Source organism: Cnephaeus nilssonii (genome assembly GCF_951640355.1).
Source record: "Cnephaeus nilssonii genome assembly, chromosome: 1".
NCBI lineage: Eukaryota > Metazoa > Chordata > Mammalia > Chiroptera > Vespertilionidae > Cnephaeus > Cnephaeus nilssonii.
Window position 1 is genome coordinate 78,774,041 of NC_137072.1, and position 144,179 is coordinate 78,918,219.

General features: G+C 36.0%; 1 protein-coding gene across 1 annotated transcript; it reads left to right on the plus strand.

The window, feature by feature from the left end:
* Window positions 1-22,008: 22,008 nt before the first annotated feature.
* On the plus strand, window positions 22,009-98,721 carry TECRL (trans-2,3-enoyl-CoA reductase like; the record flags this gene model as incomplete). Its single annotated transcript, XM_079779382.1, has 12 exons — window positions 22,009-22,242; window positions 46,408-46,459; window positions 64,933-64,977; window positions 71,364-71,467; window positions 79,132-79,247; window positions 82,354-82,459; window positions 83,619-83,691; window positions 84,050-84,093; window positions 93,438-93,495; window positions 96,655-96,740; window positions 97,630-97,675; window positions 98,594-98,721. 12 exons carry the CDS (start codon window positions 22,009-22,011, stop codon window positions 98,719-98,721), a joined length of 1,092 nt encoding a protein of 363 aa, XP_079635508.1.
* Between the last annotated feature and the right edge of the window lie 45,458 nt (window positions 98,722-144,179).

Consider the following 144,179-nt stretch of genomic DNA (forward strand, 5'->3'; position numbering starts at 1 on the left):
GTAACTAGTAGACATGAAAGTCAGATCAGAAGGAGAGAAATTGAAAGAGAGAGAAAGAAAGCCACCAGCAGGAGCTACAGATTTGTATCTGGTTTAGAAATGCCCAGATGAGGCCCAGCTGTGAAGCAAAGCAGGCTGGTACTGGTGCTGGCCTTGGGCCTTTTATTGATAGCTTTGGGGTTCCCTGACCCAGCTGCAGCTTGTTTGACAGGTTTTAGGCTGAGAAAGGACAGGCCATTCATGTGCAAAAGCCACTGTGCACAGCTTTAGTGGGGTTGTAAATTGGGTGGGGTGGGGTCTCAGGGAATCTCCAGGGTAGAACAAACATAAATGGCTGCCAGTCAGCCCTGCACTAGGGAGGTCCCAGCACAGGTACAAGCTGCGAGCACCACCATCTGGAAGAAAGCCACGCCCCCGTGTTCCTGCCCTGATGCCAGACAGCCCAGTTTCTCCCCGTATGTGTCTGGGTCCCCCAGAGCCTCGCCCAGCACTAGAGCTCAGAGGAAGTAGAAGCTTGTAAATTCAATTTGCAGTGCTAGCTTTTTAAGAGGAGCAGCTGGGTCTCCAGTAACCTCTGTGTCACTGACCCCCCAATCCGCACTGGTTTTTACAGTCCGTAGTTCTTATTGCCCATAGAGACTTCTTTCCCCAGCTCTGGAAGCCTGGGCTTGGGGTCTGGTGTGGGGCTGGGACTCCAGAGAAGTGATCTCCCTCCTGATTAAAAAAGAGGCACACTCAGATGCCGGACCAGCCCGTTCTATGCCTCTGTAACTCCTACCAGTCTCAGTGTGCTTTCTTCTTTACTTCTCTAATTGTAGTACTTCCATTCAACCAGCTTTCCCATGGTTCTGGATGATAGTTGTTCTGTATTTTAGTTGTAATTTTGATGTGGTTGTGGGAGGCAGCAAGTACAGGCGTTTACCTATGCCGCCATCTTGGTTTCTCCTCTGTTACCATTCTTAATGTAGTGCTATTTTAAGGCTTGGCTGAAGCAATACCATTTTTCCCCTGACTGATTTTACATATATGTAATTTTCATAATTTAATTGATAGAATTTGAGATCAATCCCAAGACTTTTCTTTCTGGCTTTATACAATAAAATTCTCAAGCACTTCACTTTTAGTTCAAAATAAATTCATTTTAGTGATTAAAACAGTTATCCATGTGTAATAATTAATTATATGGGTTAACTTTGGTAGGCCATGATACCCAGAAACTACCAATCTAGATATTTTTCTGTGAAGCTATTTTTAAGATACGATTAACATTTAAATCCATGGACTTTGAGTAAAGCAGACTACCTTTGATTATATGTGTGGGCATCACACCAATCAATTGAAATCTTTAACACAAAAATGATAGTTCTCTGGAGGAAGAGAAACTGCAACTCTTCCTGGGGTCTCCAGCCTACTGGCTTAGCCTTCAGATTTTGGATTTCTCAGCCCCATGATTTCGTGAGGTAATTCCTAAAAATCTCTCTCCCAATAGATAGATGATAGATAGATAGATAGATAGATAGATAGATAGATAGATAGATAGATAATAGGCATAAAGATATAGATATATACATGTACACATGTACGTACACACACATCCTATGCTCTGTTTCTCTAAAGAAACATGGCTACCACATAATGAGCAAACTCTGAATTCCATTTCAAGTGAAATTTGCATTCTCTTTCTTCCCTTGCCTGCTCCATTCTGGACACCTGAAATGGGTATAATTGGTTTTCTCTCTAATTTTCCCCACTCTTATGCTTCTTTTTCTCACAAGTTCTCCAGCTCAGTAAGCATGGCTAATGATACTTTCAGTGTTGGAGCAGTGGCCTGCCGGGTCCCTGATGATCTGTCACTGATGTTCCCTGGATTTAGTAAGTAATCCGACTCTATCTCTTGTGGGAAGCTTTGTGAACTTTCAGAAGCTGTCCTCCACTGGGGATCCCTCACCTGTATTTCACTTAAGGGAAGTTAATTTTTAACCTGATGGCCACTTAAAATTCTTCCCCTATCTCTTCTGATAGGCCTCCTCAAGGGGGCATTTAAAAATAGCTCCCTCAGCAAAATCCTCTTTTTTTTTAATTTTTTTTTTTACTCTTGAGATACAGCTTAAGCATTCTTTGTCCCAACACACTCTAGGAGCTGTCATCATGAATGTGCCTGCTATGGCACTCTCTTCAAGTCCTCATGACCCCTCCTGGTTCAGTAAGCAGACTGCAGCAGATGAATAGCAAGTTCTCTTTGGTCTTTTCCTAAAGCCCCTTTCACTAGACTTGATGTTAAATTAAAAATAATTCTGTCCCTTTTCCCAGTGTGAGAAAAGATAATATATCACAGAGATGTGACATTTACCAAAGAAATTCTAACATACAATTTACTAAGATTTTAATTTACATAATTTTATATCCACAATATGAATAAGCCACTGGTGTTACAAAATATAATTGTTAAATTGAAATGAAGCAACTTGTTTTCTTTTTATAATGTGTTTCTTCTGTGTACCTCAGAATTACAAATTCTAATTATAATGCTATAATATGTAATTTTAAATATAAATATTTATCTGATCCTTTGTATTCCAAATAAGAATACTGATTACAGAGTACTATTTGTTTTTTGGTGTGTATGTGTGTGTTTATTTCCACTTTTAAATTTGGTCATTTCTGGTATAACATTATTCCCTTTTATTTCTTTAGAGTTTAATTATGTAATTCGAATCATCAACCATTTTGAGCAAAAGTACATAAATACATAATGAGAATAAACTTACATAATTTAGCAATTGTGTAAGGATCCTGGCAGTTTATGCAGAGGACCTGAAATACCAGTATGAATGAACTATGATGAGTGACTTTATGGCCACTCAAACTTAGAGAATGAAAGAGCGACTTGGGCATGAGGAAGTTTACATAAAGAATGAATTTTTTGCCCTAGCCAGTTTGGCTCAGTGGATAGAATGTCGGCCTTCGCTGAAGGGTCCCTAGTTTGATTCCCATAAAGGGCAGATGCCTGGATTATGGACTCAGTAGGGGGCGTGCAAGAGACAGCCAATCAATGATTCTCTCTCATCATTAAAGTTTCTCTCTCTCTCTCCCTCTCCCTTCCTCTCTGAAATCAATAAAAATATATACTTTAAAAAAGAATGAATTTTTGAGACATTAATAAGAAATGCAAAATGAATTTCTGTTGAAAACTAAAATATGCATTTCTCTTTTTGAGTGCTAGAATAGATATTTCCTTTCTAAGAAGTTTTCATAAAACATTTTTGAAAGGACTTTGTAAAAGGGTATTGTTGGTACCTGCATTCACTTAATCATATTATCTTTATTTCTGTGCTAAGATTATGATGGAAAAAATTCTCAACTGGAAAAAATCACTAATATATGTATTATGAGCATGAGCAATTTTTTAAAAATATGCAATTAGTACTTCTCACAGCCTGTGTTTTCATGAGACTGTAGTCAGATGCTTTGTCCTCTAAATTTACCCAGAATATAACCTGTTTGTCAAGGAGTGGAAGGACAAGGAATCAATTTTTTTAGTAAAATTGTACAAACATAAAAAAAATTTATATATAAAATTTGTGTATTGATTTATTTGGCTTAACTTTAAAGCAAAATGTATTTTGTTGTTTATGCTACCATTGTTATTGTTAAGATATAAACTGACAGTCTATTTTATTTTTCTTCAAAGTAATCTATCCCTCCCCCATCTCTTTTTCTTTCAGGATGCTCTTATTTGGATCTGAAGTTTCACTAAGATATATCTGGCTGTAATTTTTTTTTTTTAATTTATCATTCTTGGGAATCTCTTGGTTAACAGACTGTGAGACTTGGTGTCATTCAGAACAGAAATAAATAAAATAGAAACTAGAAAGATAATAAAAAAGCTCAACAAAACTACAAATATTTTTCTTAAAAAGATAAACAAAAGTGGCAAATCTTTAGGTAGGCTAAGAAAAAAGAGAAGACTCAAAATAAAAATATAAAAGGAGACATTACAACTAATACAGAAATATAAAAGATCATAAGAGACTACTATGGGCAATTATACACCAACAAATTAGGTAACATTCCCCCCAAAACAAACAAACAAACAAACAAAAAAACAAACTCCTAGACACATACAACCTACTAAGACTGAATCACAAAGAAATAAAAAGTCCGAACAGACCAATAATGAGTAGAGAGACTGAAGCAGGACAAAGAAGTCTCCCCAAAACAAAAATTCAGGAATAGGTGGCTTCACTGGTGAATTCTACCAAACTTTTAGAAACTAATTAATGCCAATCCTTCACAAACTCTTCAAACAAGTTGAATAGGAAAAAAAAAAATAATTCCAAACTCATTTTACAAAGTCAGTTTTACCTTGATACCAAAACCATATAAGGAACTACAAGAAAAGCAAACTATTGGCCAATGTGCCTGATGAATATAAATGCAAAAATCTTCAGGCTGGCCCAAGATTCTGGTGCCTTGTGCTTTTCTAAATCCCTGCCTTTGTTCTTTGTGGGTCCTCACAAGATTAGGGTGTGCAGAGTCCAGTCAGTGCCCCAGAGGAGGGGAAATCCAATGTGCACACGCAGGCTCCCAGAGGACTAATCGCCTGCCCTGTCAGCTCCCAGACACAGGCTAATTGGAAGCCTGACTATAAGGCAGCAACTGTGAAAAGTCAGGACATCAGATATGCAGTCTAGCTTCTCTGAGGGAGGAGCAGGGAGCTGGGTGTTTTTGCCTACGAGCTCTGTGCTAAGCCTGGGGAATAGCCACTAGAAGTGCTTATGTGTCCATACAAAACCGCCTCTTTGTTCTCTGTGTCCTGGGGGACTCACAATTACACAGCTCTGTCAGCTCCCAGAGCTGCATGATTTGGTAGTCAGTCCCTTGGGTGGCAGCCTTATTAGTTGGGGATCTTTTCATGTGGACATGCTCCTACCAGGGAGAAGCTAAAGACTGTTTTATTGCTGGGGAGCGCTTAGAAGAGAAAGCAGGGGAAGTGTCCACAGCCCTTTCAGGCTCTCTAAGGATTTAAGTCAGCTCCCAGCTGAGGGCTGATTCGAACCTGGACACTGACAGCAGCTGGGAAAGTTTGCAGGCAAACCACACCCTGCTTGCTGTTTTTTTGCACTGGTGGTGGTGGTGGTGAAGAATTTTGTATAAAACTGCCTCTTTGTTTAATGTGGTCCCCGAGTGTTTTGCAAGTGCAGAACCTCATCAGGTTGCTATCATCATAACTAGGTAGTTAATGGTTAAATAGGAAGAAAGCAAAGAGGAAGCCAGACATTATAAGCATGGTCATCTGGGCAGCTTCACCAGGAAGCTGCAACTTCACACTCCCCAGGGAATCACAGGTGCAATCCCTGCCAACCACTGGGGTAAGGAATTGAAGTTGGGGTGACACAAGGAAGGTGCTTGCCTGTAAATCTAACCTGGGGAAAAGATAATTGCCTAGAGGGGTGGAGCCACTGCAAGCACATGAAATCCTGAAGGATTCATTGGTTAAACTCCTAGTGAAAATCCCCAGAAAAGAATCATCTCTCTCATGTTCCTCTTGCTTGCTTGCTCCTGCTTCCTTCCACTCCCTTGTTCTGTGAAAGGAGTGCATGGCCCATGGCTCAGGGCCCATGGCCATGAAGACCCCACACACTATGGACTACAGCTGGGAGCACAAGCTCAGCTAGCCAGAGGCTGGACTGACGTGGAGCTAAGACTCTGGGCAGTGGCTTTAATCCTAGCCCTGCTGAAGATAAGATGGGGCTTTTTCCATGGCGAGATGGAGGGAGATGGGACCTTGGAAGGGAACCCCTTTAATGTTACCTATCAAAAAAGCTTTCTGCAACACCTCATCCTCCCATGGGGGCCTCAGGAAATTCTGTTGGCACCCCAAGAAGCCCACTTCCATCAGTGACAGGTGGGGACACAGGGGCCACCCCATGATAACAAGGTGATTTGGGAGCCAGTTCCTTGAGTGTCAGTCATAAAAGTTGGGGTGCTAAATGTGCAGTCCAAACCATTTTCTCCTGAGGAAGAAGCTGGTGGTTGGGGCGAGGGGGTTCCCTCTGATTGTGAGGTTCTTCATGGGGGTGGGGGTTATATTACTAGCCTGTCTCAGCTTTTCCTACTTTTTTCAACGTGGGTATGTGGATGTTTATTTTCTGTGTCTATGAGAGAAAAGAAAGTCAGGAGTCTCCTATTCCACTTATTCCACTTTCTTGCTGGCATATCTCTTACCATTTCTTTTAAAAAATGAGTTATGTCCAGCCAAAACCGGTTTGGCTCAGTGGATAAAGCGTCGGCCTGCAGACTCAAGGGTCCCAGGTTCGATTCCGGTCAAGGGCATGTACCTTGGTTGCGGGCACATCCCCAGTAGGGGGTGTGCAAGAGGCAGCTGATTGATGTTTCTCTCTCATCGATGTTTCTAACTCTCTATCCCTCTCTCTTCCTCTCTGTAAAAAAAATCAATAAAATATATATTAAAAAAAATGAGTTATGTCCAACTCAGCAAATTAAGAAAAAAAAGAGCAATGTAAGAATTAAAAATATTATTTGAAGACAATTCAGAAAAAATATGAATTATAAGAAAATTATTAAAATAAATAAAATATTTTCTCCAAATTTTAATTACAACCCAAACCTACAGAATTTTTCAAAAATATGATAGCATTATTAAAAATTAATATAAGAAAAAGAAGCCAAACATATACAGGGTATACCTACAGGACAATCAAAGAGGAGGATTTTTCCTAGTTCATATTATGACTACGGTAATAAAAAATGTTATAATTGTGCAGGAATGCGTAATTATTTAGTTCATAGAATCAGATCATCATTTATTTATACAGAAAATTCATATATACAGAGCTGTTATTACAGTGGAATAGTGGAGTATTAAATGAATGGTGTTGGGTCCATTTGTTACCCATCTGGAAAAAAAATATGGATTTTTCATTATAACATAAAAATATCAATATCTAATGAATTATCCATAAAATTGGAAGGCCAATTTAAAAAATCTTAGAAGAAAAGCTTTATTAATTTAGCAAATGGAAAGATTTATTAAAGATTCCAATATAATTAGGCAAAGAAAAAAAGATTATTTTGAAATTAAAAATTTATGCCTAATAAACACACTATCAAGAGCAAGATGTGACAAGTCAAAAGACTAATGAAGATATTAACAATACACATAACCAATAAAGGATTTAAATACAGAAACTATAAAGAGTCACTACAAATTATTTGAAGGAGCATTCAAATCAACAGAAAATATTAATAAAATATTGAGCTTGCCCTAACCGGTTTGACTTAGTGCAGTGGTCGGCAAACTCATTAGTCAACAGATCCAAATATCAACAGTACAACAATTGAAATTTCTTTTGAGAGCCAAATTTTTTAAACTTAAACTTCTTCTAATGCCACTTCTTCAAAATAGATTCGCCCAGGCTGTGGTATTTTGTGGAAGAGCCACACTCAAGGGGCCAAAGAGCCTCATGTGGCTCACGAGCCACAGTTTGCTAACCACGGACTTAGTGGATAGTGTCGGCCTGCAGACTGAAAGGTCCCAGGTCCAATTCTGGTCAAGGGCATGTACCTTGGTTATGGGCACATCCCAAGTAGGAGGTGTGCAGGAGGCAACTAATCGATGTTTCTCTCTCATCGATGTTTCTAACTCTCTTTCCCTCTCCCTTCCTCTCTGTAAAAAAAAAATCAATAAAATATATTTAAAAAATATTGAGATTGTTTTAACAAAAAAGAAAAACACATAAAATTTTGTGAGACTATGCTTATCCTCATCAATTATCTCAGAAAATGAAAAATGTGTTGAAAAAAAAATAAAGTGTATGATAACATTTAGTGCAGAAAAGGCTATGCAACAAAGACAATTTTTGACACCCCTGCTGAATGTTTAAATTCATGCAACAACTTTGGAAAACAATTTTCACTTCACAGTACAATTGAACATGCCTGAATTTGTGACACAGCCATTGTATTTCTGGGTGTATAATGTAGGAAAATATTTCCTGTGCATACCAAGAGTCATGGACATGCATTTTTATTGCAGAGTTGTTTGCAAAAGTAAAGAATTCAAAACAAAAACCAAACCCTGACAAACATGTAATAAAAACAGTGTCACACTTAAGTAAATTTTATTACATACAAAAAATGAAATGATATGATCTGACAATGGCAAGGTCTAATAATCGGTGACCATTTTTTCTATTGGAGTCACTGCTGACAACCTGTGTGAATATATCTAACTCTCAAAAATGGAATGTTTGTGAGAGCAGTCAAATCACAAAAGAATAAGCACTGTTCATATAAATACCAAAAAGTGGCCCCCAAAACTCCACACAGTATGTTGTTTAGGGATAAATAATTAAAAATTAAGGAAAGATTAACTGAGGGAGAGAGCAAGATGCTTTTGTGGAATAGCACAAAGAGATTTTAAAATGTACAGGGTGGGATAAAAATAGGTTTATAGTTGTGAGTACATGAAACACCAAGTTTATTCTTGATTTATTATTATTTAATTATTGTATTATCCTATCTAATGAAGAGGGAATATGCAAATTGACCATCATGCCATAACAAGATGGCTGCGCCCACAGCAGAGGCCGAGTTCCCTAACAGCCTTAACGAGCAATCAGCAGGGACCTGAGGCTGCGTGGTGCTGGGCCTGGGCAGGGAACCTGAGGCTGCGCCCCCCACCTGGTAGGACTTAACAGGGGACCTCAGGCTGTGCCCCACACCCCCCACCCCAGTGCCAGGCCAGGGTACCTGAGGCCACGCCCCCTTCCATGTGAGGCTTGACGGGAGACCTCAAGACATGGCCCCCCCCTCCCTGGCCAGGCAAACTGAGGCCGTGCCCCCACCCGGCAGGGCTTGAAGGGGTTGGGGCCGGCCGGGTCTGGATCTATCTCAATGGGGATGGGGCCGGCCAGGTTTGGGTCTCGCATGATTTCGAGGTGCACGTGGGTGGGCAGGGACTTGACTCTAGTTCCCATGGCGTGCCCAGACTCTGACAGGAGGAAGAATTTCATATACATTTTACTAATTTTCTTCCATCTCTGACACTTCTATTATAGAGAAAGGGCAAATAGCAGTATTAAAATATTTCCTCTAATTAATTCCCTTTTAATGTGCACAAATTTCATGCACCGGGCCACTAGTTTTCTATATAAACAACTATAAACCTAATTCTCCCCAACCCTGCATTTTTAGAAATGTTGTGTCATATGCTATGAGATAATGCTTGCTTTTAATATAGAAATAAAGGAGTATAGCTATGTTCTTGCTTAATTATACTTGAGTTTTTTGTTTTATTAATACACTTTAAACTTTAAAGCAATGTTATACATAGTATTTTGTATTTATAATATACTAGAAGCCCGGTGCACGAAATTCGTGCACGGCGGGGGGTTGTCCCTCAGCCCAGCCTGTACCCTCTCCAATCTGGGACCCCTCAAGGGATGTCCGACTGCCCGTTTAGGCCCGATCCCACCAGGGGATCGGGCCTAAACGGGCAGTCGGACATCCCTCTCATAATCCAGGACTGCTGGCTCCCAACTGCTTGCCTGCCTGCCTTCCTGATTGCCCCTAACCGCTTCTGCCTGCCAGCCTGATCACCCCCTAACCACTCCGCTGCCAGCCTGGTTGATGCTTAACTGCTCCCCTGCCAGCCTGTTTGCCCCCAACTTCCCTCCTCTGCCAGCCTGGTCACTCCTAACTGCCCTCTCCTGCAGGGTGGATCACCTCCAACTGCCCTCCCTTGCAGGCCTGGTCCCTCACAACTGCCCTCCCTTGCAGGCCGGGTGCCTCCCAACTGCCCTCTCCTGCTGGCCATCTTGTGGCGGCCATCTTGTGTCCACATGGAGGCAGGATCTTTGACCACATGGGGGCAGCTATATTGTGTGTTGCAGTGATGATCAATCTGTATATTACTCTTTTATTAGATAGGATTTCAGAAATAATTGAAAGCCACATGTACAATCACATGTCTAAATATGTATATCTATCTACACTATACCTGTATAAACAGACACAAACACAAATCCTTAACATATATCTCCCATCACATAGGGAAATCTACATTTTTCTTATAACCATTTTTTCACTTCTTTGCTTATTTTCTACTGAACAAAGTTTGGAGTTGAAATACTTTTTACCAGGAAGTCATTAATTTTTCCCCAGAAAACTTGGGGTACAGCTTAGCTGTGCCCTCTATAGGTTTATCAACTTGCTTAACCATCCTGTTTGCAGTATCTAATTCTATTTAATGAAGATAAAACCAATTACACATGATTGCTTTGAGGGGCAATGAACATGATTGTTTGTTTGGGGTGTATATGAAATGGCATTACAAAAGTGTACAGATTCTATTTGCTATTTGTTTTCCCACATTGGGACACCTCAGCAATATGTATTTCTCAGCAAGCTGTATACTTTTCTGCAGTGCATTTTGAAATTGTATTAACATATTCTGAAGCAAGAACATAGCTATTCTCCTTTCTATATTAAAAACAAGCATTATCTCATAGCACATGACTTAGTCATTTGCTAAAGTAATGATGACACAATCAAAATATCTCAATGTGCTGGGAGCATTTCCACACAGTGAAATTTTCAAAGTGCAACATGAGCTGCCACAGACAGTTGAAGATTATGATTAATGATAGTGCCTGAGAACTTATTAAAAATGTTGGTTTATCTGTTTCATATTGGCAGTGGATCTTTAATAAAAATGTGTAGTTATAAAGTATAAAATCAGGAAAAGTATGTATCTCAGTTTTTCAAAAATACAATCAGTGAAATAGAATGTACATTCAAGTATGATGTTTAAACAATATATTTTTTTAATGAGCTTAGTGTTTTCTAATTAAATTTCAACCAGAAGAATAAGATCCTATTTTTTGATAGGTCTTTTCTGAAATCTCTTCAGACTTAGAATTTATGAAAAACAATATAAATTAATATCCATTGTTACAATAATCTAAAGAGTATATGTTAAAGATATTAGCCAGACTTGAAAAAGTCGACAAAAAGTACTGTAGAATGAAATGATGATTTAAACAGCATGCTTGTATAATGAATATGTTGTTTTACAGATGTAGAACGTTAACACTTTAAGATAATACCATTATATACCATAAAACCACTAGAGATGAACTCATAGGGGGAAGCAATTTCAAAGAGAAACCTCTGAATCTTCTGAAGAAGCCTTTACTACAGTTTGACTCTAAAAATACATGGTCACTCTGAAAAACCTAAACAATCATTTTTTAGTGCTGGGGGAATAGTTTCATGTCTCCATGTGTCCCTTATTGTGTCAGGTAGTATATTTATTTTTCTATATAGATTCTAAATTTTCATGTCAATATTTTATTCAATAAAATAACTAGATTGGTAGATCATTTAGTTTTGCCAATCCAATAAGCACCAATGTTGAAAATATAAAATACTGAAGAATGACTGAGGATGAGTTTTATGACAGCAAAATTAATGTTTAGAAATGTGGTGAAAGAACTGTTATATAATTATGATGTGGATTAGGGGAAAACGAGAGGCTGAGAGATGGAACATTAACTAGAATATGGATAATATAATTTTTAAAGCTATTTTGTAATTACTAAAACTTTTTTAATGAATTGTGACATATAAACTTTAAAAAAAATTAAACTGTTGCTTAATGCATTTGTGTTTGTTCTTAAAATGAGGAGGGCCTATATTCTTGTTTATCTCCCTTATTTTTTAGGGAAATTCAAGGTATCTGCTTAGATTGATAATCAATAAATATTGTTATTCTATATTGCTCTCTTGCAGAATATAATCTGCCTGAAAAATCAACGATATGAGAAAAATAATAGTTTCTGGTCTAACAGTTTTTCTTTTCTGTCCATTCTGATACCGGCAAAACAACTAATCTTAAGACTATTTTCAGTCATCATGATTTATAAATCATTTAAACATGTCTGCTTTGCTTCCTTTGTAATTCATTTATGTATTCAATAAATATTCCTCATATGGCTCTTATATCCCTGGCAATTATTCTTGGTGTTGAAGATGCAATTAAAAAAAATATACTAATACCCTGTGGAGCTTACATTTGAGTGGAGGTGGGAAGGAGATTTTAAAAATCCATGTTTAATGTTTCAAATGGTGATATGTGATCAGAAGAAATAAAGGAGGACAAGGACTCAGACTTGTGGACAATAGAGATGGACAGATTAGGAAATGCTTTCTCTGAAATAGTGATATTTAAACAGAATCCTAAAAAAAAAACAAAAAAAAAAACAGAAAATGTTTAAGTAGCCTTGTAATTATCTGAGAACTTTACTCCAAGAAGAGTGAAGACAATTATAAATCTGAGGGAAGACATTCTTGGTGTTTTCTCCAGACAGGTAGGCCAGGGTGATGGAGTAGAATGAGCAAAGGGAACAGTGGGGAAAGAGGTGATCAGGTCTCAGCAACACAGGACTCTGCAGGGGAGGGTGTCATTTTCATGTTTACTCTTTCGGGAGATGAGAAGAGCAATTGGTTTATACAGGGATTGGCTTTAGAGAAACAAGATTAGATGGGGGGATAGTGGTTTGGAGACTCATGTCACATTTAAAGTGAGAGATGATGACGTTTTCTGAGAAGGTTGTGAAAATGCTGAGTCTCTACATATCCAACAGCATTTTCATATAGACTAGCAGGTGGGAAAGGAATGAGATTAGGTTGATTTATAAATTTTGGCCAGAAAAAATGAGAATAATGACCATTTTATTAAATTTAAATAACTAAAAGGAGAATATTTATTGAAGAAAGTCAAATTTAAAAAAAACACACACAAGTTTTGTTTTTAGAATGTTGTATTTGACACGCCTCTTAGGTTAGCAATCCAAGCAAGGTCAGTGACAAAACAGAACCAGGGGAGATGGGATCCTAGAGAACAACTGATGAAGGTGCTTTGGGGGATGTGAGTTAACTTGGTTAAAGATGGCAGACTGGTTCAAAAACTGAAGACTGAGGTTTGAAGATTTGATTTGCAAAAAAGGACATCAATGATGATCTTGTTAAAAACAATTGGGTATCAGCAAGAGGCATGTTAAATGATGCCAAAAGGGAATAAGTGTAAAGGAAACGGGAAAAGGATCCCAGATAAAATTTTCAAGAGTTTCTATATAAAAAAGAGCATAAAACTTAGGAGTAGCTAGCTGAAAGAAGATATGGGGTAAAGAGATATTTTTAACATAAGTTGTATTATGACATATATATATATATATATATATATATATATATATATATATAAATGATTGAGTAAAAATTAAATTATAATACAGTAAAGAAGGGTTAATTGCTGAAGAATTGTTTTCCAGGCAAGAGGAAATGGAATTCAATGTACAACTTGGAGGTTTTGGCTTCAGGTGGAAGAATGGTTAGTCTTACAATGTGAGTACAAAGAATTAGGAATATAGAGGCACAAAGCTGGTTTATTGACAGGTATGGAGCTTCTCTTACCACTGGTCTATTTCTTATTGATATGTGGAGAGAGGAGTGGGGTTAAAGAGCTGGAAGAACAAGAAATGGGAACGCCTCAGACCAGGGGTCCTCAAACTTTTTAAACAGGGGGCCATGTCACTGTCCCTCAGACCGTTGGAGGGCCGGACTATAGTTAAAAAAAAAACTATGAACAAATTCCTATGCACACTGCACATATCTTATTTTGAAGTAAAAAAACAAAATGGCAAAAACACCCGCATGTGGCCCGCGGGCCGTAGTTTGAGGACGCCTGCCTCAGACACTCAGATGTGTTCTGCAAAATACTGAGGTGCAGGAAGTCAAGTGTGAAGTGTAAGGATTTACCTCCAAACAAACAAAATTTCTTCCTGTACATATTGGAGAGAATATAAATTATTTTATAATAGGTAAGAACTTTCTGTTAACTTTTTAATTAAGAAATAATTTTGTATCTATACTTTGATAAATGTGAATATTTTACATATGTATAAACACAAATATTTTTCTTTTTCATTAGCATTTATCCTTCAAAGTTTTAATTTATTTTTAGTGATTTCAGTTTAAATGCTTTTATTCCTTATTAGTTGGTATTCTAGTGTTAAAAATATTCTTCCTTATTTATGTGATTGCAAAGACCAATAAGATAGTACAAACAGAAAGTACTTGAATGATATGTCTTCCTGATATATGATTCTTAATTCATCTATTGTCAGTCCACTTTACCATGGGACAGGCATGACAGAGTTACTTTGACTATTCTTGACTGGGTATTTCTTTTCTAATATAATGAAAGGAATATTCTGATCCCACATACATTTTAGCCCAATATTGATATTCACTGTGCTTATTAACATAAAACTATATTTTATCAATTCTTTCTATACTCTCTGAAGCATAATTATTATATTCCCATTTATTCATTAAACTTAATTGAGTGCCTGACATATTACACACTAGGTATCATGCTGGATTCTTTCAAAAACAGATTAACTAAGATAAATCCTAAGATTTAAGGAAAATATAATTTCTTTATAAAAACTACATAATACGCCAACTAAATAAATAAAGTTAATATTCAGAACAGGGTAGCTGCTTACATAGAAAACATAATGACACTGTGGTGACCTACTTCAGACCTTAAGAGAATTGTGTAACTCTAGGTATCACTGTGACACAAGAAATCCCTGAATGCGTTGGATCCCCTATGAATAGCAGGAAAAGTGACTTATGGGGGGAAGTGATAGTGAATGATAGAGAAGCATGAACCTATGTATCAGTCAAGGGACACTGTGTTTGTATTTTATTAAAAGCAAGCTCTCCAAAAAGCAGCACACACACACACACACACACACACACACACACACACACACACACATTCGTACACAGAGACATATACATAGGTGTTGTGTGAAGCATCCCTAGGTTTTGAAATTGTGCCACTTAAAATGTGTTTGTGTTGTCTACCATTTTGCGGTCACCATTATATTTGGTAGTATATACATGAATCCTGTTGCATAATTTTAACTATGTAACGATGCATACTACACCCCTACATATTAGCTATGTATGTGTATGCCTGACCATAAAAGGTGATACTGGGAAGGGAGTAAGTTTGTGAGCAATTATGCAATTTTTTGACTATATCATTTTGGTCAAGTTTCTTAAACTCTCTGTGCCTGTTTCCACATCCATAGTATAAACACTCTTACATAGTTGCTATGCGTATAAGCACTGAGTCCAGTGACTGGAACATAATACACCTCAGGTGATCATTGGCTATTTTCTGTGAATATCAAGTACTTTAGTTTAAACATGACTTTGTTTTCTAAATAGATTAAATTATGCAAATTGTGGCATACATGTATAAAAATGAAAACAACATGACAATCCCAGAGAATTTTAAAACAAGATATTTCAAACACTGAAAGTCAATCTCTCTGCCTCCAGGTGAACATGTACCTCAAATATCTCAGTTCATATTACTTCTTTAAAATGTGCATTGAAAATCTGAATAAAAATAATGTTACTGAATTTTAAATTATGAGGCTGTACTGTTTTAGTCATACCTATTTGATGCATTTTAAGTTTTCTTGGAGACATATGAAACCAAAGAAATTAGCTGGCCTCAATCCCCAAGCCCCCCAACAAACAAACAAACAAAAATAAAACCCCAAACAAGTACATATAGTAAAAAGTAAACAATGTTGTTAATTAACAAATTGAACCTTAACTTTTCATTTGATTATGATTTTCCCACAACTTACCAAAATATGGAGAAAACTGTATAGAAAATGCTTAATTTTGTTTCTAAATAAATAGGTCCCGAATATTGGAATTTTTTTTTTCAAGTTCTTCTTTCAACCTTGGTAAAGGTGCTCAACAATCCACATTATTCAAGGTAAGAACTCCCTGAAAGGAGGAGAAATAGGCATGGTGTCAGCTCCCAAAATAAAGGGCAGTGTGTGCCAACATGGCATCAGAGAATGACTGTGATCACAAGACAGGCCTTGATGAGGGGCAGGCCTGAAGGACCTGGAAACTCTCCAGGATGATTTAGAGAGAGGGTAGAGCCAACTGCCTTAATGAAAGCATAGCATGCAATTAAGGAAAATGAAGCAGGTAGAGCTGAGTTAAAGATTGAGATTAAATGGTGTTTTTGTGAGTTATAATGATCATTTTTAAAAATTTCTTTAAATTTATTGGGGCGACATAGGTTAATAAAATTATATAGGTTCCAAGTACTCAATTTTATAACATACCATCTGTATATTGCATTGTGTGTTAACTACATAGTAAGTTTGTAATTTGTATACATGGTTCAAAGAAAACATTTTAGTAAATATTAAAAATAAAGAGACAAGATAAACACAACTACATGGTCTCTTGAAACTGAATATGAAGTAAATTCTGTCACTTTTTATTTTTTCTCTTCCATGGATATTTTAATTTTATAAGAAATTTGAACCTTATATACATACAAGTTGAGACTATGTTTTCCCCAATTTTCCTGAGAAAGATTAAATCTCAATCCAATCAATGTACCTTTTAGAAAACCCTTTAACTTCACCATAGTCTTGCTGAAGTATAGACTTTCACCTCAGTCTGATTTGCTAATCCTATGTAATAAAAGCCTAATAAGCTAAGTGTCCAGTCAAACAGTCAACCAGTCGGCCGTTCAACCAATCAAAGCGTAATATGCTAATGATATGCTAAGGCTGTTCAACCGCTAGCCATGACGTGCACTGACCACCAGGGGCAGATGCTCCAACTGGTAGGTTAGCTTGCTGCTGGGGTCCAGCTGATCAGGACTGAGTGAGAGGTGCTGGACACGCCCTGGAGCCCTCCCACAGTCTCTCCCTGGCTGGCCAACCTCTCGCATCTCTCCCTGGCCCCGATCATGCCTTGGTGGGGTCCCTCGGCCTGGCCTGCGCCCTCTAGGAACCTGGGACCCCTCGGGGGATGTTGGAGAAGCAGGCCAGGCCAAGAGACCCCACTGGTGCATGAATTTGTGCACCGGGCCTCTAGTTAATAATAATGTCATAGGATTTCACAATACATATGTACATATATTACTTTAACTGTACAATAACCCTGTGGGGAAGTATTATTGTACAGAAATGACAGGTTTCATTTCTACTTATTTTTTATTATGGTTGATTTTAAACAGGAAATAAACTTAAATATTACTTGGAAATCATAGATATAAGAGTCATTAGGTCATGTTTAGAATGTGCTCATTTCATGAATGATATAGCTGGTATTAAGAGAGGTTTCCTGGTTATGCAATATCACATAGCAAATTTTGGTAGAGCTAGAACAAGAACTTCTAACTATGTCTTTAATTTCAGAGCACTTTCCCCTACATTTTAACTGCAATGTCTTTTTTTTTTTTTAATATGTTTTTACTGATTTCAAAGAGAGAAAAGGAGAGGAAAAGAGAGGCAGAAACATCAATGATGAGAGAGAATCATCAATCGGCTGTCTCCTGCACATCTCCTACTAGAGATCAAGCCCACAATCCAGGCATGTGTCCTGACCAGGAATGGAACCAGGACCTCATGGTTCATGGGTCGATGCGCAACAACTGATCCAGACTGGCTGGGATGTACTGTCTTTTTAAATAGAGCAGCTATCATCTATAATAATAAAAGGGTAATATGCTAATTATATTGGACATCTTCTGGACGTCCTTCCTGATGAAGCCAGGGCTGGAGGGAAGCCAGTCTAGCCAGTCCAGGTCCTAGGTGCCTGCGGGCAGTTCAAGGGGAGCCAGCCCAGGTCCCCGGTGCCTGCTTGCAGCTGGAGGAGTGAAGCCCAGGTTCCAGGTGCCGGAGGGAATCCGGTGCTGGCAGCCGGGGGAAGGAAGGACTACTCTTGCATGAATTTTCATGCATCGGGCCTCTAGTTAATCTATAATTTGAGCTGATTTAGTCATCATTATTTCATATTTATGATTGTTTTAGATCAACTATCTTAATCTATTTCCCAAAAATGTAAAACTGAAACTCTGTTGTGGTAAGAATACCCAGTTTTTACTCTTATCCTTTTACAAGTGACTTATTTTATGTAACCAAAATAATTTTTCAATTATTATGTATAATTTTTCAATTATTATGTTTTAGTTGAAATGCTAAGATTAGTGGTTTTAAACACTTTGTAGTTTCAGGACTTTCAAAAGTTTGAGTAACAATTCAGGTTATAAAATATGCTTTGGGGAAAGCACATACACTCTGGAGACTCAGATAATAATTTATTTTGTATTTTAAGTCCTTTCTATTCATCTTAAGCCTGCTGTTTTATTTATTTATTTTTAAATAAATTTTATTGATTTTTTTACAGAGAGGAAGGGAGAGGGAGAGTTAGAAATATTGATGAGAGAGAAACATTGATCAGCTGCCTCTTGCACACCTCCTACTGGGGATGTGCCTGTAACCAAGGTACATGCCCTTGACCGGAATTGAACCCAGGACCCTTCAGTCTGCAGACCGACGCTCTATCCACTGAGCCAAACTGGTTAGGGCAAGCCTGCTATTTTAGAGCCCATTTCATAGTTCATTGGTATCACTAAAATTGGGAAAATTGAAGAAAAAATAAGACAATATAAATTTTATAGGGGAAGAGGATGTAATATACTTGCAAATATTTGGGGGAATCAATCGAACTAGGTTAGGACCATGTCTGCCCATTAATGTGGTTATTATGTAAATTTCACTTTCCTGTGAACCAATATAACCATTTGGATTGAGAAAGGTAGAAAACAGGTATAATCTGAATGCTTTATTAGGCTGATGGGGTGAAGAAAGGCTTAGATTTAATTTTGGGAGGCGTAAATTTGATTTTAGAGGCCAATGTTTAGGAAATACATTGCATATACATATTGAATAGCCTCTATTTTTGAGAAACTTATTAGCTTTGTATGTGTTCTATTAGATTTCATAAAAGTCTTGTGAAAGTCATAATGTGATCAAAATGACAGATAATGAAAAGCTGAAGATCACATATATGATTTAATAAAAAAAAACAAAACTTCTTGAAGTCATACTGTTCCCACTAAACAATGCTATTTCCTAGACAATATTATTGCTTATATATTTGCCTAGGTCCAAATATAGTGTATCTTCATAGATGTGTTGATATTCTGCTCACATTTGAACTTCCTGAACTCCTATTCTTTGTACCTAACATATAAGATTTTTTCATTAGCATTGAGAAAATAAGTACCTAGAACAATAGGTTTGTCTTTGGCTTCCTATTTTGTTTTCACTTTCACCCATCTATCCCCAAGTTTGTTGACCTCCAGGATTTACTGTGGTGACCTTTAACATAGATTAAAAGCATCATTTTTATTATGAGATCCTTCCTACTATCAAAGATGTTCTTAAACTCCAGTGGTCAACTTACTATGATATCATTGATTAACATTTAAGAAAATCCATTCATGTGATTAATAATTCAATAAACAATATTATGTACTTACTATATACCAGGAACTATACTATTCCTTGAAGGTAGAGGGATGGGCAAAATTAGATCCAGTCTCTGCCTCGTGAAACTTATGGTCTGGTGAGTGACAGAATCATTTGTTAAATGTCACAAACATGTATGGATAATTAGAATTCCCATTACTGACTAGAATGTTGATTAAAAATGTATTATAACCTGGCTGATGTGGCTCAGTTGGTTGAGCATTGGCTCATGCACCAAGAAGTCACCAGTTCTATTCCCAGTCAGGGCACATGCCTGGGTTTCCAGCTCAATCCCCAGGAGGGGACATTCAGGAGGCAGCCAGTTGATGTTTCTCACATCAATGTTTCTCTCTCTCTTCCCCCCCCTCTCCTTCCCTCCCTTCCTCCTTTCCTCTCTCTATGGTTAATAATATAAAAATTAAAAACTTAAGCTTAAAAAAATAAATTACAAAATGTATAAAAGTTATGAACACATACCTCACCAAAGAAGATATAGAGATAGCAAGTAAGCATAATAAAAGTTGCTAAAAAACAAAAACCAGATGCCTCCTAGCTGATTTTGCTCAGTGGATAGAGTGTTGGATTGCAGACTGGAAGGTCCTGGGTTCAATTCTGGTCAAGGGCACATGCTCAGATTGCAGGCTAGATCCCCAGTAGGGGGCATTCAGGAGGCAGCTGATCAATCATAGTCTCTCATCATTGATGTTTCTATCTCTCTTTCCCTCTCCCTTCCTCTCTGAAATAAATAAAAATATATTTAAAAAAGAAAAAAAACAGATGCCTCCCGTCATTTATTATTAGAGAATTGCATATTTTAAAAATTAAGATATCATGTCACACCTATCAGAATTGTGCAAATCTGGAATACCAACAGAGCTCTCTCATTCATTGCTTTTGGGACTGCCAAATGGTACAGCCATTTAGGAAGGCAGTCTGACAGTTTCTTGCAAAGCAAACATAGGTCTACCATTCAATACAACAATCACACTCCTGGTTATTTACTCAAATAAATTGAAATTTATATTCACACAAAAACCTGAACCTGAATGTTTATAGCAGCAACCAAAATGTCTGTCAATGGGTGAATGAATAAACTGTGAAATGGGTATTATTTAGCAATAAATGAAACAGCTTTTAAGTTATGACAAAGCATGGAGGAAACTTAAGTGTCACGGGCAGGCCTGCTCAACGCTAACGTGACGCTGCCTGAGTGCATCCCTTCCCAGTGCTGATGTGACGCTGCCTGCGTGCATCCCTGGCCTGGGATGTGACGCTACCTGCATGTGTCCCCGTCCAGTTTATTAATAAACTTATATATTATTTTCATATACATTTTACTAATTTCCTTTCATCTCTGACACTTCTATTATAGAGAAAGGGCAAATAGCAATACTAAAACATTTCCTCTAATTAATTCCCTTTTAATGTGCATGAATTTTGTGAACCAGGCCACTAGTTTTAATATAATGCAATAGTAGTTTACACAAGCCATACAATTAGCATCACATCTTTCTCCCTACACCCTTAATATATACTTATTAGTGATTGATTGATTTAGTACATGCTTATTGTGCACCTACTGTGTGCCAGACATGATTCTAAGCACTGTAGATAGCTTAGGGGATGAGATCAGAGATACAACAAGATGCTGATGAAACAGATCCTTGTGGACCTTTACAGAAAACTTTGGTTTTTTGTTACTTAAGATAGAGAGCCCCTGCAGGGTGTTGAGCATATCATTGCATCATCTGCTTTAATATAGACAGACGTTGATCACTGTAGTTGCTGTGTTAAAAAGGGACTACAGATGGGCCAATGCTGATGCAGGAAGACAAGTTTGGAAGAGCAATTATGATGCTATGCACTGATTTTGCATATAAATTCAATGATTTTCCAGTGTAGAAATGTTAAAGTCAGGCTTAATTCCTTTTCTTTAAGTTATAAAATTGCTCTGTGCATATTCTAATCTCATAGACAACTTACCACCTTTCTGATCCCTGTAGGGAGGGAATAATTTATTCATTTTCTGTCAGATAGATGTACATTAAAAAACGTGCCACAGAACTTTATCTTAGACAGCATCTATAAAAATTATTATATAATAATGTACTATGTGTTTCTAAATTTAACTATGAGATTGCACTAAGATAATTTCAAATACTTTTAAATATGAATATGTGCATAATAATATATGTGTTTGAAGATTAGTGCATCCAGAATTCAGAGATAATAAAAAAAAATTGTCTATCCCATTCTTGCTTTGGAATTTCAGATCCCATATTAAGAAGCAGAGAGAAAAGGAGAAAGCAAGGAACAACTTGAATGCTGGTAAAGTAAGCCTCTACATTGCAGCAGTTCACAACGGTGTGTTATATATAGAAAGAAGATCAGTCATTGGTTTTAATCCTGCTAAATAAAACTGAACTATTGGAATGGCATGCCACTTGACCTTTCGGGTTTCAGGAGCAGTATTTAACTGGTGTGAAGGAAAAACACTTGCAAAGTGTCTTCTTTGACATGACAGATTCTCCTGGAGGTTTACACAATGTTCAAAAGGCAGAAGTCCCTTGTTTCAGAAAGCAAGAGAGACCTTTCTTCCCCAGGAGCTACGCGATCCACAGCAAAGAATGACATGAGAAAATTTCACTCTTTTTCTCAACTTATACTTTCAGCGGGCCCTCTAAAGTCAGCTCCAGCAGTGAAACATTCAAAAGCAGCTCACTTTGAGATTGAAATACTTGATGCGCAAACAAGAAAGCAGATATGTATTGTGGATAAGGTGAGTTTATTTATGTAAATTTCTCTTCTCTGCTGCAATGATTATGAATCTCTAAAATGCTGACCAGACTGTAGTAAAACACATTCCTGGCTTTTTTTTTTTTTTTTAATGAGCAGGATAGATACTTTATACATTGTTTCAGTAGAAAAAGATTTACTGCATTTCGCATCATCAATTTAAATGGTAGCTAATAAATATTAGGTCCACTATTGTCGGGAGGCAAAATTTCCATTGTTTGCCTTCTCATTGTACATGAAAAAAATGCCTCTGCATTTTGCTCTTCATGCACTTGAATATTCATATTATCAGAGAGTTGTAGTAGTATTTGTAGAAAATAGCAAGCAAAAGTCACTGAAATTACTAAAAATTCTATTTAGTATATACAATGAAGTCTCTCCATTAAAAATTATTTAGGATTAATTTAATTATTTGTCTTGAAAAATGAACATCTCACTTTTTATAAAAAGTTTACTTATTTCAAAACCACAGTTTGTTGCTTTATGTTACCCACTTACAGTATATTCGGAGCACAGATGTTTTACTAATTTAAGATAAAAATATATACTGTCTAGCTTACATTATCTTGTGTACATTGTAGATAACATATGCATGTACAATATTTCAAACACTTTTAGTCTTTAAGAGTTTGAAAATACACTAATAGTTTAATTATTATGAGAAATATTGATATTTTAAATAAAATATTCATTTATTTTTCTTTATGACGTTTAGTTTTTGCTTTTGTTCTAAAAATAAAATTGAATCACTGATTCCATTTAGCTAATCTCTAGCCTTGTTTCTAGATAAGAAGGGAAGAGAAGTACTTGTTTACTGTTTTAATTGCCAAGAAAATGATATATACTTTCTTATTTAGTAATTGTAACTTATGATCGGTTTATTTTGAGGTAATATTAACTTTTATTTATTGATGGAAATGAAAAATAAAGCACTTTTAAAGTTCATACAGGACATAAGTACAACATAGAATTAAAACCATTTTTATGCAACTCTGAATCATATTCTTTTTATTTAGTATCATTGGGGCCATATATACATGATGAATATATATGTTATGTATAAATAATTATAACTTATTAATTTCATACACAGCATAAGCTATTCTGTCATCTCAGTAAAGATTTTATACAAAAATAAAACAAAAATAATATAATCTGGAAGTTGCAGACTCGTTTGAATGCTCATCATTCAAAAAGTTTTAAAATAATACATTTAAATTAAGGGAAATATGGCAATCAATGGGATGGATGTTAAATTGTTCAAGGATTTACAAAGATCAAGATCCTAAAATAAGACTGGTTATTGTGTGCTTTCTGATATGTATTTAAACCTTGACCAAAAATCCATATTAAAATATTGAAAAGCGGATGTGCTCCTAATTATTTTCCTCACATTTATATCTCATGATATTGTGATTTCATTTGAAGCTAAAACATGGCATTTTACATTCTAGCAATATTTAAATTGCAAAAAAATTTAAGCATCCAGAAATCCAGCATTTTTTTGGAGATATGTATTTGGCTCAGGAATATCATATTTGAAATGTAAGATTCCTGGTATTTGCATTTCCAATAGCAAACTTTTAGGGGAAACTCAGTAAGCTAGACAGGAGGTTAGTTTTGAATGCCTCACCAACCTTTTTTGGACAATCAGCACCATAAGATGTACAACTTATGACATGCAAATCTTTGCCTTGCCAGTAGAATTGGAATTTTATTTCATCTTATTTTAATTTTGTAATTTGGTAATTTATCTCATAATGATGGCATGACTTTTAAAAGAAAAAATCTTAATTAATTTACTTTTTTGCTGTTGTTTCATGATTCTTACTAATTCAAATTTGTAACCATGAGAAAGATTGATTGTGTTTGCTCTTCAAGATATTGTTTTTCTTAGACAAATTAATATCTGTATTAAAAGTAAGGTCATGTTAAGTGTCTTTCATTGCATTTAGCTCTATCCAGCATACAAAAGAAGTGTTGCTTATGACTTAGTCCTTATCTTTCAGTAAGTACTGTCTAATAAAGTTGTAAAAGTTATAGGTCATGTACTTTGGAAGTATGCATAGCTGCACCGAATCCCTGCCACATCAATCACATTTATCAAGGATCAGGAAAGTCACTGAGTTGCTGAACCCAGGACCATTATTTAGAATATAGGTTAATAAAAATCTATTTGTAAGTGTATAGTGAAGAGGAGGAAATTGTATTTAACAGGCTTAGCATAGTGCCTTGCACAGGATTGGGAAAATAATTTTTGTAAGTTTTAATAATAATTTAGAGAGATAAATTTAATGTATGTAAAAATCTAAGAAAAGAATAAGTGATGAACCTTGTGATACTGGCACAGAATTTCAATTTGACTCCTTAATAATTATCCATTAACATGATTTGTTAGATATAAATGTTTAGGTATCTTGAATAGGATGTATCTTAGTAATATATGCTGAGCTCTGTAGAAATTGTGTTTGTATATAAATATTATAACATCAACTTCAGAATGGACAAAGAATGTACCAAGGATATTCATGAGACCAAACTATTGAGAGAATTCCTGGGATTAAAGAAAATATATGGAATCATGTTCTGCGCACACACACACACCCCAAACAAAACACTTTCTATTGCCTTAAATATATTCTTCAGCTTGTGCCCCATTTCCCTCCCTATTTTCATTGTGTTCATTTCATCTGCTCATCATTTATCTTCTAATTTTATCCTAAACACACCCCATTCAGGTACCTTCTTCTATTACTTTCCATTATATGAACTTGCTGAGGTCACCAGAGGCAGTGGTAAATACCTTGCTAAATCCAAAGGTCAATTCTCATACTATCGTACTCAGTTTATGAGGAACATATGAGCATTTGCAACTGTTAAGTACAAGTACATCCTCTTTAAAACACTTTTGCTATGTGAGTTCCAGGATAATACTACACAGGTTTTTTAAAAACCAACATTATTGGCTCCTCCCTTTTCTCTTGCTTCTTCTTTATCTGACCTATTTATTAGGTGTGGACTGTCATCAAGTCAGTCATCAGAACTTCTCATATTAGGTAATTATCTATTATCTATCTATCTATCTATCTATCTATCATCTATCATCTATCTATTCTACCTATCTATCTCAATGTTTACTAGGCATCTCATATTTTGCATATCCAAAACTCAACATTTGATCATCTCAAAAAATTTTTCCACAAGATTTTTTAGGTCAATAAGTGGAATCACATTTTTCAAATAGCTCAAGGCAAACACTTAGAGGAAACAAAACTTATCTAATCTCACAACACACATACAGTCCATCTTCAGGGTGTGCCTTCACATATATCCAGACACTGAAACATTTTAACCACCTCTCCTGCTAGAACGCTAGAACTCCTGGTTTTTTTCTTCTGTGTCAGTCCTTAGTACCTTCAAATATATTCCCTACACTGCAACAGAACAAGCCTGTTAAATTGTGTCAGTGTGTCAGATAATATCATTCACTACTCAAAACGAGTCACTGTCCTCCTTTAGGTCTTGACTCAATTGTCACTTTTTTTCTTGTGGAGTTTCCTTACTACTTATTTAAAATTTCAAAATCTGGCAATATATTCCATTACCCTTCCTTACTCTATTTCTTTAATAGCACTTATTTCTTTTTTCATTTTGTTTATTGTTTTGCCTACATTTTTATGCCAGCTTCACAAAATCAGGGATTGGGTTTTTATCACTCCTGTATATCCAACATTTAGAACAGTGTTTGGCACAAAGAAAACATTTAACTAATATGTACTAACTAAAACAATTCCCCTTTAAAAGATATGTGGTTTTTATAATGCACTCTTGTTTAGCACTGATAGTGTTAAGGTAGAGATGTATAATATTTAAAAGTAGATTTTACTATTTTCTAAATCAAACTATCAATGGAATAAATGTAAATATATTAATAGAAAAAGTATTTAAATAATCCATTCTACTGAATGCCCAAATTCCTCTTGGTTTGCTACAAACAATGATGTATATAATTTAACTTTGAATTAGTGTATAACTTGCTAAACAGTTACATTATAATTACAAAATCTAACAAGATTTTCACAAAGGTGACAATACAGATAGGGATATTTAACTAATTTAGTTATTTCCCATGAATGATTAAAAAATATGACTAACCAAGGATAAGGTAGAGAATAGATTTAAAATATATCATTAAATATCATTCTTAAATATTTATTGGAACATCAAATATATATAGGAAATATTAATTTTAAAAATTTAACAATGAATTATTTCTAGTTGCTAATTATCCCTGTCTCACTTCTATTTTGTAAAATGTCAGACGCTTACCTTGTAATAAGTCAATAATTCAAGAGCATGGCTAGAACTCTAAGAGCTTGGGTTGATAAACGTTTCCAATATCATCCCATTCTTTTTTCTTTAATTTTTTTCCAAGGAACTTGACCACTAGAGCCCTCTTTCTCCTATTATTTACTTTGTTTTATGTCAAAACTCTCAATAGCTTTTCAAAGACTGTTACAAATAAAATAAAGCACTCAATAAATCTCCAATCCGTCTTACAGCAAAATACTAGTTCTTACCAGAAAACAGTAGAGAGAATTATAGTGCAGTAAGACTACATACAAATTGCACTTTTAATATTTAGTTAGAAATTTTGAGAATTCTTAACTTCTGACATTATTACTTTTAATATTTCATCTTGGACAAGCTACTTAGCACATTGATGCTTCCATTTGTTCATCTGTAAGTGAGAATGGCATCAGTTTTAATAAAAGGCTAATATGCAAATTGTTCCCTCGACCAGGAGTTTGACCAGCAGAGGCAGGCTGGCCAACCACCCATGTTCCCTCCCCCTGGCCAGGCTGGCCAGACCCCACCCATGCATGAATTCATGCACCGGGCTTCTAATATATCCTATCTAGTAAAAGATTAATATGCAAATTAACCATCACTCTGCTACACGCACAAGCCATGCCCACAAGCCAATCAGGAGCGAGTATGCAAATTAATCCAACCAAGAAGGCTATGGCCACAGAGAGAGCAGGAGGGAGGCTTGGGTTTCCCCGGCAATGGAGGAAGCCAAGCTTTCCCCACACCCTGGTGGACCCAGGCCTCCGCTTAAGGCTACAAAGTTTCAATTATAGAAGATAAATAAATCCCAACAGAAATGGTGGCAGCCACGGAGCTGGAGAGAGCAGGAGGGTAGGGTTGCACCTGGCGATGGAGGAAGCGAAGCTTCTGTAGCCCTGGCCTGCTTTGACCTCTGCATAAGGCTACAAAGTTTCAATTATAGAAGATAATAAATTCCAACAGAAATGGCTGCTGCCACGGAGTAAGCAGAAGGCTTGGCCCGCTCCAGGCTACAAAGTGTCAATTGTAAAAGATAAATAAATCACAGATACCTGGGTCGCTGGGGGGCATGGCTGGCCTGCAAACCACCATAGACCCCTCACCCAGGCTGCCCCATGCCCCAAGGGAACCCCCACCCTGATCTAAGATACCCTTTAGGGCAAACAAGCTGGCCCCCACCCATGCACCAGGCCTCTATCCTATCTAATAAAAGACTAATATGCAAATTGACCATCACTCCAAAACACAAGATGGCTCCCCCCATGTGGACACAAGATGGCCACCATAAGATGGCCAGCAGGGGAGGGCAGTTGGGAGGGACCAGGCCTGTAAGGGAAGGCAGTTAGGGGCGATCAAGCCTGCAGGGGAGGGCAGTTGGGGGGGACCAGGCCTACAGGGGAGGGCAGTTAGGGGTGACCAGGCCTGCAGGGGAGGGCAGTTAGGGGCAAACAGGCTGGCAGGGGAGTGGTTAGGGGGTTATCAGGCTGTCAGGCAGAAGCGGTTAGGGGCAATCAGGAAGGCAGGCAGGTGAGCAGTTGGGAGCCAGCAGTCATGGATTGTGAGAGGAATCCCAGATTGGAGAGGGTGCAGGCTGGGCTGCGGGACACCAGTGTGTGTGTGTATATATATATATATATATTATGTGTTTAGAGATCATAATAATCTGGCCACTCAGTGTATATAAATGACATTATTTTCTTTTTTTCCTGTTCTTCTCCTTCATCATCCTGCTCCTCTTTTTTTCTTCCACATGTCCTCCTCCACCCTTTCTTCCCATCCCCACCCCTCTTTCTCCCTCCTCCTCGGTGTCCTTTCTCCTACTTATTATTATGTAGCATGATATAGTTGAAAGCTTATAAACTTTGGATTGAGTCATAGCAGAATTTATGTCTGACTGCTTTATCTTTTTCCATGGACATGATCCAATATCTCTGCACCTTAATATTATTTCCTATAAAATGATTTAAGTATTATTATTATTGCCCTTTACAGGGGAGAAATTGTGGTGCAGATAATTGAAATGAAGAACGCACTGTGTGTCAGAACCAAGCTATGAACCTGGCCAGTGCATGTTCTGTGCCTTGTTCTCAAGTATTATACACCCACTTGATAGATAATGAGCTGTCATGAGTGAGTCCAAATTTCCATGCTCAGTTTGATTTCATGACGGAGCAGTCTGACTTCTGACACAGACATTGTGTTTCAGGATAAAGATGATGTTTTTAAGGGATAGCTACTTGCCCTTTTATTTGAGACAAAATAAAGTTCTTAAGCATTCTTTCTATGTAGACATAAAATAACATTAGTTAACATTCAAACCTAGAAATTAAAAATGTATTTAAAGTCCCTTTTAATAATAAGTTAAATACAAAATGTGTTATCAAGATTTATATCATTAAAAATTACAAAATTGATATCTTTTTACCAAAAGAGATGATAAACATAATTGTTTTCTATGAAACCAGAGGAGCTCCAACATCCACCCCTCGTTTTGGATGTACTTGGGAATTTCATAATATTGCAGGCAGTTCTAATTTTTAAAAAAATTAGTGCACTTAGATTTATCTCATAAATGGTAATTTTATTATATTAGCAGACATATGTCATGAGAGGAAATGTGGTACAGTGGTTTATGTTCTGAATACAGATATATTTGTGCCTTAATTAGACACAAATAATTTTTTCAAAGCATTATGTAAATTTGCAAGTTATTATTTTATTATCTTACATTACTGAACTACTCTGACTCTTGGTATTCCTTTATCAAAAGTAGGGCAAATATCTGTCTTCCAGGATTAAGTAAGGATTCTACATTTGTAACTAAAATGTAAAGCCATGTGTGCACATGGTTAGTTGTGCACAAATGAATGTAATATTTTAGATAGTGCCAACCTATTAGAAATATGATTATTCCACTGAAGTGAGGGAAATAATGGAATTAATGCATCTTTAATATGACTATAAGGTTTAAGCACTTTTAAAATGATAGTCATTATTAACATTTTTAAAAATGATTCAGAAACATTTTAGAATTGGAAAGCATAATCACAGAGGCTATCTTTGTAGTATCAATTTCTAGTTTTTTTTTTAAATTTCTTTATTGATTAAGGTGTTACATCAATTTCTAGCTTTTGATGTCCAACTCTCTTACCCCAGATAACATCAATCTGTTACTTATACCATGGTATATCATGAAAGATGCCAATGAAGATATAACCATTGCATACAATGTAACAGTTGGGAAAAATAAACTCTAGAAAACTATGCCATGCCAGCAGGGCCAGGTTCGGTGAGCCTGAGGGGGTGGTGAGGATTAAAGAAGACAGACAAGAGAATACAGCTGGGGCTAGGTCGGATCACTGTGCCTGGATGAGGAAACAGTGACCCAGCCTGCAAGCCAAATCTTTATTTTTTTAAAAATATATTTTTTATTTATTTCTTACAGAGAGGAAGGGAGAGAGATAGAGAGCTAGAAACATCGACCAGCTGCCTCTTGCACACCCCCCACTGGGGATGTGCCCGCAACCAAGGCACGTGCCCTTGACCGGAATCAAACCTGGGACCTTTCAGTCCGCAGGCTGATGCTCTATCCACTGAGCCAAACCGGTTTCGGCGCATAGCTTTGTTTTATAGTCAGAGCACACAAAGCAAAACAAGGAAGTGGTCAACATAGTTACAATGTTCTTGTGAGTTTCACCTTGTTTTGGCAGCACTTGCTGCATCTCCCACAGCCCATTAGCCACCTAGGAAGGAACTAGGGAGGACTATAAGGTTAAGCTTAATTATGCTAGGAGGGCTCTGCCCTCCAAGCTGGGACTTGTTTGTGGTCAGCCCTAGGCTTAACCCTGTAGCCACTCCCTACAGAAAACAATGCATGAATAACATTTACAAAATAAATCTTAAAAAGCTATTTTTATTTATGCTTAAACTATAAAGAAGATGTAATTTCTATCTACAAATACATGAGATACAATGATACTCCATTTAGAAAGTCTACACATATAAATAACTTTTAGAGGATGCATCTAGAAGAGTTGAACTTTACCAGATTCAGTGGTTCTCAAACTCTCTATTATGAGTCTTTAGAATATCACAATGAAGTATTTATTAATTCATTAGATATTTGTGGAGATATTTCTCTAGTGCTCTATTAGGTGTTTGAGATAATGCATTCACTCATACAAATGCAGTTCAGATCTTCATCGATTTTATTCTCTCCTGCGGAAGTCAAACAATGTAGATGTAATTTTAGGTGCAAAGGTATCTCTATAGTGAGAAAGAAAACAAGGCAATTTTGAGTGGTAAACAGAGACAACTTTTTGGTGAAAGGAATATAATATTGCATTATCATTTTATTTCAGTTAAATTAAGTTTAACTAGGACTTTGCTGTTTGGATATATAATATATTAATAACTTCTATGTGTAAAACTGTTATGAAATTGTCAAAGTAATAGTTGTTAAGTGGAGAACAGGTTGCCAGATGGTGAGCCACATAGATAACAAGAGAAACTGAAATAGACAAATTCTCACAGGTCCTGGAGGAAGTACACGCCCTACCCTGAGGGCCAAACAGGGAGGACCTGGCAGAGTGCAGACAGAGAGGAGGCAGGTTCTGGGGCACATGCCTGATTCAGGGTCCCTGGATGGAATGCTTTTGGATTCCTGCACTAATGCTGAATTGATCAATTCAAAGAGCAGGATTTTAGTAAACCCCAAAGGGGTCTTCTCTAAGGTGCACACGAGGACAATGGACTGGGAGGCAGGGGGGCTGTTGATTACAGTGCTGCTGGAAAATCATATCAGGAATGTTTATTTACTTGTGACTCTGAGGGCCACTATCTAGGGTGTGTGCTAGCCTGAGGGGCTGGTGTCAGTTTAAAGTCACTGTAGGCCCCTAATATCAAGGCAGCAATAGCAAGGAGTAGCTTAGCTAAACTCTTGATAAAACATGAAGATGTGAGTGCTGTACAATTATCAAAAAGTTGACGATGAAGGGATTCGTAGTTCTTTCGAGATCTAACAGCTCAAACAGAAAAGATAAAAATGGTACTTGCATAATACATTTCTGGGAAATAATTTTGTTTTGACCTTTTGTTTGATTTTTATTTAGAAATTAAAAGCAAATGATATATTAAGCATCTATCATGTTCAGATTGACATTTTACTGGTACTTTTTGGAAACCTAACAAATAACTACCAAAATAATTACTTAATTTGTTTCTGTGGCCTTAGTGAGTCCTTACACATTTTTATTGTTCCTCTCATGTACCTTATGCTCAAAGTTATTACTGACAAAGTTATTACTTCCCTGTAACTATTCCTCATAAAATTAGGAGTTAAAAAATGAGCATAACTTAAGGCAGCATGAAGAAACACAAATTCCAGCCCTAGCCGGTTTGGCTGAGTGGATAGAATGTCAGCCTGCTGACTGAAGGGTCCTGGGTTCAATTCCTGCCTGGCCTGGGCATGTGCAGGAGGCAATCAATCAATGTGTTCCTCTCACATTGATATTTCAATCTGTCTTTTCCTTCCTCTTCCACTCTCTCTAAAAATCAATGGGGAAAAATCCTCAGGTGAGGATTAAAAAAACAAAAACAAATTCCATTACTTTATATTTTAAACTAGAGGCCCGATGCATGAATTCGTGCACAGGTAGGGTCCAGCCAGCCCGCCTGATCTGGCCAGGGGGAGGAGCCACAAGAGGTGGGACAGCTGGCCCCACCCTCCCTCGATTGGGGTGGGGGGGCAATTGGGGGCTGAATCAGCTGGGGGAAGGGGCCTCGGGAGGTTGGCCAGCTGCACCGCCCCCATCGAACTGGTTAGCCGGCCCCAGTGTGCGTCATTGCGATCGGTTGTTCCTGTCGTTCCAGTCACTTGGCTTTTATATATATAGATTATTTAAAACTTCAGAGAGAGGTTTGAAGGGGCAATATTGCAGTAATTGGATACTAATATTTGTATCACATTAAGATTTTTAAAAATATATATTTTTATTGATTCAGAGAGGAAGGGAGAGGGAGAGAAAGATAAAAACATCAATGATGAGAGAGAATCATTGATTGGCCTCCTGCACACCCCATCCAGGGTCCGAGCCCACAACTAGGCATATGCCCTTGACCAGAATTGAACCCAGGACCCTTAGGTCCACAGGCCAACACTTTATCCACTAAGCCAAAGTAGCCAGGGCACATTAAGACTTTTAATGCCCTCACATCTCATGTTTCTGGACACAAATGTGTGCTCACTGAGGTCCTAAGTCTGCATTATCAAGAGTATAGGCATAATGAAATATATTTTTGCTAGAATTTGTATAATAACTGCATCTAAATTCAGCACAGCCTTAAATTATACATAAATATAAGTGATCTTTGATTCATGTATATTAACATTGCACCTTACTTTCTGCTGTGAAAATTATGCTATTTGCATGACTACATTTCAAGAGCTCAAAGGTTTAGAGGGCAATCATTGTTTGAAGTTGTTATCCCTAAAATGTTTCACAATTGATTACAATTAAGTACAAACTGCAAAAATAGCTTACAGGGACATCATCCTAGAACACTGTCAATCCTTCATGCCTCCTTTCCTCTCTCTTTTTCTTCTTTTCTGATTGTTTTTTTTCCTTCATGTCCATTGAAGAATACTAATTTCTCAGTTGTTAGGCACAGACACTGTGAGCACCAGGATGAAAAACAAATCAAACCAAACCAAATACAGGGTGGGGCAAAGTAGGTTTACAGTTGTGAGTACACAAAACACAGAGTTCATTTTTGTATTATTATTTACCAATTATTATACTATTTCCAGATGAACCAGTGTAAACCTCCTTTTGCCACATCCTGTATATTCCTTTCCCTTAGATGTTCACAGTATTGTGATCGGCAATGACGTGTAAATAGTCCCACACAAGATAGTATAACACAAACTAAAACAGGTATGAACAAAGTGGTGCTGAGCCCAGACAGACAATATTCTTTTCTAGTGAAGAAATTGAGGGTGGCTCTAGAAATCTCTTCCAGTTATAAATAGTCCCAGCACACTGAAGGACCATCGTGGGGATATTTCTAAGAGTAAAGGGTGATCTCCGAAAGTAAAAATGATCTCCTCTCAATGCCCAACATCCTTAGCCTCCCAGGCTTTGACGGAAGGCACATTGCTAGCGAGACCTCTCTGGAGAATTTAGGAAGGGATGTGAAGATGAGTTCCTTACCCACTTAAGTCTTTTAAAGGTGCAAACGTGTCGGCTCCATCCCATTAGTATATTATATTTTATTAGTGGATTTGTATACTGACAATCATCAAATAATTTTCAATCCCTGTTGATCTACTGGGATTCAGCTGAGTAATCTGAGCCCAGCAGTGTGTAGCCACAGAAAGCCTATGAAAGTCACACTCGTTTATTTCCCTATGAGAAGTTAATTCTCTTTGAGGCAGATTTATTTGGAACTGCCTGTTACATCTAGATAACAGATATTTTATTTGAGAATTGATCTTAGTCTTATATCAAAGAAGGCTATACCTCTGCCTTCTTATAAACTCATCATTCTAACATCATTTTGTGAAAAGAGCAAATCCATTATTACCTGTCCTTTTTTTTTTCTCTTATTGCAGTTTAAGTGTTCTCATTCCACACTTTTACTGCCTCCAAAATAAACATTTAATATTGCTTCATGTTTGGGTGTTTCTAACTTTGCCATTACTGGTTATTTGATTTTAAAAAAAAAAATCAAAGTGTAATATAATTTGTAATTTATTTTAGCAAAACATTTGATGAGTTACTGGCTGACTAATTGAGTCCTTTCATTGTCAACACTGGTCTCTCTGCCATTGAATATAGATTTATTACCTGCTTCTCATAAACTTCACTTAATAAGATTCTGTTATAATCCAAACTTAATTTAATCAGGAGTTTAACACAGAACCCTGAGGCCTTTATTTAGATGACATGCTCCTCATTTTTATAGATGGGCAATTTCAAAAAGATCTCACTCTAAAATTTTTGATAAATTACTTTTATCTTAAGAGATATTTTATGTAGAAAGAATTTTAACTCTTGACATGTTAGGAAAAACATAAACAACACAACAGCCACAACTGAGCTGTTGATTGCTGAAATAAAATCTGCTTCATTTTAAAATGGGAAGAAAACAATCAAATACTTTTTTATAATTAAAAAGTAGATTCATAAATTTAGTTATTTGCTTTTATTTTATTTTTAATTGATTTTTAGAGAGAGGAAGGGAAAGGAAGAAGGGAGAGACAGAAACATCAATGATGAGAGAGAATCTTTGATTGGCTGCCTTCTACACACACCCTACTGGGGATCAAGCCTGCAACTCCAGCTTGTGCCCTGACCAGGAATTAAACCAGCACTTCTTGGGGCTTGGGTTGGTGCTCAACCACTGAGCAACACCGGCAGGCTATTTGATTTTATTTTTCAATCAGCATTTCTGGCATTGTACAGATATAATGTCTTCTTAGGCCTTTGTTGGTCATAGAATCCGTATAATTTAATGCTCCATGTACATCATAGTTCACATATATAGGCACAATTTGGCTAAAGAACCTAATTTTCAAGCTAACTCTTCTTGGGGTTATACAGTGCTATCATTAAAAAAAAAAAAAAAAAAGGTACTCAAATTTTGCCTTTTCTGCACACAAAGACCCATTTCCCCTTTGCCTGATTATGTCTTTTCTAATTACTCACATATTTTGAATCAGTCCTAAAATGAGTAGACAATGTGTCCAGCTCTAAAATACATAATGTATATATATGTGATGGAATGAGCAATGTTTTAAGATATGTCCATGACTATTTATCTATGAGGTTGAAGAGGCCAAGACACAGAAAGTGATTGCAAGATCAAAGTCTCCCCTCCAATTGAGAATCACCTGTGGGACCAATTATTTAATGAGCTCTAGAAAGAGTCCAACCTTAGTTTATCAAGCTGCCAACTCTCTAAAATCTCTTCCTGCTTGTACCATATCCAATTAAGCAATAAGTCATTTAATTGTATACACAATGTATCTCCTCACTGAACTGTTACTATCCTAGTCACCATCACCTCTACAATGTGGACTGATCTAAATGAGTCTTCACTGAACACCCACAGTGTATGTAGGAGCACAAAGACATACACTGTAGTTTCTATTCGATGTAGTTACAGCCCATCAGGTTCCACAGTATCACCAGGTAAAATACCATTTGGAATTCATGAATGCAGATGAAATGGTTCTGTCATTGCATGATCATTTTGTCACCGAGAATCTGCTTAATTTACAGAAGCCAGATTAATTCTTTTAAAACCTAAGATATCATGGCACTCCTCTGAAGAAAATCCTCCAATAAGTACAGTTCACTCATATCTCATATTCTAAAAGGTTAGATCTTTGCACCCTCATCTCTCTGGTCATATCTTTAACTACTCTGTCCCTAAGTCACTCTACTGCAAACCCACTGGCCTGCTAGCCATTTCTCAGACACTCTTGGCATGGTGATCCCTTCGAGAAGTGGAGATGAGGAATACAACAAATATTTGCCAAAATAATTTATTTTGCTATAGAGCTTCAGTTTCCAAGAACCATTTCAATTATTCTTCTCTTGTTAGGACAAGAAATATATTTTAGGAAGAGGAGTGTTCAAATTAGGTGGATTAATAATATTTGATGTTTAAAGAGGTAGGTAAAAATCTTACTTTTGGAGAAAACTGGCTACCTATAGTAACTCACTTCCCAAAATATACTCTTTGTCTTAGAATGAGCATTTCCTTGAATCACCAGTGGAATAAACTACACATTTTAATATTTTTTTATGCATAATAAGTTTGTGTATGTTTGCTAAAATTCAGTTTAACTGTATCGTGAACTTTTTCAAAAGCAAATATAAAGTATCTTGAATACTTATGTAAATGTCAAATATTTGTGAGTCAGAAGTCGTTATTATAAAATGAAATGCATGGCATGTTTGTTTCACAGTGGTGCCGTTTTTGTACGTAAAATTTGAATTTTTAAGTGCATTTTTAAAAGTGAAATTTAATCAACATGACTCTTAAAATACCATCAGTAGAACAAAAAATAAACAAATTAATTAAACTGCAGAGTTAAACTTACAGTTGATTTACAAACCTGATGTAAATTTTTAAAAGGTGAAAGTCACCCTCCTGAATGTGTTTGCAGCTTTTACAATGAAATAACCGAGCTACAGTCATGAGCCACTTAAGTACAGGGATACCTTCTGAAAAATGCATCATTAGGTGATTTCATGCACTTACACAAACCTACATGGTATAGCCGAGTACACACCTAGGAACACAAAGACATACACTGTAGTTTCTATTCGATGTAGTTACAGCCCATCAGGTTCCACAGTATCACCAGGTAAAATACCATTTGGAATTCATGAATGCAGATGAATATGGTATAGCCTATTGCTTCTAAGCTTCCAGCCTGTTCAGCATATCACTGTGCATGGTAACATTGAAGCATATTAACCTCCATCTTGTATAAAAAAAAACTGCCGTTTGAAACTCTCTGCTATTGTTAGTCCCTAGTCTTGTAAACTCTGCCATTATAAACTCTGTCCCTTTAAGACAGTCTGTTATTCAATAAAATGACTTTGTTTTTAGTTCAAATAATAGAAAAAGATAAACTTAACTGCCTGACCTTGCAAGCTAGCCATCTAATGTAATAGACTAAAATAAACTAATACTGATAACAATTCCCATATTCTTATGCCAAGTACAAACTCATTATGTATTCAAGGTTACAACTGTCTGTAACAATAACTCACACAAAGCTCTTTGTACTTTCTGCAAACAAAGAGGCTCAAAAAGTATAAATATGGGAGACTTCCTGTATGTGATGCTCAGAGATTTGGGAAAGACACCTCCCTCTGGACCGCGCACAATAAACGACTCCTAATTAATTGGCTTATTAAGGTGTCCTGTATCTCATTTGCTGGTTTACGATACAACAACATGAGATTATATTAAGCAGAAGAGAAAATTATGCAATCTAGAGACTAGGTGGACACAAGATGTATGAGGCATACCATTTTATAGCAAACTTTTTAATATGTAGAAAAAATACACTCTAAAATAATGATAAGTATAGTAAATACATATACCAGTAACAAAGTCACTTATCATCAAGTATTATGTACTGGTACACAACTGTATGTGCTATACTTTCATTTGCCTAGCAGGTTTGTTTACAGCAGCATGATCACAAACACATGACTAATGTGTTGTGCTATGTCGTTAGGAAGGCTACAATGTCACTGGGCAATATGAATTTTTCAGTTCCATTATAATTTTGTGGAGATCATCATCCTATATGCAGATCAACTGAAATGTCTCTCTACAGCATTTTTACTTATGTTTTACTTTTACTTTTCTCCTCTAAATCATTGATTTTCAATCAGTGTGCCACAGCTGACTGGTGTACCACAAAAATTTTAAAAGCATGCAATACCAACTATTTAGTCTGGGGCACTGACCTTTTTCCCTTAGATTGTCAAGTCAAAGCATAACAACAGCCAACACAACAGTAGCCATCTGGTGTGAACAAATCAAAATTATAGCAATTGTTTTTATCAAATTGGCAAAAAATATATTTTTTGGTGTGCCACAGAATTGTAGTAATTAGTTTGTGTGCCAAGAGATGAAAAAGGTTGAAAATTGCTGTTCTAAATAATTAATTTTTTAATAGTTCTGTAGTTTTTGATAGCAAACTACTGAAAAACTTAGTAGCTTAAAACAAAGACCATTTACTTATATCATTATTCTCTCATTTTATGATTTAGTTCTCTGCTGGGCTCACTCAAGTATGTGCAGCCAGTAGCCAAGGAGCTAGGTCACCCTCATCAGGGTGTTAGCTGGGAAGCTAGCTCAGGCTTCTCCACATGGTGCTGATCAAAGGGTGATCAGGAAAAGTAGAAATATATGTATGGCCTCTTGTGTCTTAGATTTGCAACTTGGACAGCCTCCCTTCAATACATGTTTGTAATCAAAATACATCAGAAGTCAAGGTAAATTTAAGGTCTGAGAAAAAAATTGTACCTCTTGATGGGAGAATCTGCAAAATTCTGTGGCTATTTTTCCAATCACCACAAAAGTATACTATAGTATAGTATAGTATAGTATAGTATAGTATATAACATATACTTTAATTACTAATAAATAGTATATATACATATACACAAAACAGATTGATATATAATACTGTAACAATTATTTTACTCTTCCTCCCAAATCCTACTAACACTGAACCAATATTACTTATCACACTCATTATTTCCACTATATTTGTGCCTTTACTCAAAGTATAATTCATGGCAATACAATTGAAGGTATGTATAAATGCTATATTTTCCTTTTAAAACTGAAGAAAAAGTGACTTAGCAAATGTCCCTGTAATTTTTACTGCAAATCATCAAGTACAAACCAATTATGCTTTAATCCATAAGTTTACAACAGAATTACCATTTCTTATTCTAAAAAGACTTTTTATTCTGGTCATCATTAGGCAATTATATCAGTTAAAATATACCCTGAAATATTTTACTGATTATAAATAAGAAAAGTCAAACTAGATTTAAAATTTAACACATAAAGATTTTCTCCCTCAGTTTCATCTGCATTTACATTTTAATGAATGATATTAGATGTAGAATTTTTCTGGTTAAGAAATATCACTTTTTCAACAAAATAAATATAAATTAACTTGGAGTATGCACAGATACATTTTGTCCTTTTCTTATTATCATGATACTAAATAATTAATCCATGGGTAATAGACCCAGTCATTTGTTACTTTCTTCATACTACAGTTAACTTTCTTATAATAATACCTATGAGCATTTGGGGAAAAAAATGACTGGCATTTGATTACTAGTGTTTTTTTTAACATATTTTTTATGATTATTTCTTAGTTTCACAGAGGTAATACTGTTTTATTTGAGATAGTCCTTCAGGGTTTATACAGAAACAATTTCATTTAAATATGACTTGGGTTTACTTATTTATTTCAGTAATACCATGTTGCATGTAAACTTTTCTACAAGCAAGCACTATTTTCTTGGTTTCACAAATTGCAATAGAAAAGTATAATAAAAGTCACTTGAGAAGTAATTATAAATTTTAATTCCAGTAGGCTTTTATTTTATTCTTAAACATATGCTCTTAATTCTGTGGTCTTTGTAAACTCATCCAGACCTAAAGTATTCCAATCTAGGTTTCAAAACATATATTCTAAAAATATTCACAAAGAGAATTCACCATGAAAAATTTTGTTTTCTCAAAATCTGAATTAGTTTCTAATTTATAAAACATTTCTCATTTCTGTATTTTGTTAGGATCTCAAAATCTAATATCAATTAGATTTTTAAAAAAATATTTAAATATGTTATAATTTTATATATATATGTATATTTATTATAATATCAATAATGTCTGGCCTAATACCTAAATAAAATTTACACATCATTTATTGGAAATAAAAGTATTTATATAACTGAAATTTATTTAGATAAATATATTTTTAAATATATGGTGAATATTTTAAAGAAATTAATTTATATACTAATGATATTTTCTTTTTGAAATGAAAGGACAATAACCAAATGTGTTATCTAGAATAATAAAAGCATAATATGCAAATTGACCAAACAGCCAAACAGTGGAACATACATCCAGAGGACCACACTATGACACCCACTGGAGCCAGGCCAGCCAAGGCGGGTGTGATGCGATTGGTCAGGGGACCGGCCATTGCCCCATGATCACTCTGCAGAGGGAGGCCCAGGCCACCAGCTGGCGGGGCGATCAATCAATCAGGGGGCTCCACAATTGCCCCAAAGGGGGAGGTCTAGGCCACCAACCAGCAGGCTGCAGTGGGTGGATGGGGCCTCCCTCTGCGGAGAGCAATAGATCGTCCCAAAGAGGGAGGCCCAGGCTACCTAGTGGCGTCACGGCGGTGGGTAGGCAAGTCCTACCACTTTGGGGTGATCCATCACAGGGCTCCTGGACTGTGAGAGGGCACAGACTGGGCTGGAGGACTCCCTCTCGAGTGCACGAATTTTGTGCACTGGGCCTCTAGTCTATATATATAAGAGCCTAAGTGACCAGCCAACCAGCCAATTGTTCGACTGGCTGACCAGTAGCTATGACATGCACTGACCAGCAGGGAGCAGATGCTCAATGTAGGATCAGAAACCACAGGCATGGGAACATGGGACAGACTGATGAATCTCAGCAGGAAGGGGAGAAGGGGGAGGGTGGGAAGAGATTAACCAAAGATCTTATATGCATACTAGAGTCCTGGATTTGTGCATCAGTGGGGTCCCTCGGCATGGCCTGACCCTCTCGCAATCCAGGACCCCTTGGGGGATGTCAGAGAGCCGGTTTTGGCCTGATCTCCACAGGCCAGGCCAAGGGACCCCACCATTGTATGAGTCCGTGCACTAGGCCTCTAGTTGCTATATATAAATAAACATTTGCTATGATTAAAAAAATCTAAAATCTGTATTTGAGTGTGTGTTTATATGCATATATAATTTTAAATAAAAAAGAACTCATTTAAATAATCCATTGTGATATGTAAAGAAATATAATTTATATGACATAATTTTCCAATTTCTTAAATTATAAACAAAATCCAGTTTAAAACATTTAAAACTATTAATACTGATTTTTTTTTGCACATTCATACTGTGGTATCAATTTTATTCATATTAAAAATCCTTGGTATTCTATGAAATACTATACATATTCTGAGTTTATAAACAAATTTTATAGGTGGCTTGTTTATATTTTAGTTACAATCTGAGAATTACTATTAAAATAATATTTGCTTATTCAGAAAACTCCCTACCATTCTGAGTAAAACTTGGGTAGCTACATATCCTATTTACTAATGTAAAATATTCTAATGGAAATTCTCAGGAGTATTTTTCCACTTTCCTGAATTAATCAATCTTAAAATATGATTCTCTAGCCTAGTTTAGTTCTATTCCCTGTGTCCCCAAAATGAGAAAGCAAGAGCTCTTGCCAGGTAGAAGTGGTGCACTGGATATTACGTGTGTATGTGTGTGTGTATTTTCACGCCTCTGCAGCTAATTATTTCTATTCAATTTATCTTGTATTTTGTTTCTCTCTGTGTCTTCATTATTGAACACATTCCTTTTCTTCACAAAGTTTACTGACAATTTTTGTATTGCACTTTGCCATTTTTCTGTAGAGTGAATTTCATGTGGTGGTTGTTTATTTTTCCTTACCCATTAAATTTAATTTCTCTAAGTAGGGTAAATAGTATTCTGGAGACATCTGCTCATTTCAAGAAGTTCCTGAGAAAGTTTTAAAGGCAGCAATAGTACACAATTTTATTTTTTTATGTGTGAAATATTGCAGGACCTGTGTATGGGGGAAATTCAAGTAGAATCTAGTTTGTGAAAAATTTTGACTCTATCCATCAACTTAAATGTTGGATAAAGAAATGATGATGACCCAAACCTCAAATATGATCAGTTAAAATTTATAAGTACATTTTTGATTCAACTAAGAAGTATAATTTACTTGTCTACTTAACAGTGTAAGATGAATTTTTTTCTGACGAGAAAAATGTTAATGACAATTTCAGGATTTCAAATTTCTCCCATCTGCACAATTAATTGTGATTTGCAAAAATGATAGTTTGTCCTTTCTAAGTGGTTGTAAAACTGGCTAAAAAGTAAAAGTTATTATGAATAAGCTTCCCGATGAAGCTACTGAGACATGAATTAGTAATCATAAAGCTTTACATGCTCTATTAATTGGCATCGTGTCCTCTCTTTCTGCTCTAAATACAACTAAAGGCTTGAAAGAGTTGATCAAGCAGTCTTGTGGTTAATTAATTTGCACTCGGATGTCGAGTGTGACTCGACATGGTTAGCATAGGTAGTAGCTCGATGAAAAAAGCAAGCGAGTGCAAAGGGTTAAGCTTGGTTGTCTAAAGCATTTAGGGTTAATTATTTAATTATTACTTTTTTTTTCCTGCTGTATTTGACTAAAATTGCTCCAGAAAGGGCAGTTTTCAAAGGTTTATTCAAAATCAGCACTTTTCTAACATGTGGAAATCAAATGTAATTAAAAAGAAAGAAAGAAGATTTAAAACTTTGTTAAAAGCTTGCAATAACAGCCCTCTTTCACATGTAGGTTTCTTTCAGAAGCACATAATCTTAGTCTTGAAAGCTGGTAAATACAGAGGAAAATGCATATGTCAATTAGAAGGTTATAATTTAAATTATTCTAGTGTTAAGAAAAGCAAACAGCTTTCCCACAGAAATCTATTTTTGAAAGAAATTTCACGAGATTAAGGAATTTAGATTTCTTTTCATTTGAATTTGCAGTCTCGGTTTTACTTTTCACTTCAAAGTAAGTTACTTTAAAATTATTTTCTAACCTTATTGTTATTGTTTACATTAATGCAGATATCCTCATTCTTCCCCTCCCACCCTTTTCCCTCCTCCACTTAGCCCTCCAGTGTGCAAATACAAGATGTGTGCCTTCATAAAGTGACAGCTAACACATAGCAAACCCTAACTGAGGAGTTATTGATCATGAATATTATTTGTTTTTCCAAATTAGATGGTCCTTGAAATTAATAATATACAAATATCTGTGACACTAAGGAATTGCATATGGATTTTAGGCATCCCTGTGAGAGGGAGCAACGTATGTGTGCTTTGTGATTAAGAAACAGTGAGATTAAACAATAAACACTGTTAAAACTGCCAGGTTTTATAAATGTAATTGAATAATCAAATTTAAATATGACCACATCTATGGCTATATAAATATATAACCTTCTCTAAAAACTGTTTTTCAAATATGCCCTAGCATGTTCCAGAAATAGATTGATGCTATAAAATATTTGAAAATTTTATTCTCAGAGAATCCTTTAGGGTCCTTTTGTTATTTACAACATAACACAAATAAGAATTAATGTCATTCTTCAGGATTACATCTTCAAACTTTCTTATTTGGTAAAACATATACATAGAATAAATTAGAAAAAATAAATAGTATAGCACACTGTTAATGTATAGTTGTATTAAGCAGTGAGTGAAATATGGTAAAAATGTATTCATTGTTATGCTTTTAATATATAATAAAAATTAAATATAATATACTAATGTTAATAACACCTGTCTGGGTATTAATACTATTATCTCTTGTGCACTTTTTCCATTTCACACTCCAAAAATAACCTTGAGCAGATCTTAATGTAGCAAAAAATTAAAAATGTATACAACATGCTATGCATGCTTAGAAAAAGAGGAATATTTTTCTTGTATGATCATGAAAATGTTTTTTGATGCAGACTTTGAAGGACAGTTGGGTTTTTCATAAACCAATGAAAGGGATCAGAGGTGTAAAGGAATTTTAGCTTTCAAGTTTGATATGAACAAAGTCAGGAAATCAAAAAGTATTGGAATGGCTTTAAGTGATTTGATAGAACACTTATCCTCATGAATTTTTCAATATAGATGAAGAAACACTTTTTAATTTCTTTTATTTTAATATTAGAAAAGGTTAAGTTTAGCAAATTAAGACCAAATAATTGGTCAGACTCCTATGCACATAAAGAATCCAAATAATATATCTAGTATGGATTTTGTGAACCAATAGTAATTTTGGATGGGAATTTTAACAACACAACTAACTATGGGGCTTAGATAAGACTTTTTTTTCATGATATTCTCAAGTAAACATTTCTCTTTTTGTCCATGTACATTAATTTTAAATCCTCAGGCTTTTCTGTTATATACAGAATGGGGCAAAAGTAGGCTTACAGTTGTGAGTATGCAAAACAGTGTTTACTTTTGTATTATTTTTTATTAATTATTGTATTATTTTCCTTATGAACAACTGTAAACCTACTTTTGCCCCACCCTGTATACACTCTTTATCTTCTATTTGTCTTGTGCACTTACTCATCTTTTAATAGCTAATCTCACTTATTTGAAAACCAAAAATTGAATATTATGCACAGAGAAAATTCAAAAATTTATTTTAGAGATATAGATTAGGATGAACTTATATAATAATATCATTATTACTATAATTTAAATTAAAAAGTTGGAAATCTACACTAATAAAAGAGAAATATGCAAATTGACCATACCTCCACAACGACCACAAGCCAATCAGGAGTGAATATGCAAATTAACCCAACAAAGGTGGTGGGTTAATTTGCATATGCAGGCATGGAGCCGCAGGGCAGGACACCTGCTATGAGGGGGAGGGCGGGGGGCAGAGGAAGCTACAGGAGTGGAGCAGAGAATACTGAAGGCTCCAGCTGGAGCAAAGATGGAAAGCAGAGGCCAGAGCAAAGGCCTGGGTCCCGGGTGCCGGAGGATAACCGGTGCTGGCAGCCAGGGGAAGGAAGGCCTATTGCACAAATCTTCGTGCAATGGGCCTCTAGTATATATATAAAAGGCTAATATGCTGTGTCCCTCTAACTGTCTGACCAGTCACTATGATGCACACTAACCACCAGGTGGCAGACACCTAATGCAGGAGCTGCCATGATGCAAACTGGCCATTTACAAAGAAACAGCACCGCGGACCTGGCACCAACAAAGCAACACTTGGCTTCCCCCAAGTGGGACACAGGTCCCACCACCAACCCAGAGCCACACACCACAAATCACAGACAATGCTGCCAAGCCCCCATGGCACAAAATGTGGCTCAGCCCAGCCCAGAAATGGTGGCTGTGGGCACCGGGTAATGATGTCATGTAGCAATACCTGGCTTCCTCTCCCTAGTGACTAGCCTCCTTGGAGTTTCTTCAGCCCAGGAACACAACTTGCTTTATAGCCAGGTGCAAACATTTTACACTTTAACCAAATGTCTGTGAAGTGTTTTCCTGTGCCTCATCTCATTTGATCCTCACAGAAGTCCTGGAGTAGGCAGATAGGAGACTTGGTAGAATCCTATTTTCTTTTCATTAGCCAAAAAACGGAAATTTAGAAAGCTTAGAAACTTGACCCGACTGAAAAGAAGTAAAAAACGGTGGAACTTAAAAATGACTTCAGGTTTCCTCACTGCGCAGAATATAGTCAAACACTGCTGCAGTTAAATATTTTACCCTTTGTTCTCCCTGCATGATCTACAACAATAATCTGCTTCATGTTGATATTTACTGCTGTGTTGTTGACAATTACCTGAAAGAGAATTTGGGGTGCTTCACTGGGCTGGAAAAAGTTTAGCTAAATCAGAAAACAGGTCTCATTAAGCAAGTTTATTCTATATCTATAAAAGGCTAAGTTGACTGGCACATGCACGACACATATAAAACTTTTGTGGGCGCTAATTGCAAGCGTGTGTTTCAATCTGTCACTGTCGATCGTGAATTTGGTTGACACTTCTATTATAGAGAAAGGGTGAATAGGGATATTAAAATATTTCTTCTAACTAATTTCCTTTCAATGTGCAAGAATCCATGCACCAGACCAGTAATATATATATATATATATATATATATATATGTATATATGTATATATATATGTATATGTATATATGTATATATATATGTATATGTATATATATATATATATATATATATAGCAACATTTCAAGTTGTCAAAGCAACAATGACTAAAAGTTAAATTAAACAAAATAAACAGGCTATTTTGTAATAACTTTACACTTCAAACATATTAAAACATATTAAATTGTTTTCTTATTAAATGTACAGCAAACTGATAAACACCTTTTCCTTATACTAATTCTCTCTATTTTCTTGTCCTTTGCAGATGATGCAAACATCTACTATTCATGATGTTAAACAAAAGTTTCACAAAATATGTAAGTTTTATATATACATTAGAATTTATATTATAGTCTTATTTTTATCAAATTGGTTCAAAATTATCTGTATTAGTAAGAATAAGTTCAGCCCTAACTAGTTTGGCTCAGTGGATAGAGCACTGGCCTGTGGACTGAAGGGTCCCAGGTTCAATTCCAGTCAAGGGCATGTACCTTGGTTGCAGACGCATCCCCAGTGGGGGCTGTGCAGGAGGCAACTGATCCATGTTTCTAACTCTCTATCCATCTCCCTTCATCTCTTAAAAAAATCAATAAAATATATATTTTAAAAAAGAATAAATTCAATATTATGATGGAAAGAGTATATGGAAACCATATTTTAGCATGGAACTCAAAAATAATATTATGCTAAATTTCTCTTGACCATAAACATTCTTGCATCTTACTCTCTGATGCTTTAATCCTCATTATTCTTTTGTTTTTTCACAAAACTGTTTTCTAGTTAATATTTGAACAATTTTCATTCTAACATCATTAATAAATACAAAGCATAAAAAGTATTAATCAATACTATTTATTTATATTTAAGCAACATTTTAATAAAAGTTTTTACTCTATGTATTGTATTTATTATTGTCAAATTGCTTTCACATAAGAATTATTTATACATTTAAAATATATTATTTAATTTTATTAATAGCTAAACATTAAGAGAGCTCATTATTATTTATTTGAAAATATTTATATGAAGTTTGTATAAATTTGATTTTTATTTTTAAAACATTTTAACAAAGTTTACTCATACCTTAAACATACTGAAACTGTAATTGCTAGGAAGAATTTTTCAATAAGCATTTTTAGAGCAATTTGATATATTCATAGCCAAATTGACAGAAAATAGGATAGTTTCCATTTACCCCCTATCCTCATATACGCATAACCTTCCCCACTAGTAGCATTCCACATCAGAGTGGTACATTTTTTGCAACCTAGTAATCTACTTTGTCACATCATTATGATCCAAAGTCCATAGTTAACATATGAGTCCATCCTTGGTGCTCTACAATCTATGGGTTTTGCTAGGGAGAATTTTATTTTCTTTTTTCATGCATTTTTATCTTGATAAATAAAACCACATACCATTTTAAGTTTATGATTTAATAGTATTAACTATATTTACATTGTTATGAAATATGTTCAGACCTTTTTCATCTTGCAGATCTGAAACTCTGTAGCCATTGAACAATAACTCCCTATTTCTTACTCCCCAATCCCTGACAATCATCATTCTACTTTCTGTTTCTATAAATTTGATTACTTTAGATACCTCAAATAAATGAAATCAGACAGTATTTGTTTTAGTTTTTTTCTTTTTGACCGGCTTATTTCACTTAGTTTGATGTCCTCAAGGTTCATCCTTGCTGTAGCATGTGTCAGAATTCCCTTCCTTTTTAAGGCTGAATAATGTTCCATTAAAGGTATATACTGCATTTTCAATCCTTTGGATTTAGTTGAACAATGTTTCTTTTCTGAAAATATTCCTAAAGCTCACAAATTAGAACATTAAGTTGTTTAAGGTATTTAGGGTAAAATAGGTAGTTAGAGTAAAATAGAAATAATTGTTTTTTTTATTATTTTCATTATTTCTTTAGGAAAAAAATAAAATCTTTACTAAACACTTACTGCATATATGACATTACATTAGGTATAATGATTAAATGACAGTATAAGATATCCCTGTTAACCTTAAAAATATAGCCTCATGAGGAAGATAATTAAAATAGTTAATGTATCTAAAACTTATAAACATTGGGGAGAAAATGATTTAGAATTTTTAATAGGAATAGAAAGCATAAACAGGTTGGAACAGAATTACTTGAAATATGCTTAAATTCATACAGAAGTTGAGTCCTGATATTTTACCATAAGGACATATAAGACTTGAATATGCAGAAGAGAACTAGAATGGGATTATAATAAGAAAAAAGGACAAAAAAAGATAAGAGGTCAAAACAAAAGATCTGCCATGGATTAAATCTCTGTGTTTAGCAATCAAGTCATGTGTGCATTATGACAATATTTTATAAATTATTGAAATTTTTTTCAAACTCTAAATTTGTATCTAATCACATAATCCATGTGAACCAATGTAATTATGATTATTTCCAGTTTATTTACATCCTAAATGCATTTGATTTGAGTTATTATTTTCTTTGCATAAAATATAGTTCTCATTAAAGTAGTAATTGAATTGCCATCTTTGGAATGACTTAGATCTTTTTTTTTTTCTCCTAATAAAATAGTTTCAGAAAATTTAGGTTGTAATAATAAGTGAAAAGATATTTGAAAATTACATTTTACTATAAAGTAAAAGGTGCAAGAGAATGTTTGCATTTAAATTAATATGACAATATAAGAAATGCATTATTTCTATATTTTTCTGAAAATGATGAAATGAATCAGAGGCTAATATATGGATAGAAAGAATGAGCAGTCACTTTGAGGTGTGATTCTATGACTGGTCCGTGATAGTTCGTATCTACAGATAGACACATAAAAATTACATGGAATCTTAAAGTTGTAGAGTCAGAAGTTTTATATTTATGTGGTCGAGGGCCTATTTTTAGTAGTTAGACAAGTGAAGTTAGGTAGTTTATGTAAAATCTTAGAAGCGTCCAGTTTTAGATGTGGAAAATTGGATAATGACAATAATATGGTTAGTTTTAATAGCTAATTATATATATCAAAGCTTAGGGATTTCTTGACAACTATTGTTTTAGTTTTCGAAGCACAGTTTTAAACTTTAAACACTTTCTATAAATTATAACTTTATTCATTTTTCCAAAAGTACTTTTATCTTGAAAATATATCCATCACTTACAGAAAAGTTATATTCAGAAAATTTTGCATTTATACTATATTTTAAAAGTGTATTGATCTTCAGAGTATATAAAATTTAGACACAAAAACATTTTTTCCTTATATTATATTACAGGGAATGATCTCAAAGTTAATTAAATTGGATATTGTTATTGTGTTTAATATGTTTTCCAAATCAGAAAAGGACCCCTCCCAAAAAATGTTAATATTAACATGATGTGACTGTACATAGAGATTTTAAAAAGTTATGTACTGATTGCCTTCATATTTTATATGTTTAGCATATTTTAAGACCATGTGACATTGAATACTTTATTTAAATTTATAAAAATATTCAAAAAATAATCATATACTAGTATATTTTACATGTAGTTATATTTATCTAACTACAATTGTTAGGTTTTTATAGACTTCTTTACTTTCTGATGCCAAATGTTTTATATATATATATATATATTTACATTTCTGATGCTGTTTATTTCCAGACCCTGGAGTTATAATAAGAATTGTAACCTTGAAAGAAAAAAATAACTGATCAGAAGACTGGTTTTCTGAGGGAAGAATGCTCCTTACATGTCTTTTATCTCTGGCCTTTGTTCTTTTAGGTGTTCTCACTAACCTCAATTTCTTGTCTGCCTACTATTTCTCTGACTTCTGCCAGCTTTCCATTTTTAGTTTTATTTAGGAACTTTTTTACCTTGATTTTTCTTGTCTTATACAATGTCTATCTTAGGTTCTTCCAAGATTCATAATTTTTCAGTTCTGCTTTGTTAGGGGTCATTTTTTAGGTTACCCTGGTAACACCAGCAAAGAGATGGGTGAGGAAATAGAGGAGGAAAATGCAATTACAATGTTAGCTCTTAAGGGAAAACAGAATGAGCAATGGTTTTCATAAAGAAGAGACACCTATTAAACTATATATATATATATATATATATATATATATATATATATATATCAAGCACACACACACACACAAACATATTACTTTCACCTATTTCCTCTCATCCCATTTAACATTCCAAAAACTGTATACGTATACTAATTTAAATCTGTAATGATGTATTCTACCTTGTATATTTAATTGATCAAAAATCAAGATGTTTACCAAAATAGCAAATGAATTCTAGTGAAAAAAATTCTACCTGTATGTTAGAAGTTATTTCTCTATGCTTTATCATATACAAAATTATTTAAATTTTTATAATCTAAACCTCTAAAGAGAGGGATGAATGATGGGATAGTTTGCACTGATAAAATAGAAGCTATACTAATAAAAACAAAGAATTTTCAAGCCAAGTTGGAATGAATATACTCTTTAGGAACTGGGTCTTTACTCTTGTAATCTAAAGAATCTGAAATAGAAAATGCAAATTATTGCCATTACACAAAGTTGTATAAAGGTAGAATTTCATCCACATAGCTTTTTTAAATTAAAATTTTCTATTTTTTTAAAACTTCTATTGATTTTATTGTTATAGGTGATTTGCTATCATATCATGGTACCCTGAAATGTATTCCAATACCATGCATAATCTCAAAAAAGAAACTAGCTACCAACTATCTATTATGAATATGATTATTTGTTTAGTAGAGCTAAATACTGTAATTATATATAAAACCACACTTTTAGCCCTGAATTGTATGGCTCAGTTGGTTGGAGCTCCATCTCATACACCAAAAGCTCTAAGGTTTGATTCCCAGTGAAGGCAATTCTAGTACTCAGGTTACAAGTTCGATCTCTGGCTGGGGTATATATGTGAGGCAAGCAATCCATGTTTCTCTCACAGCAATGAACATGTTCTTGGGTGAGAATTTAAAAACAAATAATGCAAATATGACTAGAAAGTGCTAATGAAATTTCTCTTGTGAGACTAATCTAAGAATTAGCAGTATATGAACTTAAGTAAAAAACAGGATGACAGTCAGTTAAAGTGTAATTTGTGCATTAACTGTCATAAAAGTTTCTGAAAGAAAAGAAAAATAATTTTGCCTATGGCTTGTGTGTTACCTATTGGTTGACAACACCATAAAGCATTCCAATGTTTATAATCTATTGGAGTACTTGTCTCTGCAGTTCCCAGAAAAAGCCTTGGGAAGAAAGCAAGAGAAAGAACAATGAAATTAGCAGATTGAATATAGTTTTAGCCACATGAAGGTATATATAATTTATTGTGACAGTTGAAATGCATATAAATCTTGCCAAAAAGCCAGGGGAATATAAACAATGGTAAACTTTGAAAGGTTCCAGGAGAGTAACTCAAAACAAAGATAACAGACTAGTAGGATTTATCATATATAGTATAGAATAATGAGTATTCTGTAGGCAATTTAAAAGGAGCCTCCTGGACCAGGCTGCAGAATTTCCTAACCTCTCAACAAAAGAAGCTCGAAAAATGATAAATGCAACCACAGAAAGAAGTGGCAGAATGCTTTGCTTAGAAAAAGTCCTTTGTTGGTAACTCAGGAAGTAGCTAACATTCTATAATAGTTCATTTGGCAAAAGGAATTATGAACTTTGTCAATAATTTACAGAGAAATGTCATTATAATATAGTGTTCATAACATAGTTTCTTACTATAGCTTATTAATGTTTGCTATTTTGAAATTCAGCTAAAGATGTATAGAATAATATAATTTTGTTTTCTCCAAGTCTTCTTAACTGCCTTAATTATATCCCTTAAATTTCTTACTTAAGCCAGTGTTTTCTTTATGCCTTTAATCTAAATCACATTATAAACCACAAGCACATATTGGTATCCCAGTATTGAAAATGTACTTCCTTTCACTGTGACTACTATAGAATATTGGTTATATTTACATTGCTGTCTACGTAATGTCATTGGATACTCAGAGAAGTGTTGAGGATTCTATTTACTTATATGATATATGATATATGATTGTTTACAGAATCTTATGAGATCAAACTGTTAGGAAGGGTCAGCTGTTTTGGTAGTCAAGGTTCATGTAATAAAACTGTCATAACTAATAGCAATTCCTAAAATGCATGAGGTGTGATCCTGTCTGTAAATTGTTTTGTCCCTCATGGCACAGCATTTAAACCTGTGCATTGCTGTGCAATGTCAGGGTTATTTTGATCATCTTTTAAGACATTGTAATGTTACCCAAGCCTGATACTATAAAATATTTTGTTTAATAATTCTCAAGCATCAAAATCGTTGAGTTAGCAACATTTGAACTTGAACAAATATATACATTATACATGCTTCAAATATTAGAGCAGATAGTCTATCTATAGCAGATGATTGATTTCCAGTTTATATTTGAGTGTGTGACTGTGTGATGACATTTAAATTTCCAGTGGAGATAGATGACTGGAGAGTGAGAAGGACTGGCTATCATATTGTAAAAAGGAATCTATATATATAAAAGTCTAAGCAACCATTACAACTGAACAACATGAACAGACCAACTAGTCGACCAGTCGCTATGATGCACACTGAACACCAGGGAGCAGATGCTAAATGCAGGAGCTTCCCCCTGGTCTTCAGTGCACTCCCACAGCCAACGTCCCGTGGATGGCCAACCTCCCGAGGCCCCTGCCCCCAGCCAGCCAGCCCCCCATCAGCCCCAATCGGGGGGGGGGGGCAGCCAGCCAACCTCGCGCAGCCCCACCCCTGGCCAGCCGGCCCTCCCGACTGGCTGGCCAAACTTCTGCAGTCCCTGGCCAGCCCCCCAATAGGCCAGCCCCCCAATAGGCCTCAATTGGGGGGCTGGCAGGGCAACCTCCCAAGGTCCCTCCCCCTGGCCACCCAGCCCCCTATAGGCCTCGATCGCCGGCCAGGCTGAGGAACCCCATCTGTGCATGAATTTATGCACCAGGCCTCTAATAGTCTCAATAATATGATTCCAGGAAGCACACAAAGCACTAAAACCACTGGTACAAATATCATATCTCAAACTTTAATAAATGTTCGATTTTTTTCTGTTTTATTTTTATAAATTTTTATTTTGGCAGCTACTGTTTCTGATTGAACTTCATTAATTAACAGGATTATGGACATGATGTATGATGAGTAATATAAAAAGGCAAGGAAGCCTATTAAATAGAGCTTGAAGCAGCAATAGTCTTCTCTCTTCCCTGAGATTTTCTTCCTTAAGGAAATTTTCAGAAAGACACAAAATGCATCACAGTGCAATTCTAAGTAAACAATCTAAAAGCGAGCACATGAGCTTTAAAAATGCTTTAATGACTTCATTATTGTAAGAAGAGGTCATAAAGAAGGTTATCTATTTTCACATTTTCTCATATACCTAGTAAGTGAAAAATATCATTTTTATATTTTATAAAAGTTTATATTCAAATAGTTACTCATATCCTATTATAAATTTCTTGAAAATAATCTCATTGCTAAATTCAGATGTGCTTAATTATATAACACTATTTCTATAATTCCAAAAGATAGTTTGCCAATGCCTCATTTTCATGTATGATTTTTTGACTTGTATATAAATTGTTGGCACAGCATTAGATTAAATAAATTACATTCTTTTTGTAAGATAATAATAACTTCACTCTTTACTATAATAAAATACAAGATAAATTTCTATTTTAGTTTTTATTTATTGATTTTTAGAGATGGGGGAGAGAGAGAGAGAGAGAGAGAGAGAGAGAGAGAGAGAGAGAGAGAGAGAGGTATTTTTCCACTTATTTATGCATTCATTTGTTGCTTATTATATGTGCCCTGTCCAGGGAAGACTGAACCTGTAACCTCGGAATATTGGGACAACGCTCTAATAACTGAGCTACCTGGCCAGGGCTCAAGATAAATTTCTAAAATGTAAAAACTGATAAAGAATAAAACATTATCCACCAATTATTAACATTTTCACCAATGTGGAAATACCTCTGGAGATACCTCTGTGTTCATATATACACAATTTTATATATTTTAATCATATTCTCCAATAGATTTCCCTATAAACATATTTTCTTGATGTAATTTTATGTAAATATGTATTTATCTACATTATAAATATTAGTGGAGATATAGTATACTTTTGCTTGGATGTGTAATACACATTCTCTGGACACATTTTAATTGCTTCTATCATAAAGCAATATATGCTTATTTATTCAACAATATTTGGTGAATATTAAAAAAATACTTATGGAACATTTACTGTGTGCTATGCATGGTGGTATTCACCAGAATAATATATGTTTGTGAACTTATTTAATTGTACTTGTAAGAATATTTTTTTTAAAAAAAGGCTTTATTAAGAATAAGCCCATTTGAAATCCTAACATGTTTTGCTAAATTCCTTGCTAATTTACTTCAGGATGTCTTTTTATTCCCTTTCCTCAATAACACTCAATATCAACAACTTAATTTTTGATAATGATGAGTGGAAAAAAGATTTCATTTAGTATTAGATTCAATTTATTGCATCACTGGTGAATTACTTTTTTCATACTCTTAATTGTAATTTATAAGCATTTTTCTGGAAATTGCCTATTTATTGTCTTTACCAACATATTTGTTCATTTAGTTGTTTTCATTGTTACACATATAAAGTCTTTATAAATTAATGTACAGGTCACAGATACACTTTTTCAATTTGGCTGGAAAACTAAATTTTATAGATCTAAATTAATCAATTATTCATTTTATATTTTCTGTTTTGTGTGGCCTATATAAAAGTATTTTGATCCTCTAATCTTAAAAATGTTGATTTATGTTTTATTCTCACATATTTTTCTTTCTGTGTGCTCTCAACAATTCCCATGGTTTAGAAAATATCACTAATGAATGAAAAATCAAAACTGTCTCCTTCCCAGAACTTGTGACTGTATATTAAACAGCCAATGTGTCAGCTCAATATCTGACAGATCTCCCAGACACCTTTGTGGGATTCATTAGGATTTGACTCACAAAGCTGCAGTAATAGATTCATTGTGAAACCATTCCAGTTTCTTTTCCAAATTCTAAGCATTGGTGAAAACTGAAAGGAAGTAACTCTTGGGAAAATAAATAGGAAAATGTATTTCACAATGAATTATCTTGCCGTGTGCCGGTGCCATCAAAATGAGGGTTGCCCTAGCCAGCCTGTGCACATAATGGCAATACAGGCATTATGATCAACCCCTGGTTAGATTCAGGTCAATGGCAGTTACCTGGGTTGCAGGCTCCTCCCTGGCCCCAGACCCTGGTCAGTCCTCCTGCAGGAGGCAACCAATCCATGTGTTTCTCTCATGTGGATATTTCTCTCTGTCTTTCCCTCTCTCTTCCACTCTCTCTAAAAATCATTGGAAACATTTCCTTCAGTGAGGATTAAAAACACTATGCCGGAGGATTACACGTGGAAGATTTTCAACATCAGAACTGTTTATCTGCCTCCCCTGAAAACTGCTTTTGGATTTATCAGTAGTTAAAGTATTGTGATAATGAGAAACCATATTCACCCAGGCATTTTGTTTTGTATTTGAAGCTATTGGGTTTGGAAAATGGCAAACTAATATAAACTTGTCTAATCCCAGAACAAATGAAATATCTTATTTATAAGAACAAGTAATTGTGTATGTATATGGCTGTGTAGGTATGTGCATAAGTAGCCATATTATAAGTACTTTTATTAAAATTCTTAGTGTGTCACAATATTGTTATTTGAAAAGGGTCTCTGACTATTAACTAAATGACTACTATTAAAAATATTACCAATTCAATAACATTGGTAATCTGAAATCTCACAACCACACTTCAAATATTTGAAATTTTAAATACCTATAATAGTCTCCTGTTTGATACATTTTCTCATACATTGGCCTGCTCTGTATCCTGTCCCTATCTCCCTACTACCTCCAGTATCAAGTTCAAGTTCCTTATGGCATAAAAGGTCCTCATAATGTTCTCACACTATAGGTGTGTGTATGTGGGTATTTATCCTGGTGGGAACAAAAAAGAAACACACACAAAAAACCCCAAACTATTCAGTGATAATTGATATAGAAGTCCCTGCTATAAAGTCCATTCGGGAAGTCTTAGAAAGCATGGAGATTTGGACAGTTAAGTATACATAGTGTGCAAAGTAATATTGGGAGAAGCGTCATGTTGGATGATCTGGGAGACTTGGACAGTTAATGGCGTCCTATGTAAATGGCAATATAGGCATTATGATCAATCCCGGTAGTTCCCTGGGCAATTAGATGAACAACCTGATTATAGACTTAAGCCCGTGAAGATAAAGACATGGTGGGGTTGTACTCTGTGTGCTCTTCTTTCTGTTCTTTTTGCTTTGTGTCTTATATTTTACTACATTTATTTGTGAAACTGGCTTGTTACTTTATGCCTCCGGTTTTCATACTTTTTTGAATATTGGTTCATACAGCTTTTAAATTTTCCATTTTTAGAACCATGTCTGTTTTCCTGCAGAAGCCTTGCGTTGCGGTTGCTGATTATACAGTGCTATAGCACTTTTTCTTGCTTGAGTGCTTCGTAAGAGTAAACTCTAGCAGATGCATTTTCTTCGCAAGGTCAGCAAAATTATTCATGTTGGGTGCTGCTTTGAGTGTTAAAATTTTTGTTGTTGTTGTTGTTGGGTATGGTATTGGAAACGGATCTCATTTTTCAGATACATAAACACTATCATACAAATCATGCCTTACTAGCTTTCTTGAATCCATCTTAGCTAGATCACTTAATTATCTAGGTGGCATTTTTAAGACTGCAGAGAAATGGTTTACAGAGAATAAAATGGTTCATTTAGTGCCAGTGAAGTAATGTGGTAAGTGAATCATTTCTAGCAAATAAAACTACTGGCTTAACAATATTAAATCAGCAGCAAGTATTTTAGTACATTAAGGCAGAGTTTTGTATAATAATAGTTGATATTTATTTCTTAAGATAAAAGAAACAGAACTCATGTGCCTGCCCTTTTGTTAAGACTTTTAGGCTTTTAATATTTGGAAACAGTGAAACAATACTGTAGCAACTAATGAAACAATAATCAAAGTGCTAATGCAAAGTGCACAGGCATTCTGTCATGCCATTATGTTCCTGTCTACCATCCCTTCACCTGGTTAATACTTATTGCCCTTAATTTTGTTTGTACACATGAGAACTTCCTATTGGAGCAAGCCCTTCCCTGACAGAAAAGGAGAAAATTGTATACATCTTTGGATAACAGAGCAAGGAAAATTGGTGGAAGCTATTAAGAAAAGTTTGGCTTCATAGACATATGAAATTTTATTAATAAAACTGTGTAATTTAAAATCCTGTTTATCAAAAATCTAAGATTCATCCCTATTTCTATATTCTTCCTACATACAGAAGTATTCTTTCTACATTCAGAATACTTTAAATCCAAACACCTTCCAGTGTACAGTATTGTTGTCCAGCATCTTATTTATTTGTGTATATTAATACAAATTATCATTCTTATCTGCATTATTCTTTTATATAAAAGTATCCACATATACATATGTTTCTTTTGCTTAACATTGTTTTGTTTATCTCATCTGTTAGAACCATAATTAATTTGTTTTTCTCAAAATTGATCCATTAGATGTTCACCTACTAATAGAAAGAGTCTACTGGGTATAAGATTTGGTACTCTAAATAATAATGTCCTTCTTTTACATTTTCCTTCAAAGACATCATATTTCGCTTATTTCTCCTACATGAATTCTGGAGTCTTGAGAAATTGAACTGAGCCATGTAGAAAATTATAGAACATTATTTTATGTTTTTTTTCTACTAAACTCTTGAATAGAGCAAGCTCTGCATAGCATACTTTTCAAAACTATATTCTGTTTCTATTTACACTTCATCCCATCTTACTACGCCAGATACAGACAGCTCAGATTGTAAATAATAAAAGATTGGTTGCCAATTTCTTTCTCTATGGTTCATTATAAATATTCCATCACATAAATTAACTAATGTATGTTGTTTAGTTATTTTTTAAAATTACAGGTGTCATACAATATTATATTAGTTTCAAGAGTACAACATAGTGATTAGACATTTATATAACTTACTAGAGGCTCGGTGCACGAAAATTCGTGCACTTGGGGGGGGTCTGTCAGCCCAGCCTGCACCCTCTCAGAATCTGGGACCCTCGGTTAGGGTCCCTAGGCCTGGCCTGAGATCAAAGACTATCGGGGCTTTCCTTCCCCCGGCTACAGGCAGCTGGCCCCACCTCTGCTACTGCCACTGCTTGTCATCTTTGCAGTGCTGCCCCCCCCCCCCCCGCCCACCCTGCCACCAGTCGCCTCCCTCTACGATAGGCATGGGGTATAATGGCTTGGCTGGCCTGGGCCTTCTTCTGTGCGGTGATTGCTGGCCAGCCGCACACCTGCCACAGCATCGCTGGCCAGTGGCCTGGGCCTTCCCTTTCTTTCTTTTTTTTTAAGTAAGAGTAATGTTTACTGAGTGATACAGGACTGAGTACTATGAAGGGTTAACCAAGATGGAGATGCACCGCCCTCCCCCTGTCACCCCCAACACCCAGAGACTACAGTTCTTAGAAGTTACACACAACGGCCATAATTGCTGAATATCTGTTTGCAACAAACAAATCATAGCATATTTATATTGTATCACATCAAGTGATTATAGAAATCTATTTATATATTGCTTGTATAAAATCTTTTTTTTGTAAAAAATATTTTTTTTAAAAAAGTATAAAAAACATGTTCAGTTGAAAGCCCTGCCAGGACAGCCAGTCTGTAAACATCCAGTGAGTATGTGCTTTGGAAGGGCAGCCGTGCCTCGTGCCCACAGCAACTGCAGCAGGGCCAGTGAGGGTGTGCCCCGGCTGCCACTACGGCAGGACTGAGCTGGACCACGGTGGGTGGGTACAGCAGGGCCTGGTACTGTGCGCTTCCCCAGCCTTGCATCAGGATCAGGGTCAGGGTCAAGGCTGGGGACAGGCAGATACATAAACACTATCATACATATCATGCCTTACTGGCTTTCTTGAATCCATCTTAGCTAGATCACTTAATTATCTAGGTGGCATTTTTAAGATTGCAGTTTCACCCTGAGTTCCATACTCAGCCTAATTTTTGTTGCAACTCATGGCTTTTCCTGGCTGCTCAGAGGTCCTTGGGATGGGTGCCCTGGTGGAGAGGCCGGAGAAGTGGTTGGGCATCTCTCCAGCCCAAAGCCTCTGTTCTGCCTCCTGCAAGGCTGGCCCCAGGCAGAACAGCCCACCCTCAAGACTACTTTGGTCTCAGTGCTTGGTCCTGGGTTTCTTCCCCTGGTGTGGCTGATCTGAGTTTCACAAAAAAGCCTGGCTAATGTTGGCTGTGCTGAGCCTCATTGAAGAGTTTTTCATGCAGCAAGGAAGAGCCCTCTGGGACCCTCCTCCTCTGTCTCCTCATCTCCTCCTCCTACTCCCAGCCCATGGTCACTTCTCCAGCTGCTCCAGCAGTGGGTTGCCTTCTGAGTCAGGGGTCTTAAAACTGTCAGTCCTAACGATGCAGGTGGGCAATGCTGGATGAGCCATCAGGATGCGCTGCTGCCACTCCTGCTTCAGCTCCTCCATCTGGGTTTTCAGCTCTGCATTCATGAGCTCCAGCCACTCAGATTCCTGCTGCAGAAACTCCGTCTGCTCCTTGTTCCGGCATGGGGCTGCCACCACTTTGTTCTTTTCCAGAGCCTTTTCCTCTGCACTACTTGTAAAATGCCAATCACATAAAATTTTCATGATGACTCAATGTTATATCAAATATATATCCAGGAATGTAAGTCTTAATATTTAGTGCCCATCCACTCCTTCTCAGCTCTTTATAATATGATTTTAATTCTCTATTCATTAAAAAAACTGTAATTACCATTCAACATATGCAAAGCCTTTTTAAAATTGATTTTTAGGTAGAGAGCGGAAAGAAGAAATAAATTGAAACATCAATTTGCTGTTCCAGTTATTTATGCATTCATTGGTTCTCCGGGGCCTGAAGGCCGGGAGGAGGGACACAGATGCCAGTCCAATTGCAGCATGGCTCTGGTTCCCTGGAGCCTGCAGCGGGGGTGGGGGTGGGGGGTGGGGGTGGGGGGTGGGGAAGGACCAAGATTCCCCAATGGCAGCATGGCTCCAGTTCCCCCAAGCCTGTGGGCCTGGGAGAGGGACCAAGAGGCCAGTCCAATCACAACATGGCTCTGGTTCCCCGGAGCCTGCAGGCGGGAGGGGGGGTGAGACCCAGAGGCCTGCAGGCACGGGGGAGGGGCCATGATTCCCAGATTGAGGCATGGCTCTGGTTCCCTGGAGCTTGCATGCCGGGGGGAGGGATTCAGAGGCCAGTACAATCGCAGCACGGCTCTGGTTCCCACAGATCCCTCCCACCACTGCATTGCGGGTTTTCCGGGACCCAGGACTGACTCCCGCCACGCCAGCCAGGACCCTAGCCTGCTGTTTGGTCATCCGTCTGGTCATTTAGGTTGTGACGGCCTCTGGCTTTTTATATATTAGGATGATCACCCTGATAAGTCTAGTACCCATCTGATATCATTCATAGTTATTGCAATATTACTGACTATATTTTCTATGATCTACTTTATATCCTAATGACTATTTTTATAACTGACTCTTAACAGCTCTTAGTATTTATCCTTCCTAGTAGAATTGGTGATACCAAGAAAGGGTAGGGACTAGGGAGCAAGTTTTAGGTAGTCTTAAGTGAGGAATTCAAGGTTCTGGGTAATCAGGTTATTAATTATTTCTGAAAATGTCTCCGCTGTTCTTTATATCTCTTCTTTCAGTAATAATATGAAGCATAGGTTTCACATTAAAATAAAAAATTATCAATTATCTTATAAATTATATCCTCACTAAGTAACTTCATCTTTATAAATATTGGTCTGTATGTTTTGATTACTAATTGGCTCTATGTATGTATGCCACCATTAAGTCAAGAATACAATATTTCATTTCACTTGTCTATTGCCTACTTTTATCATGTCTAAAATTGGACCTGGGAAAATACAAGTTGTGCATTTAAGTTAAAATGTATACTGCTGACCAATTTCCTATAGAAGACACACTAATCATAATAAAAATTATAGCCTTAACATGCTCTTAGATTAAAAAAAAAAAAACAAGGGCAGGCATCTGGCCTATGTACTTGAGCAAATCTGGCTTATAACATATTTTAGCTGATTTAAATCTAATATAATTTATATCATTGCCCTCTTCCTTAATAATTCAAAATTTTAAATCTTTTTGAAGAAGTAAAATATTTAAACCCTTCAAATCTATTTTATGTTACAGGGTTTCATTAAATCAGTGAGGACAATTTTTTATGTAAAAGCTGTATAAGAAATAACTTTAGGACATTTTAAAAATGTATTTTTAGATCCATGGAATTCAAATATTTTTTATTCTGATCAATAGTATTAGTCTTATAAAAACAAAATATTTTGAAACTATTGAAACAAAAGTTCTAAAAACAATACTTAACCTATCTATCTAGAATTTATTCTAATGTGTTGCATCAAGTTCTATGACACTATGACAATCCATTTCTACTCTAGTCTATTCTTCCTCTCCTCTCCTCCCCTCCCCTCCCCTCTCCTCTCCCCTCCCCTCTCCTCCTCTCCTCCCCTCCCCTCCCTTATCCTCCCCTCCTCTCCCCTCCCTTCCCCTCTTCTCTCCTGTCCTCTCCTGTCCTCTCCTGTCCTCTCCTCTCCTCCCCTCCCCTCTCCTCTCCCCTCCCCTCGCCTCCTCTCCTCCCCTCCCCTCCCCTCCTTTCCCCTCTTCTCTCCTGTCCTCTCCTCTCCTCTCCTCTCCTCTCCTCTCCACTCTTCCCCTCCCCTCCCCTCCCCTCCCCTCCTCTCCTCCTCTCCCCTCCCTTCCCCTCCTTTCCCCTCCCCTCCCCTCCCTTATCCTCCCCTCCCCTCCCCTCCCTTCCCCTCTCCTCTCCTCTCCTCTCCTCTCCTCTCCTCTCCTCTCCTCTCCTCTCCATAATGTTAAGAATAACATACTGATTACATTTTTTTTAAACTTACTAAAGGGTCACAACCAATAGTTTGGAAAATTCCACTTTTTTAAAATAAATATATTTGAATTACATGGATACATTGCATATTTAGAAAGTTATTACATCGTGATATGAACAATTCCACTTATTAAGGAAAAAAACTCTAAAGCTAAAACATGATAAGAGTTATACAAATCAAGTTCAGCATCTTAGGTAATTGAAGATCCTGAATGATGCATTAGACCTACTACATAATCATAATTCAGCTGTCAAACAGTTTTTCAAGTTCTATATACTCAACATTTTAACTAATCTTCTATTCATGCTACTAAAAATCCTTTTGTAACCTATTTCCTTTAACCTTTATAGTCTTTTTTTCCTACCATTAATCTAGCCTATGCTATCTCACTCCAACAAGTACAGAACTTTTCAGATAATGTATATTTTGTTCTTTTAAAAGATAACTGAGGAAATTAAAAATAACTGAAACTAATCTAAAGGCTAACATAGGCAGTTAATAACTCTTTCACTAGCATACAGTGTTCAAAGATTACAACCTATAAATGCCAAGTGTATTTCATAAGTAGTTTTATAATTTAGCCATATTGAAAGAATTGGAAAGACATGGATTTTCCTGAATGTGTTTAGAGCTTCTAAGTTCTAATTATTCATCATCATTGTGGGTTCTGTCAGTATTCACTTATGTGGTTCATAGACATATATATTTGCTTAAAATTATAGATTTAGTTTTACATTGACATTCCCACCGTTAAAGGCATCATAAAGCAGTACTGAAAATGATGTCTTACATGAATATTATTGAAATGGTCAGACTATGATAGCTTATGTACGTTAATCACAGGTGCTCAATGACTATTTGTCCAATATAACTGGATTCTCATAAGCTTTGTACTTCTTCCAATACCCAAGATCGGAAACTCAAAACTACAGAAGTCTCTCTTGAATTCATTTGCATTATATCTTTTTGAAAATAGATTTTCACTATGAGTAATAAGGTAGCTATTTTTAAATATTTTTCAACAAATAATATTAGCATATATTCCAGAACAGCAAATGGTTATATAAATAATAACAATTGCACTAGTAAATAAAAATAATGTGCCTTTATCTGCATATTTTCTAATTTAAAATAAAGAAATGCCAGAGTTAAACACTTATGCCTTCTTCATTTGCCATGCTATTACATATTATATGTAAATTTTGTTTACATATAATCCTAAATATCTTTTTACTGGTGCTTATAATTTTTGACTTATGAGTTATTTTATCATTAGTATTTCCATGTATAAATTGTCTTTTTGCAGTAAATTTATAGAGAATTGATTGCAATAGTCTAGCTATGTCACATTATCATCATTCTTAATGAACACTTTAAAAAGTAATGTTTTAAAAATAAAATAATTGTGGAATATTCCTTTGATAATGCTCTTAATTTATTATTTATCAAGTTTCTTTGCTTAAAAGTGGATCACACAGTCAAGAATTAAATTTTCAATAGACTTTAAAATAACTTAGAATTTATTTTAGAAGAAAAGAATAATATTCTGGTAATTGTGAACCAACATTTTTATTATGGCACTATATAATGAAGATTTTTATTTTCTTATCCAGATAGAATTCTTTAGTAATCTATTTATTCTTAACAGTAGTATAAGTAGGAGATACTAAAGTGATGTTTCTACTATGATCAATATGCCCATAATATTAAAAGTCAATAATACATATTATTCAGATAAAGTACCTTACTCTTAATAGAGACAGTAACCCACTTTCACATGCCAATATTTTTAAATACATTTTACATGAGATCAGAGTCCTCCATTTTTTTTTTTTAAATCCTCACCCAAGGATATGTTTACTAATTTTAAAAAGAGAGAGGAAGCCAAATAGCTGGTTTGGCTCAGAGGAGAGAGCGTTGGTCTGCGGACCAGAGGGTTGCAGGTTAAATTCCAGTCAAGGGCAAGTATCTTGGTTGCAGGCTCCTCCTTGGGCCAGGCCCTGGTCCAGGCTCCTGCAAGAGGTAAGCAATCGAAGTATTTCTCTCACATCGATGTTTCTTTCTGTCTTTCCCTCTCTCTTCCACTGTCCCTAAAAATCAATGGAAAAATATCCTCGGGTGAGGACTAATAAAGAGAGAGAGAGAGAGAGAAATGTTGATGTGAGAGAGAAACATTGATCAGTTGCCTCCCCTGTTTGTCTTGACCAGTCATTGAACCCACAACTTAGGTATGTTCCCTTACCGGGAATCAACGGGAATCAAACCCACAACCTTTTTGGTGTATGGGATGACACTCCAACCAACTGATCCACCTGGCCAGGGCAAGTCTTCCAGTTTTAAATGAAGATATTTAGCTTTTTACTGAAGAATAACTTGTACAAAGTGCACAAGTCATACATAGGTCACATACCTTGGTACATGTCCACAGAATGAATGCATGTACATACCCACTCCCTAGGTCTAAAAGCAGAAAATTACCACCCCTTAAACTTCTGTCTTGCTTTCTTCTCAGTACCCTGCAAGGGTAACCACTATTTCCATTTCTGACACTGGGTAACCATTTATTTTACTGTGACCTAAAATTGAATCCGTCTTCCAATGAAAATTTCTAAATTTTAAAATGTGTTTTACATTTGTGCTGACAGTTAAATGTTATTTTTCATTTAATAGATCCTGATTGGTGCCCTTCCCGAATTGGACTGCAGCTAGAACATGGTAAGAACCAACTTTCACTTATGTATTCATTTAACCTGGAATCCCTTTTCTGTCATCAATAGCTAATGTTCATCACTTATTAAATGGAAAGCATTGTAGTAAATGCCATAAATATATTATCAAATACAATCCTTCCAACATGCCAGTGCTCAACTTTTATGAATGAGGAATTTTAGTCTCAAAGAGATAACTTTTGTCATTCACTGTCAGTAGAGTATTAGAGGAAGGATCCAAAGGAATATCTTTCTGTCTCTAAAGCTTTTATTGATCTAACTAGAGGCCCAGTGCACAAATTTGTGCACATTGAAAGAAAATTAATTAGAAGAAATATTTTAATATTGCTATTCACCCTTTCTCTATAATAGAAGTGTCAACCAAATTCATGATCGACAATGACAGATGGAAATAGATGTGTGCGATTGCCGCCAGTGAGAGCTTTATATAGATACTGAATGGCCAGATTATTATGATCTCTGAACGCATAATAATCTGGCCACTCAGTGAATATCTTATATAATAAAAAGCTAATATGCAACTTGTCCCCTCAACCAGGAGTTCGACCAGCAGGCAGGCCGGCCAACCGCCCATGTCCCCTCCCCCTGGCCAGGCTGGCCAGACCCCACCCATGCACGAATTCATGCACTGGGCCTCTTATCTATCTATCTATCTATCTATCTATCTATCTATCATCTATCCAATTATCTATCAATCATCTATCTATCTATCTATCTATCTATCTATCTATCTATCTATACACTGAGTGGCCAGATTATTATGCGTTCAGAGATCATAATAATCTGGCCACTCAGTGTATAGATAAACTTGCTTAATTAGGCATGTTTTCTGATTTAGCTAAACTTTTTCCTAAAAAAGTTTAGCTAAATCAGAAGCACCCCAACTTATCTTTCAAGTAATTGTCAGCAACACAGCAGTAAATGTCAACATGAAGCAGATTATTATTGTAGATCATGCAGGGAGATCAAAGGGTGAAATATTTAACTGTAACAGTGTTTGACTATATTCTGCACAGTGAGAAAACCTGAAGTCATTTTCAAGTTCCACCATTTTTTACTTCTTTTCAGTCGGGTCAAATTTCTAAATTTTCTAAATGTCCATTGTCTCGCTAATGAAAAAAAAAAAAAAGATTCTACCAAGTCTCCTATCTACCTACTCCAGGAATTCTCTGAGGATCAAATGAGATGAGGCATGGGAAAACACTTCACAGACATTGGGTTAAAGTGTAAAATGTTTGTACCTGGCTATAAAGCAAGTCGTGTTCCTGGGCTGAAGAAACTGCAAGGAGGCTAGTCACTAGGGACAGAAAGCCAGGCATTGCTACGTGATGTCATTACCCGGTGCCCACAGAGACTGTTTCTGGGCTGGGCTGGGCTGTGGGCCACATTTTGTGCCATGGGGTTTCAGCAACATAGGTTGCAATTTGGTGGTGTGTTGCTCTGCGGTGGTGGTGGGCCCTGTGTCCCACTTGGAGGAAGCTGAGTGTTGCTTTGTTTGCGCCAGGTCTGCAATGTCATTTCTTTGTAAGTGGCCAGTGTGCATTACGACAGCTCCTGCATTGAGCATCTGCCCCCTGGTGGTCAGTGCATGTCATAGCGACCAGTCGGACAGTTGGAGGGACACTTAGCATATTAGCCTTTTATATATATAGATGCTTCTGCCTCCTATTATGTTCTCAGGAATACAGATTATCTCTTTATCTGTTTTTTCCCCCCAGTTTTTGCTATATTAAACCATGGTAAGTGGAGCAGACCAATTAAATTACAGGGAGAATTATTATATCCATTATTAAGCTTTAACTTTCAATTCCTATTCTCTAGTTTAAAAACTTACAAAATATAACATTTAAAAATGAGTCCTGCTAAACTGACATTGGATCAACCAGATCCTGAAATTTGATTTGTTAAATAAAAGTTGTGGATAGATTGTAAATTTTAGAGGAATACTTAGTCAAAGTCCATAATAACAAGGGGCATCTATTAAGAAATTCCAATCTCTAAATTTTTCAATACAATAGTCAACTGTATTTTTTTTCTGGTGCTTTTTAAGTATTTGTACTATCATTTTTCACTTATGGACACATAATGACTTCCTTGCACCACTCTCAGATGTTGCAGTTGCTCTCCTTGCTGTGGTAGATATTCTTCCTTTGCCTGAGACTTCTATCTTGAAAACAAAGAAATCCATGTTAGAATCACATGTTCTTGATGGTCTCAAATTCTTCCAAGTTCAAATGTTCAAGATAAATTCTCTTCTGGCTAGAGTTTAAAAGAGACAAATCATTGTCTTGTTTATTTTTGTCTTTGCAGGGCCTAGTATGTGCCAGGCACATAAATGCCTTTCAACACATGGATTGTGAAATAAGAGAAAATGAAATAGGAGTAGTATTTTCTGAAATTGACTCATATAAAGAAGACTCTGAGAATGTCACAGATATCAATGTCAAATGTAATTTCAATTTGAAGGACACTATAAGGGACTGGGGAATATGTATTAGTTCAAACTTCCTGTGAATTTTTTCCTTTCCCCGCACATTTATTTACCTAGTTGATGTACCAGTATGTGATTTGAATGAAATACAGCCAAGTGTCCTCAGATATGAATGTGATGATTTATTAAAAAAGGAAAAATAAAAGTCAATTCACTTAGTTAGATAAGCATACTATGGTTCAAAGAAGAGTTTATTTGGGATAACTCAGAATTTTAAACCTGACTCTCTGCTTACCTATCCATAGGGTCTTTTTTGTAAAGTGGAGCTGATAAAGAACCTAACTTATTTTTTGTAAGGTTTTATTTATAAAACACTGTTGTTATGATTTGCACATGGTAGATGCTTTAACAATCATAGTTATAACTATGAACACAGTTATAATATTAAGAAAAAAACGACTTAACAGCAAAATTATTCAAGACCTGAATATTTACTTATATCAACTGTCAGAATATATTTGCCAGAATGATTGTACTACAAACAATGATACCATGTGAATTTAGTCTTTTACAGTTTTCCCACACAAAACACTTCACTAAAACATAAATAAAATTGCAAGCATTGATTTTTATGGGATAAACAACAAACATTTATTGGGTTCAATGGCTCTGTTGAGCTTGGGTAGATGGAGTTGGCTTTACTTGGCTAAGCTCAGTCATGCAGTTGCAATCAGTTGATGAATTGTTGGGGACTGACTATTCTAGGATATTCACAACTGCAACCACTGCTCTAGTTCTATGTGGTCTCTCATGCTTCAGAAGAGTATTATGAAGTTGTTGTCATGGTGGAAACAGGGGTATAAACAAATAAACACAAGAACTCAAGAATTCCAGAGGCCCAAGTTTGGAACTGGCATCTGATTCCTTGCCTTGCATTCTGTGTGCTAAAGCAAGTCACTAGTCTAGCCCACATTCAAGGGGTGAGGAAATAGACACCAAGTCTTACAGACAGTCCTCGGGTTACATCGCCATCTTCCATTTATTTATAAAAAAAGTTCCGTCATTTCGACATATGTACATATGTGCTTTATGTTTTTTATTATTTATTTACCACAAGTAAAGGTCAGGAATTGTTATCTTTCTTTTAATTTTTTTTTCACTGTTTCACTTCATTACTGCTGTGTATGTGCTCCATGTGAGCGATGTAGGTGCTTATGAAGGTGGGTTCTGACTTACGGCGAAAATCGCGTTATGTCGCACCGTAGGAACGGATCTCTGCCGTAACCCGAGGACCTACTGAATTAGGAGGAACTAAGAGTCACATTGAAAGTTGATGGATATAGAAACTGTGAAGAATTGCAGCCATGGTTGCAATAAACCTGTCATACAAACTGGCAACTCAAATGTGTGTTCCCTTCTCACTTGATTAATTATCAGGACTTCATAATGTCCTGGAAGTAGAGGGTTGAATTTCTGATTCCTGGAATCATTGGCTTTTGACACTAGAAAGGTGAAGCATGGTAAAGTTGGCCCATGTCTCCCTATTACTGCTCCAACCATCCACACCCTTTATTCAAGAGCCTTGACAAACACTTAGGCTCAGAGGTATATACCTTAGTATCTGTACCCTTATTGAGAGGAAATGCCCCTGGAAGATGTATTGCTTGAGTTAACTTATGCAGAAAACTTAAGGGCCTTAATTGGCTGAAGTGACATAGGTAATAATGGTATGGGTTCTCATTAGACATGTCCTCTTGACCCTATATATTCCTCTCTCTTTGGAAAAGAACATAGGCATGGAAGACCAAAGACAGGGGTTCCTGATAATTGAGTCTAAGAGTGGTATAACCTATCCTATCTAATAAGGAGGTAATATGCAAATTGACCGTCATTCCAACATACAAGATGGCTGCCCCCATGTGGTCAAAGATGGCCACCACAAGATGGCCAGAAGGGGAGGGCAGTTGTGGGCAATAAGGCCAGCAGGAGAGGGCAGTTAGGGGTGACCAGTTAGGCAGGGGAGGGCAGTTAGCGGCAATCAGGCCAGCAGGGGAGCAGTTAGGCGTCAATCAGGCTGGCACAGGAGTGGTTAAGGGGTGATCAGGCTGGCAGGCAGAAGTGGTTAGGGGCAACGAGGCAGGCAGGCAGGTGAGTGGTTGGGAGCCAGCAGTCCTGGATTGTGAGAGGGGTCCCAGATTGGAGAGGTGCAGGCTGGGCTGAGGGACACCGCCCCCTCTGTGCACAAATTTTGTGCACTGGACCTCTAGTACATATATATAAAAGCCTACAATACCATTATGACCTGACAACCAGATGACCGGCTTATAGCTACAATGTGCACTGGCCACCAGAGGGCAGATGCTCAATGCAGGAGCTGCCCCATGGTGGTCAGTGCGCTCCCACAGCCAACCTCCTGCAGCTGGCCAACCTCCTGTGGTCCCTCTCCTTGCCCAGCCGGCCTGATCGGTCCTGATCAGGACTGTGTGAGATGGCCTCGATCAGCCCCGATTGCTGGCCAGGCCAAGGGACCCCACCTGTGCACGAATTCGTGCACCAGGCCTCTAGTTAATGATATGTCTGGATTCTATCAGGTTGTTTTATTCACATATCATATTGATGGAACCACATTTTAAAAGATAATGGCAGCACTCTGTTCCTTGAAGTTAGCAAAGAATAGATAAAAGAGTAGAAACTGATCACCTCCCCAAGGATGTCCATAAGGCCATGTTGGAAAGATGTTTTCAGTACACTTTCAAGGAATAAAATGCTATCAGAATTTTTTTTTCATTATTAACATACCATGTTGTTATATGTGATTGTCACACCAACATTGCTGACTATTTGGATATCAAAGTCTTTACCTTGATACATGCTTCCCATTGATGTGCAACAAATTTAGCAGCTTAAAATAACACTAATTTATTAGCTTGAAGACACAGTGTGGTTGGATTCTCTGCTCAATAATCTTTGCTGTATATTTCTCTAACTACTTAGAAATTCTGGAGTGCTAGAAAGCTCTGTCTTGGTTTCCATTGTCTTCTTTTAAAACTGAGTACATAAATAACCTCATCAAGCCTCATGATTTTAAATTTTAATGATTTTCAAGTACCTATAGAAACATCTACCCAACTGCCTACTGGACAGCTCCCACTTAAATGTCTGATCATTATCACACACTTACCACACCCTAACTAAAACCTTAATTTTCATCCTCAAATCCTGCTTCTTTCTCAGTCTTTTTCATATCAGTTAATGAGGTTGCAATGCGCCTAAGTGCTCAGGCCAAATATCTAAGACCAGTATCTCCCTGAATCCTTTCTTCTCAAGTTAAATCTACTCTATGTTCAAAATATATCTGTGACTGATGACTTTTTAACATTTACACAACTGCCATTTTAATCCAAACAAATATTATTCACCTATTGACAAATTCTAAGTTCCTCCTAAATAATCTCCTTGCTCTTTTCCTCCCATTTTTCACACAGTATCCACTGCGGTCTTTTAAAAAGGTAAACCCTGCCTCTCCCCCGGTGCTTTGCAATAACCATTGAAATAATTTTGCCCCAATTAATTAATCCTATAATAAAATCACTTAGAGAACAATTGAGATGTTTGTATACTGACACCCAAAATTATATTTTAAAAGTACCTTATATCATATTTTATTATGACATTATCTAATGTTACATTTTCTTAGAACACAATAGGATATTAGCTATTGACAGTCTACTTTGTTTAGATAACATTGGAAAATTACTGTGCATTTGCAAATTTGCTAGATATATTTTATAAAATGGGTATATTCACATTTTATTTCACTTCAAAAATGTACTATACATCACGACTCCTGTGTTAAATTCATCTTGGATTTTGTTGGTTGCTCATAAAATTTATCATTTTGCCTTGAAATTGTATTGAAATAATATTTCTTATTATTTAAGGTGGGCCTTTTTTGAAGGACTACATAACCATTCAAAGTGTTGCAGCATCCTCCATTGTCACACTCTATTTTACAGATCTCGGTCGGCAGGTCAGATGGACCACAGTAAGTATTAGTTTAAAATGCGCCACATTATGATCTGAACTATTTGCTGATGTGAAATCTCTCTGTCAAATAATTTATAGGTGAAACAAAGTATTGTACTGGATGGTGTGTTAAATTGTCCGTATTTACTATGAGCAGTGGCTAACAGCCCATACAAGAATTGGAACAATGGAAGAAGAAACAGTTGAAAGAAGGAAGATAAATTTCTTTTTATATGTTAGTATATCCAGTGACTGATGGCCTCATTTCTGCTCCCCCTATGCCTTGTCAGTTTAAATGGTATTTATTCGGCTTTCTTTCTAGGAGCCTGGTGATAAAGAAGATCCTTTTTGAAACTGGAAAGAAGGGAGAGAAAATACTGAGTAGAAATGGTCTAACAGGGGAAGGGCATTTTTGAAACTAAGAAGTAAAGTAATAAGACTTCTTTGGGTATTGTTTGGGCTCTACCTGGAGGAGAAGCTTTCAAAGTGGTGGTGATTGTATCCAAGTCATTAAAATGAAGACTGCACTAAAAGACTTGGAGGACTCAGAAACAGAGAAAATACTTGACACCAGTTCACAAGTTTCATGCTATTCATGATTAATGGAATACATTCAGTAACAAGAAATACTATGTGATATTTAGAAACAGAGGCAATGAAATGTTTAATCTAATAAATACTTTTGACACTGATATACAAAGAATAATGCAATCATTATATTTTTCAGTTAAATGAAACTTACTTATATTGTTTAGACTTTAAAGATTTTTTTCTGATTGTATTCTGTTAGATATCTGTGATGTGATGACACTTTTAATAATTTCTATTCAAAATGGCTTTCCTTTTTGCCAGCATTAGCAATCAAGATTATCATCTATACTGCTTTGAGTTTTCCCTTTATCTAACAGCAATCAATTTTTAAATTATTACAAACAAGATATTTTTGCATTATTATTTAATTCTCAAACATAGAAATTCAAGTTTGTATTCATTCATTAAAATACTGTCTCATTCTCTACTTTTCTAACAATTTCTCCTTTAACATATATAATCTTCCTGCATATTATATATGTTATATATATATATTCACTTTTTTGTTAGTTACTTTAGTTTCCAAAGTTTTTTGAACTTTTGCCTATTACTTTGTTGCACTAAAAACTGAGTTTAGAATATTGAATCTTTGTGAAGTGTATTATAATGTTTATAAAACAATCTATTGACACAGGCATTGGGTAAGCAAAGGGTTTAATACTTAAATGTGGTATCCACAGATGTTTGCTAAAAGAGATTTTGGACAAGCAGATTTTGATCTGCAAAGGTTAAAATATTCAGTCTTTGTCTATATTTATGATGAAAAGGGAATTCTGTCTACAGAAGTTGTAGACAAAATAAGTGGCATTAACTGTGAGTTCATTAGAAACCCCAGCTGCACCTTTGGATAAGCACTGAGGAGAAAAATTTCTAAGGTGGAATTCTAAGAAAATGGTACTAGAAAATTATAGCCTATCTGAAAGGAGAGTCATTTAGGTGACAGAGAGAACTCTGGAAATAGACTAGATATTTTTAAATCAATCCTATCGTTCACATAACCTTTTCCTCCAAATGAGTCACTTCTATTAAATGCTAAAAATATGCACATTACCCCCACTTTATATAAATTAAATTATACAATAAAATAAATACTTTATCACACATAACATTTTTGCTTATTTATAAAATATTAACATGCATTCCTAGAATAGAAGCATTATCATAGTGAAGCTTTTTGTTTTGTCTTTTAGGTTTTTTAGAAACAATCTCTTTAATTTAGCAAGGTCAAAAATAACACTTAATATTTTTTATCAAGTAAGAGTGTGTTGTCGCAGAATTAGGGAGAAAATTACACTTATTGAAAGACTTAGGAGAACAAGTTAATATTATAAACTTCACTATATAAATGCTAATAACTAGACTAAAGATCTTACAGTTTTCATCATTGTACATTCATTCATATTGCTCTGTGCAATTTATCTTTTGCATAGATTCATGTCCTAGTATATACCAGCAATACCAGATACAGAATTTGTCCATGCCAACAGAGGAACTCCCGCATGTCACCCTTGTATGTTCACACACTCTCTTCCCTCACCTGGGGCAACCACCAATCTGCATCTCTATATTTTTGTCATGTGGTGAAAGCTATATAAACAGAATCAGTTTTTTGAGATTGATGTTTGTTTTTCTATAAGTATAGTGCCTTTGGGATCCACCTGGTTGTTTTAAGTATCAATACTCAGCTCTTTTTTATTTAATAGTTTTCAGTTGTATGGATGTAGCAGAGTTTGTTTAACCATTCAGGCATTGACAGACATTTGGGTGGTTTTCAGTATTTTGCTATTACAAATATAGGCATTGTATTTCAGTGTATATAGGTATTTCTGTAAACATAAGCTTTTATTATCTGGGGCACAGTTGTTGAGTTTCAAGAGTACCTTTTCTATTCTAGATACAAGTCCACTATCTGATATGTGGTTTATAAATATTTCCTCTCAGTTTCTAACTTGTCTTTTCATCACGTTAACAAAATTGTGTTGTTATTGTTGTTGTGCAAAATGTTTTCAACTTCAATGCATTCTAATTTATTAATGTTTTTTTCTTAAGGATCTTGCCTTCCTTGTCATATATAAAAATGTTGCCTACTGCTGAATCTGGCAGTTTTGCTCCTATATTTTCTTCCAGTAGTTTAATAGCTTTATATTTTACATTTTAATCAGTTTCTTTTTATCATAAAGGATTACTTATTTTTTAATTGCCAAAGTTAACATTTTCTTTTAATTTGCCTCATGTGTTTTATAATATATTTTCTGTTTTGTTTTTTCCTGGCCCAATTTTGGATTTATTCTGGCATTTTATTTTCTTTTAGACTCCCTATTATTTTGGTAGTTATAACTTCTTTTTTAGTAACTCTAGTGGTTACCCACATCACTACAATATGAATCTTAAAATATTAAATACTAATGTAATTTGCTTGATATAAGTTTGCTAATGGGAAGAGACTTCATAGATAATTGAACAACTTTTAGCATACTTGATCTCCTCCTGGCTTATCTCCTATATTTTAATTGTTTATGTTATTTAAAGCAACGTTATATGACTAAATTTTATTTAGATTTATCTTTTTATGACAATTTAGTTCTTCTTCTTAATCGTGAGCTTAGGTGTAAAGAAATTATTCTTCCTGAATAACATCTTTAGTGTTTATTGTAGTTCTGCCACTAGTGAATTTTCTCAATTCTTGTTCATGTTAAAATGTGTTAATTTAACTTTTATTCTTGGAGAATATTTTTATAGAAAATAATCCCATTTTGGCAGTAATTTTCATCTGTATTCACAAAACTTCATTATTTTGATTTTTTGATGTCCATTGTTTCTGTGAAAAAGTCTACTATATGTCTTTGAAATTAATGTGTCTGACTTTATAATTTTCTTTTGATTGATTATCAGTAGTTTGACTATGGTGCTCACAGTTATGTTTATGTTCCTATTTATCCTACTTTGGTTTTAGAGTGTAATCCTGAGTGTGTGTGTGTGTGTGTATATATATATATATATATATATATATATATATATATATCTATCCTGAAAAAATAGTTAGGATATCCTCTTTATCTTTTGATTCTCTTTGTAATCTCCTTCTGGGGTTCAGATTACATTTAAATATATCTTGTTTTATAGTTTTCAAATATCTGCTAAAATTTTCAACTTTGTCTTTTATTTCTTTTTAAAAAATATATTTTTATTTATTTCAGAGAGGAAGGGAGAGGGAGAGAGAGATAGAAATATCAATGATGACAGAGAATCACTGACAGGTTGTCTCCTGCACACCCCCTACTGGGGATCGAGCCAGCAACCTGGGCATGTGCTCTTGATCAGAATCAATCCAGGACCCTTCAGTCCGCAGGCCAATGCTCTATCCACTGAGCTAATTGGCTAGGGCTGTCCTTTATTTCTTTAAACATATAAAAGACAAGTTTCTTTTTCTTAGTATATATCTGATAATTCTATTAGGTGAATCTTCAGTTCATCTATTTTGAATTTCTGCTCTTTCTCTTGGTTTTGTCACAATACCTACACTCCTTATATAACTGCATATTTCAGCCTTAGTGAAGAAAAATTTGCGAAAAAAAATTAAAGATGGCATGAGGCTTAGAGTAATTTTATCTTCTTTCAAAGGTAATTTATCATCCTACAGATGGACCAATGGCACTATTGGGTCCAGGTCATTTTAACCCAGTGATGGCGAACCTATGACACGTGTGTCAGCACTGACACGCGTAGCCATTTCTGATGACACGCGGCCGCTGAGGCGGCCGCATGCCGAGGATGAAACATTTGCTGCTCCTGAGGATGAAACATTTGCGAAATAATGTTTTTTCCTCAAAGTGACACACTACCCGAGTTATGCTCAGTTTTTTGGCGAAGTTTGACACACCAAGCTCAAAAGGTTGCCCATCACTGTAAACCCAATCAATGATTCAGGCTGAGCTTCAGTCCCTGCAAAGATAGCTCTATTTCATATTTATCTTCACTCCAATGTATGTCCTTACCCAAAATTCTGTAGATTATATAAGGCCACCTCTACCTTTGAAAGATAACAAGCAACAGTTGTAAATTCTTGCATTCTCAGATACCCTCAAAAGATTCGGTGCTCTTATCAGACTGTGATTAGGCTTCAAGTCCCAGGTCAATCACGGCACCAAAGATCTGTTTAAAGAGTCTTTTAGCTTTCTCATTTTTTCAACGAGATAGTAACTCTTTGAAGCCTAAAAAATATTTTGCTCAGTTTTTCTCACTGATCTCATTGGAATGCTTTGTTTGAATAACCTTGAATAAAAGTCTGCATTATATGTTATTCATATAGTGGTTAAATTAAACACACAGACAAACAAAAACCTTCATCTACTATCACAGTAGCTTCAATAGTACTCACTGAGTACAATGTGATATTACTATTGGGAAATGGTCTCATAATTTTAGTTTGTAGGTCTCCTATCTTCGGAAAATTAAAGTTGGCATTACTTTATTTTCAACACCTGTGAAATGTGCAATTCATTTTGTTCTCCAATATAAATTTCAATGTTAGAAAATAAGTAAATCCAGCAGCTAATAATTAAAAAGTTTTTTTTTTTCAAAAGAGAATGAAATGCATTAAGTACAGCTTACGCACGGGGATTCTGTTATTGCCTACTTCCTTTTTCAACTTAGACACACAGCAACTTGAATGTTCCACAGAAGTTCCAAGAAATCACAGTTATCAACTTTTCCAGTGGAAGTAGTGAATTTCATGTCTAATAAAATAACTTTCTATAATGGAGAAACATGGATATAATTCGATATTGGAAATAAATTGAAATTTACAAGTGAAGATCTTCAGCGAAAAAAAAGCAAGTGCATCTGCTTTTTCTGATTATAGAAACTCTATGAATTTTTTTGAATTATAATGGAGTTCCTAGTCCTTGTAAATTTGTCTGACTTGCTTGGGCTAATACCTGGCATATTTGCTTATTATTTTGGTTTTGGTTTTGGTTTTTCTCCTTTTATAGAGAAAGAACAATTTCTTTTTCAGAAGGCTATCATTAATATTTGTCTATCTAGCCCTTCTTTTTATTTATTCTGAAACTATTTTCTGATTATATTTCATGTTTATTAAAGCATATCTCCTCTTTTTTATTTGCACCAAATAGACTTTTTCTTGAAAGATGCATTGTCCAAAAGTTAGTTCTGGTCATTTCCAAGTGCTTCGTTCTTGGGTACTGTTTTAACCCCAGGTTTCAGCATGAACAATACTTTTGATAGACTATCAGGCCTTCTAGGACATATTATTATAAGCTAGATGTCTCTCTCAATTTATTTTTAGGAGATGATGGAGAGAAGATTGTAATTTAATTTCCTCTGATCTAAAAAAACTTCACGTTGTGATGACATTTTTATTAACCTAATAGAGAGCGACGTTTGGTCCAGGTTGACTGTTGTTCACAACACTTTTCATATCTGATAGAGGATTTGCTCAAATTTGTTTTGACCAAATGGTGTTGAAATAAATATGTTAAACTTTTTCTTGTAATAAACAAGCACTTTCCTCATTATTCTAGAGTATTAACCAAACTCTATTTAGTAGACATTCAAAAGTGGTAAATATTTTTCTTCATATCTGAATAATCAGGCATGTTGCATGCCATAAATTAATATTGTCTTTCAGTAAAAAGGTTGCTTTTATACTGAATTTATCAGATGTTGCATTATTTTACATTTTTTATTTATTGATTTTAGATAGAGGTAGAGAGAAACATCAAGGTGTTGTTTCACTTATTCATGCATTCATTGCTTGATGTTAACAAGTGCCCTGTGGATTGAACCCATAACCTTGGTGTATCAGGACTATGCTATAACCACTGAGCTATCTTGCTAGGGCCCTGGATGTTACATTGTTTTTACCCTCATGTACAAGTCTTCCTTGTCTTCTGAGATGATAAATATTGTTAAAAGGAATAATTACAACTAGAAAAACCAACATATATAAATAGCTATTTATATGAGTACACATATATACATATAATTACATATATGTATGTGCATATATATAACATATTTATATCATATATTATAACCATATAACTATGCAAAATTTTCACCAACAACTGATAAAAATACAATTTGTACTTAATGTTCACAGTTGCATATTTGAGAAAAACATGCACAACTTTTCTTCCTTGGAAATTCATAAAAATTGGCAAAGACAAGGTAGGAATGGCAGTCAAATTTATCATTGCCATGTGTGTCTTTCTCCTCCCCATGAATGCATACAGGTAAATTACTTTCCCTTCTTTGAAAATTCCACAGAGTAACTTTAACCTGGCTTTAGCATAGAAACCAAACCAAATAATGGACAGTTACTGGATTGAAAAACTATCAGAAAACAGTTAGCTGCATAATCTTTTTCAGTAATAGGGTGTTGTTTCCAATAATATTTCCAAATCTTCTGATCATCTCTCCATAGATGAGATACTTCTCACCACATATACGGTTGCCCTCAGCTCCAGAATCAGAGAGGAACCCTTTAAATTACCCACTCAGACTCGTTAGAATTAAAGTAAAAAACTTTCAAAAGAGAGAGCTGTATTATATCAATTTGAATCTGGGTTGAATCAATTGAGTTCAACATTACATTGTCATAAAAAGACTAAAAAAAAAAAAAAAAAAAAAAGATAAGACAGGCAGGCACAATAGCCTATACCATTCAGTGACAGGGAGTTCCCATAAAAAATGGAGTATGTATGTGTTTGGGAGACATGAAGAAACGTGTTTATAATAGTTTGGTTATTTAAACTTAAACTCCCTGTACTATTTATGAAGAAATCATTACATTATATTTAATAATTATTTTTATTTTAAATTGACTATGTGCATTTGTCCTCCTTATTTCTTGGCTATTTCTTCCAAGGGAGCATTCTTGTTATTTGCATCACCAATTCATACAGTAGCCAAAGTCTGTAGATATACCTATGGTCAGAGCAAACCTTAATAACATCTATAAGCATTTATTGTTTAATCTAAATTACTTTCTTATTTTCATGTATAATAAGCAAACCTTAATACAATCTATAAAAATGTGTTCTTTAATCTAAATCACCTTCTTACTTTCAGGTATTTTTGGCTGAATACACAGGACCTCTGTTAATATATCTCCTCTTTTATTTGAGGATCCCATACATATATGACATGAAAGAAAGCTCTAGAAGGTCCCGCCACCTAGTGGTACAGTAAGTAATACATATGGCACATATAAATTAAAGTGTTGAGCAAGAATGCAGATATTATGTTCATAAATGCTGTTTGTACAATCAATTACAGTGCATTCAATTTTAGGGAAATATATTTAGGTACCATGAATGTTTACATACCAACTTGCAAATTTACTAGTATAAGCAAGGAATTCAATATAATTTATAATAGAGGTAGCTTAAGTTATTAATACTTATAATTAGCAAGATAAATCTAGAAATTTAGAAATATCAAAATAGCTTAAAATTATGAAGTGGAAAGGCCTTGTATAGAGCATAAAATATAAATATTTCTCTAAAAATATGGACAACATCACATAGGAAATACATAATTAGCTAAGTCAAAAACAGGGGGGAGGGAGGATTTCTTACAAGTTTCCTTTAGTAAGTAAAAATCCAAAGTAAAATTTTACTTTGAAATAAGATATACAAGAAAAAATAAAGACTAGGACAGTCATAAAAATAAAATAAGCAGAATTTACAATGATGGCAGTTTGTGGAAATAATTAGTCTCTTTCTCCATACCAAATGAAAGAGAAATATTGTTCCAAGATACTACACTGAGATGTAAAAATGTAGGATTAGCAATTTATAACGAGGAACCTGACTAAATGAAAGCATTCTAAGTGAGTTAAGAAGCAGATTTTAGGTCTTAGGGATACTTGAAGACAGAGAATGACTTGACTGCTGAATTTGTCATCTCAAATCAAGCTTTTCTTTGCCCTTAATGTCTGTACTCCAGCCGCACTGACCTCCCTTCCTTGTCCTATGCCTCCCATGTTCCCTTTCACACAAGGCATTTACACATGCCATCCCTATTCCTCCTCATCTCCTCCCTCTTCCTTATCACTCACTCAAACTTCAAATAGAAGCTCAATATTTCTTACTCAGGGTAGCCATTGCGATTCCTTCCATGACAAATATGCTACTAAAGTGTTTTTCCTTTATACATTTTTTACTTTAAAATTATATATTCACGATCATTTGTCTTTCCCTCAATAGCGTTAAAGTTTTATCATGATATACTTCGATGTTCCATCTATCTTCACTGCTTAACACATTGCTTGATTTACAGGGAATATGCAATGAAAATGTTTTGAATGGTAATGTAGATGAACGAATTATATACATATTTATTTTACAATGCACTTTTTTAGAGTATAAAAGAGAAAAACCTGACATTGATGGGAGCTCTGAGGTAACTTTCCTAAGAAAGTTGCATTTGAACTTTTTTCTTTATTTTCTGGAAAGATGAGGCAGATTCCAGGGAGGCTGGTCAGGTCAGTACAGAACAGGTTGCTCAGGAGTCTTTGGACAATAACATCAGTCTTTCTTTTTGTTAAGTGAAGAGAATAACCAATTCATTTGGAAAGATTATGGAGTGAAGAGTTCATAAGGAGAAGGCAATTGCACTCAGTTTTTAGACCAAAGATATAACATGTACCAGCTTTATAGCACAGCATGAAAAAGGAACACCACCCCTCCCCACCCCCGCCTGATAGTCTCAAAGCAATTGGATGACTGTTGGTTACTATTCTTAAACACAAACACATCATATTTTATAACCTCTCGGTAATAAATGTATTTTTGCAACACAGTTCAAAATAACAAATATGTTGACTTTATATGAAATCATTCCAGAGCAGAAACACACAAACACACAAACTACTTCTGAAATTTAAGTGTCTAGTAGAGCTCTATAAAATAATCACAAGGCTCCTAAGACAAACTAATTTCAGGATGGATGATATACTTTCTTATGGTTAAAAAGATCAAATTTCAAATGCTATATTTACTTGCCACATACTCTAATATTAATTCTCCCAAAATGCTTTGAATCAAATCACAAAGTATTTTTCAGGTAGGTTTAGATCTATGTGTGACTCAACAGCCACACCATTCTTAGAAGCATCTACACACTATGGCTAAGGCTAAATTTCGTGCAAGATCTTTCTGTCCATCTGCAGGGAAAGGTGGTCCACAGCTTGATGTAATGGTTGTTCTTCAATTCAATCAATAGTATTTAAGATAGAGGCTACATACTCAAAATTACCACGGCCCCTCCCACCAGAGGGATTGAGTAAACCAGCTGCACTGTGGCTAAGACCACACCTCCTTACAGCTTCTTGCTGCATCATCAGGAATGGAAAAAGACACCAGAGAAACCTTTCCTGCACTCAGCATTCATTGTTTGATTATCTGCCTTAAATGCAAGAGGACATGTTAGACATTTAGATACATTACCCCTGTTTAGTTCACCCACCTTATTAACTCCATATTTTCAGAGCATCCCTCAGACACACCACCATGTATGTAGAATTTCTCCTTAACTAACCCCATACTAAATTTCATGTACATTCTCTATTTCAATAAACTCTACTGTCTTCTATTTGTTACCTTCTTTAAGTCCTCCCCAACTCTGGGAATTCTTCCACTGAGACCTGAAAATTAAAGGTCCATTATTAGCAAAATCTCTTCTCTCTTCAACTTTTGTCTGATTATTGCTTTCATATTCTTCCTCAAGAATACCTGATACACTGCCTCCTTTGAAGCTCTGTAAAGTTGAGACTTACTTTGTAGATAAAATAAACAAAACACAAGTTGCATTGGCTCCATAGAAAATGAAATTCAAACTTAATTTATGACACTTGCTAAAGGACAACCAGACAATGAAAAAGTTACTCTGAATATTATAAAATGTCATATGCATTCTAAGTAGGTTTTGGATATTTTAAAAACTTGTAAATTATCTGCTTCAATTTAGAGTCATTTTGATATGAGCCCATTTGCAATTATTATATTCATGTATATTCCGGAGCAGGTGTGAACATATAGCCTATGATGGGTATATAATATATTTCTAGTGTCATCAGAAGTAAATTTATAGTGTTTCAACAGTACTTTCATTTTAAATAAGTTTTTAAATTTCTAGAATAAAAGTATTAAGAAAACACTTGTGTTTTGATTACTGGAAACAATATTTCCTAAAATAGGATATCAGAGTGAACTGAAAAAGAAATGCATCAGGAAAGCCACATTTTCAGAAGGGAATTTAACGTGTTCATGTTTTTGTTTTTGTTTCTAGCTTGGCCTGCTTCTGTCATTGTATACACTATATTCGATATCTTTTGGAAACCTTATTTGTTCACAAAGTTTCTGCAGGGCATACACCTTTGAAAAATTTGATAAAGGTCAGGATTAATATGTTTTACAATTTTAATTGTTATTGAGATATTTTGTGTATTGAACTATTTGCAAAATAATTCAATCATGTTTATTTTCCTCAAGTCTAGTTTTTTTGTTTGTTTGTTTTTTTGTCTGTTCAACTTATCAGCATATCTTAAACAATCTGTTCTGAAATGCCATTTCCTGGAGCTGCCTTCAACCAGTAACAGTACATAGAAACATTTTATTTTGGAAATACTTAGCATTGAATTCAAAGAGAAAGAATCTCATATATGAACCCTCCTATAAGTATACATTTGTGTGATTAAAATAATGATACTGCACCCTTTTTTATGACGTTTTTGCTCTTCAAATAAAAGGTAAATGCAACGGTTATTAACTGTTAAATAACTATCAAGAAAATACAAAATTTTCTGAAACATTGAAATGGAAATAAACATTAGATAACATGCCCCAATTCAAATGTCCAATTCAAATTCAAATTTATTTTCCAATTCAAAATTTACTTTCAATATTAATATATTCTTACTAAAATCTTCCTTTTTCCTCCAAATATCTGTTTTCTAAAAACAAAACACAGCCTTTCCATTGTTGTCATTGTAAAGAAACACTGAATTCTATAATTCTTAGAAACCTGAGAAATCATTTAGACTAGCTTCTCTTTTGACAGAAGGTATTAAAATGTATTATACAGGGCAAGATCGGTGTTATATCCTAGGACTTCTAAAATTAGCCAATCGCCCTTTCTAATCAATCAACAGGTATTACTACTAATGGTTCAAAAATTCATTCTTTTGTTCATTTACATTTGGGAAATGATTATTGATATATCTTATCTAATATATAATTTATTATTTTATTACTTCATATTTCTTACTGGATGGACAAAATTATTCTTGCAAAATATACTTACATTTACTCTATATCATGAATACCCATTTATATTAATAAGGGTTGAGCAAAGAAATGCATTACTTGAATGATATTAAATAGGTACTTTTAAAATGCTAATTTACTGGGTGAAGAAGCATTTCATTTATCCAACTTAGAAAATGTATACCATTTTTCATGTAAATCTATTGTAGTGTGACATATAAATGTATGGAATGGTTTAAAATGATGGAATATATATATGACCTCAATGTTATTTTGTGTTATTTGTAGGGCTGTGCCTTTTATTGGGGATTCACTTCTTGGATTGCCTACTACATTAATCACCCACGGTATACACCACCATGTATGTAGAATTTCTCCTTAACTAATTCCATACTAAATTTCATGTCTACACAGTCACATAAAACTAAAAGAAATGGAATTATTAAAACAAATGATGAGCTTATCAGATAATTATACATTTTAGTACTTTTGTATATTCCAACTTCCCCACCATGAACAAGATGACATTAGGATACTATATTAAGTCCCATTTTAAATGTTTTTAGATTGCAAAAGTATCGTTCCAAAAAGTCAGTTATATAACCCATAGTACTTTTGATTAGAGGGTAGTGATATCCACTGAACCTTGACTGAATTATGTGTATAATATGACAATACAAAATATGAGTCTTTACCTAACATCTTCTCCTCCTTTCTAGCATTTGGAAACAGGCAAGTCACAGTATCAGCTATTAATTTTCTGGTATGTATTATTGTTATTATTATTATTAGCTAGTCATGCTCTAATTGTGGTATTATTAAAAATGCAAAACAGAATATATTTGAGTATTTGTTTATTTGATAATGTGACCTATTTTTATATAAAGTGCTAAATGGTATTAAATGAAGTAAATAAAATGACTTTCCATTATTAAGTCATTAGTTCTCTAAATCTTTTAATCAAAATGTTCTACTCATCTATGAAGGATAATTAGAATTAGTTTGAAGATAGTAAGATTGGAAAAAATTATACTCAGTAATTCTATTGTCTGCAAATTTACCAACTTATAAATATTTAAGAGCAAAAAGTTTTACAAGTTTAACATATGAACATCCAAAAACCACTTTAGCATAATAGTTAAAACATAATTGTGAAAACATAGTCAGCTTTTTAAAAATGAAACATGGATATTTCCTAATTGTTCTCAGTTTAGTGCTTCAGATCATTCTATTTAACTTACCAAGTGATCAACCTGGTAAGTCTAGTACCATTTGGCACTGTGCATAATTATTACAATATTATTGACTATATTCCCTATGCTATTTTACATCCCTGTGAGCTTTTGTACCACCTCCCCTTTTATTTAAATTATTGCAGTGACACTGGTTAACAAAATTATACAGGTTTCAGGTACACAATTCTACAGTGTATCTGTATCATTTGTACACTATATTGTGTGTTCACCACCCCAACTCGTCTCCATCCATCACCATTTATGCCCCATGTCCTTTTTCACTTCCATCTACCCTCCCTCCTCCCAGCACTCTTCTTGAAGTAATTCATAATGATGCTTTCATTGCTAACTATGCTGTACCAAGTCTAATGCTCTCTGTGGAGTAAACTGCTTAGTAAATTTGAGCAAATGGAAGAATAAATTAATGGATAAACAAAACAAAAAGCACATATTTGATCTTTATTTAGATGTGTTTTCATATCACAACTGATTGCTTCTCTCATCCTCATCCTCCTTATGATTTCATTTTATATTTTTTGTATTTTTTACTGTTATTTATGCCTGTATAAATATTTACACCCCACCATCTATACTAATAAAAGGGTAATATGCTAACTAGACCAGGAGACCTTACGGATATCCTTCCAGACAAAGCCATGGTGGCAGAGGTGGTTGGGGGTGATCAGGCCAGGAGGGAAGGCAGTTGGGGTGATCAGGCCAGCAGGGGGGCAGTAGGGGGCAAGCAGGCCAGCAGGGGGGGCCAGTTGGGGGCGAGCAGGCTGGCAGGGGGGGCAGTTGGGGGCAGTCAGGCTGGTGGGGGGGGCAATTGGGGGCGATCAGGCAGGCAGGCAGGTGAGTGGTTAGGAGCCAGCAGTTCCAGATTGCGAGAGGGATATCCGACTGCTGGTTTAGGCCTGATCTCATAGGGATCGGTCCTAAACTGGCAGTTGGAAATCCCCTGAGGGGTTCCAGATTGGAGAGGGTGCAGGCTGAGCTGAGGGACACCCATCCCCCGTGCACAAATTTTGTGCACCGGGCCACTAGTTTTATATAATATTCTTGATTTCTTCCCTTTCTCCAACAATGACTATGAATACATGGCTATTAATACGTGGCTTTAGTATAAAATAATTTTTTAAGTTGTAGCTTTTTAAAATATCATGTGTCATTATTGTTATAATATTTTTCTTAAAAGGTTAAGAAAAATAAGTCAGACATGAAAAAATCAAGAACCATATGACTTCACTCAATGTGGTATATAAAACTGAAAGCAACAAATAAAAACACACAAGAAAAAACAAACAAACAAAAGCTCATAGACACAAACAGTATCGTGATTACCAAAGGGAAGGGGGTGAGGGTAATAAAGAGTAAATGGGGTTAAGTATGTGGTGACAGAAGACTTGACTTTGGGTGGTGAGCACACAATGTAATACATTGTTCATAGAACTGCACACTTGAAACCTGTCATTTTATTAACCAATGTTAGTCCAATGAATTTAATTTTAAAACGTTAAAAGAGACATATTTTAAAACAAGCAAAATTCTAGTAGTTTGCATTATATATCTCCCCACCAAAGATTTTAAAAAACTCTAATTACTTAAGTTACTAATGCTTCTTCTTCACACATGCCTTTGTTAATTTTCTTTTACATATTTCCCATGTAGAAATTAATAATATAATAATAAATAGAAGAATTAGGCAAAGAGTATAATTTTATCAGAGTTGCTATCTTCTAAAGGTCAAGATGCCAAAATACATAAATATTGATACAGAGAAGCATAGATTATGTCCAATACAGATATAGTAATAACTTTAACTCTACATTTCTAAGCACATAACAAGCATTGTCTGTTTCAATCATAGACTTAAATTAAGACAAAAAAGAATAACCTCTGTTTTTAATTATATATAGTTTTGAGGGTATGGGAAAACCTTAATTAAAAGTCAAAATTTTGAATATAATTGTATTCCATTGCAAATAGAAATTTAGAAATTATACAAAAGGGCCATTGTAACTCTTAAAATTGTCAATTGTGATGACAAATTACAAAGACCTTCTAACTCTGGAATTTCTTAATAATGATCAGTATAGAGGTGACACTTAATTTTCATAAATAAAATATGGTATTATGAAATGAGTTTTAGGAAACTGATTCTAATATTATAATACAGAATGTAACAACTAATGAATTGATCTAACAACTAATGAATGTATGTATAATCAACATCTTATAGTTCAATGTTCATCTTACAGTTTTTTCATTCATAATAACCAAATCCAAAGGGTGTACCTTTGAGATTTATCACAAATAATATATGTGCAAATAATTGGAAAGAATAAGTAACCTGTTTTTAAGCCCAATGCATTGTAAATTATTTTATACTAGAGGCCCAGTGCACGGCATTTGCACATTGGAGGGGGCGGTCCTCAGCCTGGTCTGTGCCCTCTCACAGTCTGGAACCCCTCGGGGAATGTCCGCCTGCCGCTGAGGAGGAAGAGCCTCCCACCATCAGCCATCACTGCTGCACTTACCAGCCGTGAGCCCACTGGTGAGCCTGGCATCTGGCTGAGCAGTGCTGCCCCTGTGGGCATGCACTGACCACCAGGGGGCAGTTCCTGGTTTGAGCATATGCCCCCTGGTGGTCAGTGCACGTCATAGCAACCAGTCGTTCTGCCATTTGGTTGATTTGCATATTAGCCTTTTATTATATAGGATTAAAAGTATCAGTATATAGGAGAATCAATTGTTATATATAAGGAACCAAGGGGAAATTCATGGGTCAGTCTTCCATAATTTAAAATTCAGCCAGAAAAATGGCTATCTTAACTGCAAGTGCTAACTTTCTGCTAATAAAATGTTATGCTTGCAAAATTTCCTATTCGTCATTTACTGACCTCTGTAATCTCAACATAAGGGGGGGTGAGGGGAGGAGCACCATTCATTTAAAGTTGGTTTTACTCAGCAATTACTGAGAAGAAGAAGAAAAAAAACAGCAACAGTTTTACAAGGATGATATAGATAATGCCATGCCGAGGTCTTTAAAGGGAGTGAGGCTTTCCATTTTAGTCTGGGGGTGGGATGGAGAGGAAAGCTTCCCAGAGATTGTGCTGTACAGTGGACCTGAAAGGATGCACTGGATTGTCCTCCCAAAATAAAATGGTATACACATTTTAAATAATGCAAAATTACATTCTTACAGCCAACCATAGTTAGCAATTCAGTCAACATTCATAGAAATGTAAATGTGGACCATAAAGTAAAAGCAAAGTAAACTTTAGAGGCCCTCGTTAAGTGAGGAAATGCAGAGTGTTAAGTAACAACAATTATCCCTGTGTTTTCTCGTCACTTCTAAGTGACACCAGGTGCACTAGAAGCACTTTGAGGAAACACGCGTGGGGTGATTTGGCGCATATCTCTTCTCCAAAGGACATCTCATTTCCTTCGAAAACAATAAGTGAACTCCAGAAAGAGTGCACCCCTCAACGTTGCAGAGAACAAAGTGCATTTTGTTGTACCTGGCGTTTAATCCAACCACCAGACCCAATGGGCCTGAGTTTATCTAAATTGAGATGAGTGATAACTAAACATTTCTGCCCCAGACCTGAGTGTTTTGGTGTAACATATAAAATTCAGTCAGCTGGGACCTTAACCAAAGTATTCTGCCCTTGGTTAATGTTTAGTACTTGGTTAGAAAGTTTCCTTTTCATTAAAAAAAGAGAGAGAGAAAAGAAAAAAAAAGATAACTACACAAAAACCACACTTCATGAAATACCTCTGTCTTTGAGTAAAGAATATAGAGAGTTGGAAGGAACATTATTCCCACTTTTTATAATAAAAAACTGACCTAACTGCCAAAAAAAAACAAACAAAAAAAACTTGGCTTTGCTTTTGCTGTTATGTAAAGACAGATTATCGCCTGGTAAGAAGATGAGATAATAGAACACTGCTAAATATGATTGTAGTTAATTCTTAATTACTCATATGTGAATCATCCATTTTGTGAACTAAACATTAACAATTATAATTTTCTTTTTTGCTCTCTCTGTGTGTGTTTTTTTCTATTGCTATTCTGAGGTTTCTAATATACTAAACAGAATATATTGTAAGCACAAAAAATAGAAACCCTTTACAATGATAGCAAATGCATTCAAAAGTTAAATAATAATACCTTGTGGAAAATCTTTTATTTTGATGAGTTTTGCCATGTGTGTACAATATTATGAGAACTATATTATTACCTCTCCCTTTGTGTAAATTCTTTCAATATAACCTTTCCCTTCACATGTGTCTGCTATTACAAAAGACACAAGGAAAAAAATCAAACAAGTAGAATCAAATACAGTATTGGCAAACTTACAAAGACATCAGAATGTCTTTCCTACAACTTTTAGATGTTACAGACGCTATAATCCAGCCTCTTCATATTTCTATGACCCCTTTTCATCCTCTGAACCCAACTCCACTCACCAAACAACAAATAAAAGCACCAAATTCACAATTGCAAATCAAAACAAGTTTTATAATTTTTAAGATTTTGTTATTGTATAACTAACAATTCTGTTTTCTTTATCTACTCTTCCTCTCCACTTTATTTTTACTCTCCAGAAGCAATTTTGTTTTGCTGATTCTTTGTACATTAAACATTTCACCAGAAAAATACATGTTTCTTCCCTTACTGTCTCTTCAACAATGTAGGATATGGGAGGAGTAGAAAATAACATACAGGTTTGTAAAGAACATAACTCCTCTCCCTGGTTTGGCTTCTGTTTTCAGTCTCATCATTAGTTATCCACTCGCTTAGGTTAAGTTTTTTATTAAAATGCAAATATTCTCAGAGAGTAATAAATAATACTCTTAACAAGTAGTTACACCTTCTCCTGTAACATTTAGCTGGGAAGGACCTTGGACATAGGACAGATATTTTTGATTAGAGGAGAGGATGCTGGGAACAATGTATCATCGCTTTTAATTAAAGTAGAGGAGAGTGTGGCCCGGTTGTGGAAAGCACAGACAGGCTAGGAAACTGCTTCTGAATATTTGGTGTTTGTGGATGAGATGAGAGAGGGAAGTAAAGTGTGCCAATGTTAAGTGCTTTCATTCTCAGCATTCTGTTTAAATTTGGTTGTGACAATATTTCTGATAATCTATTAGTGGTAAACAACAATAAAAAGATTATATTTAATTTTCTTTTTTTTTAATATATTTTATTGATTTTTTACAGAGGAAGAGAGAGGGACAGAGAGTTAGAAACATCGATGAGAGAGAAACATCGATCAGCTGCCTCCTGCACAACCCCCACTGGGGATGTGCCCGCAACCAAGGTACATGCCCTTGACCGGAATCGAACCCGGGACCCTTGAGTACACAGGCCGACGCTCTATCCACTGAGCCAAACCGGTTTCGGCATATTTAATTTTCTTGAAGACAAAAAATCCAAGACTCTGTGTTTTTCCATTATTTGTCATTTTAGTTTCCTCTCAAAACCCGAGGGAGATAATATAAATAATAACATGCATAGAAATTAAATTTCATACGTGAATTTATTTGGAGTTCCTGTTTCTTATATATTATTTTAATAAAACTAGCTTAAGAAATTAATTATGTGTAGCTAATTCAAATATTATATATTTATTTTATTATAATTGGTTATAATCATACTTGGTTTTTCAGCTAAAACTGTTACTCCTAACTAAACTCATTATCTCAATTAAAATCAGCAGCTACTATAACCATAGAAATATTTTTTTGCTAGAACAGATAATATCAAAGCCAATATAAAAGTAATTCCTGAAAAAAATTATTATTATAAGTGTGTTTTAGTAATAATTAACTACAGAGTTAGTATATATAAGATATCTATTTTAATTTTTTTTTTTAATTTTGTTGTATGGTGACATTCTTATACTATATTCTTATACTGTGTGCACATTCTTGTGTTACACAATAATTCACAAAAACTCTATGGGTTAAAAATAAACTTCAAGTGTTCCCAGAATGTAGTAATGAGGCAGAACATGTAAAATAAAGGTAACTGATTTTAAGTAATAACTCAATTCCATAATGAAATATTTGAGTTTATAGATAAAAAATGCCATCTCTTAGAATAAAGTTTACACAATAAAATATTAGTTTCATGCAATGAATAAAATCATAAAACAACATTTAGTCTACATATTATACAATTGCATAAATGGAATATTTGAACTTTTACCTAAAATCTTACAATTATTCATTTTCAAAAGTAAAATGTATTGGCTAAAGCAAAGAAATAAAATGGAGCAAAGAGAGTCATAATAAATGGTGCTGGTACAACTAGACATACACATTTAAAAAATGAATCTATATGCAGACCTTATACCCTTCACATAAATTAACTTACAATAGATCTCAGATCTAAATGAAAAATGCAAAACTATAAAACCCTTAGGAGATAACATAAGAGAAATCCTAGATGGCTTTAGGTATGGCAATGACTTTTTATATACAATACCAAAGATACAATTCAAGAATGTAATAATTGCAAAGCTATTTCATTAAAATTAATAGCTGTTCTGTGTAAGATAATGTCAAGAGAATAAGAAAGCAAGCATAGACAGGAGAAATATATTTTCAAAAGACACATTTGATAAAGAACTGTTATACAAAATATATAGAGAACTCTTAAAATTCAACAATAAGATGACAAACAACTAAACTTAAAAATGGGCCAAGACTGTATCAGACATGTTACCAAAGAAGATATACAGGTGCCAAAATGCATATCAAAATATGCTCTGCACCATCTGTCATCGGGTAAATGCAAACTAAAACAACAATGAGATATCACTATTTTTCTATTAGAATGGTGCCGCTGAAATTTTAATCAGGGATAGAACCATTTATTAAGTTGTGGCAGTGACTGAATTTTCTAATCTTACTCCTGAACCAAGAGGTGATTATATCAACCACTTTTATCTAGATCAATTAGCATTGTAGACAGTATTGAACTTATTCCCAATACTTAGGTAAAAATTACAAATGGTCACAATTGCTCTTAAAAATCCACTAGAGAGTTAAGTTGATAATAAACTAAGTATTTCTAAGCACATAGATCTAGTTGTTTTTTTTTCTCCCTACACCCAGAATGTAGATACACATTTCAGCACTATAAATCTGATTAGATTGGGGAAAGAGCACCTAATGATAAATTATGACATTAGTATATGCTGGCTACTCTACTGGACTAATTGAACCCAAATATGATTTTATTCATTGCTCATACTTTGGGTAGAAGACTAATTTTTTAAATATTTAGTTTTCTTGAGGTAAGTAGGAAAAATAAAATATGTTGATGGTTGAATGAGTTTAAAATATTGATAGTCACAAAGTAAATATGTTTTACCAGAAGGAAAAACATACTTTCTAAAACATAATTTACTACCAAAGATGTGGTAGGTTAATTTTCTTATTAATAAATATTTTATCATTTGTCCCACTTTGTGTTGACACTGAGAGTGATGAAAAATACGTATGACAGGGTGTATGGACTGAGAGATGAGAAAAATATATGAAGACAATACATATAATAATTAATTTGGTAATTAAGTGTTTGTAGTATTGAAAATGTATGAGATAGAAATTTAGTGAAGTGAAATGAATGTAGACTAATTCTCTGGAGAAGTTTCTATTGATGATGTTGGTAACTAAAATTATCATAATAATTTTATTGAACAATTTCTAAAAATACCTGATTTTATTTAATCATCATAAAATACCTATGAGATAGGAAATGATATTGCCATTTAGATGAAGAAATGAAATTTCAAATACCTAAATCATTTAAGTCTCTAATAAAGAGTATGTGAAAGATATCGCATTCCAACACAAGTCCATCTAACCGAAAGCCCACACTCTTAACCAAATTAACATATAAATAATTTCAACTATGAAATTATTATCTGAAAAAGCAAAATTCAGCTTAGTACTTTGATAACTTGAGAAACTAGGAGCATCTTCTGCAATTATAGTAATAATGTTATATGTGAAGAAATGTATACAAAAAATGCTGAAACATAAAAGAACAAATTCAGTTATATTTGAAGAGGTTAAAAGCAATAAAGGCACTAAGTAAAAATGGATATATTATAGTGAAAATTGAATGACTCTAAACAATAAATATTTTGGATAACATAACCATTATTAATACCATAGTATTTATATGTTGAATACATACTTTGTGTTAAATAGGATAAGGTGTATATGACAGCCAAAGAAAAGGGTTATACATTCCTAGGATTGTATGTTGCGATTTTGGAACATTACCCCAGAAGATGTTGGTAAGGCTTGAGTTTCTTAGAGGGTCATGATGGCTGACTAACAAGGACAACTAGTAGAGTATACATGAGTAAGGAGTCAGTTGGCAGACAGCAGACAGTACTACTTACAAAAGGTTTTCTAAATTGACATGGAACCAGCTGGGAATCAAAGTGGATTGCTACTATGTTAATAAATTTAGAAAATGTAAACTCATGTCAAGTCTATCTTTAGCAGCATGACTTACTCTTCATGACATAAAAGTGTACCCCTGTAACAAGTACAAACCAGATAATCAGCACAACGTGATTCATCAGGCAATTTGAACCTACTTAACAAACGGTCAAGAATATCTTCAGAATTTCTAACTCAATGTGACATTATTTTGATTCTATATATGACCACAAACAACTTCTTTTATTGTGATGATGCAAAATTTCCTCTCCTTATACAATTAGAGTAATAAAATATTTATTGAATCTTTAGGGTTAATATATTGCCTGGATAGTTATCTATCTGTAGAATATATATTTTAAGAGGCACAAGTATATCACACTAAAAAAATATTTTACAGATTTGTGAAGCTGGAAATCATTTCATCAATGTAGTATTGGCTCATCCCAACCACACAGGTGAGTACCTTTTTCTTTTAATCTCCTCTAGAGTTAATTACATTGTTATTTTTTAAAAAGCCTTAAGTAGAAAGACAAACACTATATGGTTTCACTTATATGAGGAAGAAAACAAACAAAACAAAAACAGATTCACAGAAACAGAGACTAAGAGATGGTTATCAGAAGGGAGAGAATGGGGTATGAGTGAAAAGGGAAAGGAGAATATATTCTATAATACATTGATGAGTTTACATGAAGACAGATAATTACTAGAATTAGCAGGGTGATCACATTGTAAGGTATAAAAATGTCAAATCACTTTATTATACATCTGAGACTAATATAACCAACATAAGGTTGTATACTAACTACATGTAATTAAAACACACACACACACACACACACACACACACACACACACACACACACACAATTTTTGAATGGCAAATAGCAATAGTTGAAAACATTTAAGATATGTCCTAATCCATAACCTTTAATGCCTAAGTTTTCCAAATATTTGAATTACATCATATGCCCTGACAGTGGGTTCTCTAAAACAAAGTTTGTATGGGAATCAGCAGTCAGGAGATGTGTTAGATAGTGTGTTTATAAATGGGGAAAAAAAATCTTTTTTGGGTAGGAAATCATGTTTGAGAGCAATATAGTACCAATGAGAGTCTCAGATGAACCTATGGACCATTATAAAGTTGGAATAAAATAACAATGTTGTAAGATTGAGACATCAATTTGATATATTGATCAAATATTGAATATGCATTTTTGCATAATGCATGGGCACAGACAATAGTGTGGTGTAGGTCTAAGGGAGAAGTGGGGAGGAGGGGATCAATGGGGGAATAAAAGAAGGGCATCTGTAATACTTTAAACAATAAAGAGAAATTAAAAAGAAGAGAAAAGAAAAGAAAAAAAAAGGACTAAACCAAAAAGCGAGTGTAATCTTGGGTGAGGTTGTTCCTTTCAACCACACATCCTTCACAGGGAGTGCCAAGGGTTGAAGGTTCCCTGTCAGCAATATTCCCTGAAGTGGTGGAGTAAACCCTTTATGCTTAAAATATTTAGGTGGTGAGGCATTGTAATGTAAAAAAATCTTCAGACATTAATTTAAAAGAAGTTTATTATAAACTAGAGGCCCAGTGCACGAATTCATGCACGGGAGGGGTCCCGCCCCATCAGAACAGGATCAGGGCCAGGCCACCTGGGGGAGGGGCTATGGGCAATTGGCTAGCAGGTCCTGCCCCTGATTGGTGTGGGGGCAGCCAATTGGGGTGGAGCTGACTGGAGGGAGGGGCTGGGGGCTGATTGGGGATGGTGGGGGCCCATCGGGGTTGGGGCCGGCCAGGGGGAGGGGCTGCAGGAGGTTGGCCAGCCGGCATCCCTGATCAGTGTAGGGGGGGAGATCAGGGGTGGGGCCAGCTGGGGGGAGGGGCTGTGGGAGGTTGGCTGGCTGGCCCCATCTGCAGACCGAGCCGTTTCACTGGCCACAGTGGGCATCATAGCGACCCGTTGTTCTGGTCGTTATGGCATTCTGGTCGCTGGCTTTCTATATATATAGATATATAGATGGTAAGTATAGATTGAGAAAATATATCATGGGAATGAATTAAATTAGTAATACCTAAGCTAAGCTATTATTACAATTAACAGCAACTATGTACACTTAAGACAATATCTATATACATGTTTCTGTGTCACAACACACATATTGATTATTTAATCTACAAACTACATCTGGAAGAAATTTGTATTTGTGGACCCCTGATCAGCCTCTACCTCCAGAGGTGATAAGTCATAAAGTAGAGGTTTTAACACAGATTACCTTGCATACAACTTTCACCTCTGAAATTCAGTTACTATGATTTGAATTGCTTTTTCAATTATATTTCTTTTGATGTACATATGGGTACTACACAAGTATGTTTATATAAATGTTACTAAGAAAATCTTAATATTAAATGGCATGCATATTTATTCTTATCTTTAAATGAGCAATGCATGAAATCTGCCCAGAACCAAATATGTTTTTTACTTTGCTATTTTGACAATAGTTACAATTTTATTATTATTTTTTTAATATATTTTATTGATTTTCTACAGAGAGGAAGGGTGAGGGATAGAGAGTTGGAAACATCCATGAGAGAGAAACATCGATCAGCTGCCTCCTGCACACCCACCACTGGGGATGTGCCCGCAGCCGAGGTACATGCCCTTGGCCAGAATCGAACCCGGGACCCTTGAGTCCAAAGGCCGACGCTCTCTCCACTGAGCCAAACCAGTCAGGGCAATAGTTACAATTTTAAAAACATACTGACATTTCATTATGACTTTAGAATTATAACTAAAGAGATTAGTTTATGTGTTTATCTGATTAAATCTTGCTATGGAGAATAAACAGTAATATAATTCACATTTACTTTTTACAAATGTCAAGGCTCAAAGTTCAACTTGAAATTATTATAAAATTGTTATCTAAAATGGTTCTTGAAAAAATTTGAAAAGTTAAATATAACTGACAACAATCAAGTGACAATATACTAAAAATAATGAGAGCTGTAAATAACAATCATGATTGCTGAATGGATATGTTATATGGTATTTCTGAATATTAACTATATTGATATTTACTGTAATACTCTTATGACACATTTTTACAATTTTCTCATATAAATGACATCCTTATAAAATTCCTTTTAGATTTTCACTAATTTAATAGAAAAGAACGTTTGAGGTATTTAATAATCTCAACCAAAATTATCTTCTTTGACACTAAAAGAGAATAGAAAGAGGCATGCAAATATTAGAATGAATTTATTAGTCTCAGTATCCAATGCCACTTCAACTATTATGCTATTTAAAGTAACATTTATATTTTGTTTTATTTAAACTCTTAAAGAAGTAATTATCATGGTTTATTCTGTGATTTTACAGCAACATAACTATACACATGGTCAGAAAATGACAAGTATTCTATTTGAGTCAAAAGGTCATAACATTTGAAAATGGTTCTCTTCTGAGTAATTTGTGATATAGGTTTCTATAAATACATGATGACATTTTATCTGGTATATAGTTGTTCTAGGGAGTTAGAATTATGTAACAAATATATGTTCAAATTTGTAATATATAGCATAATTGACATTTTACTCTTTTTGATAAAAGGAACTAATGCCTGTTTTCCAAGTCCAAATTACAACCCCTTCACATGGATGTTTTTCCTGGTTTCATGTCCTAACTATACCTATGAGGTATGTTATTATGTATTTATGTAATGGATTTTTATTTGATGATATAATAAATATATACATTGATGTATTTACCTGTGTTGTGGATTAATATATGATAATATATGTTTTATCTGTAGATATAATGTAGTCAGAGTTATCTATATTAATAAAAGAGTAATATGCTAATTAGACCGGGTCAACCAGACATCTTCCGGTCATCCGGTCCTCCTTCTGGACAAAGCCATGGTGGCAGGGGCTGAGGCAGAGTCAGTTAGGGGCAATCACGCTGGCAGGGGAGAGCGCTTAGGGGTGATCAGGCTGGCAGGGGAGGGCAGTTAGGGGTGATCAGGCTGGCAGGCAGAGGTGGTTAGGGGTGATCAGGTTGGCAGGTAGAGGGGTTAGGGGTGACCAGGCAGGAAGGCAGAGGGGTTAGGGCTGATCAGGCAGGCAGGCAGAAGCAGTTAGGGGTGATCAGGCAGGCAGGCAGGTGAGCGGTTAGGAGATAGCAGTCCTGGATTGTGAGAGGGATTATCCGACTGCCGGTTTAGGCCTGATTCCCAGAATTGAGATATTTTAAGATTTCATTTTTTTGTGAGAGATTGAGATATTTTAAGATTGAGATATTTTAAGATTTTGAGATATTTTGAGATTTCATATTGAGATATTTTAAGATTTCATTTTTTTGTGAGAGTTTTTGGAACAATGTCTTCCATTTTCTTATGAATATGATGCTGTTTTATAAAATTTTTTATTATCTAATCATATTTAACACAAATTATTTTAGGGAAATTTATTTCTATCTATAATTTTTCTAATGTATTTGAAGTTTGGAATACCTATTTAATGTTACAAGTGAACAAATTAGTAGGTAACTCATAGATAAATGTTAATTTATGTTTTAATCTAACAGATTGGATCATGGATTAGTTTCACAGTAATGACACAAACACTGCCAGGTAAGACCTAGGATTATTGACAATTGAAGTGAATGTATCTTTAGAATTGATTTCTGAGAATATGTTACTTTATAGTACTAAAAGTTTGGCATGTTTGCAAAAGGATTTTATGCTTTCATTTTTATTTTGGGCTTCTAAGCAGTTTTAAAACATCACAGTGATGGCCAAAGGGAAGAGGGAATGAGAGGAAAGGAATAGGGACATTTGCAATAGTGTCAACAATAAAAAGATACATATACTAGTATAATGGGACATTATTTACTGTGTATTGCTATGTATTGTGCCCTAATCCAAGCCAGGAAATGTAGATAAAAGTAGTGGTAATAATGCATTAACGTGAAACTCACTCTTGTGCATGTGCTCTTCAGTTGCCCATGAGTGTCTGTGAAGGGAAGGCTGAAAGTACGAATGTATAATCTTGCATATTGGGCATTTTACTAGTAACACATGCAAGAAAGACACATTTCAATTAAGTGCATGTATTAGAAGGGATATTTGTAATATCCGTTACATCCATTTTTCATTCCACTGCACAACATTTTTAAATCATAATTAATATGGTTTATCATATGTATTTGTATGTATTTGTGCAGAGGTATATTACATGCATATGAAAATTGTATTAAAAATTCAAAGATAAATAAATTTTATTTTGTAATACTTTTTGGCAATGTGATATGAAAATGTGGATTTATTTTGACCTGTGCTATGTACTTTCTCTGCTTATGAAACCATGCAATAAATATTGATTGAACATATATAAGCTAGGCAATTAATGTGAGTAAATAAAATTGATAGAAAGCTATGAAACTTTTGAGAAATAATTTAAGATTAATATATGATAGGTTTTTTTTATAATATAACTTGCTACATCCATCACAAAAATAAGAAAGGATAATTATTTCTTTTTTCTTCTAGTTGGAATTTTTACACTTCTGATGAGTATCCAAATGTCTTTGTGGGCACAAAAGAAACATAAAATTTATCTGAAGAAATTTCATTCTTATATGCATAGAAAATCAGCAATGATCCCATTCATATTGTAAGAAAAAAATAATTGGTCTAATCTCTTATATAAAAAAAATATAATTTAGACTTGGTCAAGGATGGTTGACTATTATGTTATAGAAATTCACAAATAACAGTATTTTTACTGAATAAAAATATAAAATGGTATAATTTAGCTAAATTTAGAGTAATAGACTTGAGGCAATTGAAAAACATAAATTAAAGACATAAGTAATGAAAAATGGCATCCAATATATTTGCAAGGAATTGAACCTTGGACAATAATTTATTTCATTAAATATTCCATTATACTGTTGGCTTAAAACAATTAGAATATCTAAATACTAAAGTAAATTTTTTTTAAAGTTGTGACATTTAAATCACTTGAATTTTACCCATTATTTTGATAGCAATTAATTTTTTTATTGTTCAAAATGTTATTGACAAGTATATAATGTCTTATGTTAGTTCAATTTGTTGTGAAAAATTTACCTATATTAAAAGTGAAATACTTGTAATTAGTCATGTATTTTATTTATTTCTAATACATACACTGTATGCTATCATCCTAAAATCATAACAATTAAAATATCTTTTAGACATTATTTAACTAAATCTTATATAATAAAACCCTAATATGCAAATTGACTGAATGGTAGAACCACCAGCTGAATGACTGGTCGCTATGATGCACACTGACCATCAGGGGGCAGATGCTCAATGCAGGAGCTGCCCCCTGGTGGTAAGTGTGCTCCACAGTGGTAGTGCTGCTCAGCCAGAAGTCGGGTTCACAGCTAGCAAGCATAGTGGCAGTGGCGGGAGCCTCTCCTGCCTCCACTGCAGGTGGGCAGTAAGGAGCTAGGGTTCATGGACTATAAGAGCCCATGACTGTGAGAGGGACGTTTGAATGCTAGCTTAGGCCTGATCTCCAGAGGGATCGGGCCTAAGCTGTCAGGCGGACATCCCCCAAGGGGTCCCGGACTGGGAGAGGGTGCAGGCCAGGCTGAGGGACCCCCCTCCAGTGCATGAATTTCATGCACTAGGCCTCTAGTTTAATATATAATATATACTCATTTATATATACATCATGTTTACATGTAAATATACATACTTATTTATAAATATGTACATTTCAAATGAAGAAGAGACTATATGGAATGAAGAAGAGAGTGCATTGGAGATTTTTGAGATGTACAGTGAATGATTTTTGCTTTACTTTTACATTTTTAAATTTTTATGCCCTCTCAAGCCTTGTGTGTGTGTGTGAGTATGTGTGTGTGTGTGTGTGTATGTGTGTGTGTGAATATGCACATGTATTTTGACAAGGAAATGGCTGATATTGCAAAAATTAGAACACATTTGTTAAATATTTAAAATAAATTCTCAGTGTCATCATTTTAAAATTGATGTTCTATAGATTGGTTAATTTCTAGATGCTTTCCAATTCTTAGATATACACTATAGATAGAGATAGACACATAACAAATATCTTAATTAAAGCTTATATTATACTAGAGGCCCAATGCATGAAAATTCGTGCAAGAGTAGGCCTTCCTTCCCCAGCTGCCAGCACAGGCTTCCTTCCGGAACCCGGGACCCGGGCTTCCCTCCTCTGGCTGCTGGCAGGCACCCGGGACCCAGGCTGCTTTCCTCCTCCAGCCGCCTGCAGGTACCTGGGACCCAGGCTGCTTTCCTCCTCCAGCTGCCTGCAGGTACCCGGGACCCAGGCTGCTTCTCTCCTTCGGCTGCCCACAGGCACCCAGGACCCAGGCTGCTTCCCTCCTCCTGCCACCTGCAGGCACCCAGGATGGCTTCCTTTGGGCTGCCCGCAGGCACTCAGGACCCAGGCTGGCTTCCCTCTGGCCCCAGCTTCATCAGGAAGGACGTCCAGAATGACATCCGGTCTAATTAGCATATTACCCTTTTATTATTATAGATATGTATTTGACAAAATATACTTGGTAAAGATAAATCAATATGCATTCTGTGAGTAATTATTATTGAAATATGTAGTCAATTATTAAAAAATAATAAAAATAATCCTTTAAAAGCATTATCATTCCCAAATATATAATATTAAAATATCACAGGGGAAGACAGCAACAAATTTGAACTCCCTCATACCCATTCAGTAAAATAGCATGGAATCATGCAAATCTAAAAGAAGTACTAATGCATTAAACCACATACATCTAATACATCTGTGTAATTAACTCTCTGTGATAAATATTCCTTAGTAAAAAGACAAAGAGTAGTGTCTGTTTTCTTAACTGGATCCTGACTGATGCCGAACTCGGAAGTTCGCACATCATTGCGGACTAGAAGATCTTTGATGCAGCAAGGATGGCTGTGATACATATACTCGTCCAAACAAAGGCTGGGAATAATTTTAAGCAGGAGTGCAAAGATACAATTACAAATTATAGCTTCTATCTCCAACTCTCTTAATGTAGGAATTATTATGATCCCTGACAAGACAGAGCTTTGCACCTTCCATTTGGAGTTTGTTAAGAATATTTGTCAATAATGTACATATTTAAATTTTGCAATCATAAGTAAGCATACATGATTCAATAAATTAACATCAGAATGTTATGACTATTACTAGATTTTTGATTACATATAATATTAAAAATAAATCTTATAGTTCACTTAATCTAATCAATATGCTATTAGCTTTTAAAATAATTGCCTAGAATAATACTTTTCCTAGCCCCAAATAAAATTTTTCAATGTTTGTAAAACACTACTTCTTTATCTCACACATATTTCTTCACACATTTCTATTTCATTTTTTCAAAAAAATTTATATATATTACTGATTTCAGGGAGGAAGGGAGAGACAGAGAGAGATAGAAACATCAATGATGAGAGAGAATCATTGGTTGGCTGCCTCTTGCATGCCCCTTCCCTACTGGAGCCCACAACTTGGGCATGTGCACTTGACCAGAATCAAACCCAGGACCCTTCAGTTTGTAGGCTGATGCTCTATCCACTGAGCCAAACTGGCTAGGGTTCACATTTCTTATTAAAAGTAGCTGGAGAAGGGAAAATATCAAAAGAAAAATTAAAGATGAATCAGCTGCCATGCCACCCTGTATTATCACAGAAAACTGTTTCTCTTCCCACCCCTTCCATCCTTTCTACCTCAAGTTGATGCTTTAAAGGTGTTTTTGATTGTTTGCAAGTGTTTCCCAAACATTGGCGAAGGTTGAATAAAAATAGACCTGTAGTACATTTGTCTTTTAACAAAGTTGTGTGAAAATAAAAGTTATTCTCTGACTCATTTGCAGACACCCACAGCAATTTTAAGCAATGTGATTTTTTTTAAGGAGACAATAGAAATATCATAGCATGCCCGGCCTGTGTGGCTCAGTGGTTGAGTGTCTACCTATGAACCAAGAGGTCACTGTTCAATTCCTGGTTGGGGCACATGTCCTGGTTGCGGGCTTGACTGCCAGTAGGGGGCATGCAAAGATTGAAGAATGTCTCACAAAGATTGAAGAATGAAGTTGCAGACAAAACAGTTAATGGAACCAAAGTTTATTGGGAGAAGACAGCCCTGGAAAAGGTGCAGCTGGGGTTCCAGGAGCAGGCCAGTGTCCAGAGATTCCTTTCCAGGAATAGTTTAGTGTCCAAGTTAATTAAGTCGAACAGTCCATGCGTGGGGCTCACATGGCCATAAGAACAACATGCTCCCCCACCACAGGAACTCAGGTGTCTATTGTGTGCTGCACCGAGGGAGGAGGGAAGGGAGCCCGTGCTATTTTTGTTTATATGTTTGCCTCACTGCCTTGTTATTGGTAATCTGCACACTGTCTATCCTAGCAATATCCATACATTTTAAAGTTCATGCCTCTCGCGTGCACCCTTCTTCCCACCCCAGTTGGGGTGTCTTAGTAACTCCACCTCGCTGGGTTCCTGGTTTCACTTCCTCCTCCCATGGTCTGGCCCCTATCTATCTAGCTTTTTTTTCTGTCTCATTAGCATCAAATCATTTTTAAATAAATAAAACATTCTTATTTTTAAAATGTGTATGTTCAATCATACTTCTCATAAAAATGTTATGCCCATTACCTAAGCTGAATCTAATCATAAAATTCAATATCACAGTTGAATATTTTGTACCTTGACCTTTAATCTTCCAGTAATTAAAGTTATTTTCAAGGTCTTTAAATTTAACTAACTACTATTCAATACATGTTAAATTTTAGCAGTCCATGTATTTCAATTATATCATTTGTGCTTATAAAATAAACTAAAATGACCTGTGAATCAATAAGAAGGGTTTCATCTATTTTTATTTTAATAATAAAAAAAATAAAACCTTTTTGGTTGGTCCCGGATATTAGAGGTGATTATAGCAAATGTGACTTTATAAGTACAATTAAAGGTATTTATACAGTTTTCGCATAATGATAATAATTAAAAGCCATTTACTTTAAAGGCTGCTTAAAAGTTAAAAGTTAATTTTCACACAGGTGCATATTGAAGCCTGTAATTAGCCTTCCTTCAGAGGAGGTTTGGTGGTGGAAATATACAAAAGCATTCCCAGAGGCAGAAGTTCCCTGCCGAAGTGAGATTTTGTTTTTTAACTGTAGTTTGATAAAGTTGCTTAAAACATTTGAGGAAAAAACATGCTCAAAATTATTTAAAAACACAAAACCTAGGTTATTATACTAAGTGAAATAAGAAAGACAGAGACAAAATACTGCATGATTTCACTTAGATGCGGGATATAAAAAATAAAACAAAAAACAAAAAAACAAATGAAACAAAATAGAAACAGATTTACAGATGGCAAAGAGAAGATATGCTATAATTATTGCTATCTCTTACATTTGCAATTATTTTTCCTAGTACTTTTTATTATATTTATACTAGCGGCCTGGTGCACGAAATTCATGCACAGGTAGGGTCCCTAGGCCTGGCTGGTGATCAGGGCCAATCGGGGCCTTCTGGCTTATAGCCAGGGCCTTCCTTCATTTTGCGCTGCCCCCTGGTGGTCAGTGCCCATCATAGTGAGCAACTGAACTTCGGTCTCCTGGTTGAACTCTCTAGGGGACACTTTGCATATTAGCCATATATATATATATATATATATCCTACCTAATAATAGAGTAATATGCAAATTGACCGTACCTTCGCTACACCCACAAGCCACGCCCACCAGCCATGCCCACCAGGAAACCATTGCAGGGATGCTGGGTGTGGCCGAGCCCAAGGCCGGGAAAGCCTCGGGTGGAGGCTTTCCCGGCCTTGGGCACCAGCGGGGAACCTGCACAGATCGCAGGAAACCACTGTGGGTCGGCTCCTGCGATCCTTAGCAGGGATGTTGGGTGCGGCTGAGCCCAAGGCCACCGCCCGGGGCCAAGCCCCGACCCTGAAAGAAGGCAGAAGGCGGTGGCCACAGCCAAGGCCTGGGTCCCTGGTGCCGGCAGAAAATTGGTGCAGGCAGCCAGGTGAATGAAGGTCTATTGCACGAATCTTCATGCAAACGGGCTGCTAGTATATATATATATTTCTTAATCTTAATTGCTCATGTTCATTTTTAAATATATTTTGATGGGGGCAACTTTCTCATTAGCATACTTGAACTTATTTTAATAATGTTGACAGTTTAAGCTGAATATTATGTTTCTAAAATGAGCAATTATTTACACCATTTCACTGAAAAAGGAGGGTCAGCTCTTCTTCCATGAGTCATATAAATAAAAGGAAAATAAATTTCTATAACTGAAATATCTACACATTTCAATATTGAACACATAGCCAAGTGTTTCAATATAGTTTTTAAAAAATAAAAGAAGTCATGTTATTCTTTTTCAGCTGACCTTCTCAGTTTGAAAGTGCTCACATATTTATTTCACTTCAGAAGATTCATGTTTCTGATACACTTCTACTGGAGTCTATTGTTCCTCTTGCTCTATGGCACTGAAAAGTGGATTATCATTCCAATTATAATCCTATATAATAAAGATGTAATATGCAAATGGTCATTACGCCATGAAGCGTAAAAACCGACTGCATAACCGGATCATGGATCAGCAGAAGGGTGGGGCAGTGAGCTACAAGCGGGCAGTGGAGAGCTACAGAAGGGGGCAGGGCAGCAAGCTATGAGGGGAGGCGGGGAGAAGGAAGAGACAGGGAGCTACAGGAAGGTGGGACAGTGGGCGGGGAGCTACTGGAGGGCAGCAGCAAGCTACTGGTGAGCTACTGGTGCACGGATTCGTGTGCAGGGCTACTAGTATTTAATAAGTATTGTTCTTCGATCAACTCAAGAAGCTGGAGGAAACAATGGGTTGCTTGCCTCATTAGCATAAGACACTATACTTAAGTGTATTTCTTGTACAACTATATTGATTCAAGTCCACAAGCCCAGGTTCTGCTCAAACTCATTTACCTGGTATCTGAAATGAAAATATCTGAGTAGCTGGCAGTTGTAATTGACCTTTGGTGTTTAATAGCCAGATTCTTCTGAGATGGAATCACTGATACTCATTACATCTCATTCAACCCATTACCCTGATCAATGCAGTATTGTTTCTATGGTTCATTTACCAGACTTTTTTGAAACTGAAGTCATACCATTTTTGAGCTAGAAAAGATTTTACAAATGATGAGATTAAATTTACAGGAAGTTAAGTGTCTTCTATTTTATTCATTCTTCTGAAACTGGACTCTTTTATTTTTAACTTAAATGTTATATGAGGATAATTAGAAATATGCCCTATTAGCTCTCTTCTAGACTACCCAGACCTATTTGTTAAAGGAACATACTCTAACTGCTGGATTTTGTGGTTTTAAAATACTTTAAAGGACAAAACCACCCAAACAAAAAAATCAATCAAGCAGCCAACAAAAACTTGTTTGGGCTTTTACAAAAGGCATAGAGTAAAAATCAGTTGGTGCCCTGGCGCAGACCTTTGAAAAGCTTGATTCCATGACAACCCTAAAAAGAACTTCTTATAGCTGTCCTGTATCACGGGTCACAGGTTGCTATTGGAAGCATAATGAAAAATTCTGGCTTACAATATTCATGTGTCACAATGTTATTTATTGATTTTAGCAAAAGGCAGGGTTCTGCTGTCATTTCTCTTAAATCATATCCAATACTTTTCTGCATGTGATATGAAAATTGTCTTTAAATGCTAATTTAAAACTCTTCATCCAGAAATAAAATAATTTTAGAGTCTAAGTTACCATAGTCAAGTTAAAACATGTTATTTATTTATTATTATACTAAGTGAGAGAAAAACAGAAAAAAAGTTATATTTTCAATCTTAATGTCGTAGCAACAACAATTTTGCTATTAATGATTATTTTGGTTCATGGTTGCATTTTTTAATCTACTGGTATCTGTAGATCTTTTCTATTCCACTAGAAACAAAATCATATGCACAATTGTGCATATAATCTCAGTGGATTTAAGGATGCTAAAATACATCCATGTATATCAGTGAATCGCAGATTGAAAAATACCTGCCTGAATTAAATTCAAAGATGAAAATATCGTTATTTACTTAGGAAGAGGATGACATTCACTTTAAATACCTATGATTGAACCTCACCCTCACTGTAATTGAACAATCAACAGCTGCAGTTGATTGATAGGGCTTTAAAATTTTTAATAATGCCATGTCTCAGGGAGGAAAACGCCAAATCCTCTTAGCCAGTCACTATTCAAAGTAAATAAATAGTGATGTAAATTATTTTAAGTCTTTTGTATTGTCAAGAATGGATTTTATGATTTTTGAAATATAATTCTGTCAGAGAAGTCATATTACTCAAAATTTACATTAGACATATTTGGAGATGAATATATTTATAGTTTGAGTGGCAAAAATAATGTGTGTGGATTTTAGCCAACCAGCAATATATTCTGAGCAATTTGGTTATGGTATAAGGAAGGAATGGCTGGTTGTGAGCAGTGTTTATTGTGATTCTAACAGACAACGGCAGCTACAGAATGCAAAGTCTTAATGAAGGGGCAGCTCTAAAGCTGCCTGTGGATACAGTTACAAATGTTTTGGGAAAGTCACAGTAATGTGCTTTCTTCTAAGGGAAACCAAATAAATCTGAGATTTCATTGCCTAAAAGAAGTGAAGTCCACAAAGTGTGAATTTAAAAAAAAAATTCTTCAGGCTCTTTGTAATTCTAGTTTCACTTACTCTTTCTATTTTTCATTCTTTAAGCACTGTATTATTAGCATTAAGCAAAGGGATAAATCCTCACAGTTGTTTGACAAGCTAAAGTTCAGTACTATGAGCCTCCATCAGTTTGAATTCTGTGTACCACAATTTCCCTTGCTATTTTACCACTAGAGGCCTGGTGCATGAAATTTGTGCATGGAGCGGGGGGGGGGGGGGTGGGGGTGGCGGGGAGGGAGGTGTCCCCCAGCCCAGCCTGCACCCTCTTGCAATCTGGGACCCCTCAGGGGATGGCTGACTGCCAGTTTAGGCCCAATCTGGCAGTTTCACATCCCACTCACAATCCAGGACCGCTGGCTCCTAACCACTGGCCTGCCTGCCTGCCTGCCTGAATGCCCCTAACCACTCGCCTGCCTGCCTGATGCCCCAAACGCCTCTGCTTCGGCCCCCGCACCCAGGATCCAGGCTTCCCTCCCTCTGGCTGGAAGCAGGCACCTGGGACCACGACCGTGGGTAGCTTCCCTGCCTCTGGGGCGGCTTCCCCTGGGCTGGGCCCAGGCTTTATCAGGATGGACGTCAGATGTCCTGAAGACATCGGTCGATCCAGCCTAATTAGCATATTACCCTTTTATTAGTATAGATAAGGGGATCCCACACATTTACCAAGTTTCCATAACAAATATGGGAGAATATTTAGAGCATATAATGAGTTGATACACAAGAGATTGTGAGAGCGTAAGTCAAGGTAATTTACCAATTATATGTAAGATTAGACTTTAATTGAAAATGGGCTGAGCATTTCAAAAGCAAAAGTGTAGTATCCAAGTTATTTCCAGTTAGAAGGATGATGCGTGTGTGACAGAGATTAGAAGTAATGAATCATTAAAGAAAATATAATCAAGTGCTTTTGTACATAGCGATTTTGTAAGTTAAAATTGAGTAGAATTCCAAGTCAAATAGCTTCTCAGTTTCTTCTCTTTTTAATTGCTTCAACATGATTCTGTGAACCATATTTCAACAAACTGTGGTCCATGGACCAATTCTGAACTACTAACAGCTTCTGTGAAAATAATTTCATCCGAAGTGACAATTACTGCTGCAGAGTTAAGTAGTTGCAACAGAGACTTATAAAGCCTTAAAAGTAAAGAAGTCATTATCTGACCCTTAACAAAAATGTGTCAACCCCACTCCAGATGTATGAAAATCAATGAAGGTTATATTTATGTTATTTCTTTTGCAGATTTCTTATGTTCATGACCGCATATCCAATAACATATAGTCTCTAACATTAACCTTGAAAGTTAAATACAGGTTTATATTTGCCACAGATATTTTAATATAAAAATCAATAAATTTGTAGTTGTATTAGTCAAAGTTTTATGAGGTAGGTAGAACTACTAAAGCAGTGATAGGGCTAAAGAGTTTATTGTAGAAGTTGGGATCTGCATAACTATGAAAGGAATTGGCTAAGAGAAAGTCACAAAGATAAGAATTGTGAAAGATAAGGTACAATTATTTATTGTCAACAGTAGGCTGAGTCACTGACGTCGTTGGGCAGATGTGAGTTTTAAGGAAAATCCTAGAAGTTGTGCATGTCTGCCTGTCAAAATGAAACCATGAAAGAAAAACTGGTGGAGAATTCTGTGGAATTTGCTGCCTTTGAAGCAACTTCAGGAAAGGACCTGGCAGATAACGTGAGTTCATTATTGACTGCCGGGGCCAGTAGTCTGAAACACCACCACTATTCTTTTTTTTTTTTTTTTTTTGATTTCAGAGAGAGACAGGGGGATAGGAACATCAGTGATGAGAGAGAATCATTGATCAGCTGCCTCCTGCACTCCCACTATTGGGGATTGAGCCTGCAACCCCTGCATGTGCCCTACCAGAATAAAACTGTGACCTCCTGGTTCATAGGTTGATGCTCAGCCACATAGCCACACTGGCCAGGGCACCACCACTATTCTTGAGTATACTGGATCCTCTATGTCTCTCTTTCAACCTGAATGGCTCCTGAGACCTTTGGAAAGTAATGCTTCTTTTTTTATTCTCCACTTTCACTTCTTATTCATTTTCCTGTTTTGTTCAACACCAACTAACAAAACTATGCAATGAAAGAGCAATTTGGGAAATATAGATTCCAGTTTTAGCTAAGTTGATAGCAATTGACCACGCTCACAGATTCTGTGAGTCAGAAATTTGGACAGGGCACACCAGGGAAGTTTTGTTTCTACTTCACTTGGTATCTTGTGTAGAATTTTGAATGGCAAGAGACAGAATCATCTCAAACATATTCACTGATACGTCTAGTGGTTGATGCTGAGAAAACTCAAAGAGCTATTGGCTGGCACAGCTGAGGTTCCCTGAGCTTCTTTATTCTATGTGGCTTCTACATCTGGTCTCTTTAGCAAAGAGGAGTCACATTATTTGGACTTCTTACATATCAGCTCAGGTTTCCCATGGCATCTTTCATAAGAGAATGGTAAGTCAGGGGCAAGGTCTGTTCTTTTTATAACCCAGCTTCAGAATTGACCTATCATCATTCTGCCATCCTCTGCTAAAATGAATAGTCACAATTTTCTGCTGAGATTCCTGGGGAGCAAAATGAAGAATACACTTCTTGGGAAAAGTCGATCACATTGTTGAAAGAGTATATATTACTTCAAGCAGCTTTGGGAAATAAATTCTGCCACATTTTTAAAATTTTGTCATTTTTTTTTGTAATTTCCAAACAAGTAAATTAAAAATTACATTTTTAGTCTTTCTTATTTTTGTTACTAGCACTCAAGACTATAAATGCTCCCCATGCAACAGGTCATATTATTTTAAAATTTGATGATTGTTTCTTCTTTGAATCATGAGATATTTATAAATGTAATTACTCAGAACTGTAAAGTTTCCTACAATTTGATTGCTAGCCTTTCACACATTATTTACAATTGTGTTTATAAGTTTCCAAAAGTACAGTTTAGTTTTAAATTTGTCTTTCTTCATTATTGTCTATTCGAATGTTGTTATAGTCAAAATGTGATTTACTGATATCAATCAGTGATATTTATGAACTTTCACGTTGCTTTCAATTGATATATCCTTTATATGCATAAAAATAATGACATTCTTTAGTAGTTTATTTTATTTTGTTAATATGTAGACATATTAGAACAATTGTGTTACTTATTCTATTTAAACTTAGTCATTAAATAAATATTTTTAAATATGCTTTTATTGATTTTTAGAGGGAAAGGGGGGGAGAAAGATAGAGAGATAGAAACATCAATGAAAGAGAAACATTATCGATCAGCTGCCCTCCTGTACAGCCCCTACTGAGGATCCAGCCCACAATCCTGGCACTTGCCCTGACTGGGGATGCAAGCAGTTACCTCTTGGTTCATGGGTCAATGCTCAACCACTGAACCGTACTGGCCGGGTCATTATAGAAATATTTATTGGTAACTTCTATATCTTAAGTCTTGATCTTTATGCTTTGTAAATGTGAATGAAGAAAATAGAAAAATTGCCCAGCTTCCCATGAGTTTGCATTTTCATAAAGACAGATAAAAACTGATTAATATAACAACTAAATAACTGAGTAAATAAATGTACTAGTAGATAAGTCACATGAGTGGAAAAATGATGTTGTGGGTATCATTAACATTGCTGGTATGGAGCTGAGGGGTTGCAACAGTATAGAACATGATTAAGGTTGGCCTCACTGAAAGGCAATTTTTGCACATAGACTTCCTTGATGTGAGAGAGTGAGCCAAACAGGTATTTGTTCTAGTCAGAGGAAACAGCCAATAGACATTCCCTTATTTGGGAGGATCCTTGGCTATTTTGAGAAATAGCAAGCATGAACCTTTGGCTTGAGTGAAGTAATCAAACCTGAGTGAGAGTAATAGCTTATAAAGTCAGAAAAAAGACATGGAGTGAGGCTGTTTTGTAAAATTTTGGCTTTTACTCACATGAAATGATGAGTTATGAGATTATCTGATTTCTGTTTTAATGGGATTATTCTGCTTTATTGAGAATGGACTTGGTGGAAGGAGGTAATTATAAAGCTAGAACAGGAATCCAGGCAGAAATGATGATGACTAGAACCAGGGTACTAAAAACGAAGATATAAATGTGTGGCCAGGCCCTGTATGTATTTTGAGGACAGAGTTTGTTCAATATTCTGTGAATAGTACTGGGTATGAGAACAAAAGAAAGAGTAATAAAGATATATATACTCATCCTCTAGCTGTATTTAGCTATATTCTTTTTATTATACTAGAGGTCCTGTACATGGATTCATGCACTAGTGGGGTCCCTCAGCCTGGCCTGTGCCCTCTTGCAAGCCAGGACCCCTAGGGGATGTCAGACTGCCAGTTTCGGCCAGATCTCCAAAGGAGGCCGAAACCTGCAGTCCAACAACCCCCGAGGGATGTAGTAGTGCATGAAGCGGCAGGCAGTCAGGGAGAAGCCCAAGCCCTGGCTGGGTACCACTCCTGCTCATCCCGGCCCTGCTGAGCCTGCTGCTGCCACAGCTCGGTAGTGCTGTCCTGGAGGCAGGAGAGACTCAAGCCACCACAGCTGAGCATGCCAGCGAGCCCGGTGTCTGGTGCCCATTGGTCAGCTGAGCGGCACTCCCACTGTGGGAGCGCACTGACCACCAGGGGGCAGCTTCTTCGTTGAGTGTCTGCCCCCCTTGGCGGTCAGTGTGTGTCACAGTGACTGGTCGAACAGTCAAACGGTTGAATGGTTGACTGGTCGTTTAGGGTTTTATATATATATATATATAGATATATTCAATTCTAGAATTTCAAAAAAATATGGGAACATAAGTATTTGTTCTGTGTTTAAGGCTTATCTCAGCATAAGGTTTTACAAGTCATTCAGTTTGCTGTGTTTTCAACTTAAGCACACTTCCAATCTTCTATTAATGGATGTCAACATTTTTTCCAGGTTTTGGCTATTAAAATAAAGTTTCTGTGAAATTCTTGTCAAAGCTATTGTGGAATACATTTTCCATTTTCTTGGGTAACTAACTGATAAATTGCTGGGTACAGGGTAAGTTTTATAAGAAATGTTTGTTTAAATATTTATATTTAGTTTTTTAAATTTATCTTTATTGTTGAAAGTATTACAGATGTCCCCCTTTTTCTTGTCCTCTATTGACCTCCTCCACCTTGCTCCCGCCTCTTCCTCAGGCCTTCAATGCACTATTATCTGTGTCCATGGGTTAGTCACATATGCATATAAGTTCTTTGTTTAGTCTCTTCCTTGCCCCCTGCCTTCCCTGCAAATTTAGTTTTATAAGAAATGGTTAAATTTTTTTTAAGCTGTCTTAATTTTTACACATTCACTAACAAGTCTTAAAGTTTTGAATTGCTTCAAAACCTCATCAAATTAGTAATTCTTGTGTGTAAGGTAGTATTTCATTGTGGTCTTAATTTATAGTGCCTGGCGTCTATGTTGAGTAATTTAAAATATGTTTACTGAGAATTTATATTTTCTTTAGTGACATGTCTTAAAATTATTAATTGGTTTGTTTATTTCAGTATTATTCAATTGTAGGTATTCTAGCTATACACTTTAAATCAGTATAACTATTTCAATCATATGCTTTATAGGCAATTTTTGTTTTTAAGCATTTTAAACAAGAATATGTAATTTCTATCTTGTAAATTAATTATTTGAGTTATGTATTAACTATAGTTCTATTGCCTAAGCTTCCATTTAAGTTTATTTGGTTGTTCTATATCACTTAAAATATTCTAAGATCCACAGAATTATTATTTCCACTGAAATATGTATTATAGTCCTATGGCATCCTGGGGAAATGTTTTTTTGTTTCTTAATTATAGGACTAGGTAAGAATTACAAGGCACATTAAATATTTCTGCTGAATGGGGCAGATATAAATACAGTTAAGTTTGTTAATACCAGACTTTACCAAAAAACAAAAACAATTTGTGATGGCATACGTGAAACATTCAATACAACTAGTTTACTATGAGATATTATTTGGAAATGTACTTTTATCTTTCCCTTGTTAATATGTGGCCATATCATCTATTTTTAGCAATTGTGGAGACTCCATTGAAAGACCTCTTGTTACAAATTGATATTAAATAATGTCAATAAGAAGACAGGCTATATTACATCATAACTCAAAATACTAACATATTTCATACTGATGAAAATAATGCATGTAATTTCATAATGAGAATGTAAATTTCTCAAAGTTGACTTTGCCTCCCCCAATTAGTTTAGATGATAAAATGGAAATTAAAACATATGTTTTGTATAGATTATTTAGCTTATCAACATGTAAATACAGATTTTATATATTTTTCCTTTATAAATATACTTCAAAACCTTATTTGCTATTTATAGAGTAACTTAAGTAAATATAGTTTAAAATATTTAAGAATGGATATAGTTTTATATTAAAAATGTAATAAAAATAAAGTGTATTTACAATTCAAAAAAAGTCTATCCAAACTAAAATTTTACCTAAGTGGGTAATTAATTTTTACAGTAATTAATGACATTTAATTTATTTTTTAAAATATATTTTATTGACTTTTTACAGAGAGGAAGGGAGAGGGATAGAGAGTTAGAAACATCTATGAGAGAGAAACATAGATCAGTTGCCTCCTGCACACTCCCTACTGGGTATGTGCCTGCATCTAGATCACCTTCTTGGATTCTTATCACCCAAGTTACCAAGAGCACTGTGAGTGGCGGCGTACAGGGAGCTTAGTCAATGAGCCTTCAGAAAAGGTGTTTCCTCTGCAGCTCATGCACAGAGGCCCCCCTGGTGTGTGTCCACTGGGGTGAGGGTGTGCTCCAAGCCATGCCACGGCCACTCGGAGCATGCCCCCACCCCTGGTGTGTGTGTGTCCGCTGGGGCTGGGGGTGGCACACAGTCCCCTCCCACCCATCTGCGTGCGAAGCTCCTCCTGAGCCAATCATGATGCAGCCTCCTTCTCCTGAGCCAGTCGTGATACCTTAAGGTGTCCTGGCTAATTTGCATATTACCTCTCTCTCTCTCTCTCTCTATATATATATATATATATATATATTTTTTTTTCACTAATAGGTTTTTACATTGGATTTTAAGGCAATAAAAAGGCATAAACTTCCTGTTTTAAAGCAAACATAAGTATATACAATTGCTAAGCCTTACTGTTATAACCATCCAAACTTAGCCTGTGCTGGGAGAACATGTAAATCCAACATCTCCAGCTATGGTAAAATCATCATTGTTTTACACAGTTTATCTACAATATCAATAAAACAAACAAAAAGTACGCTTCATTTATATTAGACTAGAAGCCCGGTGCACAAAATTCGTGCACGGCGGGGGATTGTCCCTCAGCCCAGCCTGTACCCTCTCCAATCTGGGACTCCTGGAGGGATGTCCAACTGTCCGTTTAGGCCCGATCCCTGTGGGCAATTGGATCCCTAAACGGGCAGTCGGACATCCCTTTCACAATCCAGGACTGCTGGCTCCCAACTGCTTGCCTGCCTGACTTCCTGATTGCCCCTAACCGCTTCTGCCTGCCAGCCTGATCACCCCCTAACCACTCCGCTGCCAGCCTGGGTGATGCTTAACTGCCCCCCTGCCAGCCTGTTTGTCCCCAACTTCCCTCCTCTGCCAGCCTGATCACCCCTAACTGCCCTCTCCTGCAGGGTTGATCACCTCCAACTGCCCTCCCTTGCAAGCCTGGTCCCTCACAACTGCCCTCCCTTGCAGGCTGGGTGCCTCCCAACTGCCCTCTCCTGCTGGACATCTTGTAGTGGCCATATTGTGTCCACATGGGGGCAGGATCTTTGACCACATGGTGGCAGCTATATTGTGTGTTGCAGTGATGACCAATCTGCATATTACTCTTTTATTAGATAGGATAGAGGCCTGGTGCACAGGTGGGGGCCAGCTGGTTTGCCCTGAAGGGTGTCCCAGATCAGGGTGGGGTTCCCTTGGGGTGTGGAGTAGCCTGAGCGAGGGGCCTGTGATGGTTTGCAGGCCAGCCATGCCCCCTGGTGACCCAAGAGGAGGCCATGGTATCTGGAATTTATTTTTCTTCTACAATTGAAACTTTGTAGCCTGGAGTGGAGCCAAGCCTGCTGTTCCCTCCGGGGCGGCAGCCATTTCTGTGGCAGTTAATTCACCTTCTACAATTGAAACTTTGTAGCCTTAAGCAGGTGAGCCCGGCCAGGGTGTGCGGAAAGCTTTGCTTCCCCTGTTGCTGCCGGCAACCCTGGCCTGCTCTCTCAAGCTCCATTCTGCCGCCATTTGTTTGAATTTGTTTACCTTCTATAATTGAAACTTTGTAGCTTGAGTAGAGGCTTAGGCCTGCAATGGCTATTGGAAAGCTTGGCTTGCTCTGTTACCTGGGAAACCTTGCTCTCTGTGGATGTAGCCATCTTGGATGGGGTTAATTTGCATACTCTCCCTGATTGGCTGGTGAGTGTGGCTTAGCTGGTGGGTGTGGCTTATGTAGCGGAGTGATGGTTAATTTGCATATTACCATTTTATTAGAGAGGATTATGTAAAATATAAAATTATAAAATAATTTTATAGAATAGGCTAAAATGTTTTTATTTTAAAATATTTATTAAACTTAAATAGAAAGTAAGTGGCTTTAGAGAGGTTTCTTAAAATTTTCTGCAGGACTGGTTTCTTTTTGACAAAAAGGGAGAAATGTAAGCTAGGTCACTCTCTGCATAATAATTTCCTTACTGATTGGGAAAGTCACAACTGAAAATTATGTGTTATTTTTTTTAAATTATATAATGTAGGTCTCTCAATTCCTTATAAAAAAAAAAAACAGAACTTCACTTGTTGATAGTTACCAACCAAAGGAATGGCAATACATAGTTTTGTATAATTTATACCCTTTAATTTATTATTTAAATGTCAACAATTGGATGAAAAGCATTTGCAAACTTGGAAACATGATGATTATAACACCATCATAATAGTATCTTCATTTTTTTTCTTGCATAATTTTCTAACTTCATAATACAATGGTGCTTATTTTCTCTGGCACCTTTTTATAATAGCAGTTCCAAAATACCTTATTATACATTGTTTTACACACAAAAATTTATTTAACATTGTTTACACACAAAAATTTACTCATGTTTAAGGTGTTAACCAATACCACATTGAAAATTTCTAATTCAGGTTATTATCACATGATTTCTTAGTTATTATCTCTCCCTAGCCAGTTTTCAATCCGCCAGTTCCTTCATATTCCAAACTATCCAACACATAAGATTCACATCAAAGTTATTTTTCCTGAACCACAGTATAGAATTAAGTGCTTCTACTTTGGAGAAGGCAGATCAGAGTTTAACCCAATCAATACATCAATTATCTACATCTCAGATTTCTGGTTTGCAATATGAACTAATTACCTTTATATCATAAATATTAAATAAGTTGATATATGTAAAATAGTTAATAAGACATTTAACATTAATAATGCATTTAGTAGTAGTTACTATCAGAATATTTCTGCAGGATTGTGGCTTCTTTAGCACTCAAATATTAAACTAAAATCAAATTCTACAGGCTATACATTTAAATTTTAACTAATTACTATTTTGTTCAAGCACCATCCTCCTAAAAAATTAAACTCTGTGTCATTTTTTGGACTAGATCTCAAAAATGTGATTTAGTGCATCCATCATTTAACATGATCAAAATTCTAGCTTATCTTCATAAAATTGATAACATTTTGCTTTAAGCTTTAGTGACTATGTCAATCAAATGTAATTTCTTTTTCATCTGTGTTCTGCACAATTTTGTTTATAATGCATATTAATGTGGTAGACCTATATTAAGTAACACGCCATAGGACAAAGAAAAATTTTCTTTCACATGGATGTTTATATTATAGAATGACATTTTCTGGTTCAGGAGAAATATTTAGAGAATGATGAGGAGGCACATAGTGTTAACCAACTTAGTTATAATAAATTAATTGTTCAGTGGAGCAACCAACTTAGGCCTAAATCTATTACATTCAAAGTCAAACAATTTTATGTATTTGTAACCTATTATATTAAATTTTATTTTAAATGCCACTACCTGAATGGTTCATCTCCGAGAGCATTATAAGCTATTTAATAGCAGGAATACTTTCATATTTCACACATTTTATATTGCTTCCCAGACTAGAGTCTTTAAAAAATGCGTTAAAGAATAAATAAGAAAAATAAACACCAGACTTTTGGAAATATTCAGTTATCAGAAAATGTGTCAATTCTTCCAAAAATCATTGTATAAATTTTATATATTTTTTGCTCTCTCTGGAGAAAGATGATTACATCCCACCCATTGTTGGGTGACTGGCAATGCCTCACTAAGGGAGAAGTAGACTTCTACACAGTATTGAAGAAGGCATGACCATCTTTGGCCACTTGTGTTAATCAAAAGAAATAAGGAAAATTGATCTGTGCTATTTTGTAGCAGTAACTTCAAGGGTCTTCCCTTGGTTTCACCATGCACTTTTTCCTCTACTTCACAAATGAGATAGAAATTCCATTTCTTTAATGTGGTTCCAGAATAAATAACAAACAGAACATGGCCAAAGCATATGTATGTGGTATGGGCATGTGGGTGAGATTTGGGGATTGTTGTATACTGAATGTTTGTGTATACCCACCCCCAAAATTAATATGCTAAAATTGAATCCCCAATGTGATGGTATTTGGAGATGGGCATTTGGGAGATAATTAGGTCATGAAAGTAGAACCCCCATGAATGGAATTAGTGCCTATATAAAAAAGAAGCAGGAGAGCTAGTCTGCAAGCAGGGACAGTCTCTCATAAGACCCTAGATCTACCAACACCTTGATCTTAGACTTCACTGCCTCTAGAACCATGAAAGATAAATGTTTCCTGTTCAAGCTAGCCTGGCAATTTGTTATTGCAGTCTGAACTAAGGAAGAGATTGGTGCCAAGAGAGGTATTGCTGTAAACAATACTCCAAAATGTGAAAGCAGCTTTAGAAATGAATATTTAGTAGAGGCTGGAAGAGTGGTGAAGTGTAAGAAGTAAAAAAACCTGATATTTCTGTGAATGGAATTTGAAAGGTGATTCAGGTTAGGTCTCAAAGGAAAAAAGAAGAGCTCTAGGGAGGGCTTCCATCTTTCTAGAGGATATGTAAGTAATCCAGAACAGAATGTTGGTAGACTTATGTATGTTAGCTGAGAGTCTTCTTAGGTCTTAGATGTAAATGAGGAGCATGCTACTAAAAAGGAAGGTGAAGCTTGTTACAAAGAACTTGGCTGAATTGTGTCAGAGTTCCAGTGTTTTGTGGAAGGTAGAACTTGTGAGCCATGAAATTGGATATTTGGCTCAAGAGATTTCTAAACAGAAGTGTTGCAGGAACAGCTTGGTTTCTCCTGTCTGCTTATAGGAGAATGTGAGAAGAGAGCAGTAACTTGGAGGCAGAATTATTAAGCAGAAATGAACCAGAACTTAAATTTGGGAATTCTCAGCCTGTCCATATTGGAAAAAATGAGAAAGCATGTTCACAAGACAACATTAAGAGTGGGGCTAAGCAATCATGTGATAAGGTCGGTGTGTGAACCAGGGAATTACTAGTAGTCAGTCCCCCAGCAGGAAAACAGCCAGTTCAAACTGAATACAAAGGAAATCAAAAGGAATGAAGGGAGGTTATCAGACTATTTGGATTATACAGGACAGGACCATAATGTTATTTGGCTGTGTATGCACTCTATTCTTCTAGACAAGGAAAGAATGACACCCTCCTCTGCCAGGGTTCTTGTTTCAATATTACAAAGGGTTCAGCAATCTGGAGAAAGGCTGTGAGTAGATTAAATAAGAGTCCAGAGACGAAATATAATTTTGAGAGGCATTGGGGGGTCAGAGGAGCTTTAGCTAAAGGAGCTAAAGTTCTCCTTGTCTCAGGACCCTTGCTTTTTATTAACACAATTTGTCCTAAGGCCAGGTGGAGATAATACACTTCAAAGGGTAGGGTACAGAAGCATTGTCAGATTGGGGGATAGCCTACGGCTGTTCAGGTGTTTGGCCAACAGGAGGCAATAACATGTAGATTGAGATGCCCTGAGCTGTCTGGCAGCAAACAATCATCCTGTTCAGGTTTGGGAGAAGTGCCTTTCAGCCATTTCCAACAGGTGATAACATATGTGACTCAGCCCTTGTTGAGTTCCCAAGTTTCATCAACCTTTTGATGAAACTCTTGTAATTATGACATGCTGGAATTGGCTTCCGGCACTCTTCCCCCTCCCCAAAACAATTCAGAGATTTTCAGAGATCATCAGGGCTACCTCCTTAGTTTCAAAAGGAGCCATTGCCTGGCTTTCAGCAAACCTCTGCCCACAGCTGGAGGGGACCCAACCCTGACCAACAGAAGCAAAGAACCTTCACCCAGCCACATTGCAGAGGCAAAAACCACAGCCCTAGTGGGATTGGAGGGCAGAGTGCAAAGCCAAAGAGGATTTTAAAGTACTAAAATACATTCTAAGCCACACAAATAAGGCATCTCATTTAATCCTTAAAATTTTCAGTTGTATATAATTTCTTTTATTTTATGAGAACTCAGATTCCTTACAGAGAAGTACAAAGAAGGGCTCTAAAAAGTTAGAGCTGCCTATTTTTATTTAGATATAGGTGGTTATTATTATTCAGGAACTATCCAGAAATGAAAGTTTCTTTAATTTTTTTTTATTTCTTAATTTCCATTTTTAACACATTCCTGTAAATTTTCATGAAAATCATCACTTTATTTAAATCTTAAAAAGTGTTTCAAAATAAAAATGAGAATATATAGCAGCTGTAAAATTTATTTAAATTAAATCATCGTGAAATATGCTCTTTGGTAAGCATTGTACAAGAACACATTTGCTGCAAATTGAAAAACAAACCTTTGCAGAGATAGGCATATTTCAGCCAACATTTTACATAGTTGGTTTTTATGTATTCTATTTCATTCAAATGCATGTTACAGGATTAGTTGTTCAGTCCACTAAATTAACTCTCTTGCAAACTAGAATTTAAACAAAAGCAGGTGTTATTTCTTAATGGAGCACTGTGAGCCTATTTCTGTAATGAGCTTTCTGCATTTCATCAAAGCTGTCTGCTACAAAAACCTTCAAGAGAACCACCCATTTTAAATTGGTTCTTAATGTGAGGACCTTTGAGTACTTAGATTATGAAAAGACAGTTTTAAATTCCGTGACATTTCTGTTGACGCAGCAGGGTCAGTCAAACATGTTTATTACCAATGGAAAAAACCTCATTATATTTCATGATTAATTTCAATAACAATCCTTGAAGGCATGGAATGATCCAAATGGAGTGCACGGAAATTTCTTATTCAACTGACTTTGATGACAGGAATAGACATTGCAAACAATTTTCATAGACAGTTTTAAATATCAGCTTATTTTATGTTGAAGACTTCTTACTACGGGCATATTAGCATTTGGTAATATTTGGATTATGCCACCACTAGTTTTGTACAATAAAGACACAATTAACAGAGACAAAACTATTAATTTTTAAGTTATGTCAGCATGCTGAATCTGGACAACTGTAACCTCAGTTCTTACCCTTTTACCCCTAACCAGGGGCTCGGTGCACAAAATACAAGTATGGGTAGGGTCCCTAGGCCTGGCCGGTGATCAGGGCTGATCTGTGGGGTGACCCGTGGGTCGATCGGGGGGGCCCTCCTGGCACCCGCCTTGGCTGGCCTGGGGCCTGCAGGCTAGGGGTAGCTCCTGCATTGAGCATCTTCCCCCTGGTGGTCAGTGCACATCATAGTGACCAGTCGTTCTGCTGTTCAGTCGATTTGCATATTAGGCTTTTATTATATAGGATAAGTGTTATAAAAGTAGTAACCTGAGTGAAAAGGGCTCATAGTTAACCTCTAGGAAAAATGGTAGGCTGTGAGTCAAAGGGAAATAGCTAATATTTGGTAATGCCAAAGGGGAAGCAGTGTCCACATAAGAGAGATAAAAGGCAAAAAGAGTAAAAGGAACTTGTAGAGAAGAGCTTTAGGCTGAGGGGATGCTTGGATAAATTTGAGTGACAAAGTAGTCATGTTTAGCAGAGATATGGATTATTCAGAAATGTTGGAAGAAAGGGTTACATAAAGACATGATAGGAGACATTTTGAGGCCTCATATTCTAAGATCTGTAGGCCAACTTTATGGATTACCTATTGAGGAGATAGAAGAGGGCTAGGCAAGTCAGGGATGGGACCATGGGGTGGGGGCAAGGGGCTGGTGGGGGGAGTGGAGCATTGCAGATGCAGGCGGAATGCAGCTTTCTGACTGTGTCTGCTCCAAGAAAAAACAACCTAAGGGACAAACAAAAAGACCTAGAACTGAATCTAGCACTAGGTGGGAACAGTGGTGTCACCTCGGACCTGAAGTAGCAGTCCTCAAGGTCCTCCTGCTGGTGGGAACTAGAGCTTTACCGTAAAATGGATGTTGCTAAGACAGAATTCTTTGAAACAAGAGTAAGCAAAGCATGTATCTATCCCTAGACAAAGAAGAGGACTACTGTCCTGTGTCTTAGCATTATAATACACTAGAGGCCCGGTGCACAAAATTTGTGCATGGGGGTAGGGGGGGGTGTCCCTCAGCTTGGCCTGTGTCCTCTCGCAATCTGGGACCCCTTGAGTAAGGTCCCTAGGCCTGGCCGGTTATCAGGGCCTATTGGGTCTTTCCTTTCCCTGGCTGCCGGCAGCTGGCCTCAACCCTGCCTCTGCCACTGCTTGCCATCTGTGCAGCGCTGCGCCCCCCCTCCCCTGCCACCAGTTGTCTCTCTCTGCAGGTGACAGGCATGGGGTGTGATTGCTTGGCTGGCCTGGGCCTCCTTCTGTGGGGTGTTTGATCCCAGGGCTCCATGATTGATCGCCCAGCACAGGGAGGCCCCACCCACCCGGCCAGGGCTCCACGATTGATCGCCACACAGGGGAAGGCCTGGGCCTCCCTCTTTGGGGTGATTGTGGAGCCTCCTCTGCCCCCCCATCAATCACCCCACCAGCTGGTGTCCTGGGCCTCCCTCTGCTAGGCGATCCTGGGGCGATGGCGGGCCTCCCAACAAATTGCATCACACCCGCCAGTGCGTGTCATAGTGTGGTCATCCAGAAAGTCATCCAAACAGTTGTTCTGCTGTTCGGTAGTTCAGTCAATTTGCATATTATGTTTTTATTATTATAGATAAAGGTTGGTTAAAAGTAACATCAGATTTCTTGGGATATATTCCTAGAAATGGGATCACTGGGTCAAATGGGAGTTCCATTTTTAATTTTTTGAAGAAACTCTAAACTTTTCCACAGTGGCTGCACCAGTCTGCATTCCCACCCGCAATGTTCTAGGGTTCCCTTTTCTCCACAATCCTCGCCAGCACTTGTCACTTGTTGATTTGTTGATGATAGTCATTCTGCTAGATGTGAGGTGGTATCTAATTGTCATTTTGATTTGCATCTCTCAGATGATTAGTGACTTTGAGCATTTTTTCATATGCCTCTTGGCCTTCTGTATGTCCACTTTTGCGAAGTGTCTATTTAGGTCATTTGCCCATTTTTTAAACTGGATTGTTTATCTTTCTTTTGTTAATTTGTATGAATTCCCTATAAATGGAACTCAGAAACCCCAATCAGAATGAATATATGCACCCCTATATTCACAGCAGCACAATTTACAATAGCTAAGATTAGGAAACAGCCTAAGTGCCCATCAGCAGATGAGTGGATTAAAAGATGTGTTACATCTACACAATGGGATACTATGCAGCTGTAAAAAAGAAAGCACTCTTACCATATGCAACAGCATGGATGGACCTGGAGAGCATTATGTTAAGTGAAATAAGCCAGTCAGAGAAAGATCAGAATCACATGATCTCATTCATTTATGGAATATAATAAGCAACATAAACAGATGAACAAAAATAGATCCATAGACAGAAGCATCGAACAGACTGTCAAACTTCAGAGGGAAGGTCAGGGAGGGTGGGCAGGGCAGTAGAGATCAACCAATGAACTTGTATGCATATAAGCATAACCAATGGACATAGACAACATGGGAGTGAAGGCTTGAGCTGGGGGTGGGGGTAGGCTGGGAGAGGTCAATGGGGGATAAGGGGGATATATGTAATACTTTCAACAATAAATTAAAAAAAAAGACAGGAAAAAATAAAAATTAATAAGTAAATAGAAGTAGCTTCAGGAAAAACAGTGAAGGGTAAAAAAAGAACAAAAGCTGGTATATACTGTACATACATAGAGCAAGTATTATAAACTATGCTGGGTGATAGATGAGTAGGGGTGTCTACTAAGTCTCCTCTAGTGATGAATTCTACAATATATAAGACAAGGCAGGAATTTTCAACAGTATGGACATTAAGGATATAAGATATGCAGAGGGTGAGAAAAGTAAGAGGTGAAGAGTGTCTGAATGTGGTGAACAGTTGAGATGAGAATGGAAATTTTGCAGGATAGAGAATTAAATCTTGTTAAAGAGGAGGAAATAAAAAATAAAACTATAATTATATAGAGAAATTTTATATTATATTTATATATTCTTGCTAATTTTAGTTAAAAAATTGAGAAGTCAGAAGGAAATAAACAATAGAGTAATAAGAGGAAGAAATTTAAATAGAAAAATAAGTTTGCGTTTTTGAAGCAAGAAAGTGAGACAATGAAACTATTAGTGTAAAGATCGGTATGATTGCATTAATTAACAAAACACAGAAATTTAAAAAATAGGAGGCAAAAGGACAAGGTAGGAAGCCAGTAAAATTCCAAGGGAATAGCATCAGTATCATTGAAAGTAAGAAACAATGAGTGATAATGAGCCTTCACTAGTATTAGTGACCAACATTTAGTAATAGCCTTTAGTGACCAAATAATTATGAGAAATAAGTGAAGGTTTGTTATTTTTTGGTATGAATACAAAGAAAAATGTCAATAAATGTAAAAAATAAAATAAGAAAACACAAAAGAAAACTTATTCTAGAGGCAAATGTTCATATCCATATGCTTATTTTGGAGATGTCAGAAGTTAACAGGGTAAACATTAAAGTAAAATTAGGTGCAATGATTGTACAAAACAGGAGATCAAAAGCAGGAATATGCATTTGAGTATCATCTCTGAGTGATAGTAAGTGAGATGGGGAAAGGACAAAACTGTAAACACTGATCTTTGGAGGATAACCAAATTTTTATAATATATAGATTTTTAGAAAAAAATCAACTTAAACAATTCATAACAATTATATGTCAGTATTCTTGGAGGGAATAGGTAAGATAGCAACAATCCTTCCTATCTAATAAAAGAGTAATATGCAAATTGACTGTTACTCCAAGACACAAGATGGCTGCCCCCATGTGGTCAAAGTTGGCTGCCCCCATGTGGACACAAGATGGTCGCCACAAGATGGCCTGCAGGGGAGGGCAGTTGTGGGCAGTTAGGGGTGACCAGGCCAGCAGAGAAGGGCAGTTGGGGGAGACCAGGCCAGCAAGGGAGGGCAGTTGGGGGGAACCCAGGCCTGCAGGGGAGGGCAGTTGTGGGCAATCAGGCAAGCAGGGAGGGCAGTTAGGAGTGACCGGGCTGGCAGAGGAGGGAAGTTGGGGGAGATCAGGTCAGCAGGGGAGGACAGTTGGGGGGTCCAGGACTGCAGGGGAGGGCAGTTGGGGGGACCAGGCCTGCAGGGGACAGCAGTTGGGGGGGGGGGACCAGGCCTGCAGTTGGGGACAGTTTGGAAAGGACTAGGCCTACAGTGGAGGATAGTTGGGGGGACCAGGTTGGGGAAACCAGGGGAGGGAAGTTGGGGAAACCAGGCCTTCAGGGGAGGGCAGTTGTGGGCAATCAGTCCAGCAGGGAGGGCAGTTAGGGGAGACCAGGATAGCAGGGGAGGGCAGTTAGGGGCAATCAGGCTGGCCAGGGAGCAGTTAGGCGTCGATCAGGCTGGCAGGGGAGTGGTTAGGGGGTGATCAGGCTGGCAGGTAGAAGCGGTTAGGGACAATCAGGCAGAGGCAGGCGAGTGGTTGGGAGCCAGCAGTCCTGGATTGTGAGAGGGTTGACCAACTGTCCGTTTAGGCCCGATCCTGGTGGGATCGGGCCTAAACGGGCAGTCGGACATCCCTCAAGGGGTCCCAGATTGGAGTGGGTGCAGTCTGAGCTGAGGAACACCCCCTGTGCATGAATTTCATGCACTGGGCCTCTAGTTTGTAAAATAAATGGATAATGCTTCGTGGTATGCTGAAAAAATTCTGAAAATTCATATGTTAGACATTTTGAAAAAAACAATCTTTATAATTTAAAATATATCTAGAAGTATCTGTTATATCCAGGGATGGGCAAAAGTAAGTTCACAGTTGTTTGTATGGAAAAATACAATAATCCTATAAAATAAAGAGCTAATATGCTAATTGGACCAAAGAGTAGAATGACCATCTGGATGATCTTCTGGATGAAGCCAGGGCTGCAAGGGCCAAGTTCCTTGTATGAATTTCATGCATTGGGCCTCTAGTTAATAAATCTATACTAATAAAAGGGTAAAATGCTAATTAGATCGGGTGAACGGACATCTTCTGGACATCTGACTTCCTTCCGGACAGTTAGGGGGCAAGCAGGCTGGCAGGAGTACAGTTGGGGGGTGACCAGGCAGACAGGCAGGTGCATGGTTAGGAGCCTGCTGTCCCGGATTTCAAGAGGCATGTTCAACTGATGGTTTAGGCCTGATCCCGCAGGGGATCCTGCAGGATTGGGCCTAAACTGGCAGTTGGACATCCCCTGAGGGGTCCCTGATTGGAGAGGGCGTAGGCCGGGCTGAGAGAACCCCCAACCCATGCACGAATTTCACGCACCGGGCCTCTAGTAATAATATAAGAGTAAACTCTGTGTTTCACATACTCACAACTGTAAACCTATTTTATTCACTCCTGTATTCAACCTATACATAATCTCTTTGGAGCTATGCATTTGTAAAACAGATGTGACAGCAGATGGTAGTAAACAATGCATTTTTTTAAAATAACTGATTAACAACTTTTGCCAAATGCCAGTGGTAATAAAGGAATCCATTTTATCTTGGACTATGAGGAATTAAATATTCAGTGATAATAAAGATAGCTATTTTAGGTTACCTGAATGTCACTCATTTGTTGGTGAAATGTTAAATAATAGCAACTTTGTCTAAACTTGACTCTGCTTTTACAATGCCATTTTTTAACTAGTAAGGCATTTATTGTATTTCACAAAATCCAGATAAATCTTTAATCAGTTTTGTCATGCCTTGATTATTTGGAAAGCAGGATGACAGACAGAGTAAAAAGAAGTAAAATCTGCCCAGCATAAGGTAAAATTTATTGCTATAATTTACAGAAGAGTCCCTTTGATGTTATAAACTGCAAGGAAAAAGCATGAGCAGTTTATTATGAAAACATAAGAATAGTGAGATGAGATTGCAGCCTTTATAGTGTTCCACACTTTATATTGGATAATTCATTCTCGCCCCACTGTAGAAAATAGTAAATTGATTTTGATTTCACATGTAGCTGTCCCATTAATTTTCAAAGCATTAACTTATGAAGATCAAAGTAGTTGAATTCGCTGACATCAGCTTTACCAGTGATAGTTTATCACTCCCTAAAGCGAAAAATGTACTATTATCAAGAAACACATCTGCAAGTCCAACTATTGTCAAAAAAAATTGTGACATATAAATTATCTATGTGGCACTGTTGATGTATCCATTTCACTAAAACTGTTAACAAAATAGTTCAAAACTCAGAAAATGAGAGCCTTTCCTTTAATGATACTATCAGCTTTATAGCTTTTTTTATTGATGGGAGTTTTTATATTTTCTATCATAACATATGCATTTTCACTAGTTGTGTGCCACTTTTGTCTATTGACAAAAGCTATTTTGGAGATATTAGTCAATATTCAAATCACTAAGTCATCTATTTTACAATAAAATAATTTTCTATTTGATTTTGATGCATTTGTTTGGGTCAGAAAATATGCCCCAAGGTATATAAAATTTAAAAATAGTTAAGACATTTTGGTATCAAAATGGATTTATATATGAAACTAAAAAAAATAAAATTCACTTAATTTATTAAATATATAGTAAGAGGCATGTGCCCTAATATAGTGGAGGTGTTAGTTTACATGCCTCTCAGGTTTTCTTCATCTAAACTTATGAAACGTGGGGTTCAGGGTGCAGACTTTGCTTCCCATAGGTACTTGTCCTCACGAAATTTGAAGAATAAACTCACGGACAAAATGGCTTCATTAATAAAAAAAATTGTAGAAGTTTATTGGAAGCAGATACAAACTCTATCTGGGCAGTAGTGTCTCTAAAGGGGACCCCATGGGGAGAGGCTCCACAATGGGAAAAGCCTGCTCTCTCTCTCTAATCTATAATATTCTATAATAATAAAAGCATAATATGCAAATAGACTGAATGGCTGAACAGTAGAATGTAGGGACGACTGCGAGGGCCGAGACAGCCGGGGCTGTGAAGGCCTACTCTTGCATGATTTTCGTGCATCGGGCCTCTAGTGAGAAAATAAAAACATCCTGCTCCATATGGCTTTGTCTCTGGTTTATAAATGCTGCAGTTCTTTGTCTGAACCTGACCCTTTCTTATTGGTCCCTTTCCTTAATTTTGGACCCCTATGTTCCCCACCCCCCATTTTCTCTCCCCTTATCTTCCTGGTTGAAGTTGCTTTTGATCTCCTTGGTCCTTGGTCTATGATTGTTTTAATTGCTCAGGCCAGAAATGTTTCCATCTGCCTGGACCCCTCTTCCTGTGGCATTTCTCTATCCTCTGTATAAGTAAGATAAACACCCTGGCATCTTCAAGTCTCCATCTAAGCATTCCTCTCCCATGGACCCTCATCATTCCCTAAACCTTCCTAGTTAAGCTAGCTAGCTAATCTTTTCATTTATACTCAAGGGAAAGTAAAATGCACTTAACACTTCAATCAATTATCATTATCATCTCATGTAAAGTCCAGAAAAATACTAAGAACCTTTAGGACACAATAAAAGTGTTTTCTATCCCAGTTTTATTTATTTATACTTATGTAAAAGTCTCACCATTAAAACTGAGAGGACATGGCATATTCGTCCATTTGTTCATATCTTCTATCTCTTTTTTCAGTGTCCTGAAATTTTCTGAGTACAGGTCCTTTATCTCCTTGGTTAAGTTAATGGATTGGTAGAATCAACATCATTAAAATGTCCAAACGACCCAAAGCAATCTATAAATTCAATGCAATCTCCATTAAAATACCAATGGCATACTTCAAAGACCTAGAACAATCTCTCCAAAAATTCATCTGGAATAAAAAAAGACCCCGAATAGCTGCAGTAATCTTGAGAAAGAAGAACAATGTTGGAGGGATGACAATATCAGATATCAAGCTATACTACAAAGCTACTGGTCTCAAAACTGCCTGTACTGGCACAAGAATAGACATATAGACCAGTGGAACAGAACAGAGAACCCAGAAATCGACACAAGCCATTATGCTCAATTAATATTTGACAAAGGAGGCAAGAGCATACAATGGAGTCAAGACAGTCTCTTCAATAAATGGTTTTGGGAAAATTGGACATATACTTGCAAAAAAATGAAACTAGAACACCAACTTACACCATACACAAAAATAAACTCAAAATGGATAAAGGACTTAAATGTAAAAAGGGAAACCATAAAAATCTTAGAAGAAGCCATAGGCACCAAAATAGCAGACATATGTCGTAGCAATATCTTTACCGATACAGCTCCCAGGGCAATTGAAAATAAGGAGAAAATAAACAAATGGGACTACATCAAAATTAAAAGCTTCTGCACAGCAAAAGAAACCATCAACAAAACAAGAAGAAAGCCCACTGCATAGGGGAACATATTTGCCAATGTTATCTCTGATAAGGGTTTAATCTCCAAAATTTACAGGGAACTCATATAACTTAACAAAAGGAAGATAAACAATCCAATAAAAAAATGGGCAAAGAACCTAAATAGACACTTTTTGAAAGAGGACATTCAGAAAGCCAAGAGACATATGAAAACATGCTCAAAGTCACTAATCATCCGAGAGATGCAAATCAAAACAACAATGAGGTACCATCTCACACCTGTCAGAATGGCTATCATCAACAAATCAACAAATGACAAGTGCTGGCGAGGATGCAGAGAAAAAGGAACCCTCCTGCACTGCTGGTGGGAATTCAAACTGGTGTAGCTACTGTAGAGAACAGTATAGAGTGTCCTCAAAAAACTAAAAATGGAACTCCCATTTGACCCAGTGATCCCACTTCTAGGAATATATCCCAAGAAAACAGAAACACCAATCAGAAAGGATATATGCACCCCTATGTTCATAGCAGCATAATTTACAATAGCTAAGAGTTGGAAATGGCCTAGGTGCCCGTCAGCAGATGAGTGGATTAAAAACTGTGGTACATCTACACAATGGAATAGTACACTGCGGTAAAAAAGGAGGAATTCTTACCATTTGCAACAGCATGGATGGAACTGGAGAGCATTATGCTATGTGAAATAAGCCAGTCGGAGAAAGATAAATATCACGTTATCCCACTCATTTGTGGAATATAATGAGCAACATAAACTGATGAACAAAAACAGATCCAGAGACAGAGAAGCATCGATCAGACCATCAAACCTCAGAGGGAAGGTAGGGGAGGGCGGGGGTAAGGAGGAGAGATGAACTAAAGGACTTGTATACATGAATATAAGCCTAACCAATGGACACAGATGCCAGGGGGGTGAAGGCATGAGTTGGGGGGGTGGGGGACATTGGGGGGATAAGGACACATATCTAATACCTTAATCAATAAAGAAAAAAATAATAAAATGAAAAAGAAAAAATAATAAATGTATGCATTTTTAATATTTTTCCTTACTTTTTTGCATGTTATCCTTATCCATTTGGAATGCATTGTTTCCATCAAACAATTGGAGAAATATATAATTTCCATGAAATAAATTCTCATGTCATTAACATTTATCACAATATGAATCATGCCTTTTCCTTCCTTTGTTTATAAAAAAAAGATTGAATGTAGTAGAAATGAATTAATAGTGTGTAAACAACAATGGTATTTGTCACATATATTCTAAATAGTGGCAGATAATTTATCTTCATGATACCAAAACAGGAGAGATGAATAAATTATAGATATCAGAGTCATTAGTTATGCTATAATAATATGCATCATTAGAGTAAAGAAAAAAATTTAAAACAACATCTTTGGAATGATTTATTTGTATTAAAAAGGAGGATCGTATCTGAACAGATTGCTTGACAAAACTAAGCATGAACTAACAATAATATATAATGGATGTTTTATGTTAATTAACTCACATTCAAACACCTGTCTGCTTCTGAAAATAATAACTCAACCAAGAATTTGCAGTAACTCAAATTGCAGAACAAGACCATTGGGTGAAATATTATTTACTTATTTAGAAATTTCCAACCAAAACAATGCAAAGCTTTACTTGAAGTCAACTGTGAAAAAAGCCCATTTAGCACTATATTGAATTATTAGCTACTCAGCTGGAGGAACTTTTGCATATTATAGTTATTGAGATTCTTCCTACACAAATGTTATGGAAGAAAATAAAAATATCAATATTGTAAGCATATGGATATCTGCATCTAATTATTGCATCAGTGATGTCTCTGTGATGTCAGTCTGTCTTTATTATTATATTTATTCATGTGTGGTTTCAATCTTGCTAATGGACGACATTGCCATATTGGGAGGAAAATGATATTCCCATTTATCCTTCACACAATGTAATGAGAACTTGAAAGAAATGGCTAAATAACAAGCAGCGGCCACAAAAGCAGAGAGCAACACCAGGAGAAAATAACTTCAAGCAATGGTGTGACCACACAGTCACTCTCAACTCCATATTTCTATTACTATTATATTTTAAAAATCACTCTTTGGAAGAGTTGCTCTCTTTGGATTAGGAAAATACTGCAAAACATACAGTGACATTCTTCTGAAGGGAAAAAATAAAATATCTCCCTAAGTTCAGATTTTTTAATTTATTTTTGGTCTGTCCTTGTTCTTGCTCACTTCTTAATGAAATCTGAACTGAAATATTTTCAGTGCCAAGAAGGAATGCAATTGGACATATTACAACTAAATTATTTACAATTACATAAATATTGAAATGAAAAAAAATGTGATATAAGTGACAAATGGTCAACTGATTACCAGATCTGTAATATATCATCAAGAAAAAAAAAAAGCAATGTGTTATATAAATATAGACATGGAAGCATACATGACTATGTTCTATGTATCTAAAGCAAACACTCCACTCAAGTATTCCTTTCTTTACCAATATAAAATTGCTACAGAGCTTAATATTTTATAGCTATTATTAGAGGCTCAGTGCACGAAATTCGTGCAAGGGTGTGTGTCCATCAGCCCAGCGTGCACCCTCTCCAATCTGGGACCCCTTGAGGGTTGTCCAACTGCCCGATTAGGCCCGATCCCAGTAGGATCGGGTCTAAATGGGCAGTCGGACATCCCTCTCACAATCCAGGACTGCTGGCTCCCAAATGCTCGCCTGCCTGCCTTCCTGATTGCCCCTAACTGCTTCTGCCTGCCAGCCTGATCACCCCTTAACCATTCCCCTGCCAGCCTGATTGATGCCTAACTGCTCCCCTGCCAGCCTGATTGCCCCTAACTGCCCTCCCCTGCAGGCCTGGTCCCCCCCAACTGATCTCCCCTGCAGGCCTGGGTTGCCCCCAACTGCCCTTCCCTGCAGGCCTGTTCACCCCCAACTTCCCTCTTCTGCTGGCCTGGTCACCTCTAACTGTTCTCCCCTGCAGGCTTGATCACCCCCAACTGCCCTCCCTTGCAGGCCTGGTCCCTTCCAACTTCCCTCCCCTGCTGGCTATCTTGTGGCGGCCATCTTGTATCCACATGGGGGCAGCCATCTTTGACCACATGGGGGCATTCATCGTGTGTGTTGGAGTGATGGTCAATTTGCATATTACTTTTTTATTAGATAGGATTATAAATTAATTTATAGTATATAATTACTTAGACAAGAATGATACATGATTATTAAATTATTTTAAACATTGAATGAAACAAACCCATATTTATGAATACAAAGCTTATATTTAAATATACTTTTTCACAAATATCATTTTACAGAAATTTAAAAAATATATAGGGTGTCCCAAAAATATATATACACACTTTTAACAGCTTATTACTCACTTAAATTTCACACTTTTTCAGGTTTAACTGATTTGAAACATGAGTAAGCTCTGAACAAAACAAAACAAAAAATTATCCTAAAGCACCACTAGATTTTTTTTTTAATGGTGATGTATAAAAGATATTTACAGTACAAAACTGGCAATAGTTGATGATTTGAAGATACACAAATAATGAATGAAATGATTCTTGATGTTTTCAATTCCATTGCTTCACATTGTCAGCAGTTCCTGGACCAGAGTAGTCATCAGTTTGAAAACAGGGATTGAAAAAATATTATTCATTTCTGTAGAATCTTTTAAATTTTGAAAATGAACTGTATGTTAATAAGCACTGCCTTTATAATCATTCAAAGCATTTATACATTTCTTTAGGACACTCTGTATATTGAGGTATCAAAAACAGCTAGAGAAATCTGATGTAATCACTACCAAAGAATCTGAAAATAGATGCATAGCATATCTAACTGTGAATTTGGATAATTTTACTCAGTGAGGGGAGGAATTGTTTTTAAAGAATAACAATATTTATTACCTAGAAATGTAAATCATTGTATATTCTAATAGGATAAGGGAAAATGGAGACTAAGGGTTAAAGTAACTTCTAAACAATAGCAAGTCACACAGGGATGCTCATCCCATTGTCATGCACTTGGAAAGTTTTTAAAGCCAGTCTACAACATACATTATTTATTATCGTTATTATTGGTGAACTTGGTGAGTAAATATATGTATTCCATCCCTAACTTTTTCTTGGCTACACAAAAATAAATACTTAAAGTGTAAAATATTTAAAAGTTAAGGCTGCCACAGTCCACAGCATAAAATAAACTACAAAATACTTTTCTGTCCCTGAACAACTAGTTTTTATGTCCATAAAAATTCATTGTTTATATATATATATATATATATATATATATATATATATATATATGAAGAATAATAAAAAGAAATTCATTTTTAGAAATATCTAAACTACAAACCCATTTTATATTTACTTTTAAAAAGGAAAGAATTTATAAGTAAATCTGTGTAATCAATTGAGCAGCATAGCAGCATTTAATATAGTTACTTCATACAGTATTCGTACTATGAAATTACACTTTTGGATACGTTTAATACCTCCCAGGATAAAATGTGGGGTGAATATTTCTTAAAGAACACACCCATCTCTGCATTTTGAATGGGCAACTTGATGAAACACACACATATATATTAGTTCCTGAACTTCTTATTCTATCTCATTAAATTTTCAAATTCAGTGATAATTATATCTGTTTTTCCAAGTATACTTCTCTTCTTATCCTCACCTGAGATATATTTTAATTGATTTTTGAGAGCTAGAGAGAGAGAGAGAGAGATGGGTGTGTGAGAGAGAAACATCAATTGGTTCCCTACCACAGGCTCCCAGACTGGGGATCGAACCTGCAACCTAGGTATCTGCCTTGACTAGGAATTAAACCCACAACCTTTTGGTGTATGGGATGATGCTCTAACCAACTGAGCAACCTGGCCAGGGCTCCGGGTACACTTTTGTACTACAGTTGAGCAGATGATTCTGGTGCCTTAGGTTCCATTCCCTTCCTGTGCTCCCATTCTTCAAGCAGAAAATAAGCAATTCTGTAGGTATCTTAAGATGTCTTACAGGTATCAAGCTTACATAAACCACAATTGCTTTGAAAATGGAGACATGGATTAGCTTTTCCTTCTTGTCTCTTTCCTTTTCCCCATTTTCTCTGCCTTGTTTCCTGAAGTTGCTTTCCAAATAAAATACTAGAAAACAAGTCCTTGTCTTAGGTTCCTTTGTATAGGAAACCCAAAAGAAAATACTTGTCTCCCTAAAGAAACTAACACATCAACAGATTTAAGGCTTAGTTCAATATAATTAAAACCAGGTCTGCAGAGAGAGAAAACATGAAGCAAGAGAATTCTCCCTACAGAACCTCCAAAAGCTCAGGAATTTGAGCTTATCTCAGCTGGTTTTCCTGGTTAGGCAGAAAAAAAACAAACAAAACAGGTAGATTGGATAAAATCTGACTAAGAATTTGTTTGACTCACCTCATTCTATTGTCTCCAAACCTATTTGCCCAGAAAGTTCTCCAAATCACTTCTCTCCCCCCCCGCCCCCCCCCTGACCCCGACCCCAGCACACATGTACACACAATCTCACACTACCTGACTATTACAGGTTTCTGGAATGATTGAATCAAGAGAATCAATGGTTTCTAGGCAAGCTGCAAGTGGAAATGCTACTTAAAAACGGAAAGACTAAAAGAAAATATATACCAAACATATGTTTGGGTAGTCATTTGAGAATAGTGGTAGCCAGGCTTTTACCGGCTAGGAAGGAGTTTGAAAGATTCCTTTCTACTCTTGGAGGAAGTGGCCAATGCAAGAAAAAAGATAGGCAGATTCCTATAATTGGCCAGCTGCATCAACCACAGAGGAAGGCCTACACCTTGGCAACCAGATTCTATGCACATAAAATTTCCAATCAACCTTTTACTCTGACTAAAAATAATTAATGCTCAGACAAAGATAACCACATATTCTAAGAAAGCTTTTGATTAAACATTGAAAAATAAATTTAAAACTCAAGACATAAACAACTCAAGAATAAAAAAGTAGAATTTCAATAAAACTGTTCTAATTTCATAAATAAATCAGAAAAACACACACATCCTACTTAAATAATATAAAGGCAAAATGGAAAAACAATAAAACAAAAGTAAGTTTATATATATAGGCTCTGGTTAATTGGTTTCCCCTAATGTTAGGCAGGCCTTGAGGTATACCTCAAGGATTTAAAACATGAGAGAAAATTTGAAAATAATAGAAGTGTTGAAATATTCAATTGTGGAGAACTTACAGACAATATAATCAAAAGATAAAGAACTTCTGGTTTCTGGTATTACAGGCAAGAAGCTTAGAAATCACCAGTCCATTATAACACATAAAAAGCTAAGCAGATTGAAAAATACTCTTCCTAAATCCGTAAGAGAAGGAAGTGAAAGGGTTAAAGAGAATAAAACAGGGCAGAGAAAGACTTATTGTGCTTAGCAGATGCCTTGCAGAAAGCTTGCAGCCCTGAGCACAGCACAGCTCAGATAACCAGAAGACACCTGGCTTGTGAGGAACCAAGGATGGACCAGACCCTTACGTCAGCAGAGCGGCTTGCAGCCAGCAAGGATTAATAAAAACCTATCTCTCCCTGCTCTCTTGGCTGACGCCTTTCTCAGTCTCAGCCCACCTGTACCCAGGTGGTTGGAATAAAATCTTTTTTGATACATTATGGCTTCATGTCACAGGTGCACGACCCCAGCCCACTCCAAACCTTTCAGGAAGGACACAGGGCAAATGGCTACCCCCAATTCTAGAGAGACAGACAAGTGAACAGAGGAAGCCATGGCTTACCTGGGCAGACTCAAAAGCTGAAAACACCAAGAGAACAGTGCTGGGGTAAGAAAGTCTGGGCTGTAATTGATGAATTGGTGGACGCTCAATGCAGACAATTCTGAGAGTCAGTCTCCAGGAGGACCCAGTCCTTGGCGGCCTCCACAATACTCTGAACTTTATCTCCAGGAGCTTCACCAGTTTGCCACAATAAGTATCCCATGAAAAGACCCTCCTCCTTCCTGCAGTGGGGAGGGGAAGGAGCCACCTTGAATTACACTAGAGCACTCTGTTTTTCTGAACAAGGCCTGCCTAACATCAGGTAAATGAATTAACCAGAGTCTAACCTGGTGGCTATTATCAGAGCTTAATTGATCTGGGGAAGGAAATTAAGCAACTCCAATAGGCTCTAGCCACCCTGTGCCACCTAAGGGCAGAGGAGAAAAAAGAGAAGCTCTTGCAAAGTTCACAGTCCAGAGGCATAGGCTCACAAAATGACCCAGACATAATCACAGACTATACTCTCCCCCTCAACCCCCCACCTTACCACTACATTAGTAAAGGTCTATTTACAGTTTTGTTTGTTTTGTTTTGTTTTTTACTCAGTATATTAGGTTGGCTATCAAGAAAAACATTACAAGGCATGCTAAAAGGCAAAACACAAAATTTGAAGAAACAGAGTGAAACACGGAAATTAAACTGGAATGTGTTGTTTTCCTCTGGGCAGGATGCAAAGATGATTTCCTGGGTCCTTGTTCTGGTGGATTCAAAGAATGAAGTCACAGACAAAAGGTGGTGTAGGAAAAGGTGGAAATTTATTGGGAAACAAGCTCAGACTCCCAAGTGGGGAGAGGGAGAGAGACCCACCAAGTCCCTGTTTCCTAAGGTTTATAAAGGCTGCAGTTCTTGGTGTCCTGATATCCCCTCTGATTGGTCACTATAGCAGCTTCAGAGCTCAAACCCTGATGCGGGGTCCCCCTCCTCTTCTCCCTTTTGTTTTTCTATTCCCTGTGGCTTTCCCCTTTATTCTGTGAAGGAGTGGATCCCTCTTCTTTATTCTGGAAAGGAGTGTTTTTTCTCTTTTATTCTGTGCATGTATACCTTTTGGCAGCTCCCAGCCCCCTTAGTCTGTGAATGTATGTCTTCCGGCAGCTCCCAACTTTGCAGCCCCACAGTTTTCCCCCTAATTCCTAAATCTACCCAAACCTGCCTATTTTACCCCTAAAAACTCCTTTCAAGAGCATTCATCAGAATCAGACATGGCAGAAACGTTGGCATTTTTAGACCAGAAATGTAAAACAATTACAATTAATATGCTAAAGATATAATGGTAAAAGTAGACCACTTCTAGGCATTTCTCCTAAAGAAATGAAATTGCAATCTTGATATATCTGCCCTCTAAGGTTAATTGCAGCAATATTCACAATAGCCAAGTTATGGACAGAACCTATGTTTCCATTGAGAGATAAATGGAAATACATACTTCTATTTGTGACAACATGGGTGGACCTTGAGGGCATTATGCTAAGTGAAATTAGGGAGAGAAAGACAAATACTGTATTATCTCACTTATATGTGAAATCTAAAAAAGCTGAATTCATAGGAACAGAGCAGAATGATTAAAAAGCAAATGTAAATCCTCTACTATTTTGTTATCATTGTTTCCTTGTCAAGGTCTATTGCCATACAAATCAAACTAGAAATAGAGAAAAATTCTTTAATCCTCATAGGATGCATACATGAAGACAATCAAGAGCTGAGTAATAAATAAATCTAAAAAATGAAGAGCATTTATTTCGTAAACAGTGAACATACTGTATTACATGAGAAATTCATATTTATTTTTGCTACTAAAGAACTATCTGCAATAATAAATTGCTAAGAAAAGTCATTTCCCCCTTTTCAAATTAAGCATCAAAGGAAATGCAGTTAAATCACAGCAGTTCTTTTATTTGTTTAAATATTCACAATAGACCACAGATGGTTTAAAAATATGACTTTGCCATTCAGGTCATGTACAATTGTTCTGTCCAATTGTTCTAATCAGTAAGTAAATAGCAAGAAAAAATTATGTTTAGTTACCATTTCATTTGCCCATTCATGACATGTCAGAAAAATTGTTTCTTTCTAATTTAGATGAGAAAAAAATAAAATTCTTATGATTATTATAAATTAATATTTATTTCTTAAATATAAATTATATGTAATTAGCACTGTGTTATAAGTTTTATTAAGCTAAAGTCTGCATAATTTATGATATGATATATAATTTGGGCAGAAGTTAAGATCTAAGATTTCATTGAATTATTTATGAAGAAAAAGTTAAGTGAAGTATTGGGAATTATTAACAAGGAGAGTGAATGAAATGCTTCAATTATTATCACATTCTGTTTAAAAAAGTGTTTAATAAGAAATTATAGGAAAACATAACTCATTCTTTGTAAAAGAATTGCAGTATAATTCAATCCACAAAAACTGTACCCATGTTTAACATAAGTTAATATTTCTTTGGTATTTTTAGTTTACATTTCACTATTCTTATATACATTCCCCAAACACAACTACCATAGACATGCAGAAGTTCAGAAACATAGAGCATATAATAAATATGCCTAGGGACATTTACTGTTTACAAAAGAAGATAGCAGATAGAAGAGTTAAAACATGTACAGAGAGACATTGGAGAAGCGAGTGAATATTTGTTGAAGGGTAATCTGATCTACCACACTCTACCCTGTTATTCATAATATTATCTTCTCTCTTCCCTAAATATACACTGAGTGGCCAGATTATTATGATCTCTGAATGCATAATAATCTGGCCAATCAGTGTATATCCTATATAATAAAAGGCTAATATGCAAATTGTTCCCTCGACCAGGAGTTCGACCACCAGGCAGGCCAACCAAACGCCCATATCCCCTCCTCCCCCTGGCCAGGCTGGCCAGACCCCACCCATGCATGAATTCATGCACCGGGCCTCTAATATATATATATATATATATATATATATATATATATATATATATATATACTGAGTGGCCAGAATATTATGCGTTCAGAGATCATAATAATCTGGCCACTCAGTGTATATTTACTTTCATCCAAGACTTTATCTCAAGTGTCTCATCTAATCACTACCTAAAATCAAATACCAGGATTTTACAATCTACATTTTATAATTCAGATGTGATTGCACATCATTTAGAGACCTATAAATTAAAAAAACAAATATTTTCCCTCCACCCCTCCACTCTTGTCCCCTTATGCCCCACACATGTAATCAGGAATATAATAGAATAATTACAATAAATACTTCCATTAATAAAGGGAAATAGATATTGACCCTAGTTCTTGCTTATAGCTCTCCAGACCATTACTCTGCCCTTCTTTTTCTATTGACCTCATTTGCAATTTAGTAAGAAAGCATTGAAAATATTCCTTTCTTTGAGGGATAGAAACAAACTGGTAGCCTGATTTCTGTTTGTGGAAATTTAGGTGCCCAGATACATATTTTGTTTTCAATTGCAGTCTACTTTCAATACCAGGTCAATACCATGCAGATGTACAGCATAGTGGCCAGAAAATCATGTAGTTGATAAAGTGGTTCCCCCAATGCTTCAAGCACCCACTTGGCCCCATGCATAGCTATTATAATATTATTGACTATACTCTCTATGCTGTAATCCACATTCCAGAGATATGACCACCAAGCAAAGTCAATCTCTTTTATAGACTGGCAGCACTTTTGCCAATACTGATCTCTGAAATATATGGGTTTTCTGAGCGGAGCAATTTCCACGACTTCCATATGCTGCAAGTCCGACCCTAGAGTAACATTTGCATTAAAGAGCTGCCCCACTGTCAGTTAGTTGAAGTGCATTTAGTACTCTACAGACTTACAGGACTACAGATTTGATTTTTACATTTATTTAAAGAGATTGTGTTCAACACTCAATTTTTCTCATAATCTTCCTAATGTGTTCTTTAAAATATTAAGTGGATTAAAACTGATAGTATTTTGGTTTAGATATTAGTCACTTACAAATTATTTTATGTAATACTACAGGCCCAGTGCATGACATTCGTTCACTCGGGCGGGCGGGGGCGGGGGGAACCCTCAGCTCGGCCTGAGCCCTTTAACAGTCTGGGAGCCCTTGGGGGATGTCCGACTGACTGCTTAGGCCCACTCCCCATGGAGCCCGGCTTGTGGCTAAGTGGCGATCTCCCTGTGGGAGCGCACTGACCACCAGGTGCAGCTCCAGCATTGAGCACCTGTCCCCTGGTGATCAGTGTGCATCATAGAGACCGGTTGTTCCACTGGCCGGTTGATTTATTATATAGGATATTTATAACAACATTAAACAAGTTCACTCTTTGGCTCCTGAGAAACTTCTACCATCAAGAGCATCCTTGGTTATTCAGGAGTCAAATCTAAACAAAGCATTGGCAGAGAGCTTAAAGCCAAGGTGTAACAGGCACCCTCGTTTTAAAATAAGATGATCTGTGACAGCACTTCTAGAAACTTTGCCTCATAAGATTATTAACTACAAGAAAACCACTGCACATAAGCAAGGTGACATGCCTACTGGGTATAAAATCATAGTCTTGAAATAGCAATTAGGGTAATGAATTCTGTTTCCTTGACTAATCTTTGACTCTAAGTCATGTGAATTATATCTAAGTTGCAATAAGCAGTAAATATACTTAAGAATTATATTATTTTAATATTATAAACATTAATATTTAATATTATAAACGTGGGGGCAGCCATCTTGTGATGATGTGGGGGTGGCCATTTTGTCATTTTGTGATGATGTGGGAGCAGCCATCTTGTGACTACGTGGGGTCAGACATCTTGTGACAACATGGGGGTGGTAATCTTGTGATGATGTGGGAGTAGCCATCTTGTGATGCAAGGGTGGGAGGGTCAATTTGCATATTACCTTTTTATTATATAGGATTATTATATAGGATAAGCTTTCTAAGACAGTTCCATATCATTGCTAGAATAATGCCTCAAGACTCTAAGATTGTTCCTTATTCCCAGATGGATAATATAATACACTATTCTATCTAATAAAGAAGGAATATGCTAATTGACCATCAAGCTGTCACAAAGATGGCGGCGCCCACAGCCAATAAGGAGGGAATATGCTAATTGACTGCCATGCCCTTAAAGATGGCGGTGCCCTTAGCCACAAGACGGTAGCGCCCAGTCCCCTCAGCCCTACTGGGGAGGTAGCCATGTGCCTGCCTCTGGAGTCCCCTAGTCCTCTCAGCCCCCCAATCATCCAGGGCCAGCCCAAGGTGCAGAGGTGCAGGCAAGCCTCTGGTGTCTGCTGCCCAGCTGCCCAGGGCTGGCCCAAGGTGCAGGCAAGCCTTGGATGTAGGCTGCCCAGCCGTCCAGGGCCACCTGAGTCTCAGGTAACCATGGCCAGCCGAGGCTTGTGCTGCTGGCAGTAGCAGCAGCAGAGGTGTGATGGGGGCATCGCCTTCCCCTGATCGCTGGGTCACCTCCCACCCCTGAGGGCTCCTGGATTTTTCATGCACTGGGCCTCTAGTTTTAAATAATGAGGATTTCTAGAATGGAGGGTGGTTAAGATATTAAAACTACTGCTATCTTTCTGCTCCTTAGGGTTTTTTCATGTGCTAGCATTTCCCACTAAGAAAGATATAGAGGAATATCACTCTTAGAGACACCAGAGAGACTTTTCTTTCCTAGAGAAGAAATGCGGGATTGTTGCTAACATATATTTTAAGAAGAGAAATCATTATGGTTCTACTGTGGTTCCCACATTTGTACAAGTGTGTACATAAATCTTCCTTTAACAATTCAGTCCTGAGCAGAACTCCAGGGGCATTCACAATATTCCTTCTGACTCTGTTAATGGGTTTAAATCCTTCCAAAAGAATACTAAATAATGTTTGGAAAATCTTTCTCAAAATCTCATCATATTTTGAAACAACAAGCTACTATAATTGCAACCCACCCACCCCCCAAAAAAGAAAGAAAAAATTGACTTCGAATTTAGAATTAAACAATGTGGCAATAATTTCAAGCTACCTCAATACCTTCCTTTTTTTAAATTTCATCTTCACATTGTGATGTCATCTATAACCACATGCAAGTATACTTTCTTCACAGAGTGTGCAATCACACCACCAACAGGCTATAATGTACTCTTTCCACTCAAGAGTGGTAATAATGTACAAATATAAAAAATCATCATTACAAATTAGTTATTTCCAACTCAGCAATACAGGGATGGGCAAAAGTAGGTTTACAGTTGTGAGTACACAAAACAAATTTTTTCATGTATTATTATTTATTTAATTATTATATTGTTCATTATTAGTATTACCCTACTTTTTCCCACCCTTGTATCTTCTAATCAGCCAACAATAAATGAATGATATTTTCTGAGATATAGTAGCATATTTTTTTATTTTATATTTTTTCCATCACCATTTATCCCTCCTATACCCTGTTCTACCTCCATTCACCCCCTCCCCACAATCATTGCACTGTTGTCCCTGTCCATGAGTTCTTTCTCTTTTTGTTTTGCTCTATCCTTCTACACCCCCTGCCTCCACCCCCCATCCAGAGATGTCAGCCTGCTCTCTATCTTTGAGTCTGTCTCTATTTTGCTTGTTAGTTCAGTTTGTTCCTTAGATTCCACATGTGAGTAAAATCATATGGTACTTCTCTTACTGTGACAGACGTATTTTGCTTAGCATAATATTCTCCAGGCCCATGCATGTTGTTGCAAAGGGCGAAATTGTCTTTTTTGTTTGTTTGTTTGTTTGTTTTGTTTAAGGCCTAGAGATCCCTATAATAATATGTTGGAAAGTGGAGAAATGAATCCCTCTTTAAGTGTTAAAATGTTACAAAGAGTACTTTATGCTGTGAACCCTCAGAACCCACCCCAGTAATTGGCAGTTGTAGATACTCATTAGTAATTATTTTTAAGCTTTTCAACTTGAAACAAAAAGATCTTGTATTTCAGTTTGCTCTTCCTGAATCCATATCATGTTTTTTTGTAAATTATACATTTTTATTGTATGACATTTGATTATATATGCAGCATCTCTCACTTGTCTGTTTAACATTTGTGGTTATATTTTTATTATTATGAAAGCATCTTGTCTTATTATTTTCAATTATTGGCCCTCAATTTGATGATGTCTTGTCATAATATTGTTATTCCTGCGTTTTCTTCTATTTTATTTGTTTAATATGTCTCTAAACCTCCTTGAACTCTCAACCTCACTTGATCAGTTGAAAATGTAGTACATTTATAACACATTATAGGTAAATATGCCTACATTTCAGTTCAAAACTCGAGATTCAAAACAGAATTCAAGCCAGACTGGCTTTGCCACTTATTACCAGTGTGACATTGGCTAACATATTTAAACTTGTTATATTTAATTTCTTTATATGCAAAATAAAAATGATAATATCCCCTAACTCCTTGAGCTGTTTGAGGATTAAATGAGTTGATAAATATTAATCATTAAGAACAACTAATATAGGATTTGTTTTTTTAAAAAAACCTCTATCTTTATATTAGTGATTTTGTATCATTTGCATTTATTAATTGCATTCCTAATCAGTTTATATTTATTGAGTATTTATTTAATGCAAGGACTTTTCTAAGCATTGAGGAAACAAATTTTCAGACATGTTGCCTCATCAATCCTCATGCTCTCTTAAGTATCGCATTCCTTTGGATGGATACCTACAATAAGCAATCAAGAAATGGACAAGATAACTTCAGGTTATAGATGCTATGAACACCATGTAATGTCATCATACGATCATGAGGTAAAGGTAAAGGAAGATGCCACTGAGGAGCTAGATTTTAGCTGAGATCTGAAAAACTACAAGTATGCAAACACTAACAATACCAGGGAACCTAATTCCAGGCACTGAAGCCTATCTCCACACAGTAAGTTAAAACAACATTAGGGCTCACACATATGGTTAGTTTCCCTTCTTTCAGGGATCATGTTGTGTGGTGTGCAATAGGGATAGCATGTGTTTGTCGTTTTATTTGTTGCTTAAGATGGGAGGGTATATTCAGCCTCTTTTCGTTTTGAATCCTTGTGTACATTAAAAACACATTTTTTTATCATATTTCAAACTGGCAGAAGGGATAACAATTACAAAAGTTCTCGTATATTTTCACCTAGAATTACAAATTAAAGAACTCCCATATACTCTTTACCCAGCTAAGCTTTTACTAACATTTGATAACCTGTGCAGCATCTCTCAGTTTTGCATTACACACAGAGACATCACAACACACACACACACACACACACACACACACACACACACACACACACTTTTCTGAATCTTGAAAGAGTGCTTAGATACATCATGGTCCATTATCTCTTTATACTTCCCAGTCTGTATTTCTAAGGATAAAGTCAATTTCATTCACAAACCCAAAACAAATTTCAAATTTAGAAAATACAAGATTGATATAAGGCTATTATCTATTACATATAATATTATTATCTATTATAACATTATCTATAATATATTGTTTAGGATACAATGATATAATTCATATTCTAATTTTACAAATTGTCCAATAACATCTGTTATGATCATAGTTCCCTGACCCAGAATCCAACCCAAGTTGATTCTTTACATG